The 123,864-nt window shown below is 41.4% G+C and overlaps 4 protein-coding genes across 4 annotated transcripts; 1 reads left to right on the top strand and 3 right to left on the bottom strand.

Annotated features, from left to right (window-relative positions):
- The first annotated feature begins 3,244 nt into the window (after positions 1–3,244).
- samd4a (sterile alpha motif domain containing 4A) lies at positions 3,245–58,116 on the top strand. Its single transcript, XM_041938104.1, has 13 exons — positions 3,245–3,363; positions 4,458–5,194; positions 30,733–31,329; positions 35,734–36,018; positions 37,986–38,095; positions 39,014–39,100; positions 40,008–40,254; positions 40,354–40,439; positions 41,234–41,352; positions 41,867–42,068; positions 44,146–44,272; positions 46,697–46,780; positions 51,335–58,116. Exons 2-13 carry the CDS (start codon positions 4,999–5,001, stop codon positions 51,361–51,363), a joined length of 2,169 nt encoding a protein of 722 aa, XP_041794038.1. The 5' UTR covers positions 3,245–3,363; positions 4,458–4,998; the 3' UTR covers positions 51,364–58,116.
- A 3,530-nt stretch (positions 58,117–61,646) lies between these two features.
- gch1 (GTP cyclohydrolase 1) lies at positions 61,647–78,198 on the bottom strand. Its single transcript, XM_041937640.1, has 6 exons — positions 77,769–78,198; positions 69,589–69,698; positions 66,618–66,673; positions 64,465–64,496; positions 64,259–64,343; positions 61,647–63,346 (listed from the first exon to the last, which is right to left on the bottom strand). Exons 1-6 carry the CDS (start codon positions 78,145–78,147, stop codon positions 63,220–63,222), a joined length of 789 nt encoding a protein of 262 aa, XP_041793574.1. The 5' UTR covers positions 78,148–78,198; the 3' UTR covers positions 61,647–63,219.
- A 1,530-nt stretch (positions 78,199–79,728) lies between these two features.
- On the bottom strand, positions 79,729–98,851 carry wdhd1 (WD repeat and HMG-box DNA binding protein 1). Its single transcript, XM_041936027.1, has 25 exons — positions 98,800–98,851; positions 98,410–98,503; positions 97,259–97,370; positions 96,990–97,141; positions 95,601–95,712; positions 94,773–94,823; positions 94,567–94,662; positions 94,307–94,399; positions 93,787–93,893; positions 92,600–92,937; positions 90,762–90,946; positions 90,452–90,636; positions 90,126–90,367; positions 89,708–89,845; positions 89,414–89,570; positions 88,640–88,754; positions 87,662–87,793; positions 87,370–87,575; positions 86,142–86,284; positions 86,002–86,058; positions 85,738–85,769; positions 85,440–85,604; positions 85,172–85,314; positions 84,946–85,081; positions 79,729–80,721 (listed from the first exon to the last, which is right to left on the bottom strand). The coding sequence occupies exons 2-25, from the start codon at positions 98,484–98,486 to the stop codon at positions 80,518–80,520; spliced, it is 3,378 nt and encodes a 1,125-aa protein (XP_041791961.1). The 5' UTR covers positions 98,487–98,503; positions 98,800–98,851; the 3' UTR covers positions 79,729–80,517.
- A 4,087-nt stretch (positions 98,852–102,938) lies between these two features.
- Positions 102,939–104,132, bottom strand: socs4 (suppressor of cytokine signaling 4). Its single transcript, XM_041942441.1, has one exon. The coding sequence runs from the start codon at positions 104,130–104,132 to the stop codon at positions 102,939–102,941; it is 1,194 nt and encodes a 397-aa protein (XP_041798375.1).
- Positions 104,133–123,864: the final 19,732 nt, after the last annotated feature.

The raw sequence follows: 123,864 nt of genomic DNA on the forward strand, positions 1-123,864 counted from the left end.
GGGTTTATTGTAAAACAATCAAACAAACAAAAAAAGGCACATAAAATAAAAACATGACTGACGAGTGAAAACAAAACAAGTTTTTAGTTCTCAGGGTTTTGTTGATTTGCATTTATTAGCTTCATTTTTAAATACTTGCATTGGAACTAAGCATGCAAAGCCTTCCTTTCTCTATATCAGATTTATTTCAATTTGAAAGACTTTAAAAAACAATGTCAGTCATCATCCATTTTACACAGGAAGTGTTTCACAGACGCAAGTACAAATTATGGGTTCTCTGCAGAACAGTTATATCTGCACCTTTACAGGAGATATACCAGCCTAAAACTTGAGGACTGAAGACTAAAAGTAAAACTAGTCTCACTGAAAACAGTCTCAACCTAAACTCAATCAAAGCTTGGGAGAACATGTAAACTCTGCACTTGGTGGGAGTTTCCAAATGATGAGACCATTTTCACCATTGATCGAGTGCCATCAAGCGTCCACTGTGGCTGTCTTTGGTCTCTCTGCCAGGGTCTCATAAGACTGTCACTCATTTATTGTCCCTCTCCTCTGGGCTGTTCTGCCCTTTAGAGTTTTCCTGGAAGTCATATTGAACATTACATCATCTGCTTCCTTTACATGACAGGTTTTAAAGACGTTTTTGATGACTCTTCCCAGACTGTGAGCTCCCTCTGCTGGAGGGAATTCACTCTGTGGCTGAATAAATGCACTATGAGCATGAACAACTAACGAGGGGGGGAGCAGGGAGGGCACACAGGCTGCACTGAAACCCACTGAAAGACGACTTTTCACATAGTGCTGTGTATTAAAAACGGGAGAGGTGGAATTAATGTAAAACATTCTTGAGAAGGCCATTATTTATACTGTTTTGATTTATGCATCCAGAACTCCAGGGAAGGCAGAAACTGACACTGGTGATCTGAATGTAACTAAGTTCGCTGAGCTGGAATGTGTGCTGCATTTGACTTTTGGAATAAAGTGCAGAAGTGTAGGCTGTTAGTACAACAGTTTACTTAGCAAGATAAAAACTACAATGGCCTTTGTGCACGCAGCATTTAAGATGGTCCAGGTGGCTTTTATAAGATTATTAAAATGTTAGAATTACTACATTCATTACTACATTTTTACTACAAGATCTTTATCATGCAGCTCTCTGATAAAAAACATCACCCTTTGAAAATGTGTGCTGTCAAAGTGAAAGAAGGCTCACTACACCACAGATATACTCTATTACAAGGACATGTGCGGAATTTAAAATTATGCCTATACCAGAAACTGCTGACATAACAACACCTTTCAGAGTGTATTATCATTCATATATTATGGGCTTGTTATTAGTGACTCATTGACATGTAAACAACATTTTAATGTTGCCTGTGATGGAGCTCATTTGACATGATTTATATACTGTTACTGTACTGTTTACATATACAAAATATATACAGTATTAGTCTACTTTATATACATTTATATGCATTTGTGTATCTTAAATTAGCTATCAGTATATAAAGTAGTTAAATGAACTCAACTTTAAACCTCTACAGCAGGAAAGCAGTACTCTGACAGGGAACATTTTACTGCAACGTGACGACTTTTACTTTTGATACTTTAAAAGCATATTTTGTGGATGATACATGCATACTGTTATTTCCTATACTTACTTTACTTACCTTTGAATGCAGGACTTGTATGCAGCATTTACTTCAGTAAAGGATCTAAATCCTTATTCCACAACTGCATCCAAGTGAAGTAACAGTAAGACAAAGACATTTTTTTACATCATATTCTCATCATGTTGTTTCAATGTAAAATTATAGTTAGCAAAGAAGCTTGTAACTATAGCTGTGAGATAAATGTAGTGGAGTAAAAAGTAAAGTATTTCTCTCTGAAATGTTGTGAAGTACAAGTATAAGGTTGCAGAAAATGGAAGTAATCAAGTAAAAGTAACCGTCACTGGTTAACACAGTATGTGCTGGTTAAAACGTTCAGCTTCATCCCGGTTTGGACTTTATGAACAGAGGAAACGTTTCTTTTTCTTGCAGTTTACTCTCTCTCTCCCTCTCTCTCTCTCTCTCTCTCTATCTCTCTCTATCTCTCTCTCTATTTTGGTGCTTCCTCGCGCTGCCAAGCCCCTGACGTAATGCTCCGCTGTTAATGATTAGCATGTGGAAACGAGCAGCGCGAGCCTCCCTGCGTCAAGGAGTCCAAAACGTAGCCGGAAGTCGACTTCTCTTGCCTTCAAAATAATAGCTTTGGCTTTCGATGCTGTTCACAGTTCACAGTTTGTTCTATCAAAAGTCTTAGCTTTAACTTAGAACGTCAATATTGACATGGTAAAAACAGGTTATTCATACAGTATTTATGACACCCACTCCTCTAAAGTTGTACTTACTGATATTTTACATAGCTTACTGTCTGTGAATTATTTAATTAGTGTTTCTGTGTGGATGGTGATTGCTTTATGTCATTGAGTTGTAATGTAATGTAAAAATATGTGATTTGTTCTCATGTCTCTCGTGTAATAGAGATCTTAATGAGATTTCCAGAATGAATCAAGCTTAACTATAACTATGGAAAGTCCTTTGTAGTGGTCAGTTCTAAAGTCACAGTTTGGCAGTTTGGCAATAGATAATTAGTATTGGGCTACTACAATCGGTCATAGTTGTCATCACGGGTGGTTAAAGAAAATACTACATCATAATCCTTACTGTTAAGATTGCTTATATAATTGGAATAGTGTGTTTTTGGATTCTGTGGATTTTGCATATCTGCTCATTGATAGTTTTGTACTTGCATCTTGTTTTGTATTTTATATTCACACTCTATATTAGCCCTCTTTCCTACTTTGTACTGCAGCAGCTGCAGGAAAACTTACCTCATGACGAAGAAAGATCTAAGTTATTGTATCTTTTCTCAATCATATTCAAATGAGTATACTATTAATACTTTTTTTCATAAAAGGTCAGTTTTGCTCTGCTACTGTATACAACATTAGTAGGGATGAATCCTTAAAATACCACATTGAAAGAGTTCACATTGTTGTAGGAGTTGCTAGAAGAACGCAAAAAAATTCCCCTAAGTAAGATAAGGAAATTCTCTGGCAAACGATTTGCTTTCGCGGCACTGCAGGGCCTTACTTTTAAAGGTTAGTAACAGGAAGTCGAGCTCTGCTTTCCGGTTAGCTTGACCCTGGCGCTTTAGAGCCGAGCAGCCGAGCAGCCGTCTGCTGGGGAGAGACAGAGGAAAAGTTAGTCAAGATGGCAAATCCCACAGACCCGGAGTGAAGGGGCACCGCTCCCCAAAAAGCTGAGCCTGTCGCCCGTCCTGAGACAAACCCAACGATGCAAACTGCGCCAGGAGGTAAGACCCATCGGGCTCGGTACATCTAACCGTTTCGTTGACAATTCAAATATTCAAACCAAAGTTTCTGAATCTTTTTTTCGTTGTTTTGTTCACTCTCCTTTTCGGCTTGAGTATTTATCCAAGAAAAAAACACTAACATAACCTCGCTATCTATCAGAACCAGCCCTTATATTGAAATTACACAGTTTTACCAGTCAGCTAACGCCTTTTGATTAGAGTTAATGGCAGCGGTGACTGGGATTTCACAGCCTTTAATGTTAGTCGTGTTGCTAACGGTGGTGGGAATCGCAACTTTGCTAATGTTGACTTACGCTGAAGTCGCGGTCGTAACACGGCTCTTCCATGGGAAAGTTCTAGATAGGAAACGGGCCAGAGACACAGACTGGGTTTATATTCATTTGTTTTTTCTTCGTACAAACTCATACACACACACACACACATACCCACCAGCGGTCATTCCTTGTGTGCTGATGAAGCAAAGTGACAGTTTTAGACAGCGGCTAATGCTCAGCCCTGAAACCTGGAGTCTGCTCCTAGCTTACTCCTCGCTGTTTCTTCGGGTATAACTCACCACTGCAGCCTATCCTCGGTTTAAAATACAGCTTTATGTGACTAACCTGTCATTAAAATAACGGAGGGAAGTCGTCGCGAACGTCTCTACAGCAGACAGCCCTGCCAGCGGCCGCCGTCGGGAGCCCGGCGTCCTCCCTTTGGAAAATTCCGGGATGCAGCGCCAGTACTACCGACAGCTGTATTTTTAGGAATGGGTGGATACCAAAATCGAAAATTATTTATTTTTGTCTCGGCGGTGAATGCCACAAGCCTATGCGCATAGGCAACGGCGAGGAGGCGACCTATAAACGCATGTATGAGTTTGTGAAGGCTGCTTTTTTTCCACCATTGCAGCAAGTCTGCAGAGCTGAAGCAACAGGGAGACTGTCGCATTTCTGTTGAGGCTGTCTTCTCAGCGCACTGATAAAGTCTTTGGATATGTATGAAAGCCAGCCAGAGGCATGTACAAAGGCCCAGGGAGAGCGTTGTCTGTTAAATATGTTTTTGTCCCTCCTCTAACTTCTGACATCCTCCTGCAGGCTTAAGAGGGATTCCCTGAAGAAAAATGCCAGTGAGGCTGAAGCTGATGTGACACAGAGTGTGCTGGAAGACAGCTGACTCATCAAATATCAGTCCTCTGGGAGCAACTAATCAGCATAGAGCAGCTCATATCACCTAATGCCCAGCTTGTAGACCACCTCACAACCCCCCCACCCAAGAACGGAGATTATTAAACAGAAGAAGACAGTGCAGAAACCCCTCCAGCAGGAGTATATCCCACATCGGCTGCTGGCGAAACAAATTTTGGCACCAAACGGCCTAAAGGAGACTGCTGTCCAAGCTTGCCACCACAGCTAAAAAATGGCATCACAGTGCTACATCTGGACCTCATCAACTGACTGAGCACCCCTGTGTGTAGAAGCATCAACAATCATCTGAAAAGACCACCATCATCCTCCATCAGTTTTGCCCAAACCATCATTGTAAGGTTTGGGGAGGTTGCGCTGAGTGGCTCGCCACGCCTCACAGCCCGGCTCGGCACCACAGCAGTCTGTCAGTCATCACCCCGTCTCGCAGACCATGATGTTTCGCGATCAGGTGGGCGTGCTAGCCAGCTGGTTTAAGGGGTGGAATGAGTGCGAGCAGACGGTGGCTCTGTTGTCCCTGTTGAAGAGGGTGAGCCGGACCCAGGCCCGCTTCCTGCAGCTCTGTCTGGAGCACTCCCTCGCCGAGTGCACCGAACTGCAGGTCCTGGAGGGAGAGGCCAACAATCCAGGTAGGACCGCCAGCCTCTCAGACACTGTCATCCGCTAAGACATGATGAAGATGCATTTACAGGCATTGACTGACCAGAGCCAGTCCTAGAATAACCTCCTTGTGGTCTTATTATGAAGGCAATGAACTATGAAGTAATACATATACATTTCATATTGGCAAATTAACACTTAATCTGTACTTCTAAGATTTATTTTTACATATTTCCCACTGCTGGGAACTGGCAGCAGTTGTTTCAGAGGATATAGCTGTTTCTCCCCTCTCGTCAAGCATTACGTCATCTACACTTCAGTTGTTGAGTTTTTGTGATATTCATTGTTGATGCGGTAGCTAGTGTCTTGCTCATTGTCTTCTGCTCAGAAAGAGCAACTTATTCACAAATTGCAGTACTTTTTTCCCTTCCCTTATTTTTTTTTTTTTAGCATCCAATACATGTCAAACATTGTCATTTTTTTGGGGTCATTACTGATTATTAGCAGTCAAGGCGACTGATAACCAATATTTGGAACAGATGTTTTCAGTAAAAACTCCAGATTATGCTTCTTGTATTACAGCAAAACATCTTTGAAAGCCTTAAATTGGTTTCAGTTCTTAAGATGTTACATATCAACAGCAATGACAACAACCTGTCATTCAAAACTACGGTAGTTCATTACTAATGACTACTATAGCTGAATATGTAATATACAGCCCATATAGCAATAGCAATAGAAGTGACTATTAAACTGTAGCATCTGTACATCATCTATGCAGTCCATGTATGGATTAGTCAGTGGTTGAAAAGGTACTCAAATCTTTTACTGACGTAGAAGTAGCAATACCACAGTGAAAGAATACTCTGTTACAAGTTAAGTTCCTGCATTCAAAATCTTATTTAAGTAAAACTAAAAAGGCATTAGCATCCTAATATTCTCAAAGTACCAAATGGCAATGCTAGTGAACCCACATGTGTTTAATTAAGTTCCTAGGTACTTCATGGGTACTCAGTTTTGCTAATATGTCACTATAACTGAACTCCCAATTCTGCAGCGAGCAGTGTCCTACTGCCTGCCCCACATGCCCCACATCCACACACTGCCTGCGCACGGCGTTGGAGGAGGGGGACACAGACCCCGGCGTTGTTGGCAGAAGAGTGTCAGCTGCTTCATTGCTTTTTAGAAATAAAGTCGCTATAAAAAAACCGAAAAGTCACTAAATCTGGCGAGAAAGTCGCCACTTCTACAGCATGCTCGTTTTGATTCAATGTGGATGGAGAATGGGCCATTCACGGATGACTCTGTTAATTTTTGAGAGAAAGAGATGCAGGGGCAGTGTCTGTGCTTTTGACCGCATTGAGAAATCATACTTTTGTGATTTCTATATACCGTAATACTGCCGAAGCCCAGAGCTATTGTTTTTAAAATACCAACAAGATTAACTTTTTGTGGTTCTTTACTTCATACTGTACAGTCGCAGAGCATTTGTAGCCTCGGTTACGCTGCCACCTGGAGGAGATCCTCATACACTATAGAGCAGACTATAATACTGCTATACCTAAACAAAAAAAGCATCGGTATCGGCCAAACATCTGATTGCCCCCCTACTGTAGTCCCCGACCCTGGAACAAACATACTGCAAAACACACATTTCCAGGGTCCACACAAGCATTAGAAGACTCTTCCTGTCCAAAACATTTCTGCACATCCATCCGGAGTATTAAATAGCTGAATCATTGATGTTATGAAACTGTGCAAATGTTGCGTTGAACCATAGCCAGTCAGTAAGTGATTGTGGAAGGAGGTTGGGGTTATGTACAGTGTTGGCTCAGCTGGCACTGTGGCTGGCTGGAGACATCAGTCAGTCACTGTGCCAGCCTATAGCGCTGTAGCGCTCCCTGGGTTGGTATCACGCCAAGGCACCCAAGGGGGGTTCTGGCTGGGTTTTGTTGCATCAGACTGCAGCGTGGCCATGGAAACAAAAACCCTGGCAACCAACTGGGCTCATGAAAAATAGAAAGAAATGCTGCTGCTGCGATGGAGAGCAGGCGTCTGTGTGTACCTATGGCAACATCTGCATGAAGCAACACATCTGATTACTTACACTGGGGTGACATAATGGCCCTGCCCTGCAGTGACACTCACACATATTACATAGAGTTTCCATTAGGGTTTACAATGGGCAGTGGCTGCAGTTAATGTAGGCTGGGCTTTGTTATTGTTTAATATGAAGCTGGAAACATGAAAGCACACTATATGAAGTTTCTTCTGTCAACCACTCCCAAAGTCAGGCTGGTTCTCACTGTCAGAGATCAAAGCAGAATGATGACATGGGAAAACAGAGGAAGGGGGTGATGTCTTTTCAACTTTTTTCACATTCAAAATCATGTAAGACACTGTCTCTGTAATCTCGGTGATACTTGAGTCACAGTCCTATTTCACCCTTATATTCTGTGTGAATCTTGATTTCCCAGCGACCAAGTCTCTGATTATAGTCTAGGTGGAAATGAACCAAAGGTGGAAATGTGCTTGTGGGTGGAATAACATAATGAAAAGCTATGTGAGTTAAAGAATAACTGCACTAGTAGCTGCAATTGGTATTTGGTGATCTGCACAACATACAACTTAACAGGTTGGATGGCTGCGGATATGGAGGCCTTTGTCAGCAAGACATCAAGCTTTTATGAGGGACAGAGACCAAATAGTGTATAGTGAGGGGACTGACAATAAGACCTGAAATTCACATCACAGTATATTGTAGCATTTGCCTCAATCACAATAATAATTTAGTTTTAGTTGACCCTGATTTACAAATACTCATTTTAACCCTAGCATCATGGCTTAGTCAAAGTTAAATGTATTGGAGACATTGCAAAGCAATAGAAACACATTAGCACACATTTATGCAGTATTTATGTCATTAGGCCTAAATAATGCCAATGCTTCTGTCTTGTGTTGTAGACTCAGCGCGTTTTGTGACCTAATTTAAATGATGAACCAAATTGCAAGTTTTTACCTGTTAGTACCTTAACTAGACTGTAACTGTAAATCATGTTTGCTGAAGCTGGATTTTTCCCAAACAAACATGCAGAATCATTTCACTTGATTCAGTGTCTTAAGATGGGTCTTGTTCAACATTAGAGCTTGTGTTCATTTTTACTTTGCACAGTCGAGAATGAATTGAAGCAGTAGGAAGGATTTCACCAAACCTGAGAAAAAATAGATCATTGAGAAACTCACAGTCAAGGCTTTGTGCCTCTGAACAGACTGGTGACGGCCTGCTCTCTCCCTGTGTCATCAGGCCAGGGATGTACAGTGTGAGGTAACCTTGTGGTTTGCAGTTACTGTTGACATCTCAGGGTTTTCCCTGGATTTTTGTGAGACAAATGTGGCAAAGGCTGGCAAACTCGTGTAGCATGCGAGGCATACGCATTTTGTGCATGCACTGTCACGATTTGACAGACAAAAGTATCCATATCAATTTAACTTTTATACCAAGATAGAACAAAAAGATGAAAATCAAAGACTGTGACAAATGACAATGTTTATTTTGGCACAGGAATCGGCATCAAAAACTCAGTTGCAGATTGTGCAGTCTTTCTGTGCACGTTTCACTCTCCTGGCCCATTTTTGGATAAAACAACAGGGCACAGAGCCTGATAGAAAAAGTGAAGACAAGAATGATGAAGGAAAAGAGCTTTACAATGTGACATGTGAACAGATACGAACAGGTGGGTCACATCACATGGAAGCTATTAAAAGCAGCTTTGTTTTTTGTTTTTATTAAAATGTTTAGGTAAAATGAATGAACTACAGTCAGAGGTCAAAATAGCTGTGCCAACTTTTTATTATAATTTTCACCAACATGGTCAAGTCAGCACGAAGGTATTGAAATAACATCGGTTTTATGTCATTCAAACAGTAATTTATTGATGGCCCTCAGGGACGCCCCTGTGGCAAACCATGGTTTGGAGGTGAGCTAACTGTCCTCTTACTGCCAACACTGAGTGAAACTGAGCAAGAAGAGGGTGCTGGATCTGGAGTCAATGTTTGTTGAATATTTAACTCAAAACTAACTTCACCACAGTGAATTTCTTACGTTATAAAATGATCTGTCACATACTGGTGCTCAAAAAGTAGGCGACTGAGGTTTGATATCCAGTCCTATTCACCTCTGTCATTTAAGCTAACCTAGCTTTTATTACAAACACACATGTTTTCCACATGAATCATAGTAATTTACTGATTACCTTGATCTTGCAGAAATGGTGGTTGTGTCAGTCCCTGGTTGCATGTAATGTGCACATGCTTGGTATAAGTGCATCAAAGCTGTTGCTGACAAAAGGCACAAGATAGTGCAGTGGAGTGGCATGTGGAAAACTAGGATATTCAAATTGTTTTGTTAATAATGGAAAAAAAAACATTTTGCTGTTGTCTAAAGTAACTGACATAATGTTCATGTAATTGTAGTCATACAGTACAGCTGTTTTAGCTTAACTTTGGGGTGGTTTGCTTTTTCCTCATGTTGCTCATCCTCCAGACATGGTCACATCAGTCTGGTAATGAGCCATGTTTCTTTAAGCTTGTTAAACTGTAAAATATTGTTAATCTGGCTGTTAGAATTGAAAATACACAGTTCTACTGAGCAGGTGTACTGTGATGATTAAATTACCTGGTAATGGTAAAAACATCTTCTGTTCTGTATAGACACTTTGTATGCAAGTGTGTTCTTTTTCTTCACATGCACAGAAGTTCTATCAGAACTGGACATGAACAAAAAGCGCTGCTGAATATCTGTGTGCATAAATGGCTCTGTTATTTCAGTACATGTCAGCTCCATATACATATTCTCTGCAACAAGCTCTATCTCAATAGAACCATTCTAATGGACAGGAGCTTCTACCTCCTGTACCTCTAGATAAAATTTTGGGCCACACTCGAGAGTTTCCTCCCACCTGTGTCAGCTTGTGGTCGCTTCTTGTCCGCTGGTTCAGCTGAGTAAGGAGGAATCAGCAGGCCTGTTTCAGCACCGTAGACTTACAGTAACGTCAGGATGCATGGTACTGAAAAGAGGGAGACTGAGAAGGTCGTCTGGTTACGTGATCTCTCTGGTATGTTGTGGTAGCTTGTTTGAGTTCTTATATGTCAGAGTACAGCAGATAGATTGAGTCTGTTGTTTTACTGGGCCAATGCTGATCTTGAGTATGAAATTTGAAATTACTTTTACCACTTTGAAATTATTCTTACCTCAGCTATACAAGGAGAATGTAAACCGTAAGTAGCTTTTGTAACTGATAACTGATAGTAATAAGTGCAGTATGATTTGATGCTGGTGCAGAAAGAAGACCTGCAAGCTATTAAAGGGTTAACATGCAGCTGGAAGTCTTGGGCTGAGTGGAAAAGCGCAACTATTTGGAAAGCGGTGTACAAATGAATGGAATCCTCAGTGACCTACTTCTCTGTGCGGCTGAGAGGCTGCCTTGTTGTGGGACTCAGCGAGTGATGCGACTTTATTTGGGACTTGAGATGCAATCAGCGTCAGTGGGGTCACTATCTGACTGAAAGACAGGCAGAGTGTATAGTTTCTCGTGTAATTTTTAGACACCCTTGAGTAATTTGTTTGTTATTAAGAGTTCAGCATCACTATCTGAACAGCCCAGTACAGATGTGTAAAGGTTGCATTGAGTTGTCGATTCAGAGCTAGCCCTAAATCAACAAGGTAGATACCAATTATAATAATCCCAACCAAATCACCTCCAGATTTGACTGTTTATGATGGGAGCAACCACAGAGTGAAACTTTAAATCCTGGTTTCCTTCTGTGATTTTTGACATGAGTAATCTGTGACCTACAGCATTTCAGTTGTACTTATTAAGGAATGTAACTTCCTGTTTTTCCTACCCCCTCAAGGAGAACAAAACTTCTTTTGAGACGATCCCAAGAGAGACAATATCGGATCAAACCGAGAGGACATAGAGGACATGAATAGCGAGCAGAGCACTACACTGTCGACACACACACACACACACACACACACACACACACCCACACTGAGGGTGTAGGGTTAGTATAAGGGGTGGTTTTAGGACAGGACAGTGGGCCTGGTGTTCTGAATGACTAACTTCATTTTCGTGTGGTGTGCTGTACTGCTGACCTGGCCTGCACGGCTGTTTGAGCTGGAAGGAGGCAGACAGAGATTCGATATGTACAAGCAGCTGCGTTGAAGAACTGAGGTGACAGAGACAGAGCCCTCTGTTTTAGATGAGTGGCAGCAGTCACTGTCTTTCTCTTCGAATCCGTCGTTACTTAAGTGTATGGTTGACGAACATAGTGTACAAGAAACTACTGCCAGTAAAAGACAGTTTACAAAATCAGTTACAGTAGAAAGACTGACCAGACTCAAGATACTTAAGACATCAAATGTAAATGTTTTCATAAATATAGACAGATACAGAGGGGGATTTGCGGCACAGTGAAATGAATGCTATGCATAATATGAAACAATATTTTTCTGTTTTCGTATTATATATCGTCATATTGCACACAGCCCTACTAGTGTTTTGGTCCATTTGCTTTCACACCACATATGAACTGGTCTTGGGTTCAACTAGAAGCAAGCTGGGACTTGTTTTGTCCAAGTGCGATTGCTGTGTTCACATATGCCCAAATGAACAGATCTTTGAGGGGCAACACTCCCGGTTCAAGACAACTGCTTGAAATGAGCCAGGTGTGAATGCACCTTTAGCTATATTTTCATATTCGTAGGTTCCTGATTTTTCAAGCGATAAAGGAGAATAAGTGAATGTCAGTTTGTGACTGTTTAACTACTCAATTGAACTTTTTATCTATAAAGATTATTGTTTCAAGCATTTATTATGTCTTACAACAATATCCCACCACCTACAGTTTTTAGCTAATACTAGATAATACTTTATTCAGATAATTCTTTTAAAATGTATCAATTTTGTGTATTTTGAATTTCGTGCTCTTCTTGTTTTTTATTCCTGCGATTATTTTTTATTGCTCCTTGTACATGTTGATATTAATGTTCGAAAAAAGCTTTTCATAACAGCAGTATGGATTATAATATGCTGTCATTGTCTCCACATCAAATGTATTGTGGTGTATGCAGTTTGTGAATGACAACAGTGTGAGCTGGATACAGCGAGAGAGATGAGTTTTTGACAGCAGAACCTGAAGGCTCTGTCTTTTTTTGGTATCAGGGAAAGATTTGCCAAAGCATGTAAATGAAAAAACACCTTTCTTTACACCTGGAAGCACCAAATCCTCAGAAGTGCCAGGATTATACAGGGGTGGGAGTGGGGGGTAACTTCAGTGGAGAATTTGAATTTGAAAGGCTGTTTGAATCTAGGTCAGAATATGACTTCCAGCAAAATAATTGCTTTTCGTGGGAGCTGCCGGCACTAGCTTTACGTCTAATATTGAAGAGAGAGAGAGAGCATACGTCTGCATTTGTCTGTGTGTAAGATGACTGACATGGAGGGAAAGTATGCATTGTATAATGGCTAGTATTACTCAGTGAATTCCTGTTGCACTCCCTGCCTAAACTAGGTCTGATGAAAACCTGGGCTGGAAATCAGCATTCCCGGCTGAGGCGGTAAACGGTTCCGGTGTTGGGGATACTGTCTAGGAATGTGGGCACGTCGGAGCACACTTGAGTCAAGCGCTCAGCGAGAGTTGGACCGGGGCTTTTCCAGCGTGGGGGGAAAAAGACACAGTGGAAAAGGAAAACTGATTCCACCTTCAGTGGAGCTAAGGTCTCCTGAGTACACCGCGGTATGGAAGAGGGGAGGGTAAGAGGAGCAGGAGGGACGGGTGGGGCGAAGAAGGGAAAAAATAAAGACTCAGAGAATACTGGTGCCATTTACAGCTGAAACTCATTCACCACTTTCTCTGCCTAGTCTAACTTTCCCCAGGTTTTTTTTTTGTTTGTTGTTCTTATATTTTAAATATTTAACTGTTTTAGAAAGTCCAGATTTTATGGTGTCACACCAAGTTTGGAATTAACAGCTATCCTGGTCAGGACCCACCCAAAAGCAAAATGTTTTGATTTGGAGAGTTCCATTTTTACCTGCGAGGGGGCAGGTGATATGTGTCAGAAAGCGCAACGTGTGTAACATGATCACTACCGATGTAGCACTTAACGGCGCCATAAAATGGTAAAACAGAATCTTTGAACAAACCAAATGAACGCATCATGATTTAAAAAAACACCAGAATCACCCTTAAAATTTAGTCTGATGTAGTTGACCTACTCTGCCAAGGGAGTATCTATAAATATCAGCCCCCATAGAGATAAAAGTTTAAAGTGGAAGTGATCTAATCTGTTTTTTCACACACACATATGAGCTTTATTTGTCAACATCCATTCTGTCAAAGAGAGAGACAGAGAGAGAGGGAGACAGAGAGAAAACTCTTGTCTCTGTCCAAACTATTTCATCGCACCCACGCATGAGCAAACAGTTTATTTCTGGAAGTTGACGGCGTGTTCTGTGAACTCGTTCTGAACCTCAGGAATGGGGACAGACAGCCTGCCAAAACGACCAGAGGGGAAAACGAAATAAAGCTCGTCTTTTCCCCTCTGCTTCTAGAGGCCTTTTCTTTTCTGTTCCTGTTTCCAGGTGTGTATATGTGTGTGTGTATGTGTGTGAGAGAGAGAGAGAACGGACAGAAGCGGGCTGAGGACTAGCTGCCAAAAGAACTCCATGCTGATGGAAGCGACTCGAAGCCTGAGACATGTCAGGCTCTTGATATTATCTCTGAGAGAGGCGGACGAGGTATCACAGATAGCAGGGATTATGCAATCAAGCGCCTCATAAATCCTGGAGGTTTAGTTTCTCAGTGAACCCTTCTGTGCTTTTTTTATAACTTTGATCCTAGCTTTGCTTTCCCCAGCAAGTTGGATTACTGCACCGTGTGTATCTGTGTATGTTTACACCCGGCTTCAAACTAAAAGACACACTATCATCAGTTATGATTGAGTAGGCAATCTACTGGCATTAAGGAAGAAGTGTTTCAAACGGACAGAATACACACTGAATACATTTTCAGATGGTGGGCTACCAGGTTTTTTTGTGGTACACAAGGTGAAAAGTTTGACAGGTACTGTTGGCTCTGAAAGGGGTTTTATATTTTTTTGGTACAGCAGGGTAAAAAAAAGGCAAAGTTTGTTGTGTATTTTGAAAGCTGACAAACCCTCAACAGTTGCTCACAGTTCTTGCGAAGGAACTCAAACATTTATAAGCGGACACTAAGTGTTTAAATAGAAAAAAAAAGTAATATGTCAGTATTGCTGCAACCTAATTACAAAACTATGCACAAATGATGAAATGCTATAGCAGCGCTCAACCACTCGGATTTGATTTGAGTATGGATGTATGTGTTCAACACTGAACACTTACACAATGTTTGTTGTTCGTTTGGCCCAGTCTGAATCTTCAGTGAGAGGCTGGTCGATCATTTTGGGGAGAAGGACTAGACTAGTCCCTCTGTCTGTTTTAGTCTCCCACTGGTAGTAAACACATACTATGACGCTACCCCAAATGAATTGCATGTTTTATGTTGCTGTGTCCATAGACGTTATGTTGCTTGACTTAGGGCTGTTTGATTATGACAAAAGTCACAATCACGATTGTTTTTTGTCAATATTGACATCATAGTTATTAAACATCACACATGAATTTTTTGAACTTAAAAAAAACTGACAATGGATTTTACTTGAACTAAAAATAGAATTCAACTTAAAAACAAAGAAAAAGAGAAATATCTCACAATAATAATATAATATATAATATCATAAATGTAAAGGCTCACTTGACAGCAGTAAGCTGAACTAAACATGCCGCAACCTGGCTGAGAGTGAGTTTAGGCTGGCACAATAATCATTTAACTTGACTGTCTTGAATCTTTAATTCTGAATGTTACAGGAAACCATTGCCAGTAGAGCAGCTTAAAACTGGACTAATATGCTCTCTCCTCTTGGTTTTGAATTTGTTTAGTCTCTCAGTGTTGTTTTTTGTTTTCAGCAGGCCAGTAGATCGATTCAGCTCGATATAAAGCATTGAAGCAGATTGTCAGCATCTTTTTGATTCATAAATGGTCGCAATTTTGATATTTAGCTAGTGGATCCTCTATTTGTAACAAGTGAAAACTAAGAGATGATTCATGTACATCTGGTGTATCTGTGTGTGTGAAAGAGAAAGAGACCATGCAAGAGGGAATGAGAGAGGGTGAGAACAGGTGAGGGATACCAGTCTGTCTCATAGATGACCAGTCAGTCTCGTCCTGACCAGACCAGACATACAGGCGTATAATGTTTCCCCATATAGCCCCCCCCCCCCCCCCCCAAGAGCCTCAGCCCAGCCCTTCCCCATCCCCACCCTGCTCTCAGGCAGCTGGCTGTGCTGTACAGTGCACTTCTTGTGTAAGAGGCTGTTAAGCTCCTAGCCGTCCAGTCTCAACTGCACAGACAAGCAGATGTTTACAGAAGACAAGGCAGCATATGAATTAACATAAGTTTGACTTGGTACAAGGAAGATGCTGGCCCCTAGACTGTACACTGTCACCCACTACTTTTTTCAAAAATCACAACCTGTGCTTAGTGATCAATGGGCGTATAGACCTTTAGCTGACATTGTAGAAAAGAGCTGCTGATTGCTAACCTCAATGATACACATATAGATCAATTAATACATCTCTAACAGTGTCATCTATAAAGGTAGAATTCATGGCTGTGCTATTGTTGATTAGATTTTACAGGTGTATCTAATAAAGTGGCCACTGAGTGTATTTTGTTGTGGATTGATAAACCTTACCTTTAAGATTCAAGATTCTTTATTGTCATTGAGCATGACATGTCAATGAAATTTGCATTGCAACCCCCATGTTAGAAACAAGATAATAAGAAAGATAGGAAAGATTAGAAAGAATAAAATTAAGATAACTAGAATAAAATAAACCAACATGCAATAAAAATATTCGTAGATGCAATTAAAAATATACCAGAATGAAAGTATACTGAGGCAATAAAAACTACATTAAACAATAAACAATAACATTTACCAGTGAAATGTACTAACAGAATAAAATATACCAGTGAAATGTACCGACAGCAGCTGAAATATACTAAAATGTATATAAACAGTAAACAATAAAATATACCAATGAAATGAAATGTAACAATATACTAAAATGTGTATAAGTTAGTTAAGTGTGTGTGTACTTAAATGTTAAGTGCAGGTGGAGGATAGTAACAGTGAATATAAGAATATTAAACTCCAAGTACTACATAAATATACACATACATCTGTGATAAGCCAGTAGCAGCAGGTAATAACACCCTCCCAGGGCATCTGCAAGGTAGGCATATTTAAGTCTTTGAACACAATAACTCCTCTTATTCATAAATAGCATTCAACGAGGCTAAGGACATCTTAATATGAGAAGGGTTGCTGTTAGTCAGGGACACTAAGTTTGCCACGTTCAGCAGCTGAGCCAAAACCTTAATGTGAGACTCTGCTACAGTGTCAGCTGTGTCTCTGACCGTCTGAATGGACAGTGACAGTGGAGACACAACAAGGTGCCGCCAACCACGCTCGTTTACTTCTCATTGGTTGACACACTGTTGGCCACGACAGACAGAGTGACATCGGCAGAGCCAGCCAGTGAGAGAGCCTCATGGTAACAGTTGCCGTGGTGGCCATACAACAGGAGTCTTTGAAAGCCCAGTGGGTGGAAATGACCTCATCCAAACCAGACTTCTCCAGGAAGATGTGTCCACGTCAGCTTCCAACGTGCTCACCTCCAGGCCAGGTGTCAGTGCAGAAGTTATTGATCACTTTTCATGAAAAAAACTTCAAATAAGAAACCAACAGGTTTTAATTTACATCAGCTCAGTTTATTACCAAGCGTGAACATGACCTTGTGTGTGCACACTGTTATTGTAAATAACAATATCCACAATGTTCAGGTAGCAGATGATTCTAATTACTTTGCCTTCGATTACTAAGAAATGCTATGAACTGAATGCAGAGGAAAAATAAACAATAATGTATATCTTTTGGTATCAATCAATCTAGTAAGTAAGTAGTAAGTAATAACACTAATTAAAGTCAAAGCAAACAGCCGATCACTTAAACTCCTGCTTTACATACATTGGTGGTTAAGTGCTTATTGCTGAGTGACCAGTCAGTTACATGAGCACTCACATGTGCTTGTGTTTAACTTGAAAGTTGCTGGTTAAAAACTTTGATCATGTAACTACTTCGACCTTTTTTTTCTTTTTTCTTTTTTTTTTTACTATTTTCCCGCTGTAACTTAACCTATAAATTAAATTGTGCTTAAAACCAGCATTTTCTTATTATCAGATATAAATATTTGGTTCGCAGCTTACTTAAATTTTATCGCATTTCGTGATGGCTGCCTGCATTTCTCTTTGCCTTTGCCACGGTGTAAAACTTACCTTGCATGTGAATGAAAGAGCTAGTTGGATTTTGACATTTGAGAGAATGATGAACTCTTATATAGAAACAGCCAGCTGCCTTCTTTAACCACTGATTGACTCTAGAGAACTTGTCGCCTCAGGCATTTGTGCTGTTGTGTTTTTCTGAATGGGCCTCTGTGTGTGTGTGTGTGTGTGTGTGTGTGTGTGTGTGTGTGTGTGTGTGTGTGTGTGTGTGTGTGTGTGTGTGTGTGTGTGTGCGCGCGCGCACTGTATCTACTCACATGATGTTACATCCTGATACTGAAGCTATATCCCTCAGGCTGTGGACAGCCGAGGATGCTGGGTAAACTCTGTCTGTCCCTCACTCAATGGCCCACACTCCACATTCCACATGACACTGGTATATAGATCACAAGCTGCAGCAAAATGCACACACTTTACTGGTTCAGTGGCTACTACACATCAACACACACACTGACACACTGCAGGAGTGACCAGTGTAGCCTGAAAGACTCGACTATAGATGGTAGACATACTTACATGGTCTAACCAGTTAGTTATGTGTTGTTACCACAGGCTGAGCTGCAGAGCTGCAGTTTTGCTCACAAGAATCAAATGTGTTCATGAGTTAAATGTTTGTTGCATGATTTGTTTGATACATATTGCGCCAGTATTCAGGACTCGTAGAACAAAAAAGTTTATGGGTCCCAAATGCTAAGTTTTATCTTTAAGTCCTGTCCTGTTGGAAAAGCCATTGAAATAGCATTTAGACCATCATCAGACAGGAAGTCAATACCTTGTACGGTAGCTTGTAATGTCAATCTGTACACACTGTGACCCACAACAGCTATTAAATGTATGAATAAATTAATGAAGTAATTGTTGTGATAGGAAGAAACATTCATTATAGCACAAGTGGACAAGGTTGAATCTGATGACTTGGCACAAGCCTGATTTGTAACCACAGTGTGACAGCATTTGTTATTTTTCAGATTATTTGGTATAAAGGCCAGGACAGTGATGCCCACCGGGTGCGTGTGTGCCTGTGTGCGTGCGTGCGTGCGTGCGTCACATGTAAAAGTTGCCTGTATATCTGCTGTGTTCCTTTTTCAGGTAGACTGAAACTTTCACTTTCTTTTAAACATCTCTTTGCTGGCTTGTTGTGTTTTTGGCAGGCCACAGCACTAAAGCAGTTTACAAAGATACCTCCCTGTTAAACAAATGTCACAAATATACCAGAAGTGATTACACAAACCACACCACCAGTACACTGCTGCATGTGCACACACACGCACACACACACATTTTTCTCTTTGTGTGTTTGTGTGTTCTCCTGCTTCCCAGCAGGTACGGAAATAAACCTTTCTTCCACAAAGGAAAATAATTATCATTCTTGTACAAGGAAGGAAGGGGGGCTCTTAGCTGAGCAAGAGACAGACTGAGAAATAGAGAGGCAGAGAGAGAGCTGATGGGCCCCTGACTGCCATTTCCTTAAATAGAGTTGTGGGCTTCTCCGGTCCAGCCCTGGCAGAGCGGAGGCTCACATTCCCAGCATAGCTGCGACTGCCACATTCAGAGCCTCCCCAACACTGCAGCACTGCTTACGCTTCCACAGGTAGACTGCAAATCTTTTGCCCTGCTTTCAGCCCCCACCCTGTTTCCTCCAGACCCCTAACCACCAGTTACCGCAACAGGGGAGAAGAGGGGATGTGGATGAAAGACCTGAGAGGAAGTGGGAAGGGATGGGGGTTGGAGTTAAGGATAGCAAAGAATTGTTCTCCATTCATACAGCAGCAGTGTCCTTCTACTAGGAAACCTCCCCCACTGCTGGGAAAAAGATGAGACAATAAAAATCATCTCGCCTCTTCACCCACCCAAAACACACAAATTAAGGATTTGTCTAGTAGCCTGCAACAAGAAGCCATACAGGACAAAAAGACAGAAACGTGTGTGGAACATATGTACCACAGGAACCCCCATAGTGTTATTTGTGGTGAAATTAAATCCAAACTCTAGTTATGATGTGTGACCTTAAACATTATAGAAAAAAAATGTCGCTGCTATTCGTCTTTTTAGGGAAGAGGGGAATTCTACCAATTATAAGTTTGAGTTCCCTCTCCATAGACAAAAGATTTTATACAGCTCCTAACTATATGTAATATCTGTTTTTGGCAAGACACAAGGGGTTTTTACTTGTTTATCTGTATCGTTGACTGCTGCTATGTTGGGTGGTGTCCACGTGAAGTGTTGAGAGGTGCAGGGTTTCTTGAAAATTTCTAAAAAGTTGTGATTTGACAAAAGCCTTGTTTAAAACAGTTAATGATTTGGAACATATATGATTTACTTAAAGAATAGATTGATAAAATATTGTGGCCAAATTCATTAGTTTGCTTCACGTCTATCCGCTAAAGGCAGAACACTTTGTATACAGAGGAGAAACCCTGTAATGGAGGTTTGAGAGCAGCAATTTGAAGTTAATGACGCCACCTGGACTTCTTGACCTGGCAGACCCGGTTTGAATGAGGTTAAGAATGAAGCTGGATGATTGCCTTTACAGTAGCCATGATGATGCTTTTCCTTTTCCTGTGGAAGGGAGACACGTACACTGGCAAACATGGTCTCATGGTCAGGCAGGTGCTTCCCACTTTAGAAGTATAAGCACACACACACACACACACACACACACACACTCACTCATCTTGGCCACTGTTTAAAACATTACACAGTATAAATAAATAAGCACTCAAGCGGAAAAGACCTACTTTACACCTACTGTACACCACACTGCAGCATACGCACGGACTCGCACACAATATGAAAACCATATGAGAGATGTGCTTTATATAATGTTCTATAAATGACCAGGTGTCCTGGCTTTAATGATGCAAGGCTGCTATGAAAAGGTGTTCCTCTTCCTGTTCTATTATGGGTCACAGGAATCTGTGTCTGTGTCTGTCTGTTTGTTGAAGCACCCTGGAGACTCTGACTGATCTTTCACTGATTTCACTCAGCAAAAGTTGCTCCTGTGATCTGAACACTGGACGGACCATGGTTGTCTTTACGTCAGTATTCCCTGTGGAAATTAAAAAATGGGTCTGGATTCCATATTTAATCTGTTAAAAGATTTCCTTATGTCAATTAGAGATTCAAAGACATTATCATAAATGACATGGCAAATGATTTTTGACTTTTGAATGACTTAATTTCCTTCAGGGTCCTCTGGAGGGTTTTGGAGCCTATAGTATTTTCTAGAATGTGTCCTGGTTTCCATTATGAGAGAGGAGTGATGTGGCAGGAAAGCTTGGACTGACCAGCTGGGTTTGGATGATGACCAGTAAAAACAGCTCATATTGTCAGTCGAATCACACAGTGTTTTTAAGCTATGCCACTATATACAGAGAACACAGGAAAAGGAGATAGAACGGTATACACCTTTACAAAGATAGTCTTGTCTTACAGTCACCAAACCCTGAACCGAACTTATGGAAGCAGAGAAGGTTGATGGAAACAGGGGGCAGAGTGATGCAGAGCAGCATGATGAGTGCCCTGTTTGTCCCTCCTCTTTGCTTGCAGTTCCAGTGCTGAAACCCAGCAAAGTCCACTCCTTTACTGCTGTTCGGTGTGATCGCCACTACAGCTGACAGCACTGTCAGCAGCAGCGCAGGAGAGCAGATTTGTAGTCCATGAAGCTTGTATAGCTGAAGTATCATCAGGATGCACACTTCAAATATTTTTGATTGTGTGCTAATATTTTCACATCCCAGACATTGATCAAAGGCACTGAAACTTGTGTTTTTAATGTGAAATATTTTTGAATATATCTGCCCAGTAAACCTTATTCCACAAGCGACATACTGTCTGGTAGAATTTATCAGGGTTATGGTTGGTTGTCACTGTTTGCAAAGTTAAGAGGCCAACTATCTATAGTTACTCACTAATAGATCACAGGCAGAACACACATATAAAACAAATTAGGGGAAGACACCGGTAATCTGGAGATTGACGGGAACCAGGTTTCTCATTTACCTGAGGTTTAAGAAATCACCTTACTGCCAAGAATCTGTAACCAGGTTGCTGTCAGTCAGTGCATACACTGCACGTTAACATGAAACTGATGTATGTGAGTGACATCACTCATGTTTAACTGACCATTGTCTAAATATCCAGATCAGAGCAAAATGTTTGCCACAGAGAGTCAACCAGTGAGAGCTGTATAAATCACCTGCTGACTGGTTTCGTGACAGCTTGACTGTCTGTTTCCTCTCACGCAGCTCCACCTGTCTGACATGATGACTGACACACCGATTATAGTGATGGATGGGGATGGATTTTCTCTCTCTGCTCTTCCTCTCAGTTTCACAACTCTCGAATTAAGCTTAACTTCAAAGCTGAAATTCTTCCTATTGCACTTCAGAAGCTGGAGCCGACCTTAAAGGAATAATCTAATAATAATCAATACCACTTAAAGGCTAAAACCCCGTAACCACATATACCAGCCTTTAAATGGTATCAAAGCCATTAAAAATGTGCTATACACACTAGTTTTTACAGCCGGATAGCCAACATGAATGTGGCATAATGTCACTTACCTTTCGACATTTGAAAGGCATTCTGGGAAATGGCTAAACTTTACTAAGAGATTTTTAAAAAACTAGACTGGCTGGGGGTAAACATCACTCCTCCCCCCCCTCCTCTTCTCTCCTCAGTCAGTTATGTGTCAGTAGGTCAGGCTGAGGCCAAGGTCAGGCTTATCCCACAACACTGGCTCTGTCTCTCACTTAAACAGTCTCTCTTTTCACTCTTTCTGTTTCTCTTTCGTCTTCTTTCCCTTTTCCTCTCTTGGCTGTTTATTTTCTTCCTTCTTGTCTATCGCATGTGTGATTGTCCCATCTTGTTTATTTTGCAATCTTCTCTTTCTCTTCCCCCCCTCCAGTTGAAACCTGTTGACACCAGTGAACTTTTCAGTCTGTATCTTGTATCCACCCCCTTCCTTTCCCTCCCCACCTCCCCATACATACAGGGCCCCAAAGCTTGTGTTAGGGCCTGTGGGAGCCTGCCAGCACTTCTTGTCAAGACATGGACTCTTTCTCTCTGGCTCTCTCTCTGGCGCTCTCTCTCTCTCTCTCTCTCTGTCTCTCTCTCTCTCTCTCTCTCGCTGGGTGGGGCGATGTAGCATATAACATTAGATCATATATTTTGTGTACCACACCTCTTTTACTACACTGTCCTACCAGCTCCAGCTCCTCACTTTCTCTTTTCTTACTTGCACTCTTTTGTTCTTTTCATTTGTTCTTTGCTTTCTTTCTTCTTTGCATATGCAGTTTATTCCTTTTTCTGCTATTTCTTTCTAAATATTTCATCCTGACCTGCTCTTTATGTTCTTTACTGTTTTGCTTTTCTTTGCTTGTTTGTCTGGATTTAGTTTTCCTGATTTCTTTCACTTTCTATTCACTTCATCTATTCAATCTTTTCAGTTTTTATGATTTTGGCCTACCAATTGCTTTGTTTTTTGCACTTTTTTTTCCTTATTCACACCTCGTATTTTATTTTTGGTCTCTTTCACTCTGTTTGTTTCACTGCTGCAGAACAAACATTAATCCCCCCCAGACTGTGTGAAATGAAGATACTCCTTGAAATGTGCCAGTACAGTATGTGCATGTCAGCTAGTAGGAAAATTGATCCAATAAAGAGAGCAACTTCCCTCTGTGTCTCAGTGTTAGCACCTCATTGTAGTCCAGTTGTCCCACCCTGAGCCAGGCCACTGATGCCTGAGGATGAAGTGTTCGGGTGGGACTTGGTGTTGAGTCAACACCAGTTGCAGTAACAGATGTTTTCCGGTAGATAGATAAATAAGGTAGAGCAGCAATAAATGTTAGCAGACTTCCTCAGATGTTTCTCCTGCTGGACGTTCAGTCAGAGAGTGTTACATTTTTACATTATTCCAATGTGTTTGTGATCACGCTGCATTCTGGTCGCTGAGACAAAACAACATATTGTACATAACAGTTTTGGCAGGTAAAAGTTGTTCTTGGCAGGAACTTGGTGTCCAGGCATTGGATGCTGCTCCATTTTCTGTCACCTTTATTTAATTATCTTGCTTCAAATGTACCACATAGTGTTCTCACTGACATATCTATTTTGTGTTGTAATGTAACTGCACAAGCATCGAAATTAGACTTACAAATATCCTAGAAATGATGCTGTTAATTGTGCAATAAAAAAGACAAACGGTAAAGATTACCTGTTAATATACAGTGAGTTATTTTTCCTTGATGCAGCCAACACCTTACTTGAGCTGTTAGAATATACGCCACAAATATCTGCTTATTTGACAACATCATCATGTATCATGACAGATTGTTTTTATCTTCATTTTGGCAATTCAGTGTCTGCCACATATAGGTTTGAAACTCACTTGAGTTCTCTTCATGTGGGATAGGTGCCATGAATGTCACCCGAGATTTATGCCATTATATAGCATCATCATTAGTCCAAACTACCACACTTACTCCCTATATTTTGCATTATTAAATATCCTTTGTGCGTGTGCGTGCGTGTGTGTGTGTGCGCGCGTGCATTTGTACGCTTGGCTATGGATCCGTTAGGAATCACTGCATTCTCCAGCAGCAGGCTCTGTGGTATGCCAGCACATTCCCCACTGCTGAGCTGGAGAATCCACTCGGAAAGCAGAAGCGGGAACTTTTCCTTTCTACCCCCTCCCACCCCTCACTCCACCCATCTACTACTCTGTCCGTCTTAACTCTGTTCTCCTCTCTCCACCCAGATCTCGTCTTCTTATTCTCCTTCCACAACTTCTTCAAAGTTTTCTAAACTATGTTTTCCAAATTCCTTCCCATGCAGACTGGGCCTTTGTCTAAGCCATGATGTCTAGTTTTATGCAGTACATGTGAGTCTGTGCCGAGTTACTGCCAGTATATCTCTCACTCTTTTTCTGTTTTTTACGTAGTTTGTATTAGCCTCCTTGTTGGGTCCTTTGTTGAATTAAGTCCCCTGCTCTGTGTATTGTTGGTCAGCTCTCTCGCTTGGATTGCTGTCCTCAAGTTGGTAAAGGGAACAGGCTGTGTCGGACGTGGTGTTGAATCAACAATAGCAGGTTGCCGATAGTGGGACAAAGTGAGCCAACCCTTATGTTTGTATTGCTAACAGGAGAAGCGCAGGACAGAGTTTTAGAGGACAGACACACACACAAACACACAGACACAGACGTGTGAGGATTTTACATGGACTAGGTTCATTCCTTAACCCTAACCTTCCTGAGTTATCCCTCAGATTTAGCTTCTTAACGCTAATTAAAATGTAATCCCTATCTGAAGAATGTTTTTTTTCTTTCAGTTCACTCGCACACACACACACACACACACACACACACACACACACACACACACAGAGACACTGCTTTATGGTTATGAAACTTCACAGTGTGTGATAGGGAATTTTTTTAGGTGCAAGTTGGGGTCAAGTGTACACACACACCTTTCCACACACACACACACACACACTGGCTCGCTACATTCACACTCTCTCTCACTCTTGTTTCTCTCTCTCTCTCTCTCACACACACACACACACACACACACACACACACACACACACACACAAAGCTAGTGTGTCATTGTCAGTGTGATTGGGAGTTAATGTGTCCCTTTGCTAACCACTAATATGGTCTTATCTGCTGTGCTAGCTGCCTTGTTGTGGCTTTGTGTGCTGTTGACCTGTCTATATTTAGAACGAGAGGAATCATGTGTCTAACAAACAGCCTCCACAAGTGTGTGTGTGTGTCTCCATTGGGGTGTGTTTGTGTTTGCACATAACAAATGTGTAACAAATGAGCTAAAACAATCACATTGTTTCCACCACTGTCACTTGTGTCTTGTGATCACAAAGTTAGATGTGAAGAGGACATGCTGTTTCCAGCTCAGGGTCAAAGTTAAACCTGATGAACATCTACTGTGGCTCCAGGGTCCATATGGACAGGGGATGCATATTACTGGAAGATATAATGTAATTTATATTAATAACAGAGTTTTTGAATAGTTTCTGTTGCTGCTCTTGTCTTTTTTTGAGTGACTGTCACTGAGCCACTGTTATGCTCCTGTTTGTCAGTGATTTAAATCCAGTGCTTATCAACCACAGTCACAACTAGTGGAGTAAAATTCACAGTTTTCAGAGGCTACTGTGATACAGTCAACAGAGAAGTCTTGTAGTATAAGACAGTTATCTTGTGTTAAAAGTCATTTTTTGATGGATAACAAAATCCATGTAATATTTAGAGCAAAGTGCCCAATTGTTAACCCAGGAAATACTTTTTCCAGGGATGTGGCCATGTTCAGTAATGTGTTCATGTTACAGTGTAATATCTTATTTACTGAAGAAAGACTTTAATTTTCATAAGTACCCACATTCCCTTGAACTGACTGGTCTACTTCTACTTCAGTTTCACATCAATGCTTCCCAGAGTGGGGTGGAATAACCCTCACAGAACAAGAGTGAACTTGCTGCATATCAGCTGTGTTTTACATGTAGGTGGACAGTGTTATATTGATAGATATTGCTGAGTAATGTGTTTTACGTTCTGGGAAAAATTGAGTCACACCCCTTACTCAAAACTCAGGTCGAGAGCGTTGCCAATAGGGCTGCAACTAAAGATTATTTTCTTTATAGATTAATCTCTTAATAGTGTTCTCGGTAAATCGTTGTTAGTTGTTTGGTCTGTGAAATGTCAGAAAATTTCTGAATTTCTAAAGCCCGAAGTGACATCTTCTTGTCTTACCAACAGTCCAAATCTAAACAAAGAATAGTGATAAGAGTTTCTTAGTCATCTGAAATCAACAAAGCATCCTGCTGATTTGGTGAGGAGATCTCATTGCATGCGTTTTTCCCATCCAAAATTTACATAAACTTAATTAACAACCATTCAAAGCCTCCCAGTTTAGTACATTTTTTTCTTTGAGTGACTGTTGACATAACCCCGCAATTCTTGGACTATAGTGCCATCCACCACTGGGCTATCATGGCAGTTGCAAGTAGAACTGAGCAGCTGCAAATCACTACATAGAGGATGTTAAGCTCTTACACTGCCCACTGTCAGTTAGAATATAGTGCCAGTTTCTTGTAGTTTCAACGCACAGTGACCTGCTTACTTCCCTATCTGCCCTCTGTTTCTGTTCAATTCAGACAAATTTGCCAGATTGCAGAGGAAAGGTGGGCGGTGTGATTTGAGATTGACAGTGAAAGAATTATACTCGGAGAGGCAGGACTGTGCTGAAAGCGGCACCCTTGTATTGGTGCCAGAGAGGGTTTCAGAGGGCAGTGAGAGTGCAGGATGGCACAGAGTTCACCAGCAGACATTGTCCACAGCAGTAAAGTGCTGTGTCAGTCCCCAAACAAGTGACTCTCTCATTCTGAGGTTTTAGTGTTTACGTATGTCTGACTTTCTTTTTCAGTGATTCTTCTCAATGATGCTGATGTGATTCATCAGTTCCCCACATGCCCATGTCTCTCTGTCTGGCATGAAAGAACAAACTAAACATCCTTTGTTTCACTGAGTGCCTCACACTGGCTTTCTCTCACTGTGGTTTTCATTGTGTAATCTGTTTTCGTCAATCATGTCACATTGTATGGGACACTTACATACATGATTGTGACTACACACTGAAACATTTTGTCACATTGTTGAAAATATGACTGGTACTGATAGTCATGGAGCTGACTGTAGTCTCAGGCCTTTCCCTCTTTTTGCTATTGCTGAGTGGTGGGATGCAGAGGTGGATGAGTTTAACAGAGCGATTCCTAGTTCCACTGAAATTCACAGCGACACTGAGTCAGAAACTACACAGAAATTAGGAAACAGGGTGTCGACATAGCTGCGTCAGGAGGAATTTCAACAGTGCTTCCAGTGTTTCTCTCCTCTGTCAGTGTAGTAACATCAGTTTAACCACTCCTCTCCTCATTCCTCCGCCGCTCCTTTTTACTCCAGTTGGATGAGGTTAGCACTTTCCCCTCAAGGTTCAGGGTGGGAGCGACCATGCTAAGAGAGGAGAGGAGGAAAGAGTTTGACATGCATGAGAAAACTTTCTCATCCTGCCCATTTTAATTTGGCTTGTTGAGTTGTGTGAAGAAGAACGTTTTCTTCAGTTTTGACTTTATTTTGTAATTGTAAATCCTTTAACATTTATTTACTCTGGGTTGATTGGCTTCACACTTGCACGGTTACCCACACTCTCTATCTCTGGTTTGCTAGGTACAATCTGGTCCTTTTGTTTAAGAGGCAGCACAGTGTATCCCCTTGTAGTTGACCCTGGACCCATGTTGGGTTCAACGACTGTGACCCGTCTTTGAGCGTTGAGAGATGTTTGGTCACTGGGAGGGGACATGCTCCAAAGCTTACTCTTTGACCTTTTAACCTTGGAGTAAATAAGCCCTAAGTAGCTTCCTGACTTCAATGTGTTTTCATAACTTTTTCTAGCCATTCTCTTCTGATTTAGTTTTTAAAAAGTATTTTTTCAGGGAAAACAGACCTAGTGTCTAGCTAACAGAATACTGTTGATCATTGTAACTTTTTTTTTTCTAACTTTTAATCTTTAGTTTCTTTGTACTTTGCCCCACCTCCAAGGGGCATTATAACTCCTTAATACTGAATCTTTACATCAGAAATCTGACAGATTACCAGTTTTCTTCATCTTCACTGGCAGAAGTGTTGGGTTCACAGGGCCAGGCTCTGGGTATTGGGTGCACTGTCACAAACTGTTACATTGGGTGCAAATTAGAAGTGGAAAATGAACTGGTTCTAATCTGTCGTTGCAATGGGACTGAAACTGACCACCAGGACAGAGTTAATGAGAGCCTTAGTCTTGCTGTCATGTCAGCCACCTGACAATGGCTGACCTGCTCACCTGACTGTCTCTGATGTTGGTCGCTATAAAGTTAGAGTTAGAGTTAAGTCCAGTGAATTACTGAAAATCGTTTCTGACAGCTGTATACATACATACATGTGCTCTGAATCAAGTGTTAAAGGGTTGTACTTCACAAAAGGGACAGAGCACACTGTGACAGATGCAACCACACAGCTGACAGATGTTTGTGCTTGTGTGTGTTTGTGTTTGTGTCTGTTTGTATAGCTATCTTTGTGAGAACCAATTTGATGTTTAGATGTTGGGAGTGAGGACATTTTTTTCACTTAAAAGCACTGCTGAATTTAGAGACAGAAGAAGAGATGAGGAGACACACACAAGCCTGTCTAACACAGAAAACCCACTTGATTACTGCGTTAACTTTTACTGCTTTATGTGAAATTACAATGTAGATTATACTTGTGACAGTCTCATCTGTCAAGGCTGCGTGTTGTGTTAAATCACAGTTGGCATCACTAATTACTGGACAATTGCAGACAATGATCTCCAGTAGGGGTCTGTCCTATTTTTCCATTATTTATTTTACATTTACATTTCTGAAAAAAATATTTGGTCACAACAGTGCTTTTCAAAAAAATTGTGTCTGTAAACAAATTGCTAGTTGAAGATACCACAATCACTTTTAATATCTTTGAAAAGCTATTAACAGTAGGTTGATTGGGGATTTGGCCATTGGTTATTGACACTTTGAAAACAAGTAATGATGACTCAGGTTTTTATGGTTTCTGTGTAACTCTCAGCAGTAGACCAACATTTTTGTCACTCTGCCAAACAAATATCAGAAAGTTGAAAACACTGTACTGTCAAGGGTAAAACAGTGATGTTTAAAAGTTGGCAGTGCACCACTGCTTCTGTAAGCTTTCATAGAGTATTTATCAGGGTTTCTGTGTTACAGCTTAATGTTTTCCACTCATTTAAAAATAAGTGAGTTTTAATCATGGAACAATTCCTGTTCTCGGTTGGACTGAAGCTTGCCTCATTCAGAGGAATGAATGATTACATCATCCCTGGAGCAGAGTGGAGTAACTCCCTGGCTCCCCTCACACACCTCGCTCCCTCACTCTGTCCCTCCCTCCATTTATTTTCTCCTCCTCCCTCTTAAATTCATCTCTACCTCAGTCTTACCCACCTCCTTTCTTCTTGTATTGCTATGTCACTCTACGTGTAGTGCTGTCTGCTGAGGTTTGGAACAGCCTGGCCTGGTTCACTTCTTGTACTTTCATGTATTCCTGTGAGTAGAAAGGAACTAGTGTTCAGCTCGATGCTGTGAGTAGGCTCAAGGCTGAATTATTTAATCCCTCAGTCCTGGTCATCTGTCATGGGATGAAATGAATGTGAACCTTCTATGGGAGGCGTCAGGGTCAGTGGTCTTCATCTGCCTGGTCAAAGCTGCAGCTGTCCACTCAGCAGGCCAGAGAGAACTGTACATCACCATAAGGTAGACTGTGACATTGGGATATCTTTGGACAGAAGGGCGAGCAGATGTATTTTCTAGTTTCACCTCATATGTCTAATTTAGAGACGAGATCCTCTGGGTTAAGAATGACCATGGTCAAATTCACACAGACACATCTCCCAAGCAGGAAGTGAAGCTGGCCTGCGTCCTTTCTCTATTTGTGTGGCTGTCCAAAGCTGTTGCCCTGACCAGTTAGTATCTATAGCACTGGTCCAAGATGGTAGGAATGGGCTCCTAATGGTCCACTGACCTGGACAACAATAGCGCTCCATGACCTCCAGGTTATGTATAGCGCTGTACAGAGAGAGCTGTAAGAGAAAGAGCAAAATTGGAGGATGACAGTGCAGTGGGCCTGACATCATCTTGCTGTCTTCTATTTTTAACCGTACATGTGTTCACTAATCCATCTGTCCATCTATCATTTACATTCTCCTTTGCTGCCACCTTGGATATCGTGTAGCAGCATTCGCAGATTTGCTGAAATCTTAGATTAAGTATCCAGCAACGTCCTGTTCATCACTGGCAAGCAGGTTATTTAGGGTCACCCACGATTGGCTGGCAACTTAATGAGTGATTAACATTTGAATTCACACAGTCATATACTTAACAGTCATACACTGTGCCAGTTTGACAAAAACTTTCTTTTGAGATCTGTTGAAGTAGATGTTGGGTTATTGGTTTTTAATGTTTATTGTGTTTTGTCTCCTCTTACAGGGGTGATCAGCCAGTGGCAAGGTGAGTCTAAGGAGCGTGTCATCTCACTTGTCCTCACTCACCTCCCGCTGCTCAAACCAGGCAACGTTGAAGCCAAGGGTGAGTACATGCGACTGCTGCCTCGCATCCTGGCCCACACCATCGAGCATGGCCATCACCTGGAGGAGTCTCGCCAACTCCTCTCCTACGCCCTCATCCACCCCGCCACCTCCCTGGAAGACCGCGCCGCTCTGGCACTCTGGCTCAATCACCTGGAGGAGAGGGCTGCTGCCCGGGGAGACTCACTGGAAAGGCCTCCTCCTGCTGGGCCGCACCACCACCACCACCAGTCCACACCTCCATCCACCCTCTCCTCATCAGGATCCTCCTCCTCCACTAACACCTCTTCATCAGGCAATCTCTATTCCTTGCATCAGCACCAGCGCTACGGCTCAGACGACCGCCTCAATGGGTGGCAGAGCTCCAGGGATTCGGGGCTGGGCGGAGGCTGGCATCAGCAGCAGCAGGGCTGTGAGAACGGTCACCTCCTTCTCTACCCATCATCTTCTGTGCCAGCAACCATCAACACAGTTGGAACTGGTGGAGGCAGTAACACTAGTAAGTGAAGTCTCGTCTATCCTATGTGCCTTGTCCTGTATTCAGGCCCTTTCTAATCACGTGTTGCTTTAACAGGAGTCCACACATAGATTCAGCGTGTGTGGTTGGTTTTCTGGTAGTGGCCACACAGTGTAGCACTTGATAATGTAGTGAATGCAATCATGTAATCTAATAGTAGGTATTATTTTACTGCAAGAACTTTTTAAAATTTCACTAAACAATAACTAGACATATATAATGTAATAATGCAATAACATTCCCTTTAAAATACATAAGTATTATAGTAGCACCAGCATCTCTAACTTTGACCCATTATAGAATTGTTGTTGCCTCATCCCACCGACAACAACATTTATACATTTGTCTCCTTATCCATACACATGTCATGTTTCCATCAGGTGTCATTGGGATAGAGGCAGCTTGACAGGGGCTATAAACGTAATTGGATCATCAACATTGTCCATTCTGAGTTTTCGCCAGTTTGCTCCATATATTATATCATCTGACACGTACAATTGCCCTGCAAATCAACCTCTGCTTTAAGTGCGGTCATTTTCAAAACACTGGGTCTTCAATTACTCACAGAACTGAACAGGCATCTCATTTCTACCTGATGACTGGATTTTGTTGGCTAGAATGATGACTAACTAGCAAATTTATAAGTGAAGCTAATATAAGTCAGTGCCAATGCTTACAAATGCCGTGAGTCACCTAAAAATGTTCAATGTGACACATTTTAAAATGAGAACCCTGTAAAATGGCCTAAAATATGTACTTAATGGCTACGTACATGATAAAATGCTAAAAGACTGAGACCAAAGCTGCATGTCCTAGGCACAACATCAACACCCTCACCTGTTGATTACTAATTCAAATATTATTAATTCTAACACAACTCTTGAACAGTTTGAATGCTTAAAGTATAAGAAAAAACGACGCGGACAAGCAGTACAGTGGTTTGATTTAGGCTCTGCTTTATTGTTCGTGTTTTCAAATGTTTGGCTTCAGTTTACAAGAGAGAAAGATTTGAGGACCTGAGAAATAAGCCATGAGTTTGGCAAATGTAATGGTATCTAACACAAGTTTGACTGGACTTTCGGGAGTGTGAACGTCCCTGAAACAAACATAGAGCAGGACAGAGCCACATGTCATGACTCTAAATTGTGATATAGCTGCATCTTGGCTCACAGATGGATCCGCAAACAGTGGATGTTTCGGTCCTGAACAGGCATTTTTCTGACGCAGAAAGCTAATAACATGCTCACTGCTTTTGGATCTAACGCTTGCTGACTGAGGTAGTAATGTCTAGTTACAGTTGCTACACAAAACCTATGTGTGACAAAAAGATAGATGAATACAACACAGAATGCCTCAAATTGGTGAAGTTTGATCGCAGTGCTCTTAGATCTGCCCACGGTTTATATTCCTTAGTCACAGGCTTAAACTAATCCACCAATATGTATCCTCCTTTCATTGATTAGCATTTGATGGCTGGCTTATTTCATTTATTTGCCTCACTTCACATTGTGTCACCTTTCACACATGGAATGAAGTGATTCTTTTCGAGCCTCTTCTGCTTTTTTGTTGGTGTGCCTTTTTGTGGTTGGACATTTTTTCTGTGAAGTGTGGCTGTTGATTTTGACTACATTCCCCTGATGCTGGATTCAGGAGCGCAAACTCTTTCACAATTCTGTTACTTTTTAGATTCAAGATGTACTACATTTCAACCCAGACCTGCTTGTGTACTTCTAACGTCAAGGTGGCCAAAACCACTACACAATCTAAAACACCTCAGTGATTACAGCCACCTATCAAGGGCTGGCCTGATGATAGCCTCACTGTCTGGGGTGACCACCTGATCGCCTGCAGCCAGGCATAATTTCACACCAGGGTCTCTAAACTTTAACTCATGTGGCAAACTGAACAAGGCAGATTTAGTCATCAGAAAAGAGATTTTGGCTTTGCAGCACCCACTTGAAACAAAATACAGTTGGAAGCTTTATAACAATCTTAGCAATTTTTTTTGGTATCAGCTGTGTTTGATTGGATAATAATGATAATACATGACACAAGGCCGAACTCCAAACTTAACAAGCACACTGAATACACTAAATAGACTCAGCACAGTAAATAGACTGGTCATACCGACTGCACTCTGAACAACCCACACAGCAACTACAGAGGCTGTGTGAGGTGGAAGACAACACACGGAGAGGGCAGGGCTGTTGAAATTGAACATAACTATGGTCAGAGCAGGATATTTCCAGACAAGAATGCAAGGGCTGTGTTTTTCTTTTTCTGGGAGATGAAAGAAACAGCTGAGGGTTTATAAATAAAGACACATTTAAAGCCCTGCTCACTGCTCCAAGAAAGATCCTCTTGTATTTTTGACTGCTAGCAGCTTCAGTGCCACACAAAAGACCTCAGGATTTCACAACTGATAAACTACAGTTACCCCAGCCACTAGGACAGGATTCGTGGACACAGTGAGCAGATGCTGTTCATAACTATTGAAAGTGAGTAGAAGCCTTGAATACACCAAAAGCAAGTCGGAATTAATATGTGGATATTTAGGGGTGTGCAAAGTCAGAGGAAGATGATAAAACATGTTTCATCATGCTTTTGGCATCAGATTTCACGGGCCATTCAAAATAGATATCACAAAACAATAGAATACAGTAATCATTTTGATCAGTAATTCCCCAACATTGTCTTGATACCCATTACTCAGAGTCATCAAGTCTTCAGCCCCCTTCCCTTCACACTGTGTTCATCTGGTCATCCTGATGATCACAGGAGTATAATTGTCCAACCACATCAACCTGCGTGCTACTGATACTACATCCTGTTGACCCCCTCACCCGCACTCTCAGTCTTAGTCCAAGCCACAGCAGCACATACCACCCATCCTTTCCCTTGTAAGGCAGCTTTTGTGGGGGACTGTATTTAGGGAAAATGGCTAATATTTAGGGCCTGGAACATGTAATGTTAGCTGGGCACCTATTTTAAACGAGGCCCATGAAGTCCTATACATAGCGCCAACAGTAAGAGGGCCGCATATAGGAAGAGGAGGAGAGAGAGAGGAGTATTGGTGGCAGCTTACCCCGTCAGAGCGGCGACACAAAAAGCTCTTTGGCTCTCCACCTTTTCATTCAGTTTACCTCCTTCAGCAGGAAAAAGTCTGGGATGTGAGAGCTGCTTTTATTTGGTTAATAGTGGTATTTCAGCCATCTTGGTTTGACACCAATAGGTCTGCATCATGAATTCATCCTGAGGAACAAAGATTAGTTACTGATAGAGAAATTAGGTAAAAGAAGAAGATGGAGAAAGAAAGAAGACAGGTTTATTATACAGATCTATTGACAAAGGATTTATTTCATTGTAATAGGTACATAAAAAAAGAACTTGTAAAACTTCAATGATATTCTTGCCTTATTCAGGAGGTGTTAATGAGTCTCCTTTTGGATAAGGTTTGAAGATTAAACATGCAAGTTTTGTTTGCTTAGTTGCTTAAATTGGCAGACAATTTGGAGCAGTCATAGATCTAAGAATTGCAAAAGATTGTCCATTTGAGAGATGGATTTCTTTAATCCTGGATATCAGCAGTTGCAGACAAATAAGACATCAGGACAGTGTTATATGTTCACTGCCTGGCAGATGTAGCCTCCTCCCTCCAGTTGTAGTTAACTCACAAACAATTACTGCGTTATAATTTCACATCTGAGCTAGCTTTACAAGTATGGCTGTAGAGATCTAACGTCAGTCATGAATAAGAAATTGTGCAGTTACCATACACAAAGCACAAAATGTGTTTTTGTACTGCACTACAAAAGACAACATTTGACAGAAAATGTTGGAGGAGGAAAGATTCTACAGAGTAAATTCATGGTGACTGAAGATGAGTTTACATGTAATGTTAAAACAAAATAATTTGCTATTAATCTAACAGAAAGAGCAAATCCATTAGAAACAACCAAGGCTATCTCTGCATTTCCTGTCATGTCAGACATGTAGATCAGATCAGGCTGTGAATACACAGAGGTACAGCCTTATACATTTGGAGTTGGTTTGAAATACGATTTCCGTTGGATTTCTACAGATGTGTATCAGTCAGAACTATCTGGCAGCTCAAATTAGATTTTAGTGTCTTTTGCATCACTGATGACAAAGTCAAATCCAGAGTAATGGAAGTGTATTAGAGCAGCTGATGAGCAGCATCAATAGTTAGTGACACCATGTAGATAGGTCGGTGATGTCTGGACACACAAATCCGATCTGATCACTTGCAAATAACGGCGTGGACTACTTGTCTTCAAGATCTGAGAAAGAAATCTGATTTTCCTGCAGTCTGAACATAGCCTAACAGCCTGCACCTACCTGACTAGTCTTGCTGTCGTCCTGCAGTCCTGACGAGTGGAGGTGGCAGCCAGCACAGTCCCCTGAAGCGCTCCGTGTCCCTCACGCCTCCCATGAGTGGCCCAAGCAGTCAGCCTCTGGGTCACGTCTGGCTGTCCCAGGAAGACCTACGGACTGCCAGAGGCCCAGCCCCAGATCATGCACCTCTCTCACCTCAGAGCAGCATTGCCTCCTCTGGCAGTGGAGGCAGTGAGCACCTGGAGGAGGCTGGTTTAGGAGGAGGTTCAGGTCTGCATCGCAGTTCTTTCCATGAGGAGGGCAGTGGCATGAGGGGTGAGTGTGAAAGCATAGTGTACAGTTAGTGTGATTCAGTATTACTTATTATCTTTCAAAGATCATATTGTGAAAAAAAAAACAAAAACATTCAGATATTGTGGTTCACACTAGTAAAAGTGGTGTTGCCCATAAAATGAGTGCCACTGACTGACACACACACACACACACATTTGATGACATTATTAATGGACCATACTATATACTATACTACACCCTGTAGCTACTTTCATTTGAAGAGAGTCACCAATACTGCTTCGAAAAGCAAACATTTTGCCACAACACACTATCACAAAGTAGAGGCTACGAGTCGTCTCCTTCATTGTCTTATTTTATGGTAATTATACAAAGTTATCACAGTTAATTTAACAATGATGTAGTGTTTGTGCAGGACATTCAAAGGTGGAAGCAAGCAGCGCAGGTCCAGAAAGCAGTGGATCAGATTACAGGATACTAATATTAACATTATTTAATAAATATTTTAGAATTTAATGTCGAACCCTGTATGTATCCGATTGAATAGACTGTGAAGTGGACCTGAAGATTTTTATTATTGTTCAGTGTATGATGACGCTCTGAGAGGAATCAGGGGGAATGAGAAACTTTGTTCTTGGCATACAGCCGACAACCCAATTAACTTAGACCTAAGTGCTAACAGGGAGAGTTCAGTGAAGAAACTTATGACTGTCTGCTGTGTGTGCCTTACAGGCATTCAGCCAGAGGCTTTGGCAAGTTGTTGATCCAGTCAGAGCAGTTTGTCAGGGGAAGCAGAGGCCAGAACTGCCAACCCCAGAGACCTTACTCTGAGGCTATCTCTGTCTGCACTGGAGTTAAACCTTTCATGCAGTCCCTGTCTTTTTTGTTTTTTTCAAACAGTTCTCATGTTGTTATGCAGCTAAACAGGAGAGCAATGCTAATATTCCTCATTGACAGCCCTAAGAGGACAAGTTGTCATTTTTCAGTTGTCTGACTCTGTGCTGGCTGTCAAATATTAGTTGGTGGAATGAGATGCTTGATTTTCATAAGTTTACAGATCACTGACTTCTCAAGATTTAATGTAAGTGCATGTGCACTTCCTTGGTCAAATACATGTTTTTTCATTGATCACAGACTTGGTTTTAAACTCTGTAACAATATCCACAATTTATCTAAATGAAAGAACTGTGATCAAACACTCCACTGAAGTCTGTATTACTGACTGGAAGGTCGAAGTCTGCTTGTGTCATGATACTTTACATGGGAAGAGTGAGGAGACGTTCAGTGTCCATATAGTGACATAGTCATACAAGTCCCTGTTTGCTTTCAAAGCTCTTGCAAGTGTGTCAAAGTAAGTTATTAAAGCAGCCTTAAAGCTTCACTGTAACTGCAGCACTTAGGCATTTCCAGTAAGCATTGTCTAACTAAACACTTGACCAGTAAGAATTTGATTAGTTGATCCTCTGCTGTGATGACAGCATGTCTTTCTAAATATTTATATTTTCAATTGATTTGACCTCATATTTATGCATGAAAAATGGTATTTCTTCATATCTGCTTGAAATATATTCCTATGATAAACATATTGAACACATGGATCGATTTGTTTTTCCAATTATGCACTGGAGTTAAAACATGTAAACCATGTGACTGCAATACTCATGTGTCATATAAATGTATTTTTTATGTGCATCTATACTGAATATTTTAAAAATGTTGATTGAATGTTATATATTTGTTACACCAGTATATGTTAACATGTATTGAGGTTCCAACATGAAACATTAATGACGCATATGCGTTGATGATTGATGATGTGAAGGCAAAGATGTATTTTAACACAATATCCTCTTTTACATATGATTTATTATTTATGTTATATGTATACATTTTTGTATTTTTTATATAGTGGTAACAAAGAAAACAATGTGTGCGTGTGTGTGTGTGCGTGCGTGTCTGTGTGTGTCTGTGTGTGTGTTCTGCCCCCACAGATGTTCCTGCGTGGCTGAAGAGTCTCCGTCTCCATAAGTATGCTGCTCTCTTCTCCACAATGACCTACGATGAGATGTTGTCACTGACTGAGGAGCAGCTAGAAGCACAGGTTCGTACACACACACAGAGTTAGTTTCAGTGTCCCTTTAATTTAGAAAAGGAATAAGAACTTTACATATAAAAAGTTACAGTTTACTCTGCATTCTTTCCAGTGATGTAATTTGTGAAAAGTGGCTAAACTAATTCAGTCAACATTATCAAACACATATAGACCTTATGCTGACGCACCAATCAGGAAAGTGACATTGTTAGGCATGTTGTCACATGCCAGCACTCAGTACTAGTATTAAATAAAAAGAAATATCTTGCTCTGATATTGACCAGTTTTAATCACACTTAGTTTTGAAAAACCGATGTAGTTATGTAAGTAGCTTCAGCTAATATTGATAATGTTGGAATAAACGGTACAAGTCAAACATGGCGATGCTGTGCTTGTACTTAAAGACATTGAGGAGTCTATTCTGAAACGGAGGATGCAGCTAAAATTAACAAAGCTCACCGGGAAGCCGTATGCTTCCTCCAGGTGCTGCTAACTCTTTCTTAACTTGAAGTTCAGCAACAGCACAAAAGAGGAGTCCTGTGTGACAATGGATTCAGTGTACTGCTATTGGCTTGATCTGGAAATATATGGACTGTCAGTATCACTTCTTCATGGAGCATGTGAGAAGTTGTATTAGCCTCAACTAAGCTTAATTTGCTGGATTCAATTCTAAGCCCTTTCTGTGCTCCCAGCCAAGGATGAGAAGAAAAACTGTTTCTCTCCCAGCTTCACTTGTTGCATCTCCTGCTGTTACAATTTCCTAAAAAACATCTGCCTCGCTCTTGTTAAAAGACAACCAGCTGCTCCATGTGAAAGAACCTGTGTTAGTACACTACACATCTTTTATCTCAGGGATAGGTATCTGTGTTTTAGACCTGTTTTCCAATGAAAAAAGGATGTTTGACACAAAACTGTTTCCTCCCACAGAAGGTCACTAAAGGAGCAAGACACAAGATTGTTATCAGCATTCTGAAGCTCAAAGAGAGGCAGAATCTACTGCGCAGCCTGGAAAAGGTCAGAGTGACGATGTACCACATCTCCTTCTCTTCCTCTTCAACATCACACAAAAGAATTCCCATAAAGTTTTTTGCTTTTAAATTTTTGTTATTGGTGATTGAGCTTGTAACCTTAGTGGCCACCACCTCTCTTTTCCTGTGTGTTTGTGAGAGAGACTGAGAAGGGTGGCCGCACTCAGTCGGTGTTATGTATCTGAGATGGCAGCTAGGGGAACACCTAATCCAGGAAGGAGAGTTTTGGGCTCCGAATTTAAACTCATCCGCCTCCCCCACCCCTCACCCCTCCATTCAGCCTTCAAAGCAAGACAATGGCGCTCAAGGGCACACCACAGGAGGGACTTCTTGAGCCAGCTAAATTCAGACTTAACCTTTTCACCAACGCTTCGTTTTAAAATTTGTTCCTGCTGCACTGGTCGGGCTGGGGAAACAAGACACCTGTTGCTTGGTATTTCGGGTTTACGCAGACTCATGTACAGCTCTGTGAGGGGTGGGAGAAAGGCTGATATGATGCACACGGGGAGTAGTCACAGAAAACAGCATCTGTGTATTTTTGGTATTACTTTATTCTCCGCTCTATCACGTGGCAGGGATCGCTGCCCCTCTGTTTGTCTGTTAGCCTGCCTCTTTCTTGTTATACAGAATGTAGAGCAAGAGTAACAGATTGTTCATGTATGATTATGTTAAAATGTTTGTGATGCAGGTGCATCACAGAGGTAATCTAGGATAGTCACTTCATTGGAAATCTCACTCCAGATCTGTCACTCCAGTAGCTGTCAAAATGTCATCTTAGGTTCTGTCCAGGGAAAAAAAAAGCCTTCATTCTTTCAAATCTTTCTGATCTGCTCCTCCCTTACTCTCCATACCTCTTCTTCCTCCTCTTCTCTCCTGTCATTTATCACCATCAGGATGTGTTGGAGGGCAGTAATCTGCGCGCCCCGCTGCAGGAGCTCCACCAGATGATCATGACACCTATCAAGGCTTTCAGCGGTGGTGAGGAGGCCTCCCTGCAGCGCCCCCTGCTGAGCCCTGAGGGCAAGAGCGCTGCACCTGGCTCCCACCTGAGTGGGGGTGGTGGAGGGGAGGCTGAGTCAGGCACCAGCGTCATCGCAGAGGGAGATCTACCTGGCCAGTTCACTCGCGTCATGGGCAAAGGTGAACTGCATGCACCAGCCTCACTTGAGATTGATTTCATGGACTCAGAAAGGTTTGTGTTTTGTTTTAATCTCTTATTTTCCATCCGTGCCTCCTCAGTTTGTACCCAGCTACTGGTGTCGAGGTCAGATGAGGAAAACATCAGCTCCTACCTACAACTCATCGACAAGTGCCTTATCCATGAGGTAACCCCAAATACATTCAGTAAATATGTTCATACATACTTGGAACTGTCCCCTCCTGTTAACAACAGTATGTGCAAATACTTTTCCAGCAGAAACTTCCATATATTGTAATGTTGAGACAATTCATCAATTTAATAATTTGACTTGAAAATAAATCAGGTGGTGGTGATACAAGGATAAGCCATGAATCATAGATGATAGGGCTTTACCTAAAGGCTTTTCTTTTTTTTACATTTGAAGCTTCTATTGAGGTTTTTGAATGAAGCATTTAATATCTGTTGTCATATTTCATGATGTCAACACCCTTAAAAAAAAAAAAAAGAAAAAAATTCACCTTGTGTTACTCGGGTGAGTTTATTTGTTTATTCACCCCCAACAACCAGATTACTGCGCATCAACTGTAAGATGCCGAGCAATGGCGGGCACCGAGGCCATTTGTTTCTGTGAGTTTGTTTTCAGTTCAGACTCTGAATCTGACTGAACACTCACCAGACTTTTTTCTGTTTTCTCCTTTTTGCACGTCCATGAAGTAAAGTACATTTCCCCACCAGTACGATGTCAACGACGAGAGAATTACAGTACCCCCCCCCCCCCCCAACTTTGTGTCTCTGAAATTCATTAAGTTATAGTATGAATGTACATTGTGCAGCATCGTGCTTTAGATTTGCTTTCATGTGAAGGAGAGTTCTGAGTGAAGCAGTCATTTGTCACGACACAATGCACCTGAACATCCTCAGCTAGTCATGCGTCATCTAATCCCTGATTCCTACTCTCTGTCCTCCCTTCTCTGTCAGTCCTTCACTGATACGCAGAAAAAGAGGCTGTTGTCATGGAAACAACAGGTTCAGAGGCTGTTCCGGTCCATTCCGAGGAAAACCCTCCTTGACATTGCAGGGTACCGGCCGCAGAGGAGGTAAACTGAAGCTTTCATTTCATTGTCTTTTTTTCCTTTTAAATGTCTCTGCTGGAAAAAAAACAAAGTTTAAGTCACTCTCACTTTAATAAAACTACCAGGAAAATCTAGGTTGTAAGAAAAGACTACCGATTTCTTGCTGTCAGTGATCTCCGAGTAATACATAGAATCAATTAGAATATGTACCAAACCATTCTAATGGCTGACAAACACATTTCCTGAAGTTCACAGATTCCCCTTGTCATTATATATGTAGTCAAACAGAGAAATGATGAGATGGATTCAACCTAGACTAAAAATAGCAGTTACGATAAGAAATGTGGAAAAAGGTCTGCTGTTTGTTTTTAAAATTACATTTTTCACATTCAGATTGGAGTTAACTTGTCTCTTGTCTCGCTTCTTCTTGGCCTCACTATTCAGTTCATTAATGTAAAACTTTTTTAACACAGTTCCAAAAACTGTGGTCATGTCCAATGTTTGCTTGTATCTTACTTTTTGTCTTGTCTTGCTGCAGCCGTTTCGGCCAGTCCAACTCTCTCCCCACCGCTAGCTGTGTCGGGGGCAGCGTGTCAGCCAGGAGGAGCCTTCGCCAGTTCCAGATGCCCTCCAGGAGCTTGCCAGGTGCCAGGCTGGGCCTGTTGGGCAGCGGGGGGCTGCTGGGACCCACACCTCGCAGCTCCAGCAGCACACCCACTGGCCCTAAGCAGGGGAGACAGGTGGGTCAAACCAGCAGACAGCAAGGAGAGACGTTAGAGTTAAACCAGCATGAGTGTAAACAAGTTCCTCCATAATTCATGGGTATGATGAGCCATTCAGTTTCAGAGAGTGTTACTATTTATTATTATTCACTTACATATTTTGATATATGTGAAGTTAATTTTTCAAAGATGTCGTTAGGTTCACCTCCGCACAGACTGGTCATCTTAGAGATTTCAACAAATTAATTATTTTTATATTTAGTGTGTCATTATTTGATCAAGCATCAGTTGAGTTTGTCAGAGAGCTCAGATGAAGATGGATCTTTCAGATTTTTTCCTTAAAGGCCTGTGAATTAAAGTTCTCTGAATACAGAAAGACTAGAGCCAGTTTCATGGCGGTATCGTGTGTATGCAGTGGCTGGAATGTTGACTGGCAGTGGTGTTCGTGACTGTACAGAGGAACATTTTGAAATGTGTAATAATACATTCCAGGATGTTTACAATAACCTGGGCAGCAGAATTCCTGCTTCAGCACGTATTCTGCCTGAAATAGACTTTTTATTCCATGACAAAAAATAAAAAGTGGGGTGAGGAAGAGGAGCAGCGGTGGTGTTTGGCGAATGAAGTGAGGTGGATGGAATTCGTAGGCAGGTCACCCCACATACCAGAGGCTCTGCGTCAGTGCCGAACACTGGAACGGGAGGAGCTGTGGAGCTGTTTCAGGCCCATCCTGGCACACTTTGGTCTGGGCTAACCCAGTTCATTGGGAACCCCTCTCTCTCTCTCTCTCTCTCTCTCTCTCTCTCTCTCTCTCTCTCTCTCTCTCTCTCTCTCTCTTACTTACAATTGGAGGAAATACCTCAGTTCCTCCTCCTCACACTGGACCTTCTTGTGTGGGACTGAAATGTGGATGTGTAGAGAAAGGGAGAAGGAGGGTGGGAGGAAAATATATGAGTCATAGTTCGGGAGAGGTAGCTGTAGTGTTGCAGGAGGAGGGGCAATTAGAGAGAGAGTTTGTGTGTGAGAGAGAGAGAGAGAGAGAGAGAGAGCCAGTCAGAGGCAGTGAGAACAGTGCACAGGCATTTCCTGTTTTCCCTGGCCCGTGGCACTGGAGGGCCGCGAGGAGGGAGGGCAGAGGGAGAGAGGTGAGGGGAGGGGCATGTGGTAGTGGTGTTGGGGGTATAATAGGCAGGTTACAGTGAGGAATTCATGTGGTGAGCGTCTCAGACTGTCATTAGGTGTGGGCCAGACATCCAGACAGGAGCATGGGGGGTGAAAATGTTGAAGAAGCTGTGGACTTGATCTTACACCCAACTGCTTTCAAGCATGCACATTTCACATTTGTTGTTCGTTTCATCTCTTTGATCAGTGAAAGTTCTAGCAATGTGTGAAAAGCAACGATGTAGGAAATTGGAGGATGTGTGAGCTTGAAATTTGTGCTTCAAGTAATATAAAAACACAGCTTTGTCCTTTAAATGTCCATGTTTAATCCTAACTGAGTTATCCACAGGTCATTAAAAGGTCTGAAGCTGGGCAATCCTGGTGACTGATGTTTTTAGCTTCTAATAAAGAAAACTGTACAAAAAAATGATAAAGTCTAAATGCAGCATATGCTCAACGCTGTTATAACTTTTTTTTGTACCACAGTGAACATTCAAAGTTCACCATGCACCCTTAGAAATCATAATTATTTCATTGTGCTTGATCTAGTAAATTATTTTAACATTTTCCAACACCAAATTGGTCTTCAGTTCTGATAAGACTTACAATAAAAGGAAGTTATAAAAGTTTGTTTAAGCGTCCCAAAAATAGAATTTGGTGACATTTCCAGATAAGATAATTTATGGGGACTATTATTATCTAAACACTTTCTACATTAAATTGAGTTTAGTTATTGCACTGTGAGAGCAGAAGCTTTTACTTACTCCAAAAATCCTTTGAATATATTTCCATTAAATTTGCTGGACAGGTGCAACAGTAGATGAGATGTTAGTTTGACAACACCCATTATTTAACCATAGCTATGAGACACTAACCCTACGCAAGTGTTTTTCATGTTCAGTAAGTTGATTTAATGTTAAAATGTCCTCCTCAGGGTTTGTGGTTCGCCAACCCTGGAGGAAGCAACAGCATGCCCAGCCGGACACACAGCTCCGTGCAGAGGACCCGGTCCCTTCCAGTTCACACCACGCCACAAACTATGGTCATGTTCCAACAAGCTGGTAAGAAACACTGGGAAAGGCACAAATTCACACACCGACACACATAAAAATGCAGCAGACTGAAGATACAACCATTTCAAGACGTATGCAACGCAGATCTACCGCCGTGCATTCAGCCTGCGTTGGACCCATTCATATTGTCTGTTAACAGAGAATTCATTGTGCAGTCTAGTTCATACACTAAACTACAAACCACAGAACTGTGGAGTAACACTGGGCTTAAAAAGGTTTTGTATCTTGTCTATACTTCTGTCCATACTCGTACACTCCCTCTTTCTCTCTTTATCCCCTCAGAAGGGGGCACAAGTGCAGCTAGTGTAAAAAGCTAATCGGGAGGGAGCCCTGTTAGCACTGTTCACTTTCAGTTTCTCCTTGTTAGTTTCTCTTAAAGTAATGAGACTTAATGCCAGATTCAATTTGCATCCATCAAATTTCACAGGCATTTTGTGATCTTTAAATTTATTTCTAATTTGAGCTGCCATATTGTCACCACTAAAACCCCCGGCCTAGACTCACCCTGAAAGCCCCCCACTCACAGTATCCACACAGACCCTGGTCATGGTAACCATGGGCGCCAGGCAGAGTGACCTTTAGTAGCCTCTGCTGCCTGGACTTTGTCCCACAGGAACAGTGGACAGTAATAGGACAAGCTGGGACTTCCTCTGCTCTGTCACACACACATGCACACACCAGAAATGTCCTCTTTTTAGAAAGAAGAGGAAAAACAGATTTTAAAAAAAGCAGGAGGGAGGAGGGAAGTTGGAGGGAGAGCGGAGACTGTATGTGTGAGAGGAAGAGACAGAGGCAGGGAGGGAGGAAAGAGTCAGAGGAGTCTCACAATGAGGCTCTTTGTGCAGTGAGGACAGGGCTCCCTGGCCCACTTTCCTTCCCTTTCCCCTCGCCTTGACTCACTCTCTTTTTTAGCTTTCCCATCTCTCTCCTTCCCTCTTTCTTTCCCATCTCTCCTTCTCTAACAACTCTGCAGAGTCATGCACACATAGCCGTCACCCTCTAGGGTGGGTATAGCTGGGTCTCAGCCAGAGAAACTGATGTGAAGGCTAGGCCTCCCCCTCCCTCCTGTGTATATATGTGCGATCTGTCTGTTACTCTCTGCCAACAGATGGATAAAGAGACTTATTAAGTGAAACACAGCAGAGAAAAAGAGGAGATGAAGGAACAAGTGTGTGTCTATGCGTAAAGTTTTTCAGTGTGTGTTTGCGTCACTGTAAGTCTGTGTGTACTGGGGGTGGAGGGGTGTGTGTGCTCGGGGGGTGTTGGGGGGATTTGGAGCCTATAAATAGCCCAGTGTGGACTACTGGGCCTAACTCAGCTTTTCTCTCTGGCCACAAGGGATTTTCACTGCCCGGCCTGTATTGAAGACTCAGCTAAGGACTAAATGGCTGGAAGGGGTTGCTAGGCTGTACTGTGGCCCAAATACAGCCACCACCTTCACACACATTCTCCCCCCTCCAACCTCAACCCAACCCTGTACAAAACAGTCTCCACCCTGCTCAGAGTTGAGGCCAAGACAGCCAACAGCAGCGAGCACCTGAGAGTTAAAAACGGAGAAAGGAGAAACTTATGTGAGCTGCCATTAATGATATTATAAGGCTTAACATTATTATGGTATTAATAATTACTGGTTGGAAACTGGATCTAAGATGTGCAGTATGCCTGATATTAAAGTCGTTCTGCTAGAGTTATTTAGTTCACAGGCTCACCTGTGGAGGTGATCAGGTGATACTGGCATGTCAGTATTCTGTAGATCGATATGATGGTCAAGTTAGCTTGATGTCAGTTCTGTTATCTTTATTAATATTTAGAATATTTGAATGTTAAAAGATTAGATCTGATCATTAGAGTGTGAGATAATGATAGTAATTCTTATCACCATTACGTTCAAAGCAAAGAACATCAGTTATATTACACACACACGCAGCCCTGCTTCAGCGGTGCAGTCATTGTTGTGATGTAGCATGCGTCTCAGTGCTGGGGTTACCAGTGTGGTATAATCTGATTATTGAGGCTACACTCTGGTTGAGTGCACGACATTGTCCTGTTGAACTGATCTGATTTCTCTTCTTTTGTCCTTCGCCAACTCAAAGTTTAAGCATTCTCATTGTCGTCACTCTGTTTAATTATGCTCAAAGGCATCTGATTGAATTTGTGAAGTCTTTGTAAATCTAATACAGCTTTTCATCACCTAATGAGGAACCAGTGGACACTGATACTGTACATAATCTCTGCCATGGAGGATGCCAACTGTTGAAAATAATATTTAATTTGATCAAATTAAGTTTTATTCTCTTGGTGAACCTGCTGCGATCGTCATCAGGACATTTTCTTAACATTATCTGTTTAATATGAATATAATTGAATCACTAAAGCTATTGTCACTTGAAATTTGTTTCTGTTACTGTGCAGATCTTCAGTTACCGGTGACAGAGCCAGACATCAACAATCGCCTTGAGTCTCTGTGTCTGAGTATGACAGAGCATGCCTTGGGAGGTAATATACAGTTTTAAATTGATTTTGATTATTGAACCTTTGATATATAACATACTGTTGTTTAAGAGCATGTGAGAGTTCCCTCCTGTTACTCTGTATCTGTCTCTTTATTACATGAACAGTACCATGCTGGGTAGAAGCCTCATCCTGTCTTTGACCATGTTCAGGATGTGATTTTTAAGTGGATCATAACGTAATGTGGCTATTCATATCCCTCTATGCATGATTATCATATTGTTCAGGTTTCTAATGACTGTCTGGCAGTGAAGTCAGACAACAACAGTGCAGAGAGCAGTCTCTGTCCTTGTTGTACCAACTGACTAATCTTAGTTGTTGAGTTAATCCACTCTGGGTTCTGCTGCCATGGCACTGTTTGGTTTTAAAACTGCCAATGTAAGACAAGAATGATAAACTAGATCTGTGGTTCCCAAACTACTACAGTGATTCCCCCCCATCCAGCTTGATGTAAAATATATGACATATGTGAACTAAAAACAGCATTAAGTGAAATTAGCATTAAGTGAAATTAGGCCGATTCTCTATCACATAGAAAAAGAAATGATGTACGTTGACTCTTTTTGCACATGTCACTGATGCTGCAGAGGTTGAATGTTTTGTAGCACAGGCCACAAAATTTTAGCACAAGTATATATATATAACATCTGTTTCTATCTCTAAAACAACCACAAGTAGTGCAGTTCTTCACTTCAGTAGGCATGTGACTGGCAAAGGACAGTAATGCTACATACACAGGACCATCCAAATGTTTTCAGGCAAACATTTTCTTTATTTGCCCATAGTGGTAAAATGTTATGCTTAACATCCATATATTACACTTCAAATGAGCAGTACAAAGCTCAGTGAATTTATATATCATACATCATCATTTGTATTCAATTCATATTGATTCTAGAGTATGAACTTAAGTTTAACAAACAAGCTATTCCACACCTAAAAACCCAAATCAAAGGTGAAAACATTAGTCACAACTAGACCTGTGGATATGGTGGCCATTCCCTAAGTACTTTGTTTGAAAGTTAGTGAGTAAAGGTTTTTTCTTTTTAATAAATCTTGCTTTGTCCTCGGCCTCTCATGGCACCCACTTCAGAAACCACTGCTGTTTCACTGATTTCACTGTCGTACCACAATGTTAAGGTCATAATGTTTTAGCACTAATTCACACCAGTTGTTGCTGACAGCGCTGCACAGGTAGCAGACAGCCACCAGAAACCAGTGTGGTGTATATATGTCACAGTATTATGTTTCACAGGCTTATCTGGGTTCCTGTAACAGACATATAACACTGAGTATAACACATCAACATGTAAGCAGGACACCCGTGCTTCCATTCCCTGAGCTTCAGTTTAAAGCTTCTGAACAGGCCAGCAGTTGGATCTGACTCGACCAGAACTTCTGTGTTATTTTTAAAGCCAAAAAACAAACTCCACAGTGTCCAAAAGTCATATCAGTCAATCAGTGAGTGAGTCATGTTTAGGCTCTGCGACTTCAGTTGATGTTAACACTGATCTTAAGGCTGACTGGCCCACTCCAACACACAGTCAATCATCCTATTGTGTGCACAGCTTAAAGTCTGGAGACTTTGGCCCATCGATAACTCCAGACTCACTGGAGTCAAACAAGAGTTTTTCTGCTGTGTTATATTTGGTTTGTCCAGTCTGGCCAAACAGGTCCAAAACTCGCCAAGTTTGAAATCTGACAGCGATTTTGTCAACAGGCAAGGCAAGTTCAGCTCAACAGGGAAATAAAATGAGACAAGCCAGAAGAGAAAAGTTGTTTTCAACAAAAACTCTCATTCACAAATATAATTTAAATCATCAGATATGATGATTAATCTTATTTCAAATATGACAATTAAAGTTAAGTTAAAGAAATCTCATACAAAGTTCTTTATCTATGTTATCTTGTATTAATGTGATATGAAAGTAAACTTGAAGTTGAAGCAGGGACTGTTGGAAAAGCTGATTGTTGTATTCACATTTAGCTGTAGAGGAGGACATGGGAAAACCTTTCTGAAAGAGAGAAACGGCAGCACGTGACCTCACATCACCTTGTTTATGAGGCTCTGTCATAGTCCTGCTGTGTCATGTACACATGTTTATGATGGCTGGAGGATGTATGTAATAGTCATAGTCCTAAAGTTTAAAAATACCCCCTTTTTCCTAGCCTTTGGTTTTCCGTCCACCTTCTAAACCACTAGAAAGTGACCTTTTGATCATCATAAAACACTGGTTTACATCTAGTGTGGACTAGCTTTTGGGAAATGATGAGCATTTGTGAAGGAATCTTAGAATTATGATTGATAAAGGATCTGTTTTTGACTTCATCTTATCAAGTCAGAATAGCCCACTAAAGAAGATACAAGCATTCTTCTGTTGTTTTGGCATTTTATATGGATGGCAAACTGTTGAGAATAACTATGCTAAAGTGAACAGAAAACACATGAAAGTCACTTTTAAATCTACTTTCAAATCTGTCAGCGTTATACTGTAGTGGACACGGCCTGAGTGAAGTTAGTCATTTGGTGACCAAAGCAGAATTTTCCCATGTACAGTGAATTTTAGTCTGGGTTAAAGTCGGTGCCAACTCCCCCCATCCTGAGGTGAAAACAGTGGACCTCAGTGCTCGGCACAGAGCAGTGGACAAGTGCTGCTTTGTGTGTGTGTGTGTGTGTGTGTGGGTGTGTGTGGTGGGGGTGGGTGTGCATTGAACTGAAGAAACTCAGTTTTTTTTAGATTTTCTAGTCTCTGGCACCCAAACATCCAGCTGACTGTGGTGAGCTTCAGAAACATACCTTGGTGACTGAATCCCAACCCGCTACAGGAAATGACTTGAAACACAATGTTTCATGGGCATAAAGAAAATTATGTTGATGTTTAGTCGGCAGTTGGTCAGTTTTGGAAAACCTGGTGTAACGAAACAAACTCAGAGCAAAGTGACTCTGAAATGATGCTCATTTTCATATTCCTAAACTATATATACTGACAAATACAAGAGCATAGACATGCCCATTGTAATCAGGATGGGATTCAGATTTGATTTGGTTCGCCCAAATTTCATCCCTGCTGACATGAAAACTCAGCAAGGAAACTACTTTGGAGTCAAAATGACTTTAACTTGAAAGCCCTGCCTCACTTATAATGCAACAGGGGATCAGCATCTGTGCCAGTACTGACTTTATTAAGTGGATTGGGTGTTGACAAATGATGATGTGACAAATCCACATTGAATGCAGTTGCTTCATCAATGTCTCTATAAAACTCAGGGCTTCCAGTATCAGTTACATTCACTTCCACACAGTGAAGTGAAAAAGTGATGTCTGATCAGTGCTCGGTATCGGCACATATCCTGAGTTGATGTATCGGACTCAACAACATACAAAACTTCAAAACAAACCCAGTGAGTTCGTTTTGAGTTGCACAGTAAGCGCATTAGATCAGATTCAGGTTGAGGCAAAGTGTGAATTAATCACTCGACACATCAAACTCCACGAAACAAACAGACAGAACAACAAACTTAAAACACATTCAGCTACTCTAAACATGTATGTGCACATTTACAGCCTCAGCTGCTCTGTTTACACTTGACTCTTGTGTTGTAAAGCTTTTTGTGTATTTTGCTGTATTCTGCAACAGCTCGAGATGACATTAACCTGCCCTTTCAGAATCATGATGGAGGCGTTATGTTTGTGGAATCAAAATGTCCACCAGTGTGTAGCTTGATAACATTTTCCTCTTCAGCCACACCAGAGGCAACAGCTGTCAGACTGTTGTTTTTCTCTGAACGGCTCTATCAGTATTTTGACAGATGTGTTGTTCTCTCACCATGACAGTGTGGGCCCTGGCCCCACACTGTTCACCAAGACAGGAAACTTCAGGCCTTTACTAACAGTTCATGGCAATCAGATGAAATCCTATTCATACAATGCTTCCAATAAACACTCGCTAGCCCAAAGAGGGTTACAGACATGTTAAGGATGATTTTAGAGTCATTAGAATGACAGCCAAGAACAACCAGCATCATAAAGGGACCAAGAATAGTAGAAAGGAGAATTACATTTAATAGTGTTAGAAGTTAAAATGAATGAAAGCTGTGGTTGATTTTTTTTTTTTTTAAACAAACAAAAACTTTTAGCTTATTTGGGAGATCACTTCTAAAGGCAGGGAGGAGCATAAGGAAGCGAAATGCTGCCTCCACAGCTGAGTAAGTTATAGTTATAAGGCAGCACAGGTTCATCTGAAGCATCTGTTTGGCCCACATGGATCAAGCACATTGAACATTTGAGCTGGTGCTTGACTGCTAAGAGATCTGAAATCCTCTGTACCAGCATATTCCTATTTAGGGTCACAGGAAGGCTGGAGCCTGTCCCAGCATGTGTTAGGAGCCTGAGGACTCATGGCTGCCTTCTCACACTTTACTATTACAACAGTTTTATCTTCATCAGGACCTTTGATTCTGCCTTCATCATAACACTAACATTTCGTTTTCACTGAGTTGAAGCCTAATTCCTTTTCTTCTCTCGCTGTTCCTCTTTAGACGGTGCTGACCGCACATCAACAATATGAAATGAGGACCTCAGTGAGAGCAGTAGGACAGCGCAGGTTCACGAGGCTCTCTCACGATAAGTCACCTCGAGGTCACCAGCCCTCCTGTCCCCTCTCCCTGTAGCCAATGGTAGAGCTCAACCAAAGGATCGGGCGGGATCCAAGAAACACAAGAGAGCCGGTCATCAAACCGCGAACACAAGCTATCACATTGGCACCGTCCATCGGGTCGGAAAAACACACTTCCTGCTCCGCCAGCATGCTCACAGTCACCTGCATCTGGGTGAGGAGAGAGAAAAGCTTTGAACACGGCCTGGACAGTGTGTGAACAGCGCCCCCCCCCCCCCCCACTTGGAGAGGCCAGATGCAATACTGCAGCCCAGTCAGTCCCAGCAGACGGGAGATGCTGGCTTGTGGATCAGGGCCCAGTGAGACTGAGGCCCTTTCCCTCTCTGACACCCTCTGGTCCCCGCGCATCGACCACAGCTCGTGGCATCTTTCAAATCCATAACAGTACCTCAGACCCAACAATAAGATGAGACGAGCAGAGCTAGAAGGATCCAGAAGGAAGTTTGGAATTTCCTTGACTGTTTTCATTGAGAACTGAGTGTCCAGTGAGGATGCTCGTAGAGCTTGGGAAAGCCTCTTGCTCAGTATTGGGTGGCAAAAATATCATTTATTTGTTTTGTATGTATTTATTGTTTACATAATGATGCTACTTTCAAAGGGTACAGAAACATGTATGAATTTCAGGTATGAATCGTGTAATATTCTGTAAAGCCTTGGCTGTCTACCAGCTTTACGTCCCATGAGTAGCCATCACGCTAGTTTACAACCAACGTGCTTATCCTTTATTTTAGCAGCCGGCAACACAGACGTGTTGGCTTGAACATTTACCAAGAGAGAACAAGAGAGCAGAGTGAGAGAGAAGGAGGTAGAGCAGACGTGTGAAGAGGGATGAGAGGAAGACGGTGATGTGGAGAAAGACACAGGAAGTGTTAGGAGAAAGAATCGAGGTGAAGTGATACTGGAGAGGGAAGCGGATGTTTAAAAGAGAAAGACATCAGAGGCAGGACCTTTGATCGGCTGATGATGACAGAGGAAGATGATGTCATGTCTAATCATATTCTGAGTCTGTGAGTGAGTGTCGGAGGAAGTGAGCTTGGCAGCGGTCAGTTACATAGTGTTTATCCATAGCATGTACTGTAAGAACTCTTTGAATTCAGAGACTTTGTAGGCACAACGCATTGAAGATGTACGTTTTTATATACGTAAATGGGAGATTAATACGGCTGTATCGTCGGTGGAATCTGTCTGCATGTTCAGATACCGGGTTTAGTGTTTTTTCTAAAGCAGGGTGATATGCTTAAGCTGCATGTTACAACTAAATATCTTTCTTGGAGGAAAGGAAGATTGTGAAATGTGGAGTGGCAGAAAAAAACAGGAGGTCGACTTGGTTTCCACTCAGACCTTGTTGCTGAGAGGATTGCAACATTGGAGAAATCACACACAGTCAATCCATGAAGGGACGTTTTCCCAGAGATTGTCTCATTAGTGCTTACCTCCACCTGCTGGCCAAACACTGTCACAGCAGGGCAGATGCTGAAGTCCATGGAGTCACTGGCACTCTACAGGTGGTTGATAAATCATTTGTGATTTCTGATAACAGAGATATCAGTGCTGCAGGAAGACTGCCGGTGGAACATGGTCCTGTCTGTTCTGTCTGTGCAGGCCTACATGGAATTTATTTTCTTTTTTAATTCTGAATCTCATGGTTATTCTGTGTCTTAATATTTATCCACAGTTTATTGTGTCTGGAATACAGACTTTATAAGGATAGGTTTATATCGAAATAAGCTGGTTAGGAAACTCCCCTCTGTGCCGCTTTCAACTAAGCACGTGTGCTGCGAGTCCTGACCTGAATGGTCATTGTTGAGGGTTGTTGATTATTGTTGTTTAGTTTCTTCATTAGTTTGTTGCAATTCTATAGTACTTCCTTTGTATCCTGCACTTGATATGATAATGTGATACACTAAATCCAAATGTTCAAGGCTCAAGTAACAGTTTGGTGCTTTGGAGTCGGAACAAACGGAGCAGATGGAAGAGACACTCGCTCTCGACTGTAGAGCTACAGTCTCAGCAGACAAAAGTCAAGCGGTGGAACCACAACAGGTGGCGCCGTTGAATCCTGCAGCGGAGACAAAAAACCCTCGTTGATTGCTGTTTGTCTGATGGTGCATGTTGGAGTTGAAACTACTTCTCATGTCATTTCAGCCAGAGCTGAATCATCCTACACACTTAAAGGACCATACCAGTGTTTATGCATGTTTTAGCCCATTCACTACCATCTGAATGCACCTTACATTACTACCAACTGTTTTTAGATCTTTTGAGTCGGCTTATCTTACTATGGTATCAGAATTAACTCTAACTAGTGTGAGAAAGTCAATCCATCACAGTAAACAGTAAAGTTTCTCTTGTTTGATGCAGTGCATATCTGCACCTGCGAATGAACTGAGCTTCAGGTCTTTGCAGCCTGTGTCATACCACAATACAAACCACTGGATACCTGTTAGTCTGAGGAAACATTGTCAAAATCAAATACAGCACGGCATGCTTTGCAAATTAGCCAGCGGTGAGGCATTCAGTATGTGAACTGTATCAAAGGGACTAAAACATGCAGAAACAGGCCTGTCTTGCTTCAGATCCAGTGATGGACAGTCTGGATCTGTGCACATTCAGTGCAGACAGATAGTTCACACACACCACAGATAATGTGTGTGGGTGTTTTACAGCCATGACATCGCTGTGCACTCTTCAGATTTCTGTCTCTGTGTCTGTGTGAGCGTGTGCGTGTTTTGTGCTCTTATTGTTAAGAGTCTATAAGAGCCAATCAGACACCATCAGTAACTTTTTAAACGAAGAGGAAGACTCCGCCAAAGCATGAATGTGACATGAACCCATTGTAATCCTGAATGGAGAAACTGATGTTACACCTTTGACATGATGTTTTTTTTCCTGATGCTCTTCCCTGAGAATCAGACTGTTTCAGTGTCACTGCCATATGAATCAGTACTTAAAGTAGATACAATTATTTATTCTTTTTTTCATAATTTTTGCAGAGGTGATACTTTTACTCATTTAGGTGTATTATTATTTAAAGTACCATATGTATTAACATGTTATGGCTGGTGACCATACGTACATCTCAAATATTAACATAGTTATTGTTGACTTGGACTATTTTTTCCTTTTCTTTTTTTTTTCTTGCTGTTGTTGAACTATAATCTTGTTTTTATCTATCAGTGTCATGTTGAGATTTTTCATGTGAAGCTTCGCTGTCGGAGCGCAGCTGAGAGCCAGAGCCGGTCCATCACAGATACATCCATTCATGTTCGGTTACAGAATTCACATCGGACGAGCCGTCTGCAAACGGAACAGCAGTGTGTTAATGTAGTTTTGGCAGGCCAGGAAGTAGACTGGGCCATTCTGATCTGGAGTCTGAAGTTGGTGCTGTGGGCGTTTTAGCGCCAAACTTGATGGTCCTGAGTGGGAGAGGTTTATACTGTAGGTTTCTGGGTATGTTTAAAGGACAAGGCTGTTTTTTTCTTATTTTTTTGTATTGTAACAAATCTCACGAAAAGACCAAATTCAACAATGTCTTCATCTGTCTCTCAGTACTTTCTGACTTCCCTGCCCTGTATGTGGCTATCAACACCGAGCGCATTGTTTCTACTGAAAACAAACTGTTCAAAACTGGTTTGAAAAATATTTAGTTTCATATGTTTAAAAAAGAGCTCAGTGATTTCCTAAAACAGCAGGTCACTGTAGTTTTTATCAAGCTTTACTCAAACATGAGGACATCTTTCATTTGCTGGGGACTATTGTCAGCGGCGGATGAATCCACATGTGGTGCTCTTGTGAGTGTATTCAGGCATGTCTTCATCAGCTGGTTTGGAGTAAATTAAATGGAGGCTACAGAGAGCTGGTACAGGCTGCATAAGGCAAGGCAGTAATAAACAGAGTAGAAGAAGTAGAGGTCACGAACCGGACACAAAACCAGTTTTTTGCCAACCACCAATAATCCTCAAAGAAGAAGAAGAAGAAGAAACAAAACTGTGCATAACAATGCGGATGGAGACACGGCTGCTGTGTGTGTTCATGGTGATGAAGGAACATGTCAGCCAGAGCCACAGTGTGGCTCATTAATGTGTTTTTAATGCAGCTCAATGGCTCAGAGGAAGAAGATCTATCAGGCTGTGATACACACACACACACACACACATCAGTTCGTTGCTGGCTTTGGTTGTTTCATTGGATTTGTTTATATTAAGAGAAGAAGAATATCACCAGACTTCTCCTTTAAACATGTTTCACATCGTGTTACCTGCAGCCAGTAATGTAATCAAAGGGATTGTTAAAACTGTAGTATTTTTACAGTATTTTTATTTACTTTCATATCAGTTTGCCATGTTTGAGTTATAAAGGTGTTGATACAAACGTGAGACTGACATTTATTTCAGTTTTGTATAAAAACACGAGTTCTCTTCTGTGCCACATGTAGAAATACTGACTGACAGCCTTCAGATAGTTTGTGTTTTTTCAATGAGACGTAACAGAGCAGCGTTACAAGTTTTGTATTCAGAGTTCAAAAGAAAAGCACAGGCCTCCAGCTCCTACTCACCCTGGTTTCCTGCAGCATCTCTGGGTCAAAGAGGCGAACCTGTGACGAGACGCTGGAGGGTTTCAGCTCCGGGTCTGGATCATTACACATCTCTTCAAACCAAATCCTTTATTTTTGTTTTTTTCTAAATGCATATCAGCTCTGTGGGTGACCAGGAGTGCTTCTAATGCTGTGCACACTGCAGTATTAACAGTTAGATAACGCCTTGATATTCCAAAAACATTTAATGTACTTTAAGTCAAGACATATATGCTGTTTTGTATCTTTAAATTTTTTTTTCATAGATTCTGCAGTTTAGTCAGTTTATGTCATTACTGGGATGCCAAGACTTTTTTTTTTTTTTTTTGTAAATTCAGCTGCATCCATTCTGTAACAAAGTGTTACTGCTTGACTGTGCTCCTCGATTTCATTTAGTTTTATTTTATCAAAGAGCCGATGTCCTGTATTGACTGCAGGCTTACGTATATATTTGACAAAAAGATTATTGTATGTTTAATAATAAAAAAACACAAAAAAGACAAAAAATGGAAGAAAATGCAGAAAAAAGGAGAAAATGGAAAAAAGTGTAATTTATATTTTAAAACTGCATGCACAAGGCTGGGAAAGTCATATTTAGAATAACAAATGGCAGTGCCTTTTTTCTACTCGAGACATTCACCCCAAATGTAAATGGTTTTATGTAGACTTTAAAAACTGTAACGTGACAGCTGTGCCGGTCTCGTTCACACTGCAGCTTCTTGTGTCCTGATTCAGATTCTTCCTCCTCCTCCTTTCTGGGTGACCCTGCGTTGTTTAACACACAATTCACCTGTTTTTCTGACTTTTTAAATCTGACCTGTGGTCATGTGACAAGATTACTGATGCTGGTTTAACGTCACAGAATTGATCACTGTGTCCAAACATTCACTATGTTGATGATGATGATATTCAGAGAGGAAGAAGACTTTGTGTGGACCGATCCGTAATACAGGCCTGCAACCAACAGTTCTTTTCATTATCGATTAATATGCAGATTATTGGTTGATTGATTAATCTTTTGGTCTTTTAAAGGTCAGGCACCACAGTTTAGAGTCAGGCAAAATTATGTTCAAACAGAATCTGCAACCATCAAATGTTTAAGTCTCTTTTGTCCGAAAAGTGACCCAAAGGATTGATTATGAAAAACAACTTCACAATCACCATTTTTGATTTGTCATTTTAAATAGTGCAGCAGTGAGATGCATCAATTCTCCAAACTCTGACCAGATCAGTGATTTAATGTAGCGCCACCTGTGGTGCTGCAGTAGATCGATACTGATGTTATAAAGTCACTGTAGTCACTGTTTTCTATTTTCTTACTAACTCATAGTTTCCACGTGCAGTTCAGAAGTGACAGTAGTTAGAGTGAAGTGTGCAGCTCGCACATGAACAAATAGTCCCTCTCAGTTGGATGCAGATGTACAGATTTTGAACTGGCACCTAAAGAGAACTGCTATTTGATTTGTTCTCTAGGACGCATTAAGGCGTCATTAAAATCTAAACTTATTTTACAGCAGCTCAAATCAACGTTGAGGAAAATTTAAACCTGTGACTTCAGGTTTATTGTTCATGGACAGATGATCAGAAGTCTTCAGATTAGAGTGTTCAGAAGAAACTTCTGTTGGATGTCAAACCTTCACTGATGAAAGCAGCGTCTCGCCTGATTGGTGCTGCTCTCAAAACCAAACATGACCCTTCAGGCAGACTTGAATCTGAATTGAGCGCTGAGGCGTACAGTGTGAACGCGTCCTGCGGCGGTGAACTCGGTCTGTTGTGTCTGTACTCTGTAGGTACTTCTTAATGCTGATATGAAGTTAGGAATTATTCTGGTCTGTACAAAAAAATGTGTGTGAATGAGTGTGTGACAGTGAGGGTGTGTGTGTGTGTGTGTGTGTGCGTGTACATTCAAGTGTTTTTCAATGTGTCTTGCTGTAATTTTGTCGCGACGTACCAGAATGCTGTGACTTGGCATGCCCCCGTTATACATAAAAAAAAGTTGTAACTCCTCCAGTGTGTCTGTGTGGGTGATTCAGTCTGGGGCCTTGAAAAGGGCCTTGAAAGTTTTTCTTTCTCTTTTGCTGTGAATGTTGAATTAAAATGTAGTTCAAATATTCCACTGATTCTTGGGAATTTGGATAAAACAGGTTTTAATTTTGAAAATAAAAAGTTTGTTAAATTACAAAATCTAAAGGTATATCTTTATAGACCAAGGTCTTGGCTGTTCAGCGATGTACTGGTGCAACCTCCTCTTTTTGTATCTTTTTTTTTTTTGTAAAATAATGACTATGAAATTGAGGGGAATTACAGTGAATGTTAGATTTGGTTAAATGTTGTCATGCCATTTTTATTTGGCTTTAGTCATTGGAGATGTAATGACATAAGCCAAATGAACATGGCATTTTAGTGACTTGAGAGAGGGGAAGACACATCTTATCCCCTAGGGTTGGACAATATGGAAGAAATATAGGGGGAATTACAAAAAAAGAGATTAATGAAACATTACAGGTCATATTGGTATTTATTGTGAACAACAATTTTATTCTAGCCTCCATTAAGGACCATTTGGAAAAACCTGACGGTGGTGACTTCTGACGGTGGTGACAAAAACCTACTCTTTCACATGATATGCATGAGTTGTCAGCATTAGACATCTTGCTTCCCCTCTGTTGCTAGCTACTTCATACCTCTTCTTAAAAAGTATACATTTATGTCAAAATCTAATGTAATATTTTTTATACAAAAGAGACGGTGTTGACATGTTATGGTTGCGACAGTAGCAGTTTCCAAAAATATGAACAAGTTTAAGAGAAAATAGCTAACTTACAGGAGCTTGAGTGATCTTGAAGCATGCGGTGGAGCTGAAGGTGTGAAAATGGGGTCCTCAGGAATGTAGCCGACCTTGTAGGTGACTGATTTTATTGCTTTTTATAAATATCTGACAGTGGTGACGAATATGTGGGACACATTTTGAGCAACCAAAAAATAATAGTAAATATTGTTCAAAGCTCCCTGTTTGTAGTTTTTAATACATATTGTAATGACTCTTTCATGTGGTAAAGATATTGTTCAATTCAATAATTACTTTTTGTTTTTTTAATCAAGTTGAAATTATTATCTCCTACCTGAGGACAACTGGTTTTGTAGGCCATAGACCAGCATTTATCATTGAATTAATAAAAAATAAAAATAAACTTATAAAAGAACCTTACATATGTTATGTTATTTCCAACAGAATTAGCACTTTTCTTAGTGGGACATGTTTTTGCCAAAGTTTCAAGAATCAGTGATTCATTTACTCAAGTACCAAAGTACAAATTTGAGGTACTTTGAGTTTTTCTAGTCTTTGCTACTTGAATCTGAGAGCTACATTTATCTGAGAGCATTAATTACTTTTAAAATCAAGATTGCACAGAAAACATGAACATTATGAAGTACAATGTCTTAAATAAACTGAATTATCCAACAGGTTATACATTACAGCTGAAATGAGTAGTCGATTGATTGATTTGTCGATTGACAGGAAATTAATCAATCAATAATCAAAACATGCATTGTGGGAACTGTAGGATTCAGTGTTTTTAGAGTTTGACCCATAACAGGAACTAAAAGTCAGGATATCTGAGCCTCTGCATCGATTTTGATGTTTCTTTTGTAGAAATCTGTCTCTTGTAGTCGCTCAGCTCTGTGGAAGTGTGATGGTTATAAATGGTGACCAGTGAAAGGAGTTTTCACTGTTTTCTGCTCTGAAACTTTCTCTTAAATGAAAAATTATTTCTCAAACTTTCAGTTTTGTCACAGGTTTACAAAGGGTGACAGAACCGCAGGCTTGGATTTATTTTGGTCGAAACAGTTTAATCAACGTGCTGTCGACTGGCTTTTTTTAAATGATAAAAGTGTTGAGGATGGGATTCTCTACCTTCTGCTTGTCTTTGCTGATATGACCACTGGAGGGCGCCAAAGTAACAGACTGACTTAAATGATGAAAAAAATTGTTTTTGTTTGCCCAATCATAAAAAACAGCCCGTCAGTCACTGTGGGAGGGATGTGATGTGTCATTGCATTGTTTTGATGTTGGGTAGACTTTCTTCTTCTTCTCAGTGACAGATTTTGACGTTTAAAACTGCAGTTTGTAACTTTTTCATACTGGTGGGTGGGTGGCTGGGTTTCTGCTTCTGTCAGACATCCAGGTCATGATCACCTCCGTGTTCACTCTGGGCTCGGGTCCAAACTGACCTTGGAACTGGACCTGGGGCCTGATATGAGCTGTGGACCCATTTTCATTTTTTTTCGTTTGGTCTGCTTCCACTTCAGTTAATTATTTTCTACATTTTCTAGAAAACCTTTCACAGAGCTCAGAGTTTATTGCATTGAGCTGTGAAAGTTCAGGCATCGACCATCAGCCAGCAGGTATAAAGGTGACATCGTTCTGTCTCTATCACACAGTGGACAGACAGCGGAGCACCTTCTCCCACAGGCTGCTACAGCTCCGCTGTCGAAGGGACAGATACAGGAAATCTTTCCTGCCACATGCCATCACACTATACAATAACAGCTGAAGATAATAATAATAATACAATACTTCTTACCACTACTGTTTGCTTTTGATATTTTATTATTATGTATATAATTTTTTACTGCTCGCTATTTCGATATTTTATTATATATAGTTTGTTCTTACAGTCACGGTACACTTAATTTTCACTGCCATTTGCATTTGATATTCCTTTTGTGCAATACTTTTTACTACTGTTTACTATTTGGCTATTTTATTATTTTGTTATGTATATAACCTTTTTACTGCTCGCTATTTTTATATTTTTATTATGTATAGTTTGTTCTTTATAGTCTTATTTTCACTTATTTCACTGTGTGTAATGCTGCTGCTGCACTGCAATTTCCCAGCTTGGGATAAATAAAGTATATCTATCTATCTATCTATCTATCTATCTATCTATCTATCTTCACCTCTCACTTAAAGGACAAATTCACAATTTTCAGCATTAACACAGAGGGAAGCTGCACGAAGAAGAACCTCATATTCTGTGCTCATCACACCGTGAAGATCACACCAGTCTTCCTGCAGACAAATTAACTTTACATACTAAACACTGTTCATGTCAAACTGTAAGTATGAGCAGCCGAGTAAAACTGGTCACAGATATCAGGAAGTTCTGACAGAGACGACTTCTTCCACAACTGAAATGGCAACAAACTCGTGACAATATGGCTGCAAAGGTGGAAAGTAACTAAGTACATTTACTCAAGTACATTAAGTACAATTTTGACATTCTGGAGTATTTCCATTTTATGCTACTTTGTTGTTTTCACTCCACTACAATTATTTGAGAACGTTAGTAACTGGTCACTTTGCAGATTTAGATTCTTACAACATTAGGATGTATTATTGTAGGCAGTATATAAAGTAAGTACTTTCTAGTATATAAAGTAATTAAAAATAGCTCCACTTTTACCAGCTAGCATGAGGCTAGCAGTGTGGGAACACCATCTTGTTTCCTGTCTGCTGACTTTGCATGAACGCAAAGTTAGACCAGCGACAGTTTCGTCTGTTTTTCATGAAGTGAACACACTCACCGCTGTCACATAGATTTATTTTCTTTGATTAAAAAGTATTTGAAATGAACACAGTACATAAAGTGACAATGATGGTGAAGAGGCCAAAGAACAGGCCGTCCTTCTCAACAAGGCCACAAGAACAACAGAGCCGTAAGTTAGCGCTCATCTCCCTCCGACACGCGCACACACACACAAGCACATGCATGCAAACACACACACACAAGCTTGCATACTCTCTCTCACACACACACATGCAAACACACACACGCGCACACACCACAATAAACAAGGTAAAACTTCCCAAAATCAGTCTGGGGACATTGAAATGCAAAAATGCTACACAAGAAAAGACAAAGTCACTTAACAACACACACACACACTTGTCTCCACACTGTTCATGTTCATCTGCGTACACACACACACACACACAATCTCCTCTCATGAAAATGAAAATGCAAACGTTGGGTTTCGGTGAGTCAGCAGCCCGGCGTTGGCCCGGTTGCCTCGTCTCGTCACCGTGAAGTCGTTCTTTTGGTTTTAACGGAGAGGTGAGTTGGCACAAACAGGCGGATCCTTCCACCCAGCCAGAACAGTGATACGTTACGTCAATAAACAAGTTTACTGGTGTCTTTTGACTCGTGTCTGGTCATGTTTCCCCTGATGATTCCGCACCAAACGTTCCATCATGTTGATATTCAGGTCGTTGTTTTTGTTTCTTCATGGTGTCAATTCTACTTTTAAATCAGCTGATAATCTTAGCTAAACAAAAAGGGCGTGAATAAAAGGAGAAGAGTTTTTTAAGGTGTGACAGAGCGTTAAACAATACGATCAAACACACGTGAAAAGGTTTAAAACCTGATTCCAAATCAGGTGGGCCGCCGTGTAAAGCATGAATAAAACAGAATGTGATAATCTGCTGATTCTTTTTGACATAAACTCACCTGAAAACAGCACAAAGACAATATGTTTAATGTTTGACCTCATCAACTCCATTGACTTTTCAGTTCAGCTCTGACGTCTCTCTTTTAAAGCTAAAATGCTTTGTGGACCTTTTATTTTTGGTTTCTTTTGTGTTTTCCTTGAACTCGAGCAGTTAGCAGCTGCTTTTAGCCTCCTGATGTTTTGTGAATGCGGCTTCAGTTATTTATATGTTTCTGTTTTTTGCACATTTGCAGTAATATATAAAAACTTCTGACCTGTTATTATAGATAGCTGGGCTCTGAAACAAAATATTACTGTAAATCTCATAATTGGACGCATTTCGCCTGCAGTTTATTTACTGTATTTGCAGCTCCTTTAAACTAATTTTTTTCATGGTGGATTCTTCCTGTTAAACCCTCCTTCTGTATTTCAAGGCCAACGACTGATATTTGATCAATAAGCACAAACACACGAGGTTAAAGTCTGCCACTAAACAACATGTAACCGCGGCAATGCTTCACCTTATCTGATGATTAAAATGAGTCGGACCGAAAAAACACAGCAAACGCTCTGTCACTGCCTTTGGTGAGATGAAAACACACAAACACACGCACACACATACACACAGGTGGAGGTAACCCCAGGCAACAGGAGGAGGAAGAGGAGGAGCTTCGTCCTCCTCAGCTCCTGATCAGCGTCAGAAACTCGTCGCGGGTTTTTGGATCTTCCCTGAAAACTCCCAACATGGTGCTGGTGACGGTTTTACTGTTCATCTTCTGAACTCCTCGCATCACCATACACATGTGACTGCGGAGAGGAGGAGAGGGAGGTTAGAACGAAAGGCCAGGAGGTGAAGCGAAGGAAAAGAAGTGAGAGTGAAAGAAAATAAATACGAAACAAGGAAGTGGAGGAAAGCAGGAGGTGTGACAGGAAAGAGAACAAACATGAAAGTAAATGAAGAATACAGGAAGTGACAGTAAATTAAGTGATGCAATGAAAGTAATGGAACAGAGGTAAAGGAAATTTAATGTGAGGGAAAAAAGGAAATTTGAGTAAAAAGAAAGAATGGGTGAAGGAAAGGATGAGATGTAAGAAAAGGAAAAAAATGAAAGGAAATGAAGTGTTGAAAATCGAAGTGATAGAGGAGAGGTCAAAGAAATTAAGTGATAAAATAAAAATAGGAGTGGAGTTGAAAGAAAGAAAGATGATGTCAAAAAAATAGGAGCTGCAGCAGGAAAGAGGACAAATAAACGAAAGTTTAAAAAAGATAGAAGTGGTGAAGGAAGGGAAGAGGTGTTGCAGAAAACAGGAAATAAAATGATGAAAGTTGATGAAAAAATGGAATGGAGCAAATGTATAAAAAGTTAACAGGAGAACAGAAAGGAGAGTAGAGTAGAAAATACAAAGAGGAGGTGACATAAAGAGTGAGTGAATGAAAGGAATTGAAGTGATGTAAATGAAACAGGTTAAAGGAAGTAAGTGGAAGAATAAAATGGAGAGGAGTAGAAGAAATGATGAGGTGAAGGAGAACAGAAACAGAAAATAGAAAGGAAATGAAGTGATGTGATGAAAGTAAAAAAAAAGGTGATGGATTAAGAGAAAGTAATGTAAGAGAGCCAAAGTAAAGGAGGCGAGGAGAAGGAGAGGGAAATCAAAGGAAAGGAGGTGGAGGACAGAGGAGGAGAAGGTGAGTTTTCTGTTGTCAGCAGACATGCGTACGTTGCCTCGATGACCACGCCGACGCCGGTGGGCTGCAGAGCCTCGGTGATCGCCACGGCGATTTGTTTGGTCAACCTCTCCTGAACTGTGGACGCAGAGACAAACAAGAACCAGGTCAGACAGAACAAACATCGCCGAGGCTGACGGAGTAAAGCCAGAACCCTGAACTGTGAGCTCCAACATGTGGGTCAAAGCGTCTGTGGTACCTTGTAGTCGACGGCTGTAGATTTCAACAATCCTGAGGGCGAGAAGAGAGAACAGGCCTCAGTGATGTACAAGAAACTAACTGAGAAGAGAGAAAAAAACGGATTTTCTCTTCAAGCTTTCTCCAAAATATCTGTCACAAATAATTTTCGATGATACGTGTGATGGCATTTTCAGTATTTTTCTTATTGTCAACAGGTCTCACAAAGATAAAACCAGCTACATCATGTGTCTGATGGATCTTCCTCCTCTGTGTCATGGAGCTCCATTAAAAACACATCAACAAGCCTCACTGCTGCTCTGGCTGACATGTTCCTTCACCATGAACACACACACCAGAGTTAATTTTTTTAGATATTTCATATTATATTCAGAACAATTAATAAACTGTACAATTAACCCAAATAGTGAATGTCAAGTTTGTGTAAAACAAGCAATTTGGATGAATTTTGAGCAGATAATTTCCTGTGAATATTCATCAGAGTTTTCCTGATATTTTTTAGGATATTTCTATACATTTCTCCAGTATTATGATATTTAACATAAATACTTTCTACGGACATTTTCTTATATCCCTCAAAATCAAGAAGTCCTCATGAGAAAGTGCAGATTAATCCGCCACTGAAAATAGTCCTTGAGTAATGTTTGCTGAAAACCACAGTGAGCAGCTGTATTGTGATGTTATGTATTGATTTTTTCAACCAGTGGGTTTGAGGCTGAGACAAATTAACACATTATTGCTTTTAATCTTTTCACAGTATCTGTTGACAATAAGAAAAAAATGTATTATTGAGACAATAATTCAAATAAAATCAATAAAACTCACAAGGATATAAACTGGGTGAGATATTGGCAGCAAAAAGAGCAACTTCTCAAAGATGGTAAATAATTCTGTGTTTTCCATCACGTTGAAGACGAAGGTAACAAACCTCCTGAGCATCTTTTTAAATGTCAGCTCATGTCACATCTCATTCATTCATTCATACATTTAAACCCATCTTATATATGAGCACATTAAACCTAACCTCGAAATAACAAAAAAAGAGAAAACAGTAACTGAAGCTACTGCAGAAACGGCCCGGTCGTCACCCTCGACCTGCTGCTCTTCTGTGAACAAAATCCCTTTGGACAAATTTGACCTCATTCACCTCCAAGAGAATGTCACAAGAGCAAACGGGCAGCAGGAAAAGAGGAAACATGCTCCAGGGGGAGGAAGAAAAACTGAAGAGCTGCTTCACAGGTGACAGTTTTTAGGGAAAAGAAGCTTCGATGTCCAATCAGTGGTGGAGAGGACTTCGATGCGAAGGTGTGACAGGAAGAGGAAGCTGCAGGTGAGTTTCGTTCTCCAAAACGTCTTGAATCACCTCTAAAAATAGTGACATGACATCAAACGTCGTGTTCTTCAGTTCTTTTTGTCATGTGACTACAGGACTCGATTCTTCTGAATGAAGGTCTGGTTGTAAACAAAGTAAAGGTCATCTGGAGCCTCATTGATCTGCAGAAATGTACAAACTGGAAATGTCTCTAATTAGCCCTCAGTGCACAGGAAGTACAGAGGGTCAAAGGTCAAGCAGGAAGACAGACGTTTACAACAGACAATTCAGCTAATAATATTAGCGCTTCTTATCTCTTCCAAATAAAACTGGCAAGCCCAATAATTTTTATATATAATAGAAAACAATAACATAATTAAATTCTAATTTTCTGACTTATTCTGTGTCCCCAGATCTCAGCCGAAAAACTACAAAAACAAGACCCCAGATGTGAAACCCAAACCTCCCTTTTACAGCCTCGAGTATTTCTGCTCGCTGACAGCAACCCGCGAGCTTCGTTCTGGTCTTAAACACATGAGCAGTTTGGCTGTTTCTCACCACAGTGCGAGCGTGCATGCCCAGGACTGGGACAGTGAGGGGTGTTAAGGTGTGCGATAAGCCTGAAGGTATTGGGGTCAGTGGGATCAGATTCTACGCTAGCACACACACAAACAAACACACACACACACACACACGTTTTAATAATCAGCTTAAATACACTCTAGCTCTCACACACGCACACACATCTACAATAAGATGGCCAATTAAACACTGGGAAAACACACACACACACACACACACACACACACACAAACACAGTGTGTTAGAGTACATTCACCCACCTGGCCAGCTTGCTGAGACCCAGGACTCTCTTGTTGGGGAGGTAACCGATGTGAACCTGCGCAAAGTGAAAAATGCAGCATCAGATACTTCACGCTCGTTAACCCTGCTGTCGCTCCATGATGAAGGACCCACAGTGTAAACCCATCTGATCCAGGCTCAGGTAACATGCTGACCAGTGACGCAGCTTGAGGCCAGGCTGATTGTGCAGCGGATCCGGTCACCACAGGCTGCTCTTTGACTCTTTGCCTTTGTTGTTTTGGTAAATGAAAGTGATTTCTGTAGCGTCATTTCAAGCGTCCCCTGTGGACATCATGTCATGTGACAATTCTGGCAAATAACGGTGAGTCAACATCTGTCTAAGTGTCCCAGTAAAGATGCTCAGTGCGCACCAGCCTGGATGCTGCGAGTGGGAGGTTGGAGGAGACCATAGTTACGTTTCCATCCACCCCTTTTTATGTGTTTTTTCAATCTGTGCATAAAAAAACCCTCGAAATACATCAAAAAAGTTTTAATGCTTGGCTGAGGAAATTTGTTCATCGATAAAAGCAAACTGTGACAAAGTGCGGTGGAAACAGACTTGGTGAACAAATCATGATGAAGGATGCAACTCAAACAACAGTGAAGCTGAACGGCGATGGATGGACTACCATCTACTGGATTTTAAGATGTTATTTATTCTGCAGGGCAAAATGATCTGACTGTACGAGAGTACGAGAGTAAAAAAATAATTTGTGTTTCTGGCCCGTGATTCGGATCCGCTCCCAAAATGTAATGGATTCTTCCCTGGTCCAGGCTCCACCCGTCAACCAAGGAGGTAATCAAGAGCTACAGAGCGTCAGCCTCCCGTCTGCTTTAGCATGACGTATCTCTGCTCATCATCACCTAACACAACGTTCAGAAAGTGTGGACTGTTTCCCCTTAATTAACCTGGACTCCACTCTAAGCCCGACCACGTTCAGATGGTGAGTTCAACTGTTTCAGCCTGAATATTCAACAATACTACGTCCACTGGAACCTCCTCTTTTATGTACTTAAAGTTATTAGCTCTTGTGGCGTGAGATTAAAGGACAGTTGAGGAAACACATGAGCTTTAATGTGACCATCAGGCGAAAACAAATGACAGAAACCAAGAAGTCGTCAAAGAAAAGACGAGAGCAGAGCAGGTGGATGAGCAGCAGACGCGAGGAGGAAGAGACGGAGCTGGAGAATCACTGCTGTGGATGTCTGGAGGCTAATTCTCTTCCACACACACACAAACACACACACACACACACACACACCACTCAAATGTCAGACACAATTTGTTGACAAGACGAGAGAAAGGGCAGCGGCAACAAGCGTGCAAAGATCTCTTTTTCTGCTTTTTCCTGCGGCCCCTCCCTCTGTGCTGCGGCGGCCTGACATATCGACATCAAACGCGGCAACCACGACGGCGGCGTTTCACTCATCTGCTCACGTTATTTCTCTTTTTTTGCCACCTGCTGGGAGCGACGACGGGCCGAGGTGAAAATACAAAAATGAAACGAAGAGCGAGAGGAGCCAGGCGTGCACAGCTAGCGAAACATTTAGCAGCTAAACTGCCAGATGTTTTTCTCAGGAGGTGGTGGAGACCAAATCAGAGCTAACTACTAGCTGTTGTAGTAGACTGCATTAGTTTCAACCAGGTGCATCGAATGTGTTCAGTTAACGCTTAATGTCGCGTTCAGACGGCATGATTTCAGCCCGGTAATCTGACATCAGAAAGACAAACCTGTCAGAAGGTTTTTGCTTTCTGTCTCTGAGTGCGACAAACTCCTGACAAATGGGAGCACAGAACACTACTCAACTGTAACCACAGCGATGATGCTGCGAGGTGGAGCTGTCACTCGTCACAGTCGATTTTTCTTCTTTCAAATTATTTTTTGTGGGCAGTATCACACATGCCGTTTTGGACAGCGTGTTTGTTTACATTCTTTGTTACTTCCCGATGACATCACGCAGGTGGTGGAAAATGGCGAGCTACGATTGGTCAGGTCCGTCATCACCCAGTCTTAGACAGGGATCAACTCCACAGACAGAAATCTTATGTAGTCGGAACCTGGCATGACCCCTCAGCGACCTCTTTCAACAGGAAATACATCACAGTGATCGAGTAATGATGCATTCTATGACACGTAAAAGGCGGAATTTGAGGAGGAGGGGGAGGAGGAGCAGGCCTCTCTGTGTGGTGACTCACTGAGAGACACAACAGACAGACAGACGGACAGATGAGAGAGGCTGGATAAGAGGCAACGCTGCTGACGATGACGAGGGAGGGGGGAGGTGTAGGGACATAAACAGCCGCCACACACACACACACACACACACAGGAGGTGTGGTAGGTGTGATTCACTGCTGTCATCAGAGCCCATTTACACCGGTGGAAAAGGATCAGCTGCCAGCCTCTATTGTCTTAAACGACGTGCACCTGCAGGCGAAGATGGAGGGATGAGGGAAGCACAGAAAGAGGAATCAGAAAGAGGGAAGAGGCCAATCGGGTTTTAGCGGAAAGTAATGATGTCAAAGGAGCAGGGAGGAGGCTGAAGAAACAGAAGAAGCGGCGGGTAAACAGATCTCAGCTAATCAGATTGTTTCTCATGTTCTCAGACCAGCAGATGAACGTCAGAGACAAATGGTTTTTACGACCCGCTGCCATGTTTTCATGTTTTTAGGATACTTCTGGATTAAATCGTCGACATTTGCATTTTCTTCGAAGAACATGGTCAAAAATAAAAAGTACCTCCGGTATTGATTATATCAGAAAGCAGAGTCCCTTGAGAGTGTGTCTCAAAGTCCAGTTTATCTAAACAAGCTTTTAAACCATAGTTTTAAAACACAGCCTACTCAATGTACATCCATATACATCTACACCTGCACATTCACCCAAAAGTGAACATCGTGGTTCTGGTTTCTCCTCCTCAGTGTGTGTGTGTGTGCATGTGTGTGTCTCACCCTGCCGAAGATGGGCACCAGGTGATGCTCACACATGGAGAACATGTCGATGTCTTTGACGATCACCATCTCATCGTGGTCTTCGTCAAAGATGGCGTCGTTCAGCACGTCTGCGGAGAAAAACGAAGGAGGGATGAAACAAAAGGAAAAGAAACATCTGAAACATGGAAACTTTTTTTTTTTTTTACAGATTTAATTGACTGATTTACATACTTGCCCACCAGCTTCATCTATTGGACTCATTCATTCATCTGCTTCTTTCATTTGCTTTTTTGATCTTTTATTTTAATCATGAATTTCAGTTTTTGTTGATGGCTTTTTTTTTTTGCCTACTTGTCAATAAATCTGGTTCAGATGTTACTGAACGATCTGTTCTTGTCCCGTATTTCCATATTTATGTCCTTCGCCAGCTCTGGATACAAACTGCCCCGCATCACAATCTAGACTCAGATGGATGGAAACCACCGGGGACGCCCTGCTCACCTCCATCGCTCAGCCGCCGCTCTCTTTATCGTCGACTTGGTGTTTCTCTCTGGCAAACATGGCGGTCTAATTATAGCTCTGCTTCCATACGCTCCTTCCTGTTGTTGCTTTATTGCATTTTTCAGTTGCCGTGGGTTCAATAAAGGGCTTTATCTGTTTGTGACGACACAGACGGCTCTTGCTCTCACCGCCGAGCTTTTTAATTTCCTGACTGGCTATCTGTTGGAGGGAGGGGGGGTGCGGGGGTGGAGAGGTCACTGAAACAACAGAGGACTGACTCTGCTTCAGTCTCTGCTGCTTATTGTGTAAACAGATCAACACATTCAGACGCTCTTAAAGTCTCTTCTTCACCTTTTCTGTTTGTCTGATCATGGCGCAGTTTGAGTAACGTTGCCATGACGCCCTCCACCAGCATCTTCTCCACCTGCACATACACTCTGAGCTTTAGTCTTTTGCTCTCATTTGGGACGCTTGACAGCAACTTTTGACGTCTCATGTTCCATCTCATTGTTGTTTAGGGCCGACATTTATCAGTTTTCATATAAGTGTCTATTTACTGTGATGAATCTCTCCACTCCCTGCTCTAACTGTTGCTGTTCCTGATACATTTTAACATTTTACATGCTTTAAATTATGATAGAAACCTGGGATTAATGCACATTTACACTGGTTCTTTAAACAAAAACAGTCATGCTAATGGCTCTGTGAAGCTGCTGGCACAGAGGTGCTTTGAGCTAAATGCTAATGTTAGCATGCTAACATGCTCACAGTGACAATATACTGGCATCATTTCTACTGCTACTGTCACCATCTTACTTTAGCATATTTAGCATGTTAAAATGTGTTAATTAGCATTAAACAAAGCAGTGTTGTGAATGTCATTAGTTCTGCAGGTGTTATAATGTAAAGTATGATGTCAATTTTGAGAGTTTATACTGGGGGGAACATGAATGTGTGAACCATTTATCACTGTGACGCTGCATCCAATAGATGTTGAGACATTTCACTAAAAACAACGTACGTCAACCTGATGGTGGCGCTGCAGGAAAACCAAATCATAAGAGTCAGCAGGAGTATTAGTGGATGACTACAGGACTGTTAGCAGCTAGTTTAAGTTGTTGAGATATTTCTCTGGATTAGTGAAAACTCTGACCTGCAGGTGGCGCCACAAGATAAGTCAGAGATCACCAAGAGTCCAGAGGGAGATCCTCTGGAGACCATGAAGGCCAGAGAGGGAACAGCAGCATTAGGTCTGAGGTGAGGGGGTCTAAGAGACGAAAGGTATTTCTGTCTGCCAATGTGTGTTCTTTCATTCTGCCACCGGGGGGCACCAACGCCAGAAATATTCAAATTCTGCACAGTGACTTTTAGAACCGCGTCTATCTGCAGTCTGTTTGTGGGAGAGTTTAATTAGCTCCTGGAGACATTCTGGTTTTACTGGTCCACAAACAGGAAAAACTGATTGTGGCTGCAGTTTGCTTTCAGTTTGACGCTGTAATAAAGTGCTAATCCAGTCTTCACAGTTTTGCAATCAAGAACAAAGTGAAACTGAAGATTTTTCTGATGGTAACCGTGGGTAACTGCTGAATATCTGTCAACATGGATGCATTGAAACAGAAACATGTAACGTTGTTGTCATGTTTCCACCAACAGAACAGCTGTTTTAGTTATTTTTCAAGCAAATATGCGAAACATTCTCCAGTTCAGATTCTCCAATGTGAAGATTTGCTGCTTTTCTTCATCTTAAGGGACAATAAACTGATATGGTCGTCGTTGGGTTACTTATTTTTACCTATATTTAATTATTTTATTCTCTGGTTTTATGCACTGGTTTTATTTTTACCTTTATCCTCCTTATCATCGTTATCATGTATTTTACATTCATTTTTTATCTGTTTTTATGTCCATTCTGTCTTTTCTATCTGAAGCACTCACTTGGTGCATGTGATTTCTTTGTTGTAAAGCACTTTGAGCTGCAATTCCTGTTTCAAAGGTGCTGTTCAAATAAAGTTTATTATTATTACTATTAAAATTAACAGTTTTATTGCCCCTATGGGAACAGCCTTTTTTAAGTTTAATTAGCAAAGTTGATAGCAAACACTCACTTATTTACACATCCAGCAGATCCAGAGCAACATTATCATTCATTTGGAGTTGTGTTCATGTCACCTGATGAAAGTCTGATATTCACTCTCTTTTAGTGGTTTCTAGTCTCAGCTCAGAAATCAGCTCATCTCTACCTGCGTCTGTCTGCCATTTGAGGGCCAGACAGCTAAACAACCAGCTGAAAGTTGCTGTAATGCTGCAGATTCAGGTGAAGAATCTCTTTAGGTTCATCACTATGAGCGACACCTTCACAATGTGACAAAGACTCCGTTTACATGCACCAGCATGCACACATGCATACTCCAATCAAGAGCCTCCTTCTTTCATCTGCTCAATCACCCACTTGAAAAGGTCAGCGTTAAGATATTTGCACATATTTTATATGAAAATGCTGGATAGGCAATGCAGAGCTGACCATAAACAGGCAAGAGGCTGCGTGTCGCAAACTGCTGTAAAAAAAACTGAGACACATATTCTGAATGTGCTGTTTAAATGTCCAAAGTTTGCTCCTAAAACCTGAATAATATCTACATATCACACGTGCTAATCAGAAAAGGCTCCATTCAGAAAAAGTCATAATTCAGAAAATCCAATCCGAAAACGTGGTTTGACTCCTTCGAAATTTGGAATATTGTCATCTAATGTATAATATGATAGTGGAATATTAGTGTGCATGTAAACATAGTCAATGTTTTCATGTTGTCATTGGACACACTGTTATTAACTTAATGAAATAATCTAATGGCTTTAATGAAAATAATGATTAGCTGCAGCTCTCAGCAATGAACTTAGTGAGTATAATGTCATGTTGAAAAAAGAATAAGCGATTGAAATAAACCACAATTATACTTGAGTCAATCTTACATCATCAGCTACAGTCAAAGTTGCACGTTGCAAACACACATGCACGCATGCACACACACATGCCCTGAAGGGAAATGCCATTAAGTCAACCTTAACTAAATAAATGGCAGCTGGCGAGGACCACTATTTCTGCCGGTTCAGACGCCCTGGGTATCAGGTAATGACAGTGTTACTCATCATCAGCTCTTCATTCAATAGTGCTGTCTCCAGTGTGTGTGTGTGTACGCACGCACAGACGCACGCACACACACGTGGGTGAAGAGGCCACATGTTGACACGCTCTGAATGAAGCAGGAAATGGTAAAGTGTAAAGACTAAATACACAAGGTTATTCTTTTATTGTTCAGACAGCTAGATATATGTGTGTGTGTGCGTGCGCTGCAGCATCTCATACATGCATACGCACACGCTTCCTATGCATAGTCATGACCCTCGGCGTGTATTCATGAGTCACCCCCATACATCCCTGCCTTTAAATACACACATAGACACACACTGGCGTTTACAACAGCTATAACCAGCTGCTTATTTCCCGGTTCCACATCCCATAATATTCAGTCTTCAGATCTGCTGAGTCTCAGGAAATTGTGTTTCTGTTTATTTAAAAAGACATTTATTGACTGAAGCTGAAGACTCCCTGATGCTAAAAAAAGACTTTTTGCTGATGTTGTGGGGACATAAATCTGTTTCCACAGGCACACTGTGGGGACTCGTCTTCCTTATGGGGACAAAACGAAGGTCCCCGCCATGCAAATCATTAAATTTTAGGGTGAAGACTTGTGTTAGAGTTAGGGTAAGGTTAGGTTAGGCAAGTAGTCGTTACAGTTTGGGTAATTCTCCAGGAAATGAATGTAAGTCAATGTGATGTCCACAAAAATGATGGAAACATGAGTCTCTCTCTCTCTGAGTGTGTGTGTGTGTGTGTGTGTGTGTGTGTGTGATCAGCGAAACTGTGACAGTGAAACTGAGCTGCAGGACTCGTGTTTGAATTAGAAACTGGTTTGTGAAGCCTTGAAGGCTCGTTCTGGTTCACCTTCATTTATATCAGCACTGAGACCCGGGCCGGCACAGATCTGGAAACAGTGACGTCGTTAAGAAGAACAAGGACGGGTCAAGACACACGAGCAGTTGGACGATTGGATGGGTTTTAAACAAACCTCCACCTGAGACAAACAGTTGTATTGTCCAGTGGGGGAAGATTACAACATTTCATTCCTCACTTTAAGTTTTACCTCCGTCTGCTCTGGTTTCTGTTGGACTGAACTGGAGTGATGGAGCGAGTCAACACCACCTTTAAATACTGAGAGAAGTGACGGACAAAACTACATTAAGACTGAAAGTCTGCAGCCATGAGAGCCAAGACAGCGTTATCATTTAAGTCAATTCAAAGAAAAACTGACCAAAAACAAGTGGTTCCAGCTCCTCACAGGCAAAGATCAACAGCAAAGATTCATAAAACATTTATTTGTTACATGCTCATATTTTCAATATGTGCAGTGAAATGCAGGGGTGGTGCACTGTAGGGGTGGTGCTGAAAGGCTAATGTGCAATAATAATGACGAAAATGACAGCAAGAACAAAGGATCAGGAAAATAACATTTTAAAGCTAGTATCAAAATGTTAAAGCACATTTTTTCAGTGAAGGAAAAATGTTAAATCAATCTATTAATCTATTAGTCAAACAGAAATGAAATGCAAATGCTGCAAAGATTTACAGCATGTTTTTCATGATGATAAACTAAATACATTGTTTAACTCAATAATTTATTGTTATTATTGGGTTTTGAACTGATGGTCAGACGAAAAAAAGCTCCTTGAATACAACAATTTGCGAGTGTGGAGCTCAGCAAACCCTCTCTGGAGGCGACTGTGGAGCAGCAGCCGACCGGCATCAACCATGAGCTGGAGCAGTCACATCTGCAGCTGGGAGGAGCTGAAGCTGAAGCTGAAGCTACTCTCTGCGACAAGGTCAGATGTGCTTCATTGAATCATCAGATCAAATAAATAATGCATAAACACATGAAAACACGAGCAAAGCACCGGACACGTGCCGGAAGTGCCGATTTGTCACGCTGTCCAATCAGAGAGCTGATTCTAAACTGTTCGAACACACAAAACTTCTAAAAGTCTCCAAAAATATGAACTTTGTGCACCAGGATTGGGAAGAATAAAATGATGCAGGAGAGAAGAGCTGAAACTAGCAGCCATTTTTCGTGCCTTTCTGATCAGTTAACGGAGGAAATGATTTATAGACTCATTGGTAATTATTGATAATCAAAACGTGTGCAGCGAACAGAAGAACATCTTAATCTGTAACGTGCTTCCTGTAGCGTCACAAGATCAGAATTCCTGCATAATCTCTGCAGAACTTTCCTCATTACAGTTCTGTTGGTCATGTGCTCGACAACAAGAGGATTTTAGGTTCATGTTGTGTTAAAGCTGAACCCATGACCTGCACACACACACATACACACACACACACACACACACACACATCAAACACTCACTGAAAACACTACAACTCCACAAACATCCAGCAGACTAGTTTTTCCTGTTCTCTGTTTTCCAGTAAGTCAAAGGGGAGTCTCCTATAACAGCCAATCAGCAGGCAGGCAGAGCACCGCCGCCGCCTGATGAACGACACACATGTATGTCGTCATCATCATCTCCACCTCTGCCCATCCTTTACCCTTCAGAAGAGCGAAGAAGGTGGGAATCATCTGGTCCTACTTGTGTTCTTCTCAGGATCAAATTACATGAATCACCATCGCGTCTCTCCAACGTGAGGCTTCACATCTTTCTCCGCATTCCTTCCTTCAGCTTCAGAACACACACAACAGCCCCCACAACTGCCAAACTGCCTCCAGATGGAGGACTGGAGGAGGCCAAGGCAGTGAAGAGGGGGCAGATCCCCGACTCCAGCCACTCCGACAAGCCGTAGCTTGGAAAAGCCGGCCAATGTGGACCTGACGCTGCAAATCAAACCCTCTCTGGGTGCTTTTACCCCCCACAGGCAAAGCAGGCAAAAACACTTATTCCTCCTCTGATGAATGCTGACTTTATGGCAGAGATGTTCGTCCAGTCAGAGAGCTGATTTAGAGTTTAGAGTTTAAAGAGTTAAAGAGAAAAGCTACTAATGATTACCTGATTAATGATCAAATATTTTATCACGTTAAAATTAAAATTCCAGAAAATAGTAAACTCAAAGATCTTTACTATCATATAAAACAGAGAAAAGCAGCAAATCTTCATTCTGGAGAAGCTGTTTATCATTTCTGCCTTAATAACTTAATTTAAACATAATTTGATAATTAATTGATTATCAAAATAGCTGCAGATTAATTTCTATCCACTAATCCATTAATAGTTCACAGCTTTACACAACACAAAGAAGGAAAGAAGAATTCTTGCATTTGACAGTGGAGCCATGACAGGGGGGACGCTTTGGGCCTGATTGCTAATAATATATTGATATTATGTAAATATTGACATAATATCAATATATTATTAATAATATGTATGACATGAAACTTATTAAAAGCAAAAATACCAGAACGGCTCGGCTTAACTTTAAATGAATATATATCCTGATCAATTACTGATGATTACTGTGAAGGCAGCATCTTTATATTGGAGCTGATTTCATGTTGTTGGATAATTTAATTGATAAAGTTACATTTTACAAACTGATTTTACTGATTATCTAAACTCACAACATACAAAGCAGCGAAAGAAAGTAGATAAGCACATTTACCACATTTAACTTGTGTACTAAAGCACAAATCTGAAGTACTTGCACTTTACTTGAGTCTTTTCTTTTCATTCCACTTTCTACTTCTACTCTATTACATTCTGGAGGGAAATATTGTACTTTTTACTCCACTACATTTATCTGACAGCTTTAGTAACTTATTAAAAATTAAGATTTCCAAACACAAAACATATGAAGAGCTTATAAAATATGAGTTATGACAGTTAATACAATTACAGCTGAAGCAATTAGACTATTAATCAGTTAGTCACTTTTCATGTAAAAACATTTCCTGCTTCCAGCTTCTCAAATGTTTGATTTGCTGATGCAATTGAATTTGTAATAATATTGAGGCACGGACTGTTTGTTGGACTAAACAAACATTGTGAAAGTGTCACTTTGGGTCATTGCAATGACATATCTCACTGTTTTCACAATGTTTCCAAACCAAACGATCAATTGATTATTGGAGAAAATAATCAGCAGATTGATCCAGAATGAAAAGAATCAATAGTTGCAATTAAAATTGTGTAAAATGAACCTCAACCAGCTCCAACAATAAAATCCTGCTTTGACATGAACGACTGAGTCACAATAATCTAATGAGATCAGATGGAACAGGAGAACAGTCACAGGGACATTTTACTGCTCTCAATACTTTTACTTTAATACTTGAAGTACATTTTTCTGATTATTATTAGTATTAGTGCCTTTACTTGAGTAGATGATCTAAATCCTGGAACAAAGTAACCACAGCTGTCAGATGATTAAAGTGGAGACAAAAGTCTGATGTTTCCCTCTGAAAAGCAGTGAAAGCACCTCAACAGGAGAATAACTGGACAAAACTGTTAAAAAGTAGGCGCATCATCTCTTTCCTGCACCTGAACCACAGTCTGAAGTGACTCTGACACCTGTTGAACCGCAGCAGGACAAATCCCAACCGCCTCTGAGCGGCTTTGTGGATTTAAACACTCACCGATGATTTTCTCCTGGTAGCCCTTGGTGAAGAACTGCATGGCGGTGGCGGCCCTCCAGGGCGTTTTGAGGAGCCCCTGCCGCTGCGGGTCCTCCCCGAGCCCCCTCAGGATGGTGGTGTAAGCTGCGGCCAGGGACGGCAGGCTCATCTCGTTGTCCTCCACGCTCCTGGTGCGCTCCTCCCTCCAGCTCTCCATCACCGAGGCGGCGGGCCGGTGCGAGCCGGACTCGGCGCCCGGAGGCTGCGGAGCGGCGGCGCGCCCGGTGCCGCCGGCTGGCCGCTTCACCATCCCGTCAAAGTGTCCGTTGAGCACGGAGCCGCTGTCCCCGCTGTCTGTCTTCTCATTAGAGGTGTACTGTGTCTGCTTGGAGTGCTCCATCACTTCTTCTTCTTCCTGCAGCTTGTTTCCCCTCTGCTGAACACTTGTTGGCTCTGTTGGCGGCTCACTTGTGTTTTTGGCATCCTCAGGATTTATAACAGCAGGATAATCCAGGGAGAGCCCCTATTGGCTGGCCGGCGCCGGGGGCGGGGCCACCCCCTCACTTTGACTCACACATGGACCCTGAGGATGAGGAGCAGCAGGGGACCAGAGTATGCAGTCACGGTCCTGTTTGTCCTGCAGTCTGTGTTAGACCACTAACCAGCTGTGCACAGAAAAACTGAACCACTTTACAAAGATTTACCTGAAGACGACCACAACACCTGTAAATAAAGGCTCCATGTCCTCTAAAAAGCACAAAAAGAGAAAGAAACACGATAGCACAGAGCAAAATCAAGACATATCTATTAAATATAAAAGTTACAGCCAGTTAGCTTAGCTTAGCATCAAGGCTGGAAACAGGATCATCTAGCCTAGAGTCTTGCCAGTGCAGCAAGGTTGCCAGGCAACCACCAAAGACGTGAGGAAGTCACCCCATCCAGTCAAGAAACAACAAGATGCTCTTTAACAGCATCACTACCCCCGAAAGACTCCATGGTTCATACAAACGAGATTTAACGTGTTCGTTAGTGAGTTTTAGAAGTTCTGCTAGTCAGAAGTTCAGAGAATTACAGATTCAGTAAACGCAAGTATTGTAAGAATCGTTCAGAGCCTTTAATTTAAGAGTAAAGGACCTTAATTAACTAAGTAGAAGAATTAATGAATGCTGATCCTCGTCAGTCTTGTACTTTGTATACAGCATTATACTACATATTATCATAAGTTTAGTGTGTAAATCTGGTCTGTGATGTAACATCAGAGTAAAAAAAAGTATAATACCTCTGAAGGAAAAGCAGAAAGTCTCAAAATTGAAGAAATATACATACATAAAACATCATAGTACCTAAGAACATAACATTTCTACTCACACTGAGAACACCTGAAGTATCTGGACTTCAGCTAAGAGCAGCAGTTTTCAACCTTTTTAGGTTTGAATCCCTAAAATAAATCAAAATGTCATGTTTCCAGGCTTCATTTGAAGGATTTAAAGTCCTGAGGAGGTGAAAATATTCATATTAAGTTCTTCTTCAATACCGCAAACTGTACAGGGCATTATCAGATTGTTTGTAATTAAATAAACAGTTCGTTTCAAGTCATTTCTGGAAGTGTAGCAGGACAGCAGGCTCCTGCTTCAGAATGAAGGGAAATAAAAATAAAAAAAAAGAAACTGAATCCAAACAATTTACTCAGAAAAAAAAAAAATATTCTCACCGTACTGGCAGATTGTTTCTTTTCTCTTCAGACTTTAAGGACTAAAGTTGCAGGTAAACGGCAGGAGGAGGAAGAAAACCTACATTATAAACCAGGTGTGTGGAGCATTTAACAAAAATATGCCACCCAGTGCATCATGGGAAGTGTCGGATGCTGGTTTGTGGGAGCTGAGCCGTTACTCAGGACTAAATGTTAAGATATCAAGTCACATTTCACATGAACGTCATCAGTTACAGTTTTTATTGTGTAACATGAGCTAACATGGTGGACAATAAAGATGTATTCTATTCTTCTACATGACCACTGATGTGTGTAAAGTTTAACATCCTGAAATGTGTCCAGAAGCAGGTGAGATGATGTTTTTTACAGTGTGAGAATATTTAACATCTTATTAAAGGTGAAATCTGGGGGTATTTTATATACATACATACATACAGTGTTGTGTGTATCACAGCCAGATGGATCTTCATCCTCTGAGCCATTGTGCGCCATTAAAAACACATAATGAGCCTCACTGTTATACTGGCTGACATGTTCTTCATCACCATGAACGCACGCACAGTCCAGCAGCCACAAACACTCACTATAGCACCAAATGTGGATTCATCCGCCAGTAAAAATAGTCCCCAACAAATGCACGATTCCCTACTGTTTCAGTAACGCTTGAAACAGGAGGAAATACTTTATTTAAACTTGAAACAACATATTTTATATTTGTTTTTTAATGCTGTCAGTAAGAACCACTGGTCTTGGAGCTGAGATCCACAGACAGATAACAGAAGTCAGGAAACATTTTCTCCCTTTTTGGCTGCTTTATGTGAATAAAGTCGATGCCACAGAGAGGGAATAAAAGACTAAAATGTGAACTAAGATTTACATTTATTTTATTGTGAAAAAACAGCATGTTTGTATAGATGTTATAGTCACTTTAAAGGCGTTTAAAGGGCTTTAAATGCTCTGATTAAGTGCCTCAAAGAACAGAGAACGCATTCATCAACACAGGAAACACATTACAGCTTTCACGCGTTAATCCGACCAAAAACCTCCATCAGCAAACTATTAAAACTTGTTAAAAGCGAAGGCCGAAAGCTTGGAGGAGGGATCCAAAGATTTCTTCTTCTTGGCGCTAGTTTCATCTGCTTCTGCTTGTCCATTTTCATTTTCCACACCTCCTCTTTCTTCTTCTTCTTCTTCTTCTGCTCTTTTCCTCTTCTTCAGATCTGCTGCGTCTCCGGTCTGTCCTTTCGCTCTTTCCGTCCACGACTGAACAAAAACAGGACATGAAGAGCACGCGTTAATTACAGAGCAGGACAAAAACGAAAGCGTATTGTTCTTCTGTTTCAATCCGGACTCCAAACACCTACGTGATGGTGACTAAACACGCACGCGGACACTCAGGCTGCGCTTTGAAATTGCATCCTGTCATGTATAATCACTATTGACAGACAGCATCTCTTCAGCCTGCTGGCTCTTCTCCTCCTCGTGCTTTTATTTATTTATTTTTTCCCCCCTCTCTGAGCCGAGACAAAAGGAAGCGCTTTCCTGGACGTAATGGAGCCGGGATGAATCATCGGGCCTGGTGAGTGGACTGGCAGCAGCAGAGGCCACTAACACACACGCACGCACACGCACACACAAACACACACACACACACTCTTCACCTCCAGCGCCCAATGAAGCGCTTCCATTAACCCCATGCACATTCAAGCGAGCAGACAAACGCCACCAAGACGGAGCTGGTGGATGGTGCTCGTCGTGACGTCTCGCTATTCATCCGTCATTTATTGTATTTGGACAGAATGATGTGATTAGGAGCAACTCGCACACGTTAACGAGGTTTCGGGCTAAACGTCCGCCTGCAGGGTCGCTGTCCCGGTTTTTTAATGCATTGCAAACTGCAAGTCAAAGCCTCTGTGGTTACTGCATTTCATTTGAATAACTAAAAATAATTAGCAAGAGGCTGCACGTGTGCGTGCGTGTGTGTGTTGCTACAGGAAGATGGAAATCAAATTAGCAAACCCAGTTTGATCAGATGCCAATTGAGATTTGTGATGAAATGATCACTCAATCGATTCTCAGAGGGACAAAATAAATAAATGATTCATATTTTAGCTCTTTTTTTCTTGTTTTGGGGAAACTTCCAAACATTTTCTGGTTCCGGCTGCTTGAATGTGAGGATTTGCAGTTTTGCCCTGTTTTATAATTAACTAATTGTGACTTGAACATCTTTGAGCTTTGGACTGTTGGTGGCCAAAACGAGCAATCAGACGAGTCGCCTTCAGAGTTTTTGATGTTTGTGATTCACATCCGGGCAGCCGTTTAATGCGCTTCCACTGAGCAACAGTTGGTGGCAGCAACGTGAAATTAAGTGAGGGCAAGGAAGAAGAAGACTCCAACTTGCGATTGACATTATTCCCTGCTTTCTGATATTTTACAAATTGAAATAATAGAATAAAATATTTACAGGGGAAAGAAAATAAGCAGATTGTTTAGAAGGATCTGGTCAAGAGTTTAAACTCAGACAGTTACAACGTGGCAAATTTTTCTCTTCATGGAATCGTGAAGTCGTTACAGTAAACAGAACGAGGTGTTCGCTCATATCCAGCTGTGCACGTATTTGCTGTCAGATGATATTTCACTGCATAAAGTTTGAGCAACGAGGAACAGTTTGTTGGAGCAGAGTTACAAAGTCCCTTTACCAAAATCTGTCCCACCTACCAACTTGTTTGAGACGTGTTGCTGCGTAAAATTCAAATAATGAGCAATACTAGCTGTCAAAAAGGCCAAAATTTCTTTAAAATCCTTAAAACCAGCCTCAGGAATGACCAAAGCAGGTTAAAAGATGTGTCTTTTTTTTTTGCTGAGGACTTTAACACAAATTAAAGCAATGGAAAATCTGTTTACAAGAACACAAACGGAAATCACTCTGGAATCGTCCTTTAAAATAACCTGCATCATCACACTTATCCCCTGCAGACGGACCACCTCGCTGCCTCTCACACAGTATTATCCTAAGATCAATGCTTTGTGCCCTCGCTGCCAAAACACACTCGACAGGGTTCCCAGGCAACAGGCGCCCCCCCCCCCCGCCGCCTCACACCCGCTTCCTCTTTTCTTTCTGCCTGTCGAGTGTCATCCAGCGTTCTGCTGAGAGTCATGATGTATGCAGGGTCACGACCCGCTGACAAACGCACGGATTGACATCCATCAGCCCCGAGGAGGATAAAAAGATGAGGTGTGCTATTACCGACGCGACCACCCTCATCTATTCACCCGTCGACTGACAACAGCCAGGATATTTTCCAGTGTAAATCATTTGACACTACAGACTCTGCTGGAGGTTGGAGGCTGTGATGGGGCTGCAGCAGCTCCACCTATCACACATAATAAAAAAAAACACAGTACAAACTTTCAACTTTTTGCCTTTTTTACAGGAATATTTAAGTGTTTGTGTCAGAACTGTCACTACAGCAGTATCTCGTAATGGGAGTCAGTTAAAAGTTTAATTAACTTCAATGAATTAATCACATTTAATTAGTAAATCAGTTATTGTAAACAAGCCTCTCAGTTTAAATGCTGCTAGAAATCAGCTGTGTGCTGGTCAGTGCGCAGCCGATAACAATTAACCTGTTGATTAGAGGTTTTCTCCTCTCTGGCTCATTGTGTGCTCTTCAGGCTCGTTAATGCAGTTAAACAATGACAATCACAGCTTCTGCAATGAGGTTATAGAAAAAGTGGTAAAAAATGTCGACTAATTAGACGACTTACTGGTGGAGAGTCCATTAGTCATTTTTTATGACCGCCTCACAGGAATCGAAGTATTTGTCAGGAGTCATTCAGTGCGTTTACACGCACAATAAACCGGATTCCACAGGAAAGCTTACGATGTATTTACAGAAACCTCAAAATCACAAACGTAACAATGAGCCAGCTCAGAAAACTGGTTTTAAGAAATGTGATCACTGCAGAAAGCCGACTGGGTACAACTCAGCCTGTACAATCTAGTCTAAGCAAATATTAAATAAAATATCAATTATTTATAACATTAAATGATTATAAATAATAATTATCAGGTTCAAATAAAGACGTATGTTAAAGCTATATTCATTTGGGCTCAATGCTGTGCAAAGTGTTTTTTTTTTTGTATCTTTGAGCATTAACTGCTGAGGGACTCCGATACTGACCAAACCATACGATGGATTTTTTAATTAATTAAATACCGAACAGTTTGTGAGTTTCATACACTTGAAGGCCGTTTGTCCAGGTTTTAAATGTTTAATCTTCTACTTCAACTCTTTTCTAATGATGACTTTATGTGTGATTACTTATGAAAGCGATATAAGAGGATTTGACCTGGATATCTGAGTGCAGAGACGAGCCTTCAGGCTGCACAGCGACGGAGGGATTCGTGTATCTGCAGCTGATAATCACCGCTGTCTTACAGACGCTAATTGATGGGTTTCTCTGGTTTTTTGCTCTCAGTTTGCTCTTCAGGGGAAATTAGATCCAGGCAGTATTAACTGGAAACAGCTCACTTTATACACCTATAAACCTTCTGAGGGAGGCGATGGCAGGATTTCACTTGGCACAGTGTCTTGACAAAAAAATCAGCAGCACATTTTGAACAAAAACCCCTTTCCTTGTTGCTATTTGAGGATTTTGTAGAGTCTGAATATTAATGCTTGTTACGTTTTAGAGATATACTGATATTAGAACATATTACCACTCCCAGACTCATCAGGCCTTTCTGTGTGGAGTTTCTCTCCATGTTTTTGTGGGTTTCCTCCTGGTGCTCCTGTTTCCCCCGCCATCAAAAACATGACGCTATGGAAAATGTCCAACATAGTGGTGTAGAGCCGCAGCTGGCCAGAGCCCGATTCTGTGTTTTAATATAAGCTAAAGCTCTGAGTTGCTGTTACTCTGTCATGCAACTGTTGATCCTGCATCCTCTGTCCACACGTCGCTGCAAGGCTGCATCCCCAGTCTTCCTGCTGGAATTTCTCGCTTTGTTATTATCTGCACTGATAATATTCCATAATGTCAATTTTCCTGCATATTTTCCCTGCATATATTATTAAACAACCACATCAGGTTAGTGCAGCAGACATGACCAAACCCAACCTGAAGCCAAGCATCATGACTCTTTGTCCGAACCCGTGTGCCATTAACTTGATGCAGAAAATAATTAATTCTTTGAGTTTGAGTTGTGAACCTTCAGACAGATTTGAAAGGTATTAAGGTATTATCAGTCAATGCTGAAAATGAGTCTGTCTACATTCACTGACCGCAGGCAAAATTCAAATAAATTATCATTTCAGGGCTTGTGACATCAGTAACGTCTTCGAGATGTTAGCGTTTCCAGTAAATTTCAGATCAGTGGGTCAAAACTTTCAGGACTCAGCTCAGTTATATAATCACAAGTTTTCCAGGATGTAATCTGCTAGCACCTCCCACACCCTCCTCTCTGAACCCCTCAGCGTTTCGTACCAATCGCTCCTCTGCTGACAGCGTCCTGAAGCGTCCCATGGCCTCTTTGATGATGTCGGTCTCCTCCAGGTCTGGGAGATCAGCTAGAATACTCTTCCTGTTGTCCTCCAGCCACAGCTGGAAGCCCGTCTTTGGCCTGAACAAAGTCAACATCACAACCAGGTCAAATCTGCACTGCAGTTTCCAATAAGGTCATTTCAGAGGGTTAAAGGTTTCCATCTCTCACCTCTTATTTTCAGTGTTATCTGCAGGTGAGGTTGGAGGCGGGACGTCTGGTCGTTTCTGCTGACCTGCAGCTGGCTCTGTGTTCTCCTGACTCTTCTTATTGGCTGCCTTTTTGCCAGTCATCTGCAGCAGAGTGGACTGAGTCTGAAGAGAGGGAGAGAAAATCTCCAGGTCTAAACTCAAGTCTGACATGATGTGCATGGTGCCATCACAGGTAACAGCGGTAACATGACACGATGATGTTGTGAGTATTTTGGAGTGAACGATACCTTCGTCTTGGGTCTGGGGGCCAGCGGTTTGAGGACGGGGCCTTTGTTCGGTTTCCCTGCAGATCCGCTGAGCGGACCCAACTTCCTGCTGGACGTCATGTTGTCCAGGATGTTTGTCACTCGGGGTTGACCTGACGAGGCCGAGGGCTTACCAGAGCCGAGCACCTGCATGAATCCCATCAAAATGTTTATCTTCCACTAAACATGTCCGTCTCCCTCAATACGCCTGTTTTGAATATTCACCTCTAAGTATTTAGAAATCAAACAGTAGTGTGATCAAAATATTTGTAGTTCTTACCTTGAAAGGATTTGCACGTCCAGCTTTACCAACTGCAAAAAAGAGACATCAGATGTTTATTTAAAGTCATATTTTAATCACTCCGGTCTGGATAAACACTATGATGAGTGTTCAGCGGCAGGCAGGTACAGATATGATAGAGGATGAAGGCACCAGGCTTTTCAACATGAATTACTTTGACAGTATATTGTGATGATTAATGTATACCAGAGATCACAATTATACTGTTAACATCACATTTAAACATACGGAGCGTTTACTCACCTGGTGTCAGAGACGGCTCCACAGGTGAACCGGCATCTTTAGCAAACGGATTCACACCTTCAGACACACATGAGACACGTTAGCTGGTGTCACTGACATGTTATTGTGCAAGAAGAGCTGAAGAAAGAGGAGGAACTGACGTTTTCTGGTCTCTGCCGCCTCCTCTGACTCCATCTCCTGTCCGTCCTCCTCCACCACCCCGAGCTCTTCTTCTTGCTCCTCTTCCTCCTCCTGATTACGCCTGCTGCAGTAACGTCCTCCAGTGGCCTCGCTCCGGTCATACCTGTCCGCAGAATAGACTCATGAATCGCACCCGAAACTGATTTTTGAATTATTGATTAAAGATCAACTGGACACAACCACACACAGTCACAGTCCACTCTGGTTGTACAGTGGTGTTACAGAGTGAAGCGTCTTCCTTCAAAAACAATCTTTGGAGAACACAGCTTGCAAAGAGCACACAAACCAGACGAGCTCAATTTTATTCTGTTACCGAGTTACTGAAGCTCCCAGCGTGGAGCCCAGCTGTCGTTAAGGAGAGCAGCGCTGCCACACCGGCAGGCTCAGGGGGACGAAACATAGGCAGATACTACGGCCGTGACGATTAATTGATTAGCTGCCAACGATTAAACTATTGTGATAATCGATTCATTTGTTTGAGTAATTCTTTAAAAAAAAATTAAGAAAAAAAGTAAAAAATGTCAGAATTGTCTGATTCTTAGATTCTTAAATGTGAATACTTTCCAGTTCCTTTATTCCTCTGTGACAGCAAACTGAATCTTTGGGTTTGGGACAAAACAGGACATTTGAGGACGTCGTCTTGTGCTTTGGGAAACTATGATTGACATTTTCACAATTTTCTGATATTTTATAGACAGAACAACTAATCAATTAATCGATAAAATAATCAACAGATACATTGACAATGACAATGAATGAAAATGAAAATTTGTTGCAGCAAAAAGAAGATCCAAATTTGACTGGCTTGAGTTTAGCTGATACTCTATTTACAATGATGAAGTTAAATTTCTTCATGAATTATTTGTAGTTCAGAATTCAGAAGTGAAGAAACAGTAACCAGCGATGTTACAGGTCATTTGAAGGAGTAAGTAGAGTTAAATAACTCGTAAAGTTTAGATTCTGCAGTAATGTTGCATTTGAGGTTTTTGACAGTAACAGTACACAACACCAGAGTTTCACTACAAATACCAAAACAATATCCTATCTTGACATATATAAATATGTTTTTCTACAAAACCTTGAATAATTGAACAACAGAAGCCAACGTTAGAACCTCTGCAGTGATCCAAAGTCCAGTCGGCTGTAAAACTTTGCACTAATTCACTACAACGATGCATTTTGACTTACCCAGCAGTCTGTCTGGAGTATTCTGGCTCCTCTTCCTCTTCCTCCTGGATCTGGTTGGCCTTCTCCAGAGCGATCTCATTGAGCCGCTGAGCGAGGGCCATGCGTCTGGATCTGGACGCGTATCGAATGGCCAGAGTCACCACGTTCTGAGTCATGAGCTCCGCCAGCTCCACGCAGCGAAACTCTCTCTCCAGCTTACAGGACAACTGGAACAAACAGCGACTCTGCATTTCACTCATCTGAACACGTCAGAGCAAAGTGTGATCCACAGCTGGTGTGTTTTCATACTCACCGCAAACATCTTCATGAGCAGCTCCTGCTGCTCCTTCTGGGACTGACTCTGTCCATGCTCGTCAATCTCGTAGCCGCTGGAGGACAGGAAGCTGTAGTGGTTGTGGAAGAGGACCGAACGCCAGAACTGCTCCTGGAGGACGACAGAGGACAGCAGGCTGAATGGAAACTGTGCACTTCCAGTCTACATTACAGGGTTAGGGTTATTAGGGATTTACCTGTTTATTCGCCTCCTCAGGCATATTTTATATCAACTGTTAGTAGAGCTAGTGGAGACTTCTGTAATGTGTAAATCGGTTGCTCGGCAACATCTATAGTGTTGTCCAATCAAGAGCAATGAACTATGCAAACAGGACTGCAGCATCATGAGCTAGAGTTTTACTTTGTTACATTATGTCTGCACACGAGGAGAAATACGTGTGTTTCAGTTAGCAGTTAGCAACAGGTCAGACACTGGTGAGCTAACATTTTATCAACTCAGTTTAGATTCTCACCAGATACACCTGGCAGCTACTGGGTGTAAATATTCAGTAGGAATAAATAGGAACTAGCTTGTAATTTAGTGTCGTATAAAAACAGACTTAGCAAACACTGATGTTGGATCTTGGCTTAATCTGAACAGCTGCTACAACCGGCTCCTCTGCTTACTTTGATTAGTTCAACAAAAAGCTACAGAGCTGTTTGGAGCCAATACAGCAAAGTATCAAGAGAAAATGAAAGTCGAACAAGCAAACTTAACGAGGGAGCTCACATATACATTTCATAAAAACTCCCCATATTGATCCCCAGTGAGCGAACAACAGGCTGATGATCAAATTCATTAGGCTGCTAAATATTTAGTTTGGAGATAAGTAGATGGATCGCCGACTTTATTTAACATTCACCTCCACTGAAATCTCAAACTGTGAACACTCGGATCAAACACAACTTCCTTTTCACTGCTCATGAGAGCAAAGCAAGCCGCCTCGGGTGTGTTTACCTCCATCTGTCCTTTCTCTGTGGTGGTCTGACACAGAGGCAGCTTGAAGGGCAGGATGGCCACAGCAGGTCTGGGCAGGGTGGGAGGGTACCTGGAGCCTTTACATGGAATACACCTGAGGGGACAAGAGCATACTGGATTCAGGGGATGAAGAAACCTCTGAGAACAGCAGGATTACACCAGGGCTCAGGATCAGGAAATTAAAAAACATCACAGCAGCCTTTTTATATCACAGATCAGATTTACTGTCCCGCTGACCATTTTTCAAAGTGTACTGCGAGTTTCATTCAGCCACAGGTTTCAGGTGAACAGACACTTCACTGATGCAAAAACAACCAAATTCACGTTTTTCCTGCTTTTAAGCAGCCAAATCTGGTATCTCTAATATCAGTGTTTCCCACAAACAAGCAACTACTCTCACAACTGTCCATAATCTCAGTAAGGGAAGTAAATATTAATGTATATTTTAATATCATCTGTCTGCAAGCTGATTGTTACGCTGTAAAGAAAACCAACAGGTGCTCTGAAGGTGGAACATTCATTTAAAAACATGACCTGCTTTAGAACAATAAAAAACTTCTGGTCCGCTCATTTGAAACATATTTTACTCTTAAGCACTTATAAACCTTATTTTTTTAACCACACAATTCATTCAATACCATATTCTAATTATCAAAAAAAAAAAGAGAAACATATTTTTTCAAAAAACCAAATACAAGGAACCCAACGTCTGTGCTGAGCGACAGAACAGGAGGTGTAGAGGAGAGAGCTCACCTGAGCTGCTGAGGGTTCTCATGTACTCCGACCACCCAGTAGTGATCTGATTTGCTGTTGCACGTCTCTCTGGTGTTACACACTGGTGTCCATGTGTTGCCCAGGGAGCGGTTCAGCATCCGGACCACACCCACCGAATCCACATAGCACGGCGTACCTGAAAAACCACAACACCATCAGGCAATCATCTCAAAAAATCTAAAGATCAGGGTGCAGGCGGAGGCAGGCGGCGCTTCTGCTTTACTTCTTTTAATTAACTCTGTATAAATGAGGTGTTTTACTTGACAAACTGACCCTCGGCAGTGAATCCGAGCCAGGACAGGTAGGATTTGTGAGACAGTGGGAGGGGTTCGCCGTTGATGAGCTGCCTCTTCCTTCGCCCGAACTGCAGCAGCTGGACACCCAGAGCCTGATCGCCGTCAAACCCTGCAGCTGATGACGGAAAATGAGACACAAGCAGCAACGTAAGGCCTCGCAAAAGCTTCAAGATAACAAAGGAAACTGCTGTTTGTGAGTGATGCGTCAGCACAGTCTGCATCTACATACATGCTTCCTTAGACTTAACAGCAGCTGCTGGTTACAGTTTATTTCTGTGCATTTGAGATGAAGAGTTCATCACAGTGAAAACCACCTCAAAACACGCAAGTCTTACAGGGTGTGTGTGTGTGTGTGTGTGTGTGTGTGTGTGTGTGTGTGTGTGTGTGTGCCTAACCCCGATGGTAGACGATGAGCAGCTGCTCTCCGTGTCCGACCATGCAGACCACGGGACCCGGCAGGCTGAAAATTTCCCTCTGGACGCCGCCGATGGAGAAGAGTCTGAGCATCAGGGTGCTGGTGGCGACCGCCGCCCAGCTCTGACCCAGACACAGCGCTCTCACGTCCTCGCCCTTCGGCAGGTCCACCATCCACTCCTTGTTAGTGTCCCATGATGAGAAGTGGAGGCACTGAAGCTTACTGAGAAGAGAAGAGGAGCAGGTTGAAAAGTTGAACAGAGTGAATGAAAAAAAACAAACAACAGCGGGGTAGAAGGAGGTTTACCTGGCGAGCTCGTCCGTGCTGGGACAGGCCAGCAGCACGGCCTCCTGGGAAAGATCGGCCATGGTGTGTTCGAGCGAGTTGGTGAGGTGCATGGTGTGGTGCACGGCCGTGTCGTGAAACTCCACGTCGATGGCGTTGTCCTGCTCGTCGTTGTAGCCTCGCACGATTCCCACAGAGTTCCACATCTGAGGCACAATATGGCGGTTACTGTCACACGTCATTTTCTCTAGTTCAAGATTCGTTTTTAGTTATTCTTAGAGGCCATATAACAAAATAAAAGTATGACATTTATTTAGTCAGTGTGTCGCACCATGAAGCGGTGCGTGAGATGTGCCGGGGTGGAGCCAGGCTGAAAGGCCTTCTGGGGAGGTGTCGGCAGAGGTCCGTCATAGACAGGACGAGAGGGCAGCAGCGGGGCGGCGGCCGGCACGACAACGCTGCCCGAGTCGTCATCGTCCCCGAACTTGTCCTGACCGAGCCTTAGCGACCCTGTGTCTGAAGGACAACACGCATACAAAGACGGAATTACTTTTAATAGATTTTATTCATGTTTAAATGCACAAATGTCGTTAATCATTTTTTATCGAGCAAAAAGAGAAAACGTTCTCTGGTTTCGGCTTCTCAGATGTGAGGAAATGATGCATTTCTGCTGCTGTTTTTGTAAACTGAATCTTTTGTGGTTTTCAGTCACTTAAACAATCAAGGTAGATGGCTGCCGTAAGCAGTAATGTTAAATAACATATAATCATTTCCTGTGAAAAAACTAGGCAATTATAGCCTTTTATGCACCGCTCAATGTTCTCAGCCATTAGCTTTGGAGCTGCAACGATCAGTCAATCGACAGAAAAATCATCTGCAACTAATTTAATAACTGATTAATCATTTGAGCCATTTTTTAAGTGAAAATGCGGAACATTACATCATTCCAGCTTCTCTGTTCTACAATCACAGTAAACAGTTTTTCCAGAGTATTGTGATGACTTTTTTTTTTGAACAGAACATATATACAAAATCACATACATCATATCTGCTATTTTTCCCTTTTTTTTCCCTCAAAATTTTACAACTTAGTGCTTATATGGGCATGATAACAATTCCGAAATAAAAATGAGGGCAGAGCTATAGTGACAGAATGAAAAAATAATAAATGAAATACAACAGAATGGGATAGACAAAATACAATAAAATAAAAATAGAATTTAAAAAAATGATATATAGATATCAGATCAATAATATAGATCAAATGGGTTCCTCACTATAACAGTATACCCACTGCAGGGCTCCACCTTCTAGTGAATATATCTTTTTGAAGTCTTAGGGAGTATGTTATTTGTTCGATTTGGTATACTTTCATTATTTTTTCAGTCCACATACTGTATGGCGGAGGGTCAGGCTTCAGCCACTTTACTGTGATGCATTTAATCGCTGTTGCTAATAGTATTTGTACAAGATATTTTTTGGCTCTTCCATTGATGCCTTTTGGTAATAGACCTAGTAAAGCCACCATTGGGTCCCTTACAATATTTACCCCACATTTTGCATTAAGTGTTTTAAACACTTCTTTCCAGAAACTTTCCAGTTTCGGACATAGCCAAAACATGTGAATCTGATTGCCAATATGTGGGCCACAGTTTCTCCAGCATTTGTTTGAATGTATATTGTCAAATTTGGCCATTATTTCAGGTGTCCTAAAGAGCCTCATGATAATCTTCCATTTGAATTCCCTCCATACAGTCGAATTAGTTACCAAATGTGATGACATTTTAAGAGAGTAAAGGATTAATTGAAAGAGATCATTGGCAGATTAACCAATAATGAAAATAATCGTTACTTAAACCCCAACAGTCAACACTCAACTCATGATCCTTACTGTTAACCTTGTTCATATTTTGCCGTTGTGTACATTTATCTTTATTTATATTTTATATTTGCACCTTTATTGATATTCTGCCCTCTTTCCTACTTTGTCCTGCAACAGCTGCACTAGTCTCCATTCCTCCAGTGGATTTCCAGACATGGAGAATCTATAACATGCAGCACTGACACTAGTAGTCTATGGAGGACAAATGCCTTCATAACGACCTATGTGTTGTTTTTTTTACTCGTCACCCATCTGTAGCCACACATTTCCCTCCTTCTTTCACTCACCTCGCGAGTTCTCATCATCCAGGATCGCCTCTCTGTTCCTCACCCGCCCCGTTGCAGGCACGAGGAAATCATCGTCATCGTCGTCATCCTCCTCTGCGACAGGTTTCTTCACTGGCGAGTTGGTGTCACTCAGTCCTTCGTCCATGAGTCTGTCATCGTCATCGTCGAACAGGTCGTCGTAGTCTTTTGCTGGAGTTTGCTCTGGTGCCTTGGTGGTGTTGGAGGTGCTGAGTCCGTCCAGCAGGCCCAGGCAGCCCTCTGTGTCCGTGTAGGCGATCTGGGTGCCTGACGGATGCCAGGCCAAACCGCACACTGTGAAGCCCTTCTCATGCTTCTGTCTGCAGCAGAGACGAGACAACTTCAACTGTAGTGATCCTGAATCTCTGCTGTTGCTCTTACAGCATCAGCCTTCAGGTTACCTTTATTTCCGTCTGTCTAGGAGGGTTGGACCATTGGACAAATAGAATAATTCAGTTGATTTTTGGTGCATTTTTTGTCATTTGAATTTGCTAAGCTAATGCTCTGCCTCTGAATAACAGACACACCTGTGTGAATATATCAGAAACCGCAGGTTGTTAGGCTCACAGTGGTCGGTTTTAAGTTTTTAACATATCATCCAACCCTCCCTTCTCAAACAGGGGCCCCAAAAATACAGAGCTTCAGCACTGATATGAAAATGAAACACTTAATTTGAGTGCTTTTTCAACACAAGCTCCTCATTAGCACACATGCTGCAAGCTATAACTCACAGTTCATTGTTCATAAAACGTCACCCAATGAAGAGCCATGTCCAATCAGCAGAGCCACCTACTGCTGACATCACTCTTTTGTTTTGTTCACATTGCACAGGTCCGCTAATCAATGAGCTCATATGAAGTTTAGAAACAGAAGTAAAAAGACATGAAATACCAAAACCTCTACGATTTGCCTTAACGATCAATCAGGAGCTAAAAAAGCCATGTTGCCCTCCCATAAATGAAGGACTTCCATTTAGTTTAATGACCACATCCATGAACAATTTTCATTTTAATGACCTCCTGAACTTTCGTCATCAAAATCGCCAGTATGTTGTTTGTATCATCCGACACTTTGAGCCTATAGAAGCTGCTGCTGAGCCTCCTCCCCAGTGAACAGTGCAGATGTTTCTTTAGCCAGTTTTTTAAACAGGAGACTTCGTACAAACATACCTTTCTACACACAGCTTGCTGTTCACGTCCCACACCATCAGTGAACCCCCAACACTGCCCGCCGCCAGGTACCGCCCACATGGAGACCAGGCCACCACGTTGATGGGCTGCAGAGGAAACAAACATCAGATCAATCAAAGACAATCAAAACAGAGCACCGACAGACTGAAAATTTAGTCCTTCGGGTGATTTCAACCACGTTCTGAGGAGGTCGTTCATCCGGTGCTTTCAAGACTGTTTCCAGATCAGATATTTGGTCTGAAGATTTACATCACGCTTCAGCAGACCAAAGGCTAGAGGGCAAATTATTGCATCTTCTGTTTGACCATCAGATAGAGGACAATGAAGGGATAGAGAGCAGGAAGCGACACAGGGGGTAACGAGAACAAAACGCACAAGCTGTAAAGTGTGACTTCACACTGAGCAGGTATCAACACCTGATGAGCTCTGGAACGAACAGGTCAACTGTTTTAACACAGCAGCTATCGACACAATCAACACTACATCGCTTGGACCTCACCTGTGACAGCAGATCATCGGACAGAGTGCTCACATGATCCCAGGACCCTCGCTGGTACAGGTGCACCTTTGTCTCCACAGGAACTGCCAGAAACTGAGCACAGACACACACAAAGAATTCATTGTTATTTAGGATCTGTGTTCTAATCTTATACTAGATCACAATCAGCTATTTACATTGATTAATCACTGAAGTGGTTTGTACTGAGGAGCAGAATTGGTGGACCCCAGACTCAGCCAATCAAGACATGTGTCACTGACCTTGCCAGTCCCGGGCTGCCAGGCCAGCCGACACAGAGACTTTGCATTACTGACGTCGTTGGTCTTCTGCAGCAGAGGCCAGCTGATCACCTGAGTCTGAATGGACAAGAGCAGGTCAGCATCTGACAGACTGATGGAGAGTTTAGAAATAAAATAAAGGTTGCGTTTCTAAAATCATTCAGCGCAAGGTGCTGAAACAGACGTACCTGCTCCTCAATATTCCACACGATGACGGCGCCATCACAGCTGGCAGACGCCTGACAGAGAAAGCACAACGACTTCTGAGGGTGCTGCTTTTAGGTCAGAACAGTTTCATTTGGCTTAATCAAGCCAGCTTCAATCAAATTTAATCCATCCAAACACGATGCACGTGCAGCTGTGCTCTTCAGGTAGAGACTGGAATTGGATTGTGGTGATATAATGATGTAATGGTACCAACGTCTCACTTCAGGAGCCTGATGACAGTGAGGCTTTGATTCTTACGTCAAAGCTTCGAGGCAGCTGCAGTTATTCAATGTTGACAAAATCTTTTCTTTGTACGTTTACTGTATCTCAATAAATACTCGCGTACCATATGCATTGCACTTTAAGAGAGTGATCAGTCGCTGGTACATCCAGCTGCTGTGTCTCTACATTGTTTTTAATTGTCAAAAACTTCAGGTGAAAGGTTTCTTTAATAAAAGTTTGCCTGAATCAATACAATGCAATGAAGATGAACTGAACTGTGGGGACTGAGACAGAGTCAGATTCAACTATAGGTCATTTCAGAAGCAGTGTGTTGTGGTGTTGTATTGGATTACATTAAACTGTACAGACAGGTGTTGATTTTGAGGTGTCGACCCCTGTGTACTTCTTCAAAGAAACATCTCACAATCACTCATTTCAGTATTGTTTCATGAACAGACTGTGTTCAGTGCTTTAATTTAATCAGAAAAATAATTGTATTTTAAGACAAATTGCAGCAGAACACCAGGTATCATCTCAAAAAGGGAAAGTGAGAAACATTTAACATCCAGAGAAAACGGTTTACCCACCAGGAAGTCATCTTTGGGGTCAAATGTGACACTGAGAACAGGCGCTTCGTGGCCCCGGAGTGTTTTTTGTTGGCTGCTGTCCGACACCTCCACTACTTTAACCATGAAGTCGCTGAGGAAAACAGAAAAATTAAGAATAAATATGTGCAAACCGACATGTGCAGGCAATCAGTGTTCACATGCGGCTGAATAGAGGGAAAGGGCACGCCAGCCGTGAGAGTGCAAATTGTCAAATCAATGAACGAGAGAAGCAAAATAATCCTGATTTCCTCCAAACGTCCGCCACAATGCAGATGCCAAATCCGCCCTAACAGCCTCAAATGCTCGAATTTTTAAAATCAATATCACAACAGACATTACCAGGATGAAAATAGCAGCATCAATACGCCGCCATGCTCTGTGCTTTTATTGCCGTCATAAACCTGTTTAGGGCAAATCAGTTGTGGTAGCAAACAGACGCTTATCTCCAATCAGGACTAATCAGAAACCAATCCAAAGAGCAGCTCTGTCTGTGAGGTGGAAACATCATTCAGGTGCTGTGTGCAGCTCTTTCTGGACTGGAACAACAATACTGAAGCTAATGAGATCACAGTTTACAAGACACTGAACACAACAGACACGTTACGCACGAAGGCTTCAGCAGCTGCCACAGGAGCAGCCGGAGCGAAACCAGCATCCGTGTTCGACAGAGTAAAAGTGACGTTCGCTCAACCTTTAGCTCTGCTTCCTCTCTGAGATCAGTCAGCGGTGCAAAACACCTCAGGATGAAGAGATGAAGCCGTCCAGTCAGCTGGACATCCTCGAGGCAGAATATATTCTTTAAAATGTCTTTTTGTCCAGGATTATGGTCCAGTTCTACATTTTTCACAGTTATGAACAAGTTGAAACAAACAAGGCTGAGTAACTGTTTTGAAGCAGTTTGTGACTGATGAAGTCTGACATTAACCTTGCCAACAATTTTGACTCAAGTTATGTTTTCAGTGCTGGTTCCAGCTTCTAAAACGTAACAATTTGCTGCCTTTCTTTGTCATCTATGATAGTAAATGATGAGTTTTTGGGTTTTGGACTGTTGGTTGGACAAAAGAAGCAATCTGAAGATGTCACTTTGGGCTTTGGGAAACTAACATTTTATAGACTAAATTATCAGATAACCAGCAGAGACTCATCACACCCAACAGGAAATAGTCACAGCACATGAAACCACAAATTTCTGGTTTTGTACATTTAAAACAAGATGCAATGTGCTATTTAGAGACCTTTAGAGGTGCTAATCACCTTTGGGCAGAACAAGGCTAGTAATTTCCCCTGCTTCCAGTTGTGTTTCTCAAAAGTGATCATAACTTTTTCTTTTTTCTAATATTTTTCAGGTCATTCTACCATCTTAAGTACCTGGATCCGGCAGCCACTCTCGAGCCAATGCTGTTGAAGGCGACATGTGTGGCGTTGGTAGTGAACCGGGTGAGGATGCCATCTGGATCGCCGTCAGGAAACGTGTGGATCTGCACTGTGTTGCTCGAACTTGCCGTCACCAGCTTGCCGTTCTGTGGAGGAAAGAAAATGTCGAAATGTGTCACTAGAAATCAATCTTACATCAAGAGTTGGTGTATCACAGATCCCAAAACCATCTAAATCTGCCAGAAGGAGACGGGTGAACCGACCTTGAGAGCGAGAGAGTACGCCTTTTCCCCGACGGATATGAACTTTGGATCATCGTCATCCAGTCCCTCGAAAATCCGAACATCTCCATCATTTCCGCAGGTTACAATGAACCTGAGGAAAATTCAGATTCAGACATGATGATGTAAGACACAAATGTCCAACTTATTTGTCATCTTTGAGAAGGTTTTTTAATCAGTTTACTATAGGATGAGGATTGAGAATGAGGATTCAGTTCAGTGTTATTCCTTTACTGTGCTGTTCAGCATCATTACATTTGTGTGTATTTTAATTGAGTCCATCCATAAATGAATGAATAAAGTTTCTATAGTCTTCTGTGTGTATATCTTAATTTACTTTATTTCTACTGACAGTCATGAGATGGCTGATGGACTGTGCAGCGCAGGCTGGACAGACTACAGGTGGAAGCTGATTATTTCAAACACATCATTCAGTCCAGGTCAGTCACTGACCATGTGTTGTTCAACGTTTTCTTAGCTAAGCGCTTCGTATCACTGTTCATTACAATGTGATGTTATGATGTTGTTTCTGACAGTCATCAGAAAGTTCACTCTCTTACTGGTTTTCTTCTGTCTGGCACAACTGCTGCATATAAAAATTACCTGCTCAGTAACCACCTGTGTGCAGACTGACTGTCATTAACCTTCTGTATATCAAAGCTGAACTGACGATGTCTCTTTCTGTCGACAGTGAGAGGAGTTCCTGATTCATAACACGAATGGTTCAATGCACTCATTTCAGCTTTGAGATTTGGGGTTACCTAGGGGTTAAAACTTGAATTTGAGGTGTACTGAACACCTCTAAGGTAGGAGGTTTTGCAGGTCTTGCAGTCTATGAAAGTCTTGGCTGATTCAGCAAACCTTACGTTTGACACAAGATCATAAGACACATTTCAACTATTCATACCACCGTTTAGAAAGGCCCACATGAACTGTTTTTTTTTTACATTTATACATACATCTGAACGACAGCCTCTATTTGTTACAGATATTCAGAACTTAAAGTTAATATAAAACCAAAAAGACTAACGGATGAGCACAGCATACAAAAAGATAAGAGCATTTATTCACAGACAGTGAAAACAGACAGTAACAACTGTACATAAATGAAGGTCTTATAATATTTGACTCACTTTCCGGAGTCATCGAAGCAGACCTCGGTGTGTCCCTCGGAGTGGTCGAAGCGCATCGGCTTCCTCTCACAAGGCATTTTCACAAACCACCAGACTGACGAACAGAAAACACAAACATAAACTAACACGTGAACATTACAGATATGTGACTAGTCTGTACAGCACAGGTATCCGCTGCCCTGTCAGTATCTCCCACCACTGGTTCTTAGCTAGCCGAAGAGTTGAGCTAACGCTCACAGTACAGCTAGTGTATGTTAGCTTGCTGCGCTATTTAAAACTCAACGACCGGATTAATAAACGAAGTTCACGACTTGACGCGTTTCACTGAGGATAAACGTAGACGTAATCTAACTAGCAATGATTTGATAAAAGAGAAATATGACAACTTACAACTTTCTCGGACGACTCCACAGACTCGGTCCTCTGCTCCTAAATCTCCCGCGCTGCGTTGAAAAACAAGGAAACAACTCCCGCCTGCTACGTCATGACGTAAATGTTGAAACCCCGCCCACGCTGGAGCCACGCAGCGTGAGACAGATTCGGAATCTTCTTTACGATCTCGCGCTGTTTCTGCACAAATCTGTGATGGATACGGAACATACTGTTAAAAACGACTAGATTCAGTTGTTGTTTAAATGTGGAGAGAGATCAGGACTGGATTATAGCTGCAGCAGCGGTGGGAGAAGTACTTTTATATGCACATATATGCACATATATATATATACTGCATATATATATACTGCATATATATATATACTGCATATATATATATACACTGCATATATATGTGTGTGTATATATGTACATATATATATTCAACTTTTTATTTTGTATTTAGTTTTATCTTATCTTTTACTTTCACTGCTTTTTTGTTTTTTACCTGCATTTAAACTCTTACTTACTAAAGTAAGAGTAAACAAAAAGCACAATTACTTACTTAATATACCAAGAGTAAAAGTAGACATTGTGCATTGTCCTCTTATGATTTCTTTACCAGAACAAAGTACATTGTCTATGATTGTAATTGTGATTAGGACTGTAATTGTCAATATGATTAGGATCATTTTTATTTGTAGATGTAGAAGTAACAGCAGTAAACTAGTAGTAGTTGTAATTGTTTTCATATGTTATGCTTATATAAGTGCCAAACTGACATAAAACAACGACCTGTGATGAAAGAACATTTGTCAGAAAAGAGCATAAGTTCATATTTACCTTAAGTACAACAGACATATAGCATTACATTGCAAACTAAGAGCTTTCTCTCTTCTTCTAAACCCAACAAATGCAACCTGCCTCAGAAATGAATGAATGAAAATATATGAAAATATGAATCAAATTAAATCTTGTTTAGCTGCTTTCAATACAACTAGACTGTTAAGAGAACAACTTTTAAAATATCTTCTTAAAAACACAAGAAATGCATGTTCACTCACTGATATTAATGCTGAGTAATTATTTCTTAGTTTAAGTTGCTATTAATATACAGCATATGTAGCTCTTGGCTCTTTCCTTGGCTGTTAAAGGCAACCTGCCATTGGCTGACTCTCCACTCACCTGTTTGAGCTCCAGCTCAGGGGAGAATTTAGTGCAACATCACTGAAATATAACAATATGTTCAAATCAGTAAGAATGACAGTGTGAATATGTACAACAGGCCCCATATCTGTCGCGTGTGTTATGCGACACACTGTATAAAACTGTCCTGGATGAACTCAAACTCTACAATCCAATGTTTCAGTTCTCAGATTTGGATATCAAATGTCTCATGAATCTAATGTAACACTAGACGCTGACTTTGAGCTGCTGAAAAACAATGCCTGCCACCTGAATCATACAAGACAACATTAATATTTCATATGTGGTTCAGGATGATGGACATGGTCCCAGAGCACTGACACATCAGCTGTCAAAGGGATCAAACACAAAGAGAGACTTTTTATGGGTGTGAGATGGAGATCCAAGTTCATCAGTTGCACAGGTTGATTCGTTTTTGATTACCTTTCGTGATTTAGCGTTGTTCTTCAATAAAGTTGGGGAACAAAAGGAAAATCTTTATAAAACTGTTAAAACTGAAGCAACACAGGCTCAAATATCCTGACTGGTGTATTAGTATGGGTACATTTCCCATAATGCACCTAATAGCATCTTTTCTTTAGACCCAACCTGCCTGATAAATCTGCATTTTTGCAGTCTGTTATCTGCTCTCAAAGTTCAGTCTGAGAGGCGGCTGAGTGGTCCTCTCCATACTTAACTGACCTTCAGTGGCATCCAACATCAGGACTAACGCGCTGTGTTCAGGGGAAAACTAAATCTCCTTTTATAATAAAAAAACATGGCAGGTGAGCTGCACCTTGACATCCTCTGTCCTCTCTCATAGAAAACCGTTATATTATGGAGGGATTTAACAGCTTCAGGGAAGTTTACTGGGACTCAGTGATGAGTGAAACAATTTTGACTTGTCATTGCAGGAAAAGCACAGATGTTACTAAGAACATTGATGATGGCTCGGTTCAATTCAAGTGTTCCAGTAAGCCTTGTAGACAGTCAGGCAGCATGCGCAAAACCAGGCCCCGATAGTGAAGCAGCTTAATTGAATTCAGCCTATTGCACCATATGAACATGGCTTCTATAATAAAGGTCATTTGAGCCGTTAGTTGTCAGCAGAAGTCACTGATTGTTGCTATAAAAGCATAGCTCTGTGGGTAAAGTTTAGGGTTGAAAGTGAACATTATGCTAAACTAAGAGCAAGAAGCTAACTCTGTCAACCAAACCAGCTCTAATCTCTAAGTCTTATACATCATCTGAAACAGTAATATTAAAACAGATAATTTGATGGAAGCAATCTGACAACAAATCAGCCAATGCATGCATGTGGAAGTAAAATGCTAATATCTGTATGACAAGTGCTGAGAAACAAAACTTTTTGTGCCTGAAGAGCTGATGGCCATATGATGAATATTTCATGCCCTGGTTTGTATTCATACAACTCACCCCGGGGCAGATATTTTCCACTGCTGGTTGAAGGGAGAGAGACGCTGAACTACACATGAATCAACTGAAACATCTGAATTCCACCCTCGTTATGGGGGAAATAGTCCTTTTTCATGTCCTTATCTCTCCGTTTGCTCTGCTGAAGCGCTGGCATTTAGAGGTGTCCTTTGCAGAGAGTGTGATGAATTGTTTTCAGAGAGAGACACTTCAAAAGCAGCATTTTCCATACCATTAGCCTGTCAGACCATGGCATGGCTGCAGCACGAACAGGCGTGGGTAAGCATGACTAGAGCTGCACCATGAAATCAGTCCAGAGATGAAGAACAACAATGAGAAACAGCCATACTACAATAACAGTGTGAATGACATTTATTGGTTTGTGTATCAGTGTGGTGAATACATTGGACCTCTAAGGGGAATCACAGTGATTCAAGTACTTTAAGAAGAGTGTTTAGTCCTATGGTGTACTGCAGGCTACCCTACCCCATCATGTCAACAGGATTTCAATAACAATATTTGGGAAAGCTGTAGAGGCACGAGTGATGTTAAAATACCAATTTACAGAGAAGCTTCAAGCTAAGATTGAATGGTAAAGACGCAGCTGGGTAGTATAACGACTCTGGTCAGTGCAGTTGTGCTGCCATCTTGTGGCTGCAGAGAAGAAAGCAGTCCCATTTAACGAAGCTGTTGAGAGGCATAAAGAGGTGACATATGTGATGTTTACCGTACTTGATCAATAATGGTCTTTATGTATCTCTCATCCATACAGAGTGCCTGAACATATTTTGTGCAGCGGATAAAAAGTCAAACAGAAAACCACCTTCATGATTTGTGTTGAGTGATCAGTCATCTCACACAGAGTCCCTTTGCCTGTGGTTTGAATTGATTGGCTGGACAACAACAGTGTTTAAGGATTTTCAGCGATATAACAATTGTGGAAAGGGACACTTTGCACCACAAGTCTAAATATTTTCTTTAGTTGGAAAGTTAATGAACAATTCATAATGTTTTTTGATATTACTAGATGCAGTTGGAGTCTCTATATCTCTAATTTTTGACAGCATTAGTTGTGTGCAGGACCACAGAAGAGCATCACATTTTAATGTATTTAGGTACAAGAAAGGAGGTTTGGTCGCTGCCAGTCACATTGAAAGGTGCAGTTCCTCTTGTGGCCACTAGAGATACTAAATGTCCACACAATGCAACTCTGATTGCATTGAAGTGAAGCGGAAAATGCCTCAACTTCAAGAGTCGATATTCCACAAAAATTTAGGGTTAAAGTTGAATGTCTTGACGATTTAATCCTTACTCCATTAAGGATATTAAAGTGAATGTTTTGGGGCATTTGCTTAATTATTGTCTCTATTATCGTCTCAGTGTGTCACAGTCAGCTATCGTGGTTCGCTTTCTTGTCCCATGGGCTTGATGTTGGCTCCACTAGCTCTCAAGATAGCCAAACTCAACAGCAATTTTCTTGCCTCGTTGCCCGGAGAACCTGCCTTTGTCTGGGTCTCCATGAGGTCTGCTTTAGACCATCACACAGCGCAGGCCCCATCACACTTAATGTGGTACTGTCGCAGGTAGTCCCTGAGCTGAGGCGGCAGCGGCAGGCTGTCTATGCCCTGGTAGGTGGTGCAGCTACAGATCACAGTCCTGCATAGGTGCTGGAGGGAGAAAGGGAAGGTCCTCGATAGCGGGCGGGAAAGGAGTGGCTCAAAGAAGAGGCAGGTGTCTGGGTCGCTGTAGTGTCTCAGTAATCCTGTCACACTGGGATCCCGGTACATGCATGGGTCACGCACGTCAAAGCTGAAACGCTTTTCGTTCTGCTCGATGCGTGCGTGCAGGGAGCGGCTGTAGCGCCGAAAGCTGACCGAGAAGAGGAACTCGTCCTGGGCAGAGTCTCGGAGCAGAAACGTTCCCTCTGGTTTGCCCTCCAAAAGCTCTTCTGCCTCGAAGCGGTTCAACACACCCCAGTAACATGGGCTGTTGTTGATCTGGAGGAGGTCTGGGACCAGGATGTAGTCAGTGTGGCCACAGGTGCCCTCTGCTCCCCCATTAGGACAGGAAGGGTCCCAGTCCTCCCCTCCCAGGCTGCTGCCTCCAGGCCCAGGAGAGCAGCAGATGTCCTCCCAAGAGAGGGGGGTCTGTGGTGGGGTGGTAGAGGAAGATGAGGCACTGGGTTTGAGTGGAACCTCCATGTCTTTCAAGGCATTTGGGTGGGTGGCATGATTTTTTATAAGGTGCCAACATCGGGCCAGTTCAGATTTGGGTGAGAAGGGACACTTGTCCTGCATGAGCTCTGAGACGTGGATCTTGCGTTTGGACCAGAAGAGCACTGAGAAGGGTCGTGAGGAGCCAGATGGATGGTGGTGATGATGATGGTGGTGATGGTGGGACCGCAGAGGAAAACACTGGCCAACCGCGTCCTGGAACTTCTGCCGCAGAGATCGGCGGGACAAGGCCTTCCGACACACTACATCAATGTCTGCAGACGTCAACGCATCCCCAAGAGTGCTGCAGCTACACTTTCTCTCTCTGCGCCGCCTTGGACAGGATGTTGACCGCACACCCAGCTCCTCCGTCCCCTCCACCTCCAGGTCCCCTGGACTCGACCCGTTGCGAGAGCTGCGGGAGCGTTTCTTCCCCTTCCAAACATAGCTGTCAGCACTCCAACTGCGGAGGCCACATTTGGGACGCGTGTCTGAGCCTCGAGGCTTCTTCTCTGACATGGCTGCTTCCTCTTCTTACTCTGTGACACATTGAAAAACAGACGTCTGAGTCATGACCGGATTATAGGACCATGCTTCCCATCAAGACCACATTAGTAGTCTACATTGTCCTGCAACCCCATTGATAAAATTTCCTCAGCACAAGGAGCTATATTGCACCAGAAAATATAATTTAAAGCTTGCATCACTGGAAAATCCTTTTTTGAGTCAGAATGATCCATTTTGGAGACGTTCTCTTTAGAACCATTTTAGTTCGGAACTAGATGGTGCCATAAACAACCCTCTGAGCATGCTCCAACTCTTCAAATCAACATTGGAAATCTTCACTTTACACACTGAACAAACAGAACAATTACAGAACTTCCTCTAATCTTTCTGCGCAATCCTGTTATCCAATCATCTGGTAAAAGACTAACAGGCTGATGTGGAGTCCTGCTCATTTTTTCTGATCATCCCCAGCGACAAGAAATCAAATTAAGAACAGCCTGCAGACAAAAATGAACGAGTTTCCGTAAAGCCACAGAAATTGGTTTAACGACTTTTCATGCTTCATTCAGAGAAATGGAAGTTTTGTTAAACTGCTTCCAAATCTGTTGAGTTCATTTATACCCCAGTTACAGTCATGACAATTGCACTTGGCAGCAGTTTGCGGAGTGATGTTCACTGACAAATCAACAATCAGATCACACTGCACAGACTGTGAGCAGCTGGTAATCTCTCGCTGTCGTTATTAACTCTTTGAAGGTTAATGAAAGAGATGATCTTACCTTCCCAACAGTGTCAGAAAGGCAGCTCCACATCCATGTTACAACCAGCCGTTCACTGCACATTAGTGGACATGTGCGACCAGCCTGCAGCCTCTCCAGCTCTAACAGACGGCAGACTGCTCTGCTTCCTATATAATTATGATGCCAAATCCCCGAGGGGGCAGCAGCTTCCTCTCCACCAGGGCCCAGTCTGAACGAATGAGGGGAGGCGGAGTGGGGTCGAGCCGGGAGAGGGGTGGAGGGTGGGGTGGGGTGGAAGGGGAGGCTGGTCTCAGGTTAATGGCAGCTAGGCATCCTCCTCTCTCTCTCTTACATCTCCTTTACACATTCATTGACGGATTCCATCTCCAAAAAAAGAAAAAGCTTACAGATAAGCAGAGCAGCTGGAGAGTGCTTTTTCATTCACAAAGTGAATTCTTTCTGCTTGTAATTCTATTTCTGCATGCTGATTCGAGTTGTTTTAAATTCATCAGAGGTCCATAGCTTAACTTAAAGCATCAAAGCACATTTGATGGGGAGCTTTAAATCTGTTTAAGTCTGTCTGTGAAGGAGGCAGAACCACAAACTGAGCTTTACGAGCAGCCTGTGTGGACTTACCTGCTCCGGCACAGCGGCCTCGGTCTAATTAACGATTCAGGCCAGTAGAGGAAACAACCAAGCGTTTTAAAAAGCTTCACTTATTGATTGAATAACCTTTGAGTTTCCCGGTTAAAACTTCCAGCTAGTGCTGCTGAAAGGACTCATCTGTCAAGGTGATGTCATACACACAGTGTGCGAGTCAGAGCCAGCAACTCGCTGTGGATGACATTTTGGAAGATCTATAATTCATGAAACAAATAGACTACATCTATCAGACAAATAATATTACTCCCAGTGGTTTAGTGTGTGTGTGTGTGTGTGTGTGTGTGTGTGTGTGTCTGCGTGTCCTTCCAGCTTTAACAGATAAAGGATAGTCATCAATAAATGCCTGACATCTCAGATAATGTAGTGACACTCAACTTCCTCTTAGCTGAATATTTAATGCTCTTCACATTATCACACAGCCCAGCAGGGCGATGACACCACATGTTCTGGCAAACAACCAGATCGATTGATCCGACTCCAAAAAAAGAAGTAAAGAAACTGGAATTAAACTGTTTGAACTTTGGCTGAATGGATTCAACAGCCCCAGGAAAAATAAATAGATTTTAAAAACAGGCCAGATAAGTTAATGCAAATTGCAAATACAAATCAAAACCATTGTCTCCATGTGGCTCCTTCAGAGGTATGTGGTTTGAATTATAAAACTTAAAAATACATTTTAATGTCTTTGAATCCTCATGAATAATCCATCTGGATGTGGGCCTCAATCTTTAAAGTGTAGTATTTTAAGTAAAACAAGATTACAGCCACGCCAGTGGCTCTGTGAGGCTGTGCTCAGGTACAGAGGTGCTTTGTGCCAAATGCTGGCTCCAGCTTGCTGACCTGTGACAACGCTGCCATGATGATATTGAGCAGATACAAACAATGGAATAGATAATAATAATAACTTTATTTGTAGAGCACCTTTCATGATAAGATGCAGCTCTGCAAAGCATGATTAAAAACAATGTCAGGCCAAAAACAAAAAAAATGAATTAAACAAGAAGTAATACATTTGATAAAAATGCAATAAATCAACAGGAAAAACTGATACAAAAAGTAAAAGGTAAAGATACATTTTCTGCCATCATAAATGTCTTTTTGACTTTATGGAAATCCACCCCAGACTGTATTTTACTTTAGTTTTGTTATGTAATCTGATTACATCTAAGGAGGACTACTGTTTCACTTTCATCATGTCACTCACAGATTCTCAGAAACTCGCCTTTTACCGCACTCTCCATGAAACATTCAACCTCTTCATTGAACGACAGCACAAATTGATTCTGCAGAATAATGGATTGGAGAAAAACACACACATGCACACACACACGCGCGCACACACACACACACACACACACACACACAGGAAACACACACGTGACACACTCATGCTGGACTGAATTTACCAAATGAAGCACAAAGAAAAATAAGTTTTGCAGAAATATGCACCAACCTTTGTGCTTTCTCCAGTTTGATTTCTTTTAGTGTCACGATTCAGTACAGTAAAAAGGCGACATCAATTCAAATAAGCAACACTACAACAAACCACTTATAGTTACTCACTGAGTCGAGTTGTAATAGTTCAGTGCAACATATATTATTGTTTTACTCTATTTCTGTTTTATTAGAGATCCAGTATTGTGTGAGACTGAGTGAACCCAGGATTGTGTCAGTGCTTTATTTATGGAAACTGGGTCAAATTTAAATCTCAGTCATTTTTAGTGTGCACTTTAATTCTAGAGGCTGTTAAAAAGGAAATACAAGGAAATTAGAGAACAGAATCTGTAAAACTCATTAAAGATGCCCTCTACAGATGATAAAAATAACTTGGAATATGCTTAGAGTAATAAGTTGCGTCTGCTATGATCTTTCAACAGTATTTGGATCAACCTGTGAAGAATTATTCAGATTACATCTAATCCTGCTCCGTCTGTGAATGTGAATGTGCATTTGTTCATTTCAAATGTTTCACACCTGGACGTGAAGAGTCTCCTGCTTCACTCAGTCTGTTCTGTATGAGACCTGCTGGCGTCTAGGTCCCACTTCTCACCTGTGATGTGACAAAATCCTGCTCACATGTCCACATGTTAACCTGAGATTTAAGGTGAGTGAAGAAATAAGTTTCCTACTTCAATAGATTTCAATGAAAACAGTCTCTGCACAGTGTTCGCCATGAACACACAAAAAAAGCATGTTCGATTAACGTTTAAATTAACGATAAACTGAACGTATCTGTTTGCAAATTATGAACTTGAGCTTGGTTAACTCAGCTAACAAAGCTCACTGTGTTTTATAGGACTCAGCATGTAGGATGGCAGAGGCATGGCTGATTGGCTGATATTCTCTCCCTAACCCATACCAATCTTTCTTTTCATGCCTAAACCTAACCAACCCAACCAAGAAGGCGATGAGAACTGGCCAATCAGAGGCAGAGTAGGGCTGGTCATGACTTCTCCAATCTAGGAAAGGAAAGAAATCATGCCAGCATGGCGAGTGCAACTGCCAATTCTTTGTTTCATGAACAAATCAGTTAAGATTCCAACAAATAAAACCAACAATTTTTGATAGCTTTATGCAAATTGTGCCGAATGGTCAGAGCATCAGCCACATCGCAACGAATTTGAATCATTGACGATGGGTAATAATCAAGACGTCTTTTTGACTTGAGAGGAACAACAATTATTACTGCTACTGGATGCTTAATATTACATACATAGAAAAATGCATCTGAATATGGACATCTGAAAAGTGTTGAGAAGATGCAAATCCTCTAATGACCACTACGTCTTAATAGTAATACAGTAGCTGAGAAAACTTCATACTCAATTAATTTTTTTATAAGACATTGTGGTTTTATTGGATGATTTAATTTTTAATTTAATCTAATTTGTGTCTTGGTGGTAAATCTCAGAAATATTGTTCCATTAGGAAGAAAATGCACCCTTTAAAATGGCTGTGTACATTTGGGGCCCTGTTTGTTTGACTGACAGCAGCTTCAGCCTATCACACCCAGACATTGCTTTTGTCACTTTGTTGAGCCACCCAGAGCTCTAACTCAAATTTGTATTGACTGGCCCCACAAACAGATGGCGAGCTGCAGCAGGCGTCCAGGCTTTCCTCCAGAAACCTGTGCACCTCACAGATATTATGTCCAAAATTTTTACAGTCCACAGTATAAACACATAAGTTTGCTGTAGCTACCTTTTTTCTGTCAGCATGTCAGTGGGGTGTGGTGCAGATTTTTGTCCAGGAAGTGCCTCCAGCAGTGGGTGAAATCTAGTCGGCCCATTAACCTGCTGCAGCCAGGACTCGACCAGGGGCTCGTATCAGTCCACATTACAGAGGCATCGATCCCAGGAGCGGCACAGCCAACAGGAGCGTTTATGAATTATTGATGCTGCTCTGATTGAAAGGAGACTCTGCTCTGCTTGTATTTTTATATGAAGGCTATTATAGTTTTTATTGACATTTAAGCAGTCAGGAGGAGTGAAACTACAAAATGCATGTGTTACAGTTTCAGAGGCGCTCAGCACTGGATGCACATACCAACACACTTAGATCCTGTGTGAATTCATACCATATAATCTGAACCATGAACAAATGGCAAGTCAGAAGACACCATGGAGGAAGAACATGTCTGTTTGCAGCTCTGTACAATTCTATAGAGGCTCGGAGAAAAGGCCATTAGGCTTTCCAATTTTGAGGCAAAAAATTCCTGACACACTTTTGTGTTTCTTTGAAGCTTCCTTACAGTTGATGCAGCTCAGCATCCCCAAGAATTACATGCATATGGGACGATTCTGCATCTCACAATGCACAAACGATGCCAAAGTTCCATGCAAATGCAGGAAGTACTGTTCCTTGTATGTTGCAAGCTGAAATTGAGGGTGTAGATGTACATTTTTATTAACATTAACCACGTCAAAGTCAAAAATATTTCTTTTTCTTCTTACCTGTAGTGCTGTTTATGCATCTAGATTTTTTTGGTGTGCATTGTATTTTCGATTTTGGTGAAGTGCCCCTTTAATAAAGCTTTTTATTGATTGAACTTTGAACTTTGAAATTTTAAAAACATTGTTATTGAACGTAATATGGGGGTTTTCAGATCAGTATGTTGTCTGGTGAAAATATGACAGCACTGCAGTCAAAGAAGGGGGAGGAGGCCTTTTTAAGAAATGGGACACAGCCCCTGACTCCAGGCTCACCTGTCTGCAGGATCTCAGGTGGTTTGGAACCTGATTGAATCCGAGCCACATTTGACCATGGAGGTTTTTAACTACCACACATTTACTCTTCGTTGTAAATGGTAATAATCTGGTTCACTTGTGTTTTACTTCTGTGCTGCCTTTAGCCCACCATTTTTGTGAATGCATTCGTCCTTGAAGCATCCCACCATTGCCTCTTTGTGTGTGTGTGTGTGTGTGTATGTGTGTGTGTGTGTGTGTGTGTCGGCTGATAGGCGGTACGATCATGTGAATTACAGAGATGGTAAATTGAATCAGTAGGGAGTCTCTGGCTCCACTGGTCTCAGCTGTTTCCATTGATCTGTATCAGAAGACTCCTCTGATCAGCAGCAGTGCTGCACCTCTCACTTTAGATACCACGGGGTCTCGTTACATCTGTCTTAAAGAAATATTCCACCTTTTTTTTGTCTATGCAGCAACCTGACATTTGCCTCCATTTGTGCATGTTTAATTCTTAATGTTATGTTACTATTACTTCTTCTTATGTTATTTCTCTCTTCTTTCAGGGTCCACCACAGCGGATCACTGGTGAACTGGGCCCCGCCCAACGCAGCATGAACATCTGATTTTATGATCCGCACATTTGATTTGAAATATGCTTTCATGCCAGATGCAACCTGTGATTCAGTGTCTTGCCCAAGGACACTTCAACATGTGGAGGTCAGGCCAATCAGTTGAAGACATCCCCTACCTGCAGAGTCACAGCCTCCCATATATCGTTACCAAGATATTGTGTTTTTGCCATTCTCCTGTTATACCACCATGAAATCAGGCTTAAGATGTATTCGTCAGACATTCGTTTCGGATCAGGCAGTGTTGTCTTGCTCAGTTTGACCCCGTATTTGTAGTTGTAGGACAGGTAGCTCACCTGCCGACCTTCACACTTCACCGCTGAGGTTTGACTGAAGAATTAATTACTGTAAAAATCACACAGTAGCAATGCTTATTTTCAATACCTACATCCTGATTGGCCCTAAAGTCAGAATTCTGATTAAAAATATACAGTATTATAGTCTCAGGTAGTCCACTTATTTAGATTTTTCATTGCTAGTGTGTATATCATTTATTTTACATAAAGATTTGAATTATAATTTTAAATGCCTTATTAAAACACTCAATAATAATAACGTGTTACTAATTTATTTTCTTGTATAATTTATTCCGCTGCCTTCATGATTGATTTATTCTATTTCCTGTTGCTCCATCTTTAGGAGTACAGAATTTCAAGAATATTTCTATGTGTTTTAAATGTCTGAGTTTAATGTTATACCTTGATGATAGTAAATGAAATAAATAACTGCCTCTGACTACCTCTGCAAAAAAAACCCTCCTTGTTGCCTTACTCGCAGTGAGTACTTTTACTTTAGACGTTCCTTACAAGTAAAATTTTGTCTGCAAAACTGTTGGAATGTCCCTTTTCCCTGTGGTACTGCTGCTTTCACTTAAGTAAAGGGTTCGAGTGCCTCTTGCACGTATAAAGACGGCTCATGTTTGTGTGTATCATGTGCACATTGTTTTGCAGCCATTAAGATGCAGACGGGTTTGGATATTCATCTGCTGTGGACATGTGAGCTCCTGTATCGACTTTTCTCGGGGGAAATTTATTTATGCCTGCAGCCGCTCTGCTTCCCGCAAGCAAGGTGCACCCATGAAGCTCTCTCCTCTCCGTCATATTAGAAAGAGCGTAACCCAAGCCAGGCTAGTCGCTGGACTCACACACACACACACACACACACACACACACACACACACACACGCACTGGTACATGGATAAACTTACACAAATGCATCTCCTGTATATGTTTGCATTTTCCTGCAGTGGCCGTGGCCATTGGTCTGATTTGTTGACTGCGTTTTGTGCTCTGCTGTTGGATATCATGAGCACTATCCTGTTCAGCTGAAACTGCAAAAAACTTTAAAAAAAAGACTGTCAGATGATATTTTTTACAGTCTCTGGTGGACGCCTGATGGAGAGGGGGATGAGAGAACGAGTCTCTATGGGACCTGTGGAGGAGTGAAACGCATTTCACCACTCCTCCCTGCTAAATAACTCTCCTTAATTTTATATTTTCAGAAGTTATTGTGCTAGCTTTGTTCAATGCAGCTCCAAGGGGAAATACACAGAACTCATCTCATGCTCGGGTCACACAGTTGTTCTTTTTGCTTTATTAGTTTGGTTTTGCTGTGGCCATGAGACTCACTTATACCTAAATTTTGAGTTGGTTTGATTTCATTTACAAATCAATTGATCCACTAAATTCTGAGGGAAATATCCTCGCTATTCCTCAAGCTGTTTATTCAATGCTCATATAAGGGCTGTTAGAAACCACCTCTGAGGACTGTAACCAATCTGCCTAATCTGTAAACACTTGTGCGTCCTTTAGACTCACTATATCGATGCTTCGAGCAAGTAGCTGGGTGCACTTAAATTCCCTTCAGTTAAATAAAGGTAAGATAGAAATTTTCCACTTCCAGACCAAGAGGCAGACACTTTCTCTACGTTTAAGACTAAGCTTGTAATGGTTACAGTTGGGACTGGCTCAGGCTTGCCTTGGACCAGCTCATAATTATGCTGCTATGAGCTTAGACTGCTGGTCGACTACCCATCATACGCCAAGCTCCTCTCCTTCTCCATCTGCACGCATTCATGTCTCATTAACGCATGTTAATAACTTGGCATACTAATGCAAGTTAATTAACCAATGAATTGTGGGAGATGGCGGCTCACATAGAGCCAGGTTCTGTTCGAGGTTTCTACCTGTTAAGAGGAAGTTTTTCCTCACTGCCAAGTGCTTGTTCACGGGGGAATCGTTAGACCTGCTCTGAAGGATAAGTTAGAGAACTGATTTGGTGAACACTTTGATGTGTGTGATGTCTTTGGTGTTTGAAATGTGCTATGCATCTAAATACCAGAGCTGCTTTGCCTGTATTTTTGCAACCTTTTAGTGTCACTTTAATGCAAACGACCCACAATTCTGCAAACATTTACTGATGAAAAGCGAGATCAGCCTGATGGAAACTGTTTCAGACGGAAGCATGCATGCACAGTTCTGTAATTACACTTCATGCTGACCGAGACTGGAAACAGCATCTTATTTTCCTTTTTTTCAGGCAGGACAGCAGGATGTGAGTCAACACTGTTTTACACTCCATCAGCTCATCATGCAAAGACACCCTGACAGGACATCACAGCAGTGCATCTGAATCAATATTAAGAGGATGAAGAGGATGGAACTCCAACCAGATAACATAATTACTTCTCATTACTGCCGCATGTCACTGAATCACAAGCACAAGAAAGCAGAAATCTAGTTAAACCTCATTAGCGTCACACTCGCCTCATATTAAAAAACACAGCCTCACATGAAGACTCACACACTTTATTTGATTTAACTGTAATAAACGGAAATTTAGACTTTTAGTTTCTTGACTTCTTATCATACATGTTTTGTCTTTTTGTACTCTTGTATCTTGAAGGTTGGAAAAAACATCTTAGTCACTGTGTGACACTATCACGTATATTCTCTATGAGGTTGTTCCAGCTCTTTACAGAAGATGTATGATGTGCACACTGACTGAAATATTCACCAAAGGTGTCTTAGCTTTATCTTCCTTTGCAAACTTTGGGTTTTTCAATTCAAATAAAACTCTGTGGGTTTGAGAAAAATGTGGCTGTCTAGAATTTGTTTGTTTGTAATTAATGACCCTTGATCCTTGAATAAGTTATTTATTTATGGAGGGAACAGAAAAAAATGATGAAGACAGCAGCACAAAGAGATACTACTTAAATAACTCAAGTTTCTCTTTCTTGTGGATTCCTTAAAGGAAAAACTCAACATTTTCTGAAAAACATTTATTCTCTCTCATGCTGAGGGTTATTGTGAAGACCGATTCCACTCAGGTGATTAGCTTAGCTTAGCATAAAGACTCTAAACAGGGGGAAGCAGCTAGCCTGGCTCTGCCTGTTTGCGCCTCCAAATCTCAACAATTATAATGTTTGATTTAACAGTTTGTTTATTCCAAACAGAAATGTTAAAATTATGAGTTGTGCTTTTGGCTCTCGCTCTATACATACAGTACAGAGAGGAAAGTATCAATTTTATAATGTAAAAAAACGTAAAAGTGCGACCTCCAAGGTGACTGTTTAATTTAAATGACTTTCTGGATCCTCTCAAGCTGCCCCTGAACTCAAAGCCTGGTAATATCACTGCAGTTTCACTGAGAAACCTCACAGAACAACAACATGAAGTCACTACTAGTCATGTTAAAACCTGAGCTCCTGAAACTGAAATACACTGCAGAGAAGCAAATAACCTCCATACCTCATCTGGGACATTCGTTAAAGCAAAATATTTCAACTGACAACTGATGATCACGACTCAGACTTATGTGAGTCATGATGTGATCTAACGTTTGTCTTACATCACATTCACCTCAGTATCCTCAGTAAAAGCACTGCTATCATGTTTCTGTGTCTCGTACTGTATGTTTTGTGTGTTTGTGTGTGTGAGTGTGTGTGAGTGTGTGTGTGTGTGTGTGAGCAGCTCCACAACCTTCTTCAAAGTAAATCCTTTAATTATGACCGACAGTGTAATAATGTGACACTGTATTGACTCCAGAAAGGAAGTTCTGTTTCCTGTCACCCCTCCTGAGGGGGGGTCAGAGGTCAGAGGTCAAAGCCAGCTAAGAAACAGCTACTCAGGATTCAGAGTTGATGCTTGTGTTTCTGGCGTAGAAAAACATGCAAAAGATTACTCCTTTGGGCTGACAAAGTTGCTCAAACCGATGCTACAATTGATGCATGTAGTTGAAGGTGCACCGGAACCTCAGAAATGTATTATTTTTTCTTGTTGGGGGAGTTTCGATGCTGATTTCTGTGCTCTGCTGCTGAAGTTTGTATTAATCCTGAGAGGCATAAGTAGTGTGGCTGATTTAAACGTGAAGCATTCTCTATGTTAGCAAGCAAGCAAAATCTGTCACACTTTGTGGTGAAAAGCAAGCAGGATTTAGACAGGGCTGCAAACACTCTACAGCAAACTTAGCTTTTGAATCAGACACCCAATCCATCCCATTCTGTTGTTTGTATTGTTTCACTATGCAGTGACTAGGATAGAAGTGGTATATTTCTACATATGCCGCAATCTTGGATTACCTTTTAAAAATAGCAGATTGATAGACTGTAACAATTTTCCACACATAATTGTTTTTATTTTTTGTCTTAATAATTTTTCTTGTAAATATCAGTGCAAAGGTAACTGTTTGGAAATGTTTTTCTATCTGATTTGATTATTTCTTTTATTTTTGTCTGTAAATTCAAACAAAAGACAAAAGTTACTAATTCAATGACCTGAATGATGGTCTCTGCCATCATGCAGTATTTGGTGCTCTGCGTTACATATCAAGAACATAGCTCTAAAATAAGTGAATGAATGAGCCACAATGCTAACTATGACTAAAGCCCAGAAGTATGCTCAATATCATAGTGGCCTCCATGGAGGAGCGGTGGTCTGGCCAGGTTTCTCCTGATTATACTTTAGCTGCCAACCATTAGAAGATACAGACCAGAAGAGCAGCTGCGTGGTTTGCTGTGTTTCATTGTAGACCGCAGGCTGAGTATTGATTAACTGTGGGTTTAATCGTGTACTTTTGGGAGCTCTTACATGACATCATATCCTATATGTGATTTTGGCTGCACTAATTCTAATTTGACCACCGTGCAAACATTAAGGCAAGAGAAGCTGCAACAGTTTTCCCTGCATGCGGGTTATTAGACAGTGACGGACTGAGCATCAGAGACTCCCCGACAGCCTTTCCATCTCTCTGCAGCTTATCGTCCGGCTCACATCCTGCCTGTCTCCTGGCCTCTAATGCACGGAGGAGAGAGCAGGGAAGGGGATCATTTGAAAAGCTTGAATGTCTCTTGCTAGTCATGTAAACATTTGCAAACCCCACCGAAAATCAATAGCAGAGAGGAGAAATTCCAGTAACTCTGTGTCTGTGTGCACAGCTTGTCTTACAGTGGAAGTGTGGGCACCCGGTGACAAGCACATTACAATACAGAGCCATGAAACATGGTCTGAATTTACACTGGGGTTTGACCAGTTGTTCCATGAAGTAAGATTCTGGTTAAAAATCTGGTTAGATTAGCACTTGCGAAGATCCCCCAATCATCCCCACAAAGCCTTTTAGCCTCTTTTATATCATTATTTTGATTTTGGGCTTAGGGTTTAGTGCTCTAAGCAGTTTTCAGCGACAAGCTGATACACTGATTGACTGTCCACAACCTGCCCAGCAGCAAACTGCAGACAAAAAAGGTAGCAACTATACTATATTTTGGTTATATATCTTTATATTGAGGTCATTTACTATGTTTATCACTGCAAACTGTGTGTAGCATCCAAACTGAAGGGGCATAACAATGTTTTCAGAATTTCATTGGCTATTTGAAGCATCAGTCATCTGCAAAATGGGCTACAATTGGCTCGATCTTCACAACAAAGAAGAAAAAGGATGCCCTTCTGTTCAACTCAGGCTGTTATTGGCTTCTCTGGCTGCCAGGGTTCATATAGCAGATTGTGATTGGTCAAGTGAGGTGTCATTTAAATTGGCTAAATTGGTAATATGAGTATAAATGTGAACGTAGCATGAAGCCCAATAGACAACAATAAATTCTCCCACAGCCTTGCGGGCTGTTGGAACAGTAAGGGCTTAAAGCTTTAAAGGTAGTTACACAGACTTTTCCAAATGAGAACACAATGTGTGTGTGTGCAGCCCCTCTTCCTCTAAACATCTTCTCTGCTACTTCCTGCTTTGGCACTAATCAGTGGCATTGGACGTTTATTATTATGTGCTGAATTATGCAAGATGGACATAATTCCTCAGGATCCTGGGATTGAAAGAACGATAATCACATAGTAGAAATGTGTCTGGATAATGCTCCTCATCTTCTTTTCCAACATACTTATCGGGGATTGTGGAGCGGGAATGGACGGGGATTTTACCACTCTGGGATTTTATAACCCATGATGCAACTGTGTACTGAAAATGTCAAGTTTTTAAACACTGTTAACAGGCTCTGAAATCTAAAGAAAAAAATGAAAAAATTAGTTCAGTTCTGGGTTATAGAGAAACACGTTACAGAACAGAGGTTCCTTTCTGTTAGAGGGCACCAGGGAACTATTTATTATCACTGCCTCTAATCTCGGCTCCCTCTCAGCTCTTAGCATCTGTTGGCACAGCTTCACCATCACTACCGCTGCAGGAGCTAATGTCTGCATGCAATTGATCTTGTTGAGCCTGGACGCAGAGGGATTTTAGCTCATAGCAAACATTAGCAGCAGTTTCTCCTCTGATGAAACCAGATGTCAACAAAGCTTTAATTATCCTTACTCTTTTTTTTTTTTTTTTGGGATGCCTAAAACAGCCAGGTACCTCTGCCTTATGGTAGGTGTATCAGCAAGGGTCAATCATTTAATAAACAAGTCAATCTGATTGGACCCTGAAAAAGCTTGTCACCCAAAGGTGTTACTGTACTGTAAAAAATACATAAGTGAGGATTGAGTCAAGGTACCACTTTCTAATGAGGCACCCTTTTCCAAGTGTTTATACGTTGTAAATTAAGGCTTTCTTAATGCTGAAAAAAAAAAATCAATCTTTATAGATCAGGTACACGTTTTTAATAAGAAAGGTGTTTGGGTTGCCAAGGTTCTAATATTTATCATATTCTTATTATAAAAAAAAAAAACCCATTATAATGCCCTAATAAACGCTCATTGGTTATTCCAAGCCATCAGGTCTGAAGTTACAAATGCTAATAAATTATAGAATAGATATCATTTAATAAACAGTTTTTACAATAATGCATTAAGTCTAATGTTGTAGATATTAATAAGCTGTAATAAAGTTTTCTTGATCAAATAATAAGCTAAAAAGACAACACAAGTATCATGGAGGAAAAACACAAGCCAAAGGTTTCACAGCATTAGTTGACAATTTATTATTCACTAATTGAGCCATTAATTACAACTTATAAATGCTTTATATTAGCTGCAAATTATAAAGTCTTTATAAAGGGTGATTTATTGGAAAGTGGTTCTAAACTCTCAAATCAAATCTTCATCACACCCTACTGATCACACACAGAGAAATGTCCACCAGCAAAACGACCTGTTTTACTTTATTAATCAGTTAATGCAGATACAGACATGCACACACAGGACACACAGACATGCAACTGAGGGGAGAGATGAGCAGTTAGGGGCTTGGTGCTCGCTCAAGGGCACATTGGCAGTGCCCAGGAGGTGAACCAGCCGCCCTGTGGTTCCCAAGCTACCCTAAATGATGTCTACCACTGAGTTTTCTCCAACATCAGTTATTCATTGTATGACAGACTTTTTGTTGAATAGACCCTATCAGCAGTCATCAGTGTTTCTAATAGAGGCCACAAGCTGTTAATCACCACTCAAACCATTAACTATGCTGTATTGTAGCAGCGGACGGGTGTCTCCCATCCGTTACGTGAAGGCTCGTTGTAATCAGCAGGACAATGATTACTGCCCCCAGGTGGCATGTTTCAACCTTGAAATAATACTATTTAGCAGTGGAAAGTCAGGGGGTAATTATCCACAATATTGACTTTTGATCAATAATATGTGGTGTTTTAATGTCTCAGTGAAGCAACTGTTGACATCTGCTCAGCAAACAACTGCTGCAATATGGAAACTGTCTGAAATTTAAGGAAAAGATTCAACAAGAGCAACAAAAGTTACCTAAAGTCAACTGCTGCTGTGTGTATCTGCAGCTGCCTGATGATTGACTTGTCATTACCGAATGTATTTCAGATGTTCCTCCACACAAAACCATTTGCATGCAGCAAGTTGGGTTTGAAGGAACCGTGTTTGGCTGCATCATACAGTAGATGGCAGCAGTGAAACATGACTAAGGCTTTTAAACTGACTGAGAAACAATGACATCCAAATGTTTCACCTGTGATTAGTTCTGTGCATGTGTGTAATTTATTTAATTTTTACTGTCATTTGTTAAAAAGCCAAGGAATGTCATCCAAGGTTAAAATCATTTCCACTGCAGGACCACAGAAAGGTGAGAAAATGCTTAAAAATCCTTTAAATTGCAGTTCCCCAAAATTTAACATTATAATTTCATTGTCTTATGCGAGATCCTCTCAGGATGAAAGTATATTTTTTGCTTTGCAATCACAAGGAAACACATCCTTTTAACTTAAAATGAAAATGAATGTTTTTTAATATAAGGATTAAGGTTAAAAGGGCACAAAATAAACTACTTTGAAGGATAAAACAGCTGAATTTAATCCTGAAATGACTACTTAGACAGAGAAAATAGACACAATTGTTTTGATTTTCAAATAAATGGGCCACGTATGCTCATATACTGTAAATCTGAACACATTTTAACAATGAAGACGTGTTTTGAAGCCAGTCTGGAAACATTAAAATAATCATTACGCGGCTTCAGAATGCAGCTGCAGCTTTGAAGTCACTGAGTTTCTTTCTGTCAGTGCAAAATAAACCAAAACAGCTTTAAATATGTAGTTGAGCTTGTGAGAGTCTGGAAGGAGGCATCAGATGTTGTGTAGGCAGCCGCCTCCAAAAACCAACTAAACTTTACACATGGACTTTATGATAAGAGATAAGAAAATCCTTTATTGATCCCACAGTGGCAAAATCTGCAGTGTTACAACTTCAAAGGAGGAAGTGTAATAGTAAGGGGAAAAAAGCAAGAAAATAATAAATAAGTAGACAATAAGTAAACCTTTACTGCTTTAACTGATTCACTTACTGTATGCACATTTTAAAATTCTATTCTAAAAATCATAAGATCTGTTTGCCAGTTTTGGTGCATCTAACTTCTGAGATAATAGGGAAATGTAAATTGAAAGGATTTATGAGTTTGCATAACTGTGTGGGAATACTTTGCCATCCTCCATCCCCACCGACACAGAGCAAACCTCACACCTACTCACACCCGAGCTGTTTCAGCCAGTTTCATCATATATTCTGCCATTCAACACAAAGTGGAGTCGAAACTGAATTTATTCATCTGGAAAAATGAGCAAACAACCTATAAGTGAGGTGTCACTTGCAATCAGTGGAATAATTCAGTACAGATCAGCACTTGGATGCTGTTTGGAGAATGTGTCAGTTTGCATCATTCATCCATTCGTTTTCAGTTCGCACACAAGGAGTTAGAGCCAATCCCATCATGCACCGGGTGCAAGGCAGGCAAACACTCTGGCCAGCTAATCACAGGGCAGATACATTACATGCACACATCTTCACAGTGTTTCGTCCACCTCAACTGAGTGTGTTTCAGGTGAGTAAAGAAATGAAAACAAGGATGAGATGCAGTCAGACAGGACTCCAGTCAACACTCTGCCTACAGAGTGACAGCAGACGCCTTAAATCATATGAATGCCACCAGTACTTGAAAATGTGTCGAGATCGTTCAGCTTTTAAAGAGATTAAAACACTGATAATGCATGGACCTTAAACACAGGCATTATTTCAACTTGATTGAACAAAACATGTTAAAAGTGTTGCCTCCATAGCAGCAGCTGTACTGAAGTCTGCTGGTAAACTGCTGGTCAGACTGCTATCAGACATCCCTCTTTGACGTGTTCGAACGCACAATTATGTGGGCAGTTCTGGTGCTTTTTGAGATTGCTTGGGTTTTTCCCGTTCACTTCACGTCCACAAAGAGCAGACAGAGGGCACTAAGCACTTATGTCAAATGAGTCTCAAACGCTGCTTTCTCATTTATGATGGCTGCACTATAACGACGACTACGGTCAATCATACCAAATCAAAATGTTCTACAGGACGTATGAGGTTGCACAAACAAGCCTTTGCTGTATTGTAGCAGCTTCTTCACCTGGGCGTTTAAAGCTGCAAACATTAGCATTTTTATATTAACGATAAATCAAATGACCACATGTGAGAGTATATGAATTTTTAATGAACAAGACATTATTTAAAAGTTCAATGTGTGTACAAGTGTTCAATATGAAAGAAATAATCATATGAACAAGTAGAGACATCATGTAGACTTCAACTATGAAATTGAGAAAAAATCCAATACATTTTAAAAACTTCATATTGTGAAATGTTACTTCATCCAGCTTCTTTTCACAGTAACAGCGTTTATGGCACGTCGAATTTATTTCATCTTTATTTTGAAAATGTTTTTTTATTTCATAATGCAGCTCACAAAGTCAAGACAAACAGGCAGTTGTGTGACTGGCTTCGCCCTGTTTGGTTTAAAATTGCTTTTGATTATATTACATGGTTACATCACATAGATGTAACCATATGTAACCTGTATTTAGTCGTGTAATTTATTTTATAGAGTCTTATTTGTCTAATATCGAGCACTTGGGCTTCCATAGGAATCAGGGTTTAAAGCACTGGTTTAAAGCACCAGTCTTTCTGCTGACTGCAGTGCTGCAGAATAGTCACCTCGTTTACACTCTGTCTTCTCCACACATGGCCATGCACACAATGATGAACCCACAGAGAATTATCACCAACTCCTCAGCTTCTTTTTCAGCCTCTTTTAGTGGGCAACAACAAAAGCTCAGATAAACCCACTGAATGCTGCTGCAACAGCTCAGCACCAACCAGCAGACAGACACAGTTAGTGGAACATTTAGCGGCTAAAGAGACATATTTTTCTCAGTTGGTGAGGATAAAAATACAGATAAAAATAAATGAAATGCAGAATAATTATTTTTCGTGCTCCCATATAAACTCTCTTTAAGGACAGGCTAAAATCTGATGAGAAAATTGCTAAGACATTTGAATAACACACACACATGCACACCCTCACTTTGATGTGCGATGATGATCACCATTAGAATCATTCTCATTTCTATTGCTTGCATTTGATTGCATGTGATTTACGCATTTATTTTTGTTCCATTTCTCTCCTTGCTGGGTCTGATATTTTTCTGTTATTTTCTAATTTTGATGTTTTGACTTTTTATCCTGAGGCGAGAGGATTTCATGAAGCCTCGTGGGGCTCTCATCCAGAGATGGGATTTCACATCCTCGCTTTTCTTGTTTCCAATGTGTTTTTGTTTTAGTCTTTGCAAAATTACTTTAATATGTTGGGAAAAATATTGGGTGTTATTTCCTCTCTTCATTGTTTTTATATATGACATGATTGTGTCAAATTTGGTGCATCGTTGGGCTTCAGTGATTAATTGTTTCTCATTGTTGCAAAATGGATCAGACCTTTACTTGAAACATGTGAACTGAGCATTTCAAGGCTCTGTGATGTCTTAAGCACTAACATGTTCTCTTTAATGTTGTCTCTAACTCACGCAAACAAGATCAGGCAGCTTGCTAAGAGATTGTGACACATGGTCTTGTTCTGTGGTTCATGCTGAAACACCAGAGCCAACAAGAAGAGGTGAACAAACATATTTCCCAACATGGCGCAGCATCAGAAGGCACAAAGCTTGTTTTTTCTTTGAGTGGGAGTATTTGGATGCAATCCAAAACCATACTTTTACCTTCTGGAGATGGAAATGCAATTCCCTCTTCAGTAATGATCTCGTTGACATTCATCATTGACCGACAGTGTCAGGTAGAACAATATTTCACACACATTCCTCCTTTTCAACCTCCATATGATCCATTTTCTCACAGAGGGAACTCAAAGCCAAAATGCTTTGTTGCAAACACTTTTTTCAGATTGTTTCCTTTGTATGATTGTTTTTGCAATGCATTTTAAATCACTTAACTAAAAAGAATAATTACGGCAAAGAAACTTTTCTTTCTGAAAATTTGCATGATGAAACAAAGTTCTAAAGCACTGACGGCTGAGCTGCAGAATCACAGTACTTAGTGTGGGGAGTCCAGGCTGACATGCTAGTTAAAATGCTCAAACTTCACTTAAGAAGGGTGACTAATTACCTGCTGATCCTGAACAGCAGCTTAACTGCTGAATTTGGTAGCAGTCCACTTAAGGTGTGTTCAGACTGAAAGGGAAGGAGCAGGAAGAGCGATTGCATATGAAGTTAATGCAAACTTATTCTAATAAAGCTGCAGATTTTTGGTCTCTTGGGGGCAGAAAAACTCCACAGCAAGCTGAAAAACACAAACCTGTGATGCATTAAAGGTTTCTACAAACACACCAGAGCACTAGTACACTCTGCACACACACACACACAGTTGATTCATATGTTGCTAGCTGTATAGTTAGCACTGTTTGGGCCAAATAAATGTGGATTGCAAAAACACCCCAGTCAGTGAGTGGATTTGGAACTAACACAAGGTGTAAATTTGCTTTGTGTGCACTCTGAATGCACCTTCATTGGCACTGGGTGTCGGCGTACGCCTGCTGCTTGTTAGAGAGACAGTAGAGCATATTTTCCATTTACTTTCAGTCACTTCAAGACTTGTGAAACATTGTTTATCTGTATTGTTTAACGATGCTGTTGGTACAATTGGTATTTTCTTTACAAGTCACTCTGATCTGTCAGTTGGCATGAGCTGCATGTGCTGGGTGCTGAATTGTAATGTAGTACAAACCGGGACCCACTAGATGTGGTACCAAGCGGATCAGGTTTTGGAGCACTATCATGATTAAAAGGGACTGTTTGGTATCATTGGAAACTTTTGGATTAAAAAAAAAAACAAATTAAAAACAAAAACCAGGCCTATATTTACTGCCAGGAAAAAGTGCAATATTTCAAGTTATACTGTATTCAATTCATATGATTTTGGCCAATGTGGATTTCCATACAGACTGAGGACACAGTTCACCTTCAGGGGAAAATTATGGGATTAATAGCAAATTCTAAAAGATTCACTGGCGGATTTACAAATGGAAGCCAGGGTGTTGGTCAAAAGTGGCTTAACATTTTTCGTTTATAGTAATCTGTTATCATCCAATGACGGGGAGCTACTTCTTTAATCAAGACCAGAAATTAGGCCAGTTGTATTAAAAACAGTACCGAGTATAAATGATGACATTGAGTTGATTGAATTGCGAGCACTGTCAGCATCAGGTAGATTATATGAGATCCGTCCTGCTGGGAGAGGCTGGTTGTGATGT

This window comes from Chelmon rostratus, chromosome 1, assembly GCF_017976325.1.
Source record: "Chelmon rostratus isolate fCheRos1 chromosome 1, fCheRos1.pri, whole genome shotgun sequence".
In the NCBI taxonomy this organism is placed as follows: domain Eukaryota; kingdom Metazoa; phylum Chordata; class Actinopteri; order Chaetodontiformes; family Chaetodontidae; genus Chelmon; species Chelmon rostratus.

Coding starts and splice junctions, on each gene's coding strand:
- gch1 (XM_041937640.1), bottom strand. CDS start 78,147: ATGGAGCACTCCAAGCAGACACAGTACACCTCTAATGAGAAGACAGAC. Junction 66,674..69,588: donor TGGTGCCCATCTTCGGCAGG/GTGAGACACACA, acceptor CACTTTGCGCAG/GTTCACATCGGTTACCTCCC. Junction 64,344..64,464: donor CTACAGCCGTCGACTACAAG/GTACCACAGACG, acceptor CTGCGTCCACAG/TTCAGGAGAGGTTGACCAAA.
- samd4a (XM_041938104.1), top strand. CDS start 4,999: ATGATGTTTCGCGATCAGGTGGGCGTGCTAGCCAGCTGGTTTAAGGGG. Junction 40,255..40,353: donor CACTCGCGTCATGGGCAAAG/GTGAACTGCATG, acceptor GTGCCTCCTCAG/TTTGTACCCAGCTACTGGTG. Junction 41,353..41,866: donor GGGTACCGGCCGCAGAGGAG/GTAAACTGAAGC, acceptor GTCTTGCTGCAG/CCGTTTCGGCCAGTCCAACT.
- wdhd1 (XM_041936027.1), bottom strand. CDS start 98,486: ATGCCTTGTGAGAGGAAGCCGATGCGCTTCGACCACTCCGAGGGACAC. Junction 92,938..93,786: donor AGCAAGCTGTGTGTAGAAAG/GTATGTTTGTAC, acceptor TCTCTGCTGCAG/ACAGAAGCATGAGAAGGGCT. Junction 86,059..86,141: donor GGCGGCAGAGACCAGAAAAC/GTCAGTTCCTCC, acceptor GTGTGTCTGAAG/GTGTGAATCCGTTTGCTAAA.
- socs4 (XM_041942441.1), bottom strand. CDS start 104,132: ATGTCAGAGAAGAAGCCTCGAGGCTCAGACACGCGTCCCAAATGTGGC.